Source organism: Lampris incognitus, chromosome 2 (genome assembly GCF_029633865.1).
Source record: "Lampris incognitus isolate fLamInc1 chromosome 2, fLamInc1.hap2, whole genome shotgun sequence".
Lineage (NCBI taxonomy): Eukaryota > Metazoa > Chordata > Actinopteri > Lampriformes > Lampridae > Lampris > Lampris incognitus.
In genome coordinates, this window is record NC_079212.1 from 84,060,164 (window position 1) to 84,204,342 (window position 144,179).

At 45.9% G+C, this 144,179-nt stretch overlaps 2 protein-coding genes across 3 annotated transcripts; both read right to left on the minus strand.

Annotated features, from left to right (window-relative positions):
• Positions 1-25,285: 25,285 nt before the first annotated feature.
• On the minus strand, positions 25,286-61,154 carry suox (sulfite oxidase). Its single transcript, XM_056275007.1, has 5 exons — positions 60,911-61,154; positions 55,462-55,532; positions 50,416-50,584; positions 33,102-33,374; positions 25,286-26,632 (listed from the first exon to the last, which is right to left on the minus strand). The coding sequence occupies exons 2-5, from the start codon at positions 55,518-55,520 to the stop codon at positions 25,418-25,420; spliced, it is 1,716 nt and encodes a 571-aa protein (XP_056130982.1). The 5' UTR covers positions 55,521-55,532; positions 60,911-61,154; the 3' UTR covers positions 25,286-25,417.
• A 42,484-nt stretch (positions 61,155-103,638) lies between these two features.
• mcrs1 (microspherule protein 1) lies at positions 103,639-125,153 on the minus strand. 2 transcript variants are annotated; one of them, XM_056274199.1, is made up of 14 exons: positions 124,807-125,153; positions 123,780-123,931; positions 122,681-122,819; positions 122,204-122,368; positions 121,810-121,919; positions 121,601-121,709; positions 121,121-121,259; positions 114,504-114,579; positions 114,393-114,421; positions 114,154-114,246; positions 113,963-114,045; positions 112,544-112,631; positions 104,390-104,517; positions 103,639-104,290 (listed from the first exon to the last, which is right to left on the minus strand). In XM_056274199.1, exons 2-14 carry the CDS (start codon positions 123,929-123,931, stop codon positions 104,204-104,206), a joined length of 1,398 nt encoding a protein of 465 aa, XP_056130174.1. In that variant the 5' UTR covers positions 124,807-125,153; the 3' UTR covers positions 103,639-104,203. The 2 variants fall into 2 exon arrangements, with proteins under 2 accessions (XP_056130174.1, XP_056130173.1); XM_056274198.1 differs by having other exon boundaries at positions 124,797-125,153.
• Positions 125,154-144,179: the final 19,026 nt, after the last annotated feature.

Genomic DNA, 144,179 nt, shown 5'->3' on the forward strand with positions numbered 1-144,179 from the left:
TACATCTATTTTGGTCTATAATCTTCTAAAAACTAGTGCAGGGAGTTTTTTTGTATGGAAACTTTCAGTTACTCTCATGTATTTATCTCTTCTGTATGTCCTCTTATGTATTATCATGGGCGGATTTCTGGCATCATACTCCCCCAGGCACCTCACACAGGTTAATACTTGACACAAAACACGGACGCACTGACTTTTATTAATTGCGTAGCTTTGCACGCACAGAGGTAATTTTGCTGTCACAGAAATTACTATTTAGAAGAGGAAACAGCCTGGCTGCTCGCCTCCTAAAGTGGTCTGATGGCAAACAACATGTACCCACATATAAAACTGATGTTGACTTTCAATTGACTATATTTCTAATTTGACCCCCCCCCCAAAAAAAATCAAAATGTTTGATAGGCAGTTGTCATACTTTTACTATATATTTTCCATAGGAGGGCATGCATTCTGCAAATGCCCAGAGAAGAGATGCACCTACTGCACAGGCTCTGGTGTGCAGCAAGTAGCACAAAAGCAGAAGAACAGATGAATAGGCTGGATGACCTAAAACGCTGGCTTGTGAACTGGCTTGGCTTGCACTCAATACAAACCCCACTGTGTGTGTTATGTGTGCGTGTGTGGGTATAGTGAGAGCGTATTAGCCGTCACCACAGAGGCCATTTCACTGGAAGAAAGGAGCAGAGATGGGGAGCGGTAAGCGGGAATGAATAAAAGGTTGGGCCTCCGTGTAACCTTAGTTTTAGTGTCTGCTGTACCTTTGGCCACACAGACCAGTGTCCTACTTTTCTGGGCTTTGTCTCTTATTCACTTCATATAAGCGGATGTTCGTCATGCTCTTTCCCAACTTGGCCTCTCTTCTCTGACGTACTGTGCTGTCCTCACATTGAACGGAGGGATGAGGGGGTGCAGAGCTCCAGACCAGATGTACTGATAATACCGGTGTAACCGAGGGTCTGCACAAACTGTCCTTCACAGATCACCCAGCTGCTGTCTGAAATAAACAAAAATAAGTCAGTTCATCCCTAAACAACTGGAGCGGTGAGACGTAAACACGTCCGCTTTCTCTGGTCAACACAAGACTGCTTACCACAAATGTAGTCATCTCTGAGTCAGAGCAGAAGCAGGGCAGGCGGATGCATGCAGAAGATTTACAACACCACGATAAGAAGAAAAATGCATGCCCAGCACTTTCTCAGCAGCACACGAGGTATTATTAAACACAAGGTACCTCGGTAAGAACAAAATACAGGCTGATTCTCTTTCTCAATTACCTAAATCGAAGAGTTTTCTTGTTATTGCTTTATTTTTTTCCTTCTGTCACCGCTCATTTACCATCTTTGTAACCCTCCAGCCCTTCTTTCGCTTAGCTTGCTCTCCTGCCAACTGGACCAGCCTCATTCTTTCCAGGAAGCTGTGTCAGCCAGTTCATGTTCCACATCCTGTCATCACACTATATATATATATCCATCATTATCCAGAAGAGCATTTGTGAGGTCAGGCACTGATGTTGGATGAGAAGACCTGGCTCGAAGTCTCCGTTCTAGTTCATCCCAAAGGCGTTCGATTGGGTTGAGGTCAGGGCTCTGTGTGACGTCACGTGGTCAGCCACTTCGTGGCTGAGTTGCTGTTGTTGGCGGGACGACGCCAAGATGGCGGCGTAGTGGTCGGTCTACTGCAGAACCCGCTCTGAATTGAAAACTTTTTAAAATCAACAAAACGAACTTTCAGGATAAAAAATTGAAGCCACATATGATGGCAAAAAATCTGGGCTCAGATAAGAGAAAAATTACGACTCCCAGTTCTTCTCCATCCAAACGTTTTGGCAAGAGACAAAACATGGAAACCGACGCCGCAGAAAACATCATTGCTACGCTCAAGATGGCTATCAGAGAGCAAGGAGCTAGCAGCAGTGGGAAAAGTATCAGTGACCTGCAGGTTACTGTTAACTTTATTTCTGAAGATCTCAAGGAGCTGAAAGGAAAGTTGACGCACACCGAAGCGAGAGTGAGTAAAGCAGAGGAAAAAACTCAAAATTTGGAAAGCAAGGTGCTGGAGCTGCCACGATACAAACGAAGATGGAACCTGCGACTCCACGGGCGAACTGAGGAAGACGGAGAAGACGTTCGCAGAAAGGTCACAGAAATCTGCCAAAACATGGCTCCTGACCGCCGAGAGACCTTCCTGGAGGTACTCGACTCGGTGCACAGGCTTGGGCAAAGACGTGAGTCTTCAGCGGCACCACTGCCCCGTGTAGTAATCATTAAATTCACTATGAGGCATTTTCGAGACATTATCTGGAAGACGGCGAAACGATCCGACTATTTGACGCCGCCCAGGGAGCTGCGCTTTAAGGAAGACCTTTCTCCCGAGCACCGAGAGAGGCGCAGCCTATTGTGGCCGCAGGTTGAGGAAGCACGAGAGGAGGGGAAGGTGGCACACTTCGTGGGAGCTCGTGCGTTTGTGAACAGAAAGGAGATTCACTGAAGTGCCTTTCATCATGTAAGCTAATATGACTCAGGAGTTATTTTCCCTTATTCGTTTTCTAAATATACAATATGCTGTTGTTGCTAAAACACTTGTTATGTAATGACAGAGTAGTTCTGTTCTGTCTGTAATTTACACACTTTTTCTCAGGGTGAAAAGTTAGTTACACTCAACATTTCATCTATATCTCTTGTTTCTTTTAATGCTCGAGGATTAAGGGACAATACCAAAAGGAAAGCACTGCTATTATATGCTAACAGCCTGAATACTGAATTTTGTTTGATACAAGAATCTCATTCTGAACCTAATGACATTAGATTCTGGAAATCCCAATGGGGAGAGGACTTGTGGATGTCTCATGGCACAAACCACTCAGCAGGAACTCTGACTTTGAAACACAAGTTTAAAGGGAAAGTTATCTCTTCACAGACAGATTCAAACGGTCACTTTATTTTGTTGGTTATTTCATTTAATGACCAGGTATTTTTATTGGGAAACGTTTATGGTTATAACAACAAACGGGAGAATATTACCTTAATGCATTCAGTAAATGCAAAAATTGATTCTATAATAAGTAAATTTGCAGATCTAAAGATCATATTCGGAGGAGACTGGAATCATTCAATTAATGATATGTTAGATAGATGGCCAAATAAAAGTAATACAAATAATAGTTATTTGTTAGATTTTATAAATGAAAGAGATCTGATTGATATTTGGAGGTATAAGAATCCTACAGTTAAAGAATTTACGTGGAAGAACAGGTCAGGGTCATTACAGTCTCGTATTGACTATTGGTTGATTTCTGATCCATTATCTGAACATGTCTCTTCAGTTAGAATGTTACCAACACCCTTGACGGATCATAAAACTATCTTTTTGGAGCTGTATATGTCTACTAGTCATCAAACTAAAAGAGTCAACTCATATTGGAAATTAAATAATTCTCTTTTATTGAATGAATCTTTGGTAAAGGAGATTAAAATAAAAATAGATGAACGCTGGGATAGGGCATGTGCTGAAAATATGTATGGCAAAAATTGGGAGTTCATGAAATTTGAATTAAGGTCCCTTATAATGAAAAGAGGAGCTGAAATAGTTAAAAACAGAAAAAAAGAAGAATCAGAAATGATCTCTGAAATTATTGCTTTATCATCACAGCCACTTGAAAATTTATCAGAGGATAACAAGAACAGACTTCAAATTCTACAATTAAAATTAGATAATCTATATATTCACAAGGCAAAAGGAGCCTTTGTGCGCTCTAGGAGGAGATGGCTTGAGGAAGGAGAGCAAAACTCCAGCTATTTCTTCAAATTAGAGAAACAACATAATACACTTTGCAGCATGACCAAACTCTGTTCAGATGGTGTCATCACACAAGACCCTAAAAAGATTTCTGAGACATGTGAACTATTTTATAAAGAATTATATAAGTCTAAACTGTCAACAAATGACATGGAAAGTTTCTTCAACTCTTTAGGTAATATTGAGAGCATCAGCAATGCTAATAAAGATTTGTGTGATGCCCCCATCACAACATTGGATGTTGAGGATGCCATTAAAAAAATGAAACTCAATAATAGTCCTGGGAATGACGGATTAACCTCAGAGTTATATAAATGTTTCTCCAAGGACTTATCACGCTTTTTACATAAAGTATATATAGAAAGCATTGCTAATGAGAAGCTCCCTCCTTCATTGTGTCAGGGGTTGATCACTTTGATTCCCAAACCGCAAAAAGACTATTTGTTGTTAGATAATTGGAGACCTATTTCACTCTTGAACAATGACAAGATAATTGCTATGTGTTTGGCTAAAAAATTGAAAAGTACACTTAATGACATTATTGATGAAACACAGTCTGGTTTCATGACTGGTAGACATATAACAAACAACATAAGACTGGTGATTGATATCTTGGATCATTCAGAATTAATTACAGATAACAGCTTCATTCTTTTTTTAGATTTTTATAAAGCTTTTGATTCCATTGAACACAAATTCATATTTAAAGCACTTAACATTTTTGGTTTTGGGAATATGTTTAAAAAAGTCTGTCAAAACGTTATATGCAGGTGCAAATAGTTCAATCAAACTCCCATATGGCACTACTAAAAGATTTAACTTAAATCGTGGAATCCGTCAAGGTTGTCCGATCTCGGCATATCTCTTCCTTCTTCCTATGCAATTACTCTCCATTCATTTCAAAAACAGTGATGTATTGGGTCTCTCTATTGTTGGCAGAACACTGTTTATCACTCAACTTGCAGATGATACAACACTTTTTTTAAAGGATAAATTTCAAGTTAATAAAGCAATCAAAGTCATTAACTCTTTCTCAATGGCCTCCGGCCTTAAACTGAACATTACAAAATGTGAGCTTCTTCCTGTTAATAGTTGCACAGATACTATTATTTCTGGGATCCCTTTGAAGCATAAGGTTAAATATCTTGGTATTATAATTGAAAAAGACCAAAGCTCCAGACTATCTGAAAATTTTAATCCACTTATAGCTTCAGTCCAACAGAGGTTTAACCTTTGGCTTCAAAGAGATTTGTCTATTACTGGAAGATCCTTGGTAGCTAAAGTTGAAGGCCTCTCCAGACTTATATATGCAGCTATGGCACTTGATGTCTCAAAAAACATATGCACTAAAATTGACAGAATATTATTTTAATTTATCTGGAAAAAAAAGAATACATTATATTAAGAAGAATGTCATGATAAATAAGTTATGTTCTGGTGGGATTCATTCTTTAGACTTCACCTCCTTAAACTCTTCTTTTAAAGTCAAATGGATCAAACTGTTCTTAAAAATCCCAACTCAATCTGGAATTTTATTACTGCCCATATATTTAATTCACTTGGAGGAATGCATTTTCTCTTAAGGTGCAATTACAATATTTATAAATTACCGATAAAACTGTCCAACTTTCATAGTCAACTTTTGTTATCCTGGTCAATGATGTACTCACACAATTTTTCTCCCCATAAATATTTCATTTGGAACAATCAAGATATTAGGTTTAAGATCTTTATATATTAAGAGATGGGTTGATAATAAAATGTTACTTGTTAGTCAATTACTGAATGACAATGGTCAGCTTTTCACTTATGAAGAATTTCTTTCTGTATATGGTTTCCCTGTTACACCAAGAGAATATTCTATTGTATTTGATGCAATACCAGATGGAGTTAGAAGGTTATTGTTGTCTGCTCCTAAAGGTAAAAGTTGTACTATTCCAGGTTTAACTCCTGAAGACATATATATTGGTAACTTGTGTCCTTTATTAAGTGATAAAGCCACTAATCAATGCGTTAGAAATATTATTCAGAGAGACATTGTTTCTAAACCTGCAGCCATTTTCTACTGGAATAATATTTATAATGACATAGATTGGAGGAACACTTGGATTTTATCACGAAAATATTGTATTACAAATAAGGTACGAGAAGTTACATTTAAACTGCTTCACAGATGTTATCCAGTCAAGTCCCTTCTTGTAAAATACAAGATTAATATTGACACACTCTGTTCCATTTGTGGCAATGTGGATGAAACCATATGTCATTTATTTTGGGATTGTACTTACTCTCGTGTTTTTTGGATTGATCTAAATAATCTCATAAATAACAAAATTGACTCTTCTTGTAAACTGGACATCCAACATGTTTTATTTGGTCTGTCACAAAATGAGGAAATAAGTTCAGAAAAAATGTATATTATCAACCTTCTATTAATATTTGCTAAATTTCATATTCATTGTACCAAATTTGCACACCAGCGTCCAAACATTAGTGTATTCAAAGCACTTCTTTCATCCTATTTAGAATCTTTAAAAGAATGTATGAATCCTAAAGCCAGCAAAACCAGAAGACTATGTGAAGAATATAATTTAACTTAAATCCTGTATCTCGAGCTTTTTTATTTTGTCTTTTCTTTTCTTTTTTTATGGATATCTACTACTACTTTCGGCTGCTCCCGTTAGGGGTCGCCACAGCGTATCATCCGTTTCCATGTCTTCCTGTCTTCTGCGTCTTCCTCTGTCACACCAGCCACCTGCATGTCTTCCCTCACCACATCCATAAACCTCCTCTTTGGCCTTCCTCTTCTCCTCTTCCCTGGCAGCTCCATATTCAGCATCCTTCTCCCAATATACTCAGCATCTCTCCTCCACACATGTCCAAGCCATCTCAATCTTGCCTCTCTTGCTTTGTCTCCAAACCGTCCAACCTGAGCGGTCCCTCTAATATAATCGTTCCTAATCCTGTCCTTCTTCATCACTCCCAGTGAAAATCTTAGCATCTTCAACTCTGCCACCTCCAGCTCCGCCTCCTGTCTTTTCGTCAGTGCCACTGTCTCCAAACCATATAACATAGCTGGTCTCACAACCATCTTGTAAACTTTCCCTTTAACTCTTGCTGCTACCCTTCTGTCGCAAATCACTCCTGACACACTTCTCCACCCACTCCAACCTGCCTGCACTCTCTTTTTCACCTCTCTATTGCACTCCCCGTTACTTTGGACAGTTGACCCCAAGTATTTAAACTCAAATGCCTTTGTCACCTCCACTCCTTGCATCCTGACCATTCCACTGTCCTCTCTCTCATTCACACATAGGTATTCCGTCTTGCTCCTACTGACTTTCATTCCTCTTCTCTCCAGTGCATACCTCCACCTCTCCAGGCTCTCCTCAACCTGCACCCTACTCTCGCTACAGATCACAATGTCATCCGCGAACATCATCGTCCATGGAGATTCCTGCCTGATCTTGTCCGTCAACCTGTCCATCACCTTTGCAAACAAGAAAGGGCTAAGAGCCAATCCTTGATGTAATCCCACCTCCACCTTGAACCCATCTGTCATTCCAACCGCACACCTCACCATTGTCACACTTCCCTCATACGTATCCTGCACCACTCCTACATACTTCTCTGCAACTCCTGACTTCCTCATACAATACCACACCTCCTCTCTCGACACTCTGTCATAAGTTTTCTCTAAATCTACAAAGACACAATGCAACTCTTTCTGGCCTTCTCTATACTTCTCAATCAACATTCTCAAAGCAAACATCGCATCTGTGGTGCTCTTTCATGGCATGAAACCATACTGCTGCTCGCTGATCGTCACCTCTCCTCTTAACCTAGCTTCTATTACTCTTTCCCAAATCTTCATGCTGTGGCTGATCAACTTTATACCTCTGTAGTTGTTGCAGTTCTGCACATCGCCCTTGTTCTTGAAAATCGGTACCAGTATGCTTCTTCTCCACTCCTCAGGCATCCTCTCACTTTCCAGGATTGTGTTAAACAATCTAGTTAAAAACTCCACTGCCATCTCTCCTAAACATCTCCATGCCTCCACAGGTATGTCATCAGGACCAACTGCCTTTCCACTCTTCATCCTCTTCATAGCTGCCCTCACTTCCTCCTTGCTAGTCCGCTGAACTTCCTGATTCACTATCCCTACATCATCCAACCTTCTCTCTCTCTCATTTTCTTCATTCATCAGCCCCTCAAAGTACTCCTTCCACCTTCTTAGCACACTCTCCTCGCTTGTCAGCACATTTCCATCTCTATCCTTGATCGCCCTAACTTGCTGCACATCCTTTGCAGCTTGGTCCCTCTGTCTAGCCAATTGGTACAAGTCCTTTTCTCCTTCCTTAGTGTCTAATCTGTCATACAACTCACCATACGCCTTTTCCTTTGCCTTTGCCACCTCTCTCTTTGCTTTACGCTGCATCTCCTTGTACTCCTGTCTACTTTCTTCATCTCTCTGACTATCCCACTTCTTCTTTGCCAACCTTTTCCTCTGTATAATTTGCTGTACTTCCTCATTCCACCACCAAGTCTCCTTGTCGTCCTTCCTCTGTCCTGATGACACACCAAGTACCTTCCTAGCTGTCTTCCTCACTATTTCTGCAGTGGTTTTCCAGCCATCTGGCAACTCTTCACTACCACCCAGTGCCTGTCTTAACTCCTCCCTGAACTCCACACAACAGTCTTCCTTCTTCAACTTCCACCATTTGATCTTCGGCTGTGTCTTCACTCGCTTCCTCCTCTTGGTCTCCAAAGTCATCTTACAGACCACCATCCGATGCTGCCTAGCTACGTTCTCCCCTGTCACCACCTTGCAGTCTCCAATCCCTTTTAGATGGCGCCTTCTACATAAGATATAGTCCGCCTGTGTGCACTTTCCTCCACTCTTGTACGTCACCCTGTGTTCCTCCCTCTTCTTGAAATATGTATTCACCACAGCCATTTCCATCCTTTTCGCAAAATCGACCACCATCTGTCCTTCCACATTTCTCTTCTTGACTCCATACCTTCCCATCACCTCTGTTCCCTTCACCAACATGTCCATTGAAGTCCGCTCCAATCACCACTCTCTCCTCCTTGGGTACCCTCTCCACCATGTCGTCCAACTCACTCCAGAATTCTTCTTTTTCATCCATCTCACACCCAACTTGCGGGGCAAATGCGCTGATAACATTCAGCAATAAACCTTCAATTTCCAGCTTCATACTCATCACTCTGTCTGACACTCTCTCCACCTCCAGCATGCTCTTGACATACTCTTCCTTCAGAATTACCCCTACCCCATTTCTCCTCCCATTCACACCATGGTAGAAGAGTTTGAACCCACCTCCGATACTCCTGGCCTTACTCCCCTTCCACCTGGTCTCTTGCACACACAGTATGCCTACCTTTCTTCTTTCCATCATGTCAGCCAGCTCTCTCCCTTTACCAGTCATAGTGCCAACATTCAAAGTTCCAACTCTCACCTCCACACTCCTACCCTTCCTCCTCTCTAGCTGCCTCTGGACATGCTTTCCCCCTCTCCTTCTCCTTCGCTCTTTTTTATGGATATGTAAATTTTAATTTTGAAATAATTTATATTTTTGTAACTACTTTTTGTCCTATTGTGATGTAATATTTTCTTGTTTATATGTTTTGTTCAATAAAAAAAAAGTTGCTGTTGTTGGCGGGACGACGCCAAGATGGCTGCCGAGTAAGTCGTGGTTGCTGAGCTCCTGCACAATAAACGATTTATCTGGTGAAAAACGAAGAAGTTGTCGTTTAAATAACTTTTAACAACAACCGGAAGAACTTCTTCAACGACTGAAAGCAGCTTAATGTGGAGTCGAGACCGGAAAAGATCGCAAAAGAGCAAAGTGCCCACGCCTGCGGTCCACTCGGGTAACATGCTGATATCCTCATGCCATGACTACGCCCGCTCCGTAGAAGCAGTGACAGTCACTATGGCAGAAGAAGAATCTCCTCCGCTCACTATGGCAGAAGAAGAATCTCCTCCGCTACCTGGGACTCCATGCAAGTCCCCTACTGCAAAGAAAGCTCCTTATGAGACTAAAGAGTCCACATCCCAAGATAACGCCGTCATCTCCGTACTTTCCAAACTCATAAATGAGCGAGCCGACTCTATTGAAAGGCTGGTGAGTGAAAACTCTAAGAAAATCGACGGAAAAACACTGAAGATAGAAGGGATGAAAAAAACAATAGACTTTGCGTGCAGTGAAGTAAAAGACACACAGAAGAAAGTGTCAAATGTTGAAGCTCGTCTTAAAGAGGAAGAGCGCAAAGCTGCTGCCAGTCTTCAAACACGTGGTGCGAGCCGGAGTCCTACTCAAGACGGTGGAACCTGAAGCTTTATGGCGTTGCTGAAAACTCAACCGAAAATGTGCAAGAAAAAGCTTTAGAGGTTTGCTGCCAGAATATCCTTCCAGAGGAAAAGAACAAGCTCTCAGATGCTATCGATGTTGCCCATCGTCTTGGAAAACCGTCACAAAGCCGCTCCACTCCAAGAGCCATCATCATCCGATTCTCCCTGAGGTCCTACAGAGATGCTTTGTGGAAGTCAGCAAAACATCATTCCTTCCTGCGTGACAACAGGCTTCGTTTTGCTGAAGATCTCTCTCAACTCGTCAGGGAGGCCAGGCTGAACATGTGGCCCATGGTGCAGAAGGCACGAAGTGAGGGGAAACCTGCATATTATGTAGGTGCACGAGCCTTCATCAATGGACAGGAAATGACCTGAGGTAAACATGACTGATTTCAACTGAGCCTTTTTCATGGCTTGCAGGTCCAACAAAGCTCAGTCTCCTGACTCTCTAAACTGGTGTGCTGTTAGACTTTTCATCACAGGGACAACTGAGCCTACTTGAACTCTCATTTAGTTTGCATTCTTCTCTTACAATATTTCTTACAATATTTTATCCTACTGATTTTATTATAGACAACAGCTGGAAAAAATAAGTGGTTTAAAATATGTAGGACAGCCTTATTTTGCTCAATTTATATTATATTGTCACCTACTATGTTGGCTGTTCCAAGTGCAACTAATACTCAGCGTGCCAGGTCATAACTACTTGTTCAGTATTATTTCGTAAGTTTTCTTATCTTAAGAATTTCTTTGTCTATAGTTTCCCTAAACGCCAGGGGGTTAAGGAATGTTACAAAACGTAAAGCATTATTTTTATTTTCGAAACAGTTTGATACAGATTTTTGTTTCTGTCAAGAATCTCACTCAATCGCAAGTGATGTGAATTTTTTGAGAGCCCAATGGGGTAACGATTTATGGTTTTCTCACAGCTCAGAAAGATCGGCGGGTGTCTTAACCATGAAAAATAGATATAACGGTGACATCCTACACACAGACACAGATCCTAAAGGACATTTTATCTGTCAAATTGTCAGTTATGATAAAATTATTTTGATTATTGTTAATGTGTATGGATACAACTCTAATTTAGAAAATTCTCAATTATTTACTGTCATAGAGAATAGACTTAAACATTGGCTCACTAAATTTCCAAATTCCCAAATAATAATTGGAGGAGACTTTAATGTAACTTTGAATCCACTTATAGATAGATGGCCACCTACACAAGATAATAACAGAAACAATTTTATTAAATCTTTTATAGAAAGATATGATTTAGTAGACATATGGAGAGTCAAATCCCCAGATACGGTAACGTTCACTTGGAAGAACAAAGGAAACACAAGGCTTTCTCGTTTAGATTTTTGGTTAGTTTCCAAACATTTTAATGAACAAGATATCACAGTAAATGTTATCCCTTGTCCCTTAAGTGATCATAAGGCTATCTACATATCAATTAATCTGTTTCCCTCTGATAAAAGCTGCAAAGCCAAATATTGGAAATTGAACAACTCTCTTCTTAAATATGAGGAAGTTAAAATGAAAATTTCACAATTGATAACGCTTTACTTTGATAAGGCAAAAATAAATAATTCATTCAGATTAAACTGGGAGCTATTTAAGTATGAATCAGCAAAATATTTTAGGACTTACGGAAGTAATCTTGCCAAAATTAGGAAATTAGAAGAACAGAACATTATCACAGATATTTCTTTACTCTCTCAAATTTCACCAGACGCCTTAACAAAAGAAGACAAAATTAAATTGTATGAGTCACAAGAGAAACTTGATGTGATCTATAAAAGAAGGGCAGAAGGAGCGTTTATTAGATCGCGGACACAATGGCTAGAAAAGGGTGAACAGAACTCAGCATATTTTTTCAAACTAGAAAAATATCGTGCAAAAATTAATACCATTAATGAACTAAAAATTAATGATAATATAACAGATGACCCAAAACTAATATCTGATTTTTGTTCGACTTTTTATAAAAACCTGTACACATCTGAATACTCTGAAGATAATACTCAAGCATTCCTGAATTCACTACAATTCACTACTATACCTCTCGACTTAAAGACTCTGAAAGAGATCTTTGTGATCTCCCCTTATCACTAACAGAGGTTAGCAACTGTATTAATTCTTTAAAGGATAACCAATCTCCGGGAACAGATGGCTTATCTTCTGAATTCTATAAATTGTTTTCACAGCAGATGGCACCATTTCTTCTACAAGTGTTTAATGAAAGCCTATCATCCAGTTGTTTACCTGCAAGTATGACTCAAGGTTGAATTACATTAATTCCTAAACCACGCAAAGATCCGCTTTATATTGACAACTGGCGCCCAATCTCTCTTCTAAATAATGACTATAAAATATTGGCCATGATTCTTGGTAGGAGAATCAAGAAAGTTCTAGATTCCATAATTGATGAAGCACAATCAGGATTCATGCCTAATAGACACATCACCAACAATATTAGACTAGTTTTAGATGTACTTGATTACTCACACCTCATTTCTGATAACAGCTTTTTGCTCTTCTTAGACTTCTTTAAAGCCTTTGACACGGTGGAACATACTTTTCTCTTTCATTCGTTAAAGAAATTTGATTTTGGAGACTTTTTTTGCAATACAATTAAAACCCTTTACAATAATGCCAACTGTTCAATCAAGCTTAAATATGGGTCATCTTCCAGGTTTGAGGTCAAACGTGGCGTTCGTCAAGGTTGCCCGATATCGCCATATTTATTTCTACTCGCTGCCCAACTTTTATGTGACCATATTAAGTGTAGTAATCTGAAAGGTGTTTCTATTGCTGATAGAACTATTGTAATTAGTCAACTAGCGGATGGCACCACTTTATTTCTAAAAGACAGCTCCCAAGTACCTTTAGCTATTAATATTATAGAACAATTTACTAAAGCTTCGGGCTTTCATTTAAATCTTAAAAAATGTGAATTATTAGCTATCAAATATTGTTGTGTTGATTCAATTTCCAATATTCAAGTTAAAAATTCGGTTACTTATTTAGGTATCATTATAGATAAAAATGAATCCCAAAGATGTAACACTAACTTCAATCCAATAATTAACAAAACTAAACAAAAATTCAATCTGTGGCTCTTACGTGACTTATCTTTAAGGGGCCGAATCCTCCTCTCAAAGGCTGAAGGAATATCAAGATTAACATATGCTGCACTGCCATTAGGTATAGATAGTCATATATGCAAAACAATAGATAAAATATTATTTGATTTTGTATGGAAAAACCGCACCCATTATCTTAGGAATTCTGTTCTGATGAGCGAATACAATAATGGTGGCCTTAATTTTTTAGACTTTTCTACACTAAATTACACCTTTAAAATAAATTGGATCAGACGTTACCTTATATGTCCATCTTCTCTTTGGAATTTCATTCCCCATTTTGTCTTCTTCAATTGGTGGTCTTAAATTTTTGCTTCTATGTAACTATAACATTGACAAAATTCCCCTCAAACTGTCTTTGTTCCACAAACAAATGTTACTGGCATGGTGTCTAATTTACAAACACAACTTTTCTCCTCACAGGTTTTTTATTTGGAATAATAGATATTTGCTGTATAAAAACAAATCTATCTTTTTCAAACAGTGGTTTGACAACAATATTCTTTTGATTAGTCAGTTGTTCAAAGAACATGGGCAACTTTACAATTATGTTGAATTCATTCAACATTATAGATTCCCTGTTACACCTAAAGAATTTTCTATTGTTTTTGATGCTGTTCCCTCTGGTATTGTTTCAATTTTCAAAGGTGTTAATGTGAATGTTAATCTCCTTATATCAGTAGATGTAACTGAAACAACTGTTGGGAAAGCATGCTTTTCATGGAACACCAAGAACAAAAACAAGATTATTCGTCAAATGTTTCAACAAGATATTATTAGCTCACCCTCTGCCTTATCTTATTGGTCTGCCTTTGTTGGTGAAAAAATTGTTTGGGAAAAAATTTGGCCTTTACCTCATAAGTTCCTCTTGACTAATAAAGTAAAAGAAATATCTTTCAAAATTATTCATAGATTCTATCCAACTAATCAATATTTGCAGAGACTTAAGAAGGACATTGATGTGAGTTGCTCTCTCTGTGGTTTGTTTAATGAAACATTGGTTCATTTATTTTGGTCTTGCCCACACACTAAACAACTGTGGAGTAGGTTGTCTCGTTTGATTATTGATCATATTTACCCTCATTTCACCCTGAGTTGAAAAAATGTATTGTTTGGATATACTGAATTTGATAGGAACCTCGATTCTCAGTATTATTTAATCAATTTGCTAATTATCTTAACAAAATTTTATATTCACAGATCTAAATTCTCTAGCAAGAAACCTAATTTTCCTGAGCTGTCTGCATATATCAAACAATATATTTCATCAATATCTGATAGTGAAAATAAAAAAGCTGTAAAAACATATAAGCACTTTATGATTTACAAAATATTTAGTTAAGTATGTAATTTATTTGTTTTACTTTATACAATCCCCCTGGCGTATTTATGTTAATGTTTATGATAATATATGTGTTAATGTTGTATACATTCGATAATGTGACTATTGTTGATTGACATTGTTGTATATTATTTTTGTACACTTTTGTTAATAAAGTTCCTTAAAAAAAGTTTCTGTTGTTCCTAAACGCTTCCACTTTTCAATAATACCACTTACAGTTGACCGTGGAATATCCAGCAGGGAAGACATTTCACGAACTGACTTATTGCAAAGGTGGCATCCTATGACAGTACCACACTTGAATTTGTAAGGAGGTGAATGAATAACGGAGACGGAGACAGTATCGTAGGCGAACACTCGAGTAACGAGCCCCGGGTTTATTCCTAAAACACCTTGCAACATGTAACTAGTGCCCCCTACCGGGGCTTCCAAAGATAATGCTAGCCAGCTATCACTATAACTCCCTTTCTTTAAAACAACAAAACAAAACATAACTTGTCAGGATGTAGGCTACAACTAAACATAGGCTACTTTAATGTTTAACATGAACCAACAGGGTGTACAACTAAACATGCATTGTCTTTTTTTCTTTCTTTCTTTTCTTTCTTTTTTTAAATAAACACACTAGCTATCAGGGCCAGGGTGGACTTGGAGGGTCTCTGGGATTATTCTGCCCATGGGAGTAGCCTCCGTGTTAAACTAGATTAGTCTCAAAGTCTTGTAGGTGTATCAAGGGACCCCGCACCCTCTCAGGGTACCAGTGGGGGGCAGGTGGGGGTGAGGCTGTCTCATGGTGAGTAGGAGGCAGCGAGTCGTCCACTGGATCGGGTAGGGCAGGATCAGTGGAGCCACCCCCGTCTGGCTGAGCGACGGTGAGATCCTGGCGGTTTCTCCTCACTATGCGGCCCCCCACTTCAACATAATAGGACCGTGGCGTGTCAGCTTCTTGCTGTAAAGTACCTTTTGATTTAGAGCCCCGAATCCAGACACGGTCGCCTGAGCTGAGTGTTGGCAGCAGTTTGGCTCTGTGACGAGTATCAAAGTGACCTTTCTGTTTCAGCTTTGACTGCTGGTCTTGCCCCTTGAAGGCTGAGAGATCAGGCCAGCCTGGCTGGAGGAGTGAAGGGTGGGCAGGCACCGGTGTGTGGAGTTGCCATCCTCGGAGGAGTTCGGATGGGCTATATCCACCAGCAAAGGGGGTGGAGCGGTAGGCCAGGAGTGCCAGGTATGGGTCAGACGATTTCTTAAAGAGTTGCTTCACAGTTTGAACGGCCCTCTCTGCCATGCCGTTACTTTGTGGGTAGAGTGGGCTAGAGGTCACATGAGTTAAGTCCCAGGCCCTTGAGAAAAGACGAAAGGTGTCAGAGGAGAACTGTGATCCATTGTCTGTGACCACTGTAAGTGGAACTCCGTTACGTGCGAACCATGACTTAATGCGTTCCACAACTGCCGATGAGGTGGCCTTAAGCAGTAGGCCCTGGGCTATGGTGAGTTCACCTGAGACAGCCCAATAAGTCTTGAGTGCATTGTCATGCTTGACATCATCTGGCCATCTTCCTGACAGTAATGAGCCACCTGTCTGAGCAACTCATAAGCCTATTGAGCCTGTTTGAGGTCCATGAGCCGCTTTTCTGTCATAGGCAGTGAGGAGATCACAGAATGCACAAACCCCTCAACGAGCTGCTCTTCTACATGGGCCTCCGGGGCCTGAATGGCATGCACCAGGGTTTTAGATAGCACATCTGCTGTGGCCAGGCTCTTTCCAGGCACGTGTGAGATGGAGAAATGGAACCACATGAGTCTCATTCAAAACCGCATGATGCGGGGTGACAGTTCATCGAGGTGTTTGGTCCCTAGGAGGGTGAGGAGGGATTTATGGACTGTTTCAACCTGAAAAGTCATGCCAAGCAGGAAGTCCTTGAAATGCTCGCACGCCCACGTTATAACAGAGCCTCCTTTTCAATCTGCGCATAGCACTGCTCTGTGGTCGTGAGAGCCCGTGAAACGTACACCATGGGGCACCAGTCTGTGTCTTGGCGCCGTTGAAGGAGGACTGCCCCCAGACCATAAGAGGACGCATCTGCCAAGACCTTGGTCTCGTTACTAGAGTCATACAAGGCTAGGCCAGGTGGGGTCAACAGCTCATTCTTTATATCCATAAAGGCTTGACACTGTTTTGAGCCCAAGTACCAGGAGGTGTCTTTGATCAGGAGGTCCCTGAGTGGCTTTGATTTTTCCGCAAGGTTTGGGAGGTATTTCCCCAAGTGTGTCACAAGGCCCATGAAACGTCGGACTTCTGTTACATTTCTCAGCTCTGCCATGTGGGTGAGGGCCTTGACCTTGTCGGGGTCGGCTCTGACACCCTCTCCATCAATGAACTAGCCCAGGAACTTCACCTGCCTTTGAGAAATCACATTTTGTGTTGAGTGTGAGTCCTGACTGATGGAGGCACTCGATCACTGCCGTGAGACGTGTATCATGTTGGGCCTGTGTAACCCCAAATACAAGGACATCATCCATGTGGCATAGAGTCCCTTCCAGACCCTCTAGGAGTTGGGACATGCACCGTTGGAAGTGCTCCGGGGCCGAACTGATTCCAAAAGGTGATCTCTGGAAGCAGAAGCAACCAAATGGAGTGATGAAAGTCATCAGGAGCATAGATTCCACAGACAGTGGGATTTGTCAAAATCCTGTTTGTGCGTCGAGCTTTGTGAAGATTTTAGCATCCTGGCCCAGCGTGGATTCAACACAGGGGAGGGTGTGGAGTTCTCGGCAGACGTTTTCATTTAACTTGGTAGATCTACGCAGATCCTCACCCGGCTGTCCACCTTCGGCACAATCACCATCCCTGCGCACCAACGTATGGGCTCTTCCGCTCGTGAGATGATGCCCAACATTTCCATCCGAGTAAGTTCATCCTTCACTCTAGACATGAGAGGGAGAGAAACACGTCTGGGTGTGGAGAGAGTGAAGGGTGTTGCATCTGGTTTGAGGGCTATGTGATAATCGCCCTCAAGCCTGCCAATACCGTCAAACAGGGTGAGGAAATTTCACTTCTTGTTCTAGGTTGCAGGAGGTAGTGTCAACTGAGTTTAGGTCTGCTCTTGGCAGGTTTAGAGCTGAAATGGCGGGGCGGCCAAGTAAGGCCATTCTGAGGCCACGGATTCTGCTGTGTGGACTTCTCACCTGTCTTTAAGGTGGCTGAAAACCTCCCCCGTACATCCAGTGGGGTACGACTTGGTCCCTGGAGCACTTTATTAGTCTTTTCCAGTGGGGAAGCTGCATGCAGGTCATGGTATAGGCATTCTGGAATCACAGTCACATCAGCCCCCGTGTCGATTTTGAACTCTGAGCATTGGCCACACAGGCTGATATGGGTTACCCATGGCTGCCCTTGACCATCATCTAATGATCCAAGGAATGCAATTTCCACGTCTTCCTCTTGTAACACTTCTGCCACTGCTGTATTAGACCGACAGACAGTTGCAAAATGCTCTCTCTTTTGGCAGTTCCTGCAAGTGGCATCCTTAGCTGGACATGCCTGTCTATTGTGGGAACTCCTGCCACACCAGCCGCAGTTCTTGAGTTGCATTTGTGGTCTTGCTGGAGTAGGGGGGCAGGATATTTGACTGGTGGAGGGTCTGGTTGTATTTTTCCTAATAGCAACTGCCTCCACTGACTGCTCTAAGTGTGTTTCACCTTGAAGGAAGCATTGCTGTTTCTTTATGTGTTCATGTCTCAGGCATATGCGTTTTGTTGTGTCCAGTGTGAGTTTTTCATCCATTTGCAGTTTTTCTGATAATTTCCGATCCCTTAGGCCGACTACCAGTCTATCTTTAATGAGCCCTTCTTGTAAGGTGCCATATTCACAATGTTGTATTAATTCATACAGTGCTTTTATGAAGCTGTCAACAGACTCGCCACTCTCTTGTACTCTTTTGTGAAATCTGGCACGCTCGAATATCAGATTTCGTCTGGGGATAAAATGGTTGGTGAGTTCGTTTTTGACTGTGCCAAGGTCTTTGAGTTGATCATCAGTTATATCTCTGCACCGGACAATAGACTCCGCCTCCGGCCCCATAGCATACAGTAGAGTATTGACTTGCTTCTCTTGCGACTGTTTATCCAAGCCCGAGGCATGTCGGAAGCGTTCGAATCTACTCAGCCATAGCGGCCACTCTTCAGGGAGGGTTGGAGTCAAACTCAGAAGGAGGAGAAATCTGGAAAAATGCCTGCTGCCCGACTTGCTGCTGATCGTCGGCCACAACAGCTTTCGGGCGAGTCTTTCTCTGACGTCTCCGCGGCAGTTTGCAGGTAAGGTAAGTAACATCTCGTGGCTAACTTTAGCTAGCTTTGCTGCGTTCATGAGGCTATCGTTAGCATGCTGTCACCGGTTATTTTATTGCCCGGTGCGGGATTCGATACGGGGTGTACTGCACCACAAGGCGACATCACTAACCACTCGACTAAAGGGTCAGACCCGTTAGCTAGGGACTAACGTGTCTTATTAGTAGTTTACAGTCGTCACGCTCCCCGGAAGCGCGCCCTCGCGCTTTGTTATTCCCGCGCTCCGAAGAGACTTCTGAGGATCGGCACACTTCCGGATCCCACTGCTGCCACCAATGTAACCGGTTATTTTCTTGCCCGGTGCGGGATTCGATACGGGGTGTACTGCACCTCAAGGCGACATCACTAACCGCTCGGCTAAAGGGTTAGACCCGTTAGCAAGGGGCTAACGTGTCTTATTAGTAGTTTACAATGCTAACGCCAGATGTGTACATCTGTGTACATTTTCATAAATTTTATGTCCATTATAATTCTGTTATCCTCTTTCAATGTTGTATTATGTAAATTACGTAAACACAACATCCATTGCACGCTGTCCGTCTTGGGAGAGAGATCCTCCTCTGCTGCTCTCGCTGAGGTTTCTTCCTATTGTTTCTCCATGTTAAAGGGTTTTTAGGGAGTTGTTCCTTATCCGATGAGAGGGTCTAAGGACAGGATGTTGTGTCGCTGTTAAGCCCACTGAGGCAAATTTGTAATTTGTGATATTGGGCGATACAAATAAAATTGATTTGATTTGATTTTTATTTACATCTGTAATCTTGTAAATTACACAAACCTCTGAGTGGACTGTGAAGAAGCACCTCTTCTGTCGAGGACTGGGTGATTATAGGCGCAAGGAGTAGTCTTGACCACTTCTGACACCATGTAAAGAGGCGAATGAATAACGGAGACGGAGACAGTATCGTAGGCGAACACTCGAATAGCGAGCCACGGGTTTATTCCTAAAACACCTTGCAACATGTAACTAGTGCCCCCTACCGGGGCTTCCAAAGATAACGCTAGCCAGAACGACCCATTCTTTCACAAATGTTTGTAAATGCAGACTACATGGCTAGCTGCTTGATTTTATATACCCGTGGCAATGGGTCTGAATGAAACACCTGAATTTAATGATTAACAGGTGTGTCCCAATACTTTTGTACACACACACACACACACACACATTGTAGGGCCATATATATCTACTCATATATTTTCGTAATGTGTGTGTGTGTGTGTGTGTGTGTTAGTGTAGATAGCGGGACCGAAAACTAAAGCACTGATGATCCTAATTCTTTCTGGAGGTGGTAGGTATTATCTCAGAGAGTAAGGGGAAAATCCCAGAACATGAAAATTATGCATAATTATGCATAAATATGCAAAATATGAATTTTTCTAAAAATGGCTAAAAAAACACTTTTCTCGGCAATTCAGATGACTGAGCATCTTTGATTTTTTCACCTATATAAAAAAAAATTTCTGGGACAAGTGTTTTGGCATTAATGCAAAATATATGCATTTTTTTTGGAGCTCGTAGGTATTGTTCCAGAGAGGACCAGAAAAATAGCAGAAAATTAAAATATAATTATAATAATTATGCATAATTATGCAAAATATGCATTTTCTAAAAATGGCTAAAAACCACTTTTCTCGGCATTTCAGATGACTGAGCATTTAGGGGGAGGGAGTTGGAGTTGGGGGGGTTTAGGGGCAGGTCGAAGGCGGTTAGCTGGCAGGATGAAGAGGAGGGAGATTTAGACGGGTGGATAATCAAACCGCTACATTTTAGCGGGGTTCTTCTAGTATGTATATAAATGTGTTAAAAGAAACACTCAGCGGTAGGGAAAGTGCTTAACAAATAAGGAGCAAAATAATCCAGCGAGTCAAGTAAATTCTTTATGAGACAGTCCCAGCCTGTTTCATGCCATATAAAGCCAGCTGCATGCTGCCATTACCAACTGGTGATTGCAAGAGCGCTCACTTCTACTTCTGGTGTTTTCGGGGTGATTCTGATTTCTTACCACTTTACTCTACCATGTGCCATTCCTAATTACTGTAACTATAGGCACCTGCTAACCTACTAGCCTAGGTTATATGACTGCATTAAGCAGGAATATGTTCACAGTTAAAGCACAATAATGAATACATTTGGTATTACAAATCATGTCGTTCTAGATCATTCTTGATCCTTTCATGTCTGAGACAGTAACATCGAAAATCATTAAATTCTATCTTGGTTAACAAAAAACAAAACAAAACAAGAAACACATACACAATACGTGAATACACGGTCTTCTTTTGCTTGATTTAACTCAGGTTCCAGTAGCTTTAACCCTAGAAGAGCATCAATGAAAGGTAAAAAAAGAAAGAAAAAGAAAAAAGAAGGTAAAAATAGGAGATGAAGGGAAGAGCAACCCCAACAGCTTTTTCCAGTGACTTTTCATATTTATTAAAGAGAAATGCAAAAACCACTTGTTTTAAAATATATCAAGTTCATCTTCAAAACATTGTACCCACGGGCTTGTATGCAGATAAAATTACTTGATAACATTTTCATACACCACTGAAAACACTTTTATGCTTACACCACCCATCTGTAGATCAAGCTGGATTTCTTCATACAAAGTACATCAATTTGACTGACGTTCGCTGTTAGTGAAAGTCAGAAAAATCCATACAACCACTTCCTCCACACTACCTTCATCTGCAAGATTATACTCACCACACTCATCACACTCACCACACTCATCATACTCACCACACTCATCACACTCATCATATTCACCACACTCATCACACTCACCACACTCATCATACTCACCACACTCATCACACTCATCATATTCACCACACTCATCATACTCACCACACTCACCACACTCATCACACTCACCACATTCATCATACTCACTACACTCATCACACTCACCACACTCATCATACTCACCACACTCATCACACTCATCATACTCACCACTCATCATACTCATCACACTCATGTTAAAGTACTTCTTAAGATCTTTTACTAGGCAGTCATTTCCACATATATTGTCAAGCTAGACAGAAATGCTCTCTCTGCACTGAGTGGGTGATGTGATGCTAGCTGCACCCAGCTGCACAGTAGCTACAAGCATGGTTTCAGCAAAGACATTGTTCTGTGGAAGCCCAACAACACTTCAGTAAAACCCTGCCGCTAGGCACTTTAAATGACTTAAAGCTGTTGTAGGTGACTTTGACAATTGGGGGTGGGGTGTGGGTGTAATGCAGCTTGAGGGGGTGGGGGTGGGGGGTTGCCATTACGCCCCCCCCCCAAAAAAACCCCAGTTCCTGTCATTGCCCTATCCGTTGCGGAAACCCGATTTGTTCAACGCATGCGCGAAAATGCGTCGGCTTCCTGTCACCGCTGTTGTTTTACAACATTGTTGAAAAGCGTCTTTTCCACCTTGAAACCGGGTTTCCGTAACGGGTCGGGGAGTGGCAGGCATTTTTCCTGTGAGGCAAAAGAATCCATGATTTCAAGGCGAAGACACTTTCCAACAACGTTGTAAAACGACAGTGGTGACAGGAAGCGGACGCATTTTCGCGCATGCGTTGAACAAATCAGGTTTCTGCAACGGATCGGGCAATGACAGCTTAAACACACTGCCGAGCCGTAAATTGCTTCCACATACTGCCGACAGGAAGTAGACGCGTTTTCGCGCATGCGTTGAACAAATCGGGTTTCCGTAAAGGATCGGGGAATGACGCCCCCCTCGCTCTCCTTCCTCCTTCCCTCTCGTAACTCCTCCTATATTCATAAAATGACATTTTTGAAGAAGTTACCAAACCTGCCTCGTGTACCTGCACCAGTTTGCCCGTCGCAACTGGCAAAAATTCCTATGTCTGTCGATGCATAGTAAACAATATTGTTCAGCTCATCTGTTCGTTACCCCATCATTGTTATGAAACACTCTTACTTATAGGCCAAGTATTTATAAAGATCGCCATTTCCAAAGTACCTGCGGCACCTTGTGTGACGATCTCTGCTCTCTGAAGACAGCAAAATGTATCGCAGCAGTTAATCTATTGTAACGATCACGGATGAATAGGCTCGGCAGCCCTTGGCTAACAGGTCGGTCCCTTTAGTCGACTGGTTAACGTTGTCGCCCGCGGTGCGGGGAATCCGAGTTCGCGTCCCGGCTGAAACGGTCCGGCCGAGCTGCCCCCCGAATTCGCTACTCTATGTATAAAAAAATGTTTTTCAGCGAATCTCTGTTACCCAAACATTGTTGTGAAGCATTGTTCTATTTCGTGCAGGCTTCGCCCTTTAAGGCTATTGCTAGCGGGTTCCTATGGCTAGCGGGTTCCTATGGCTAGCGGGTTCCTATGGCTAGCGGGTTCCTATGGCTAGCGGGTTAATATCGCTAGTGGGTTTAGCGATATAAACCCGCTAGCGATAGGAACCCACTAGTGATAGCCTTAGAGGACTGCGCGTATACTCATAGAATCTGTAGTTACAGTAAGTAACTTACAGTTTCCTGATAGATGAAGTATTTGTAAAGATCTCCATTTCCAAAAGTACCATGATGCCCTGCGTGTCCACACGACATGACTGGCATTAAGTTAGCGACACTGCTCGGCAGTGATTTGTGGATTTCATTCGGACAGAATGGATTTTTGTGACTCAGAGTACAGCCCCAGGAGCAGCCAGAGACTGGTTTCCCACAGTAGATTTACTTGATGGATAGCTGTCGGTATATAATAGGAATTTCGCCAAATAGGGCAAAATTGTGTTAAAAGAAAGTTGCCTACATTAGCTTCAAATTGAGAGAACAGAAAATCCAAACTAGCATTCTCATGACCAAATGCAACACTGCATTGTGACAGTGTCCAGATGACCTAATGACAAAAATAACAATAGAAGAAACTCGATGTTGTACAAGTACTGGTAATATACGTAGAATAGATCCACATTGGAATAATTCATTTGCCATTTCCCCCCCAAATTAACGTGAACCCGGAGCTCATGTTTGGATGTGATCACAGGACGGAACGGGATCTGATGTCTGATGATAAAACTTCTTGCACATGTTGAGAAATCTGAAAACGGGGCTTTCCAGGAAAAAACTGGAATTGAATTGGTGGTCTGAATGGGAGGCTTATTGAGAACCTGAGGATTTGAAATCAAGCAGAATCACGGGATTTTTGGCACAGAAGAGGGTAAAGGGACACCTCATAAGCCTGAACATGAGGTAGAATTCCAAAATTTTCCTCAAAAATGTTACCTATTGGTGAAAAGTAAAAGCTGTTTTTTCCATTTAAGTTCTCAGGGTTGACTGATCTGGTTTGCCTAACAGAGTTAAGTGAGGTTTTCCCAGGTATTATTTGATTGCAGTTCCCCAAATTCCTTGAAAATAAATGTGATTCTTTTCACTGCATCTAATGCTCAGGGATACGTGTATAGTTCCATGTAAACACGTTCCTGTGCTTTAGAAAAACTGAATTGATTCTAGCCAAGGTATACCCCATACAAACAAGAGGAGGGGAAATCTAATACCACACATCTACTGCGCTGAATATGAGCGAACTACCAAACCTACTAAAATACATTCTGGTAGATTTTTAGAATTGTTAAGCGCATCAGGAAAACATAATTGCCCTTCAGTAAACATACGTATATGAACCCATTTTTCTTCCAGAAATGCAATAAGTGGTTTGTGATACGAAAAAATTAAGAAAAATAACTGACCCTTAGTCATATTAATAACAATGGTTAAGAACATTCGTACAAATTAGAATATGCCAACTACTGACTTAAATATACTTGACTTGAATATTGACTTTGTTTCTTTATAAATTAAGACTATCAATAATTATTTTGTTATTAAATAACTGAAACATATTTTTTCAAATCACAGACCAAAGTACAAGTTACCTGTAGCCTTGACCTTAAGAAGCAGTTGCTTAAATGCTTCACAAGGTCTTTAGCATATTTTGTATTTCATCCGTGATACACTCACAAACAACATAATCACACAGATATTCTAACAGAGAGTAAATAAATCATTAAGCATAAACATATTGTGGTGTCCTTGGCTGACACAAACATATTTAATTATTTGCTTTTAATTAGGTGGCAAACCCGGCTTCAGAAAGTAGAAGTACTAACCATGTATTTGCTCCACCCATGGACTAAACCAGCTGATTTAACTAAATAGTTCTCTTACCTGGCTGAAGTGCTGTGCTAATTAGAATCAGCTGGTTTAGTGCATGGGTGGACCAAATACATGGTTAGTACTTCTACTTTCTGAAGCGGAGTTTTCCACCTCTGCTTTTAATAATTGAAAAAAAAATCCTTCCATTTTCTAACCTAATTTGCTGAATAAATGTTGTTTGGGTACTGGTAAATAGAAACCTCTTCATTTTGGGAAGAGGCACCAACCAATGAATCTATTCATCCTCTCTGACCTTCACCTTCACCCTATGCCAGGCATTACTCAGTACCCCTCTCAGATTCCAGATGGGCGCCACTGAGTCTGGCTGTGTGTTATAGCTGTTGTCCACCGCCTTGCAAACTATTTCAAGTTCTTGAGCCTCAGCAGGTATGGGTGCCGTCAGCTCCCACAGCTTCCAGGCCCAAGCCTGGCCCGGCGGTGGCGACGGTGTAGGGGTTTGTTCCTTGTCACTACTCCTCAGCTGGGCCACCTGCCACGTTTTCCCTCCGTCCAAAGAAACATCCACCCGTACCACCTCCCGACCACCGCCGCTCCAGGCATAGCCCTTCACGGTCACCTCCTCTGAACTGCGATCAACTGTAGAACCGCCTGTTGGTTGGGTGATAGCTGACTGAACAGGTAGCTCCTGGATGGCTGGAGCAGACTTGAAGTCCACTGTATCCCAGTCAGTTCCTGGGGAAAAGCCCTTGTAGTCATTCTGTTGCCAATGGCTACTACTCTCATCTGCACTTACTATTATTTTACCCAGCCACTTGACATTACGTGCACCAACTGTGCCTGGCACAATGACGCGAACAGGGTAGCCGTGATCTGCAGGAAGATCCTCTCCGTTCATTTCATAGGCAAGTAACACATCACCTTCTTCACTGACTGCTTTGTTCAAAGGTATGGAAGCTCCATAGGTGGTTCCTGTTACATCTTTGTCCAGCCCTTCAAACTGAACATGGTGAGCCCACTGGGCCATGTCTGGCCTGTAGCCAGCCGCCAGAAGTACATCCCTCAGCCTCGCACCTGCCCATGTGGCATTACTGATAGCAGCAATGCCCCAGTTAAGCCCTTTGACTTGCTTGACCTCATTCATCTCCGACCGGCGGTTACCTGCACACTGCAGTGTCACAGTGATTGTGTGCTTGGGGAATTGTGTCTTTAGGTCATCTAAAGAAAGAGTCAAAATTCCTCCAGGCAGCCCATCCACATGAAGCCGGTATAAAGCAGGGTCCACATGTGGCACCGGCAAGTGGTTCCTCTTAAAGAAGATGGCAGAGGGGGTGATGTAATTGTCAGAGAGGAGCTCGGGTGGTGTCTCAGCGTTGAAGGGCTTGAGACTGTTGATGCGCAGGACAGGGTGACGGTCAGGGTCGGACGAGTAGGGGTCAGAGGGTTCCACAGCCTGCTGCCGCTGCTGGTCCTCTGCACTCAGCTCACCAACCTTGTATCAGCAACAAACAAACAAAAATATTAATAGGGCAAATGGCTCAAACTCACGGCCAGTTTTGGTTCAGAATAATCGAGAAATTAAAAGAGATGCATTTGTTTTTTGGTAAATTGAAAAACAAATTGGACCAAAAACCAGGTTTACTCAGCAATATGGAACAGCCACAAAGCATTGTCCACTCCCATTCAGCTGCCTATACTTGTATCCTCTTGTGGTTATTGGCTATTTCTTCCTATAAGGCCACCGATGTAAAGTAGCAGTAATCGTAGAGATAATAAACACCTTATTTCCGACAAAATATAATTTTCCAAACAAAAATGTTTTGTCACTGAATTATATAAATGAAAATAAATATTCAGCAATTTCTGGTTGTTAGGTGTGAGTAGGGTTAACTGACTAGCTGTTCAAATGTTTGGAAATATGCTAAACATTCAAATATACTCATTTAAACGAAAATCTTTCTAGTATTGAATGAGTTTCAAGGAAAATATGTTTCTTACAACTGTCATTTTTGATTATAAAATGTTTAAGCATTCAAATTTTGAGAAATCAGATCTAATGATTCTTACAAGTGTAAGAAAATATAAGAAAACAATTGGTTTTCTTATATTTTAACCCAGTATCACGTCTTTTCGTGTCATAGTCACGAAGGATTAATCTATGGATTCGTGCTGTGCTGACCAGCACGAAATACAACTGTATTTCAGTTGGAAGGCTGTTTCGTGTCTGCACCACGTTTTTTTTCTTCTGTAAATCGGGACTCAGGAGCGCAGAAGCCGTATAGGTTAGGGTTAGGGCCGGAGAGGATCCGTCGCATATCGACCTGTGGATTTTAAAGACACCTTTAACATTTCTCAACACAAAAACACGAAATTGTCCTTCATACCTCAACAATATGACAGGCTAGTGTTACGCCCAATCGTTTTCATTATTTCTCCTTTGATTCTGGGAAATCAAGCATGTTTTCGTCGGTTTCAAAAGCAGAAGGCTACGTTAGCCTACCCATGATCCTCAGCGAGTTCGAAAGTCGTGCGGAGTGTCACGAAAAAAGAAAATTCGTGTCCATGTACACGAATCAACAGATTAAATGTCGTGACTATTTCACGAACTGCTGTGATACCGGGCTGGTTGAAAGAGGTGGCATAGTGGTGCAGTGGTTAGCGCGGTCGCCTCACAGCAAGAAGGTCCTGGGTTCGAACCCCAGGGTAGTCCAACCATAGGGGTCATCCCAGGTCATCCTTTGCATGTTCTCCCCTTGTCTGCGTGGGTTTCCTCCAGGTGCTCTGGTTTCCTCCCACAGTCCATAGACATGCAAGTCAGGTGAATGGGCCAAACTAAATTGTCCCTAGGTGTGAATGTGCCAGCCCTGTGATGGCCTGGCGGCCTTCCCAAGGCTTCTCCTCGCCTGCCTCCCAATGATGGCTGGGATAGGCTCCAGCATCCCTGCGACCTTCAGTATCAGCGGTTTGGATAATGGATGGATGGATAGATGGCTGAAAGAGAATGGGGCGAGTCAATTGGGAGCCAGAATTCCTTATGGAATCTCAAATGGCACATTGCCAGGAAGGATTAACAATGTGCTATGGAAACATTCCAAGGGCTGCGAGCTGTTTTCAGAATCAGAATCAGATTTTACTGGCCATGTAAGTTTGCACACACATGGAATTTGACTCCGGTTTCGTGGCTCTCACAGTGTACTTGATATATACACAAGGATTGACTGGGTGACATGGTGGCCCAGTGGTTAGCACTGTTGCCTCACAGCAAGAAGGTCCTGGGTTCGAACACCCGGCCGTCCCAGGTTCTTTCTGTGTGGAATTTGCATGTTCTCCTCGTGTCTGCATGGGTTTTCTCCGGGTGCTCCGGTTTTCTCCCACCATCAAAAAGACATGTATGTTAGGGTTAATACTCCTGTCTGGGCCCCTGACCAAGGCAATGGAAAGATGAACTGGAGTTGGTCCCCGGGCGCTGCAGTTGCCCACTGCTCCTAAACAATAGGATGGGTTACATGCAGAGAACACATTTCATTGTAACCTACAATGACAAAGTAAAGTGGCTTTCTTTCTTTTCTATATACAGGAGAAATAAGAGGTGATAAGGTGCAATGATGCAGAGAATATATCAGAGATGCTGAAATAGATGTTAGCAGGTTACTTACATACATGCCTGGGATAGATGGACACGACAGAGCATACCAGTATACATACAATGTACAGTACAGAATATACAACATGGTTGGATTTATTTGACACGCTCCAACACACTCTTTACACTAGATTAGAACAAAAAAGATTAAAACAAAGATCAAAAGACTACAGACCATAGGCCTTAATAAAAAGGTAGGTTTTTGGTAGTCTTTTAAAGTTGTCCAAAGAAGAAGCATTGTGGATCTGTGCTAGAATAGAGTTCCAAAGGGTGGGGGCTGCCACACTAAAGGCTCTATCCCCAAAGGTCCACAGGCTGGTGTGGGGGATGGAAAGCAGCCCCATGTTTGCAGACCACAGATTCCAGGATGGAATATAGGGGTTGAGGAGGTCTGATAGGTACTGGGAAGGATGGGCATGGAGGGTTTTATAGGTGAGGAGAAGGATTTTGTAAGAAATGCGGGATTTGACCGGGAGCCAGTGAAGGTGGACAAGGGTGGGAGTGAGTGATGTGTTACCAGGGCTTGGTGCGGATGAGCACCCTGGCAGCTGAATTCTGGACATACGAAGCCTGTCTAGGGCTTTGCTCGGTATCCCAGACAGGACTCCATTGCAATAATCCAGACGGGAGGTGATGAAGGAATGGATGGGGGTCTCTGCCACAGAGTCTGAGAGTAATGACCAAAATCTGTAGGTTTTCACTGCAGACACCGTGCTGTTGCATATGGTGAGGAGGGGGCAATGTTGAGGGGCTCCTCCTGAAGTCCACTGTCATCTCCACAGTTTTGAGCTTGTTCAGCTCAAGGTTGTTATGGCCACACCAGAGGCCATCTGTTCAACCTCCTGTCTATATGAAGACTCGTCACCATCCTGGATAAGGCCAATGATGGTTGTGTCGTCCATCAACTTCAGGAGTTTAACAGATGGACCACCTGAGGTGCAGTAATTTGTGTAGAGAGAGAAGAGTGGAGGGGAGAGCACACATCCCTGGGGGGTGCCAGTGCTGATAGCCCGGGTGCTGGATGTGATTTTCCCCAGCCTCACCTGCTACCTCCTGTCTGTCATGAAGTTTTTAATCCACTAGCAGATGGGGGCTGGTACAGTGAGCTGGGATGAGTTTGGAGTGGAGGATATCTGGGATGATGGTGTTGAACGCTGAGCTGAAATCCACAAACAGGACCCTTGCGTGTGTCCCTGGGGAGTCGAGGTGTTGGAAGATGTAGTGCAATCCCATGTTGACTGCATCCTCCACTGACCAGTTAGCTTGGTAGGCAAACTGCAGGGGGTCGAGCAGGAAGCCTGTGATTTCCTTCAGGTGGGCCAACACCAGTCTAAAAGGATTTCATGATCACAGACATTAGGGCAACAGGCCTGTAGTCATTTAATCCTGTGATACGGGGTTTCTTGGGGACTGGGATGATAGTGGAGTGTGTTCCATTTGTACCCAGGCCTCACAGCTGTCTGTCACACACTCCCCCATCCAGGATAATATTTTCTTGATATTACAAGCCCAATAATAATAAATCAAATTAGGCAGAGCAAGGCCAGCAAGCTTTTTAGGTCTCTGCAATGTGTTTTTTTTTAATTCTATGTGGTTTACCGTTCTAGATAAATGAAGTGATACTCCCCACTAATGAATTAAAAAAGACTACTTGATCAGAATGGGGATATTTTGGAATAGGTAAGTAAATTTTGTTAATATAATAATTTTAATAAGATTGACTCGTCCAACTATGGACAGGGGGAGCTTCATCCATCCGGCCACAATTTGTTTACATTTTTTTTAAAAATTCTTGGTGAAAATAGCTGAGAAAGTGCATGTGATTTCAACCCCAAGATAGTTAAAGCCGTTTTTGACTATCTTGAATGGTTAATGTGAGATAGAAATTAGGGTAGCTGCCTGATTAAGGGGGAACATTTCACTTTTCTGAAAATTAACTTTGTATCCTGAAACTTTTCTAAACTTAGTCAAAATACCAGTAATGGGAGGAATGGAAGTTAAGGGGTTCGAAATATACAACAGAAGATCATCTGCATACAAAGACAGTTTATAAATTATGCCCGCATGTTCTACACCCAGAAATTCCCTAGACTGTCTAAGAGCGATGGCTAAGGGCTCAATGCCAACAGCAAAAAGAAGGTGTGACAAGGGGGCAGCTTTGCCGAATACCCCTGCCAAGTGAGAAATATCTAGATTGTTGTCCATTGGTGGTCACACTCGCCAAAGGAAGAAAGTACTCTAATCCAACAGATGAGGGCATCGTCAAATCCTCATTTATTTAGGGTTGAAAACAAATATTGCCATTCAACCCAATCGAAGGCTTTTTCAGCATCAAGTGATACTGTGGGAGTGCAGGAATGAGGAGACGGAGAGGTCGAGTCGAGTCAATCCCGTTTACTCGCCACACAAAACAACACCGATACAGCACAATCTCTCCTGGCAACCAGCTAACCAACCGCTAGGCTGCTGCAAACATGGCTCCACCCTGGAAACTCTAAGCAGTGCCTACGTCAGCACTCGGAATGTCCGCCTTAAAGGAGCAGCAGCCCCTGGTGAATCTACCCTCATTTGTGTATCACCACAATACAACAATTTCGGGGGAGCGGCTCGGAGGGGAGTACATAATATTTAGTGATTTTCTCAAGTTTGAGCTGGAATGCCTGTTTAGAATGACACCCGTTTGGTCTGGAGATTTAATCTGAGGCAAAATCTTCTCTAATCTAGCTGCTAGAATTTTAGCTAGTATCTCATGATCTACATTTAATAAGGAAATCGGACGGTATGAAGCACACTGAAGTGGGTCTTTATCCTTTTTTGGCAGAATTGTTATCAACGCTTGTGGTAGGGCTTGCGGAAGGCACCCCACTGACAGAGATTCATTAAACATGGCTTGAAGCAGGGGGGACACGTTGGAAGCAATTTTTTTGTAAAATTCAGAGGTGAAGCTAGGTGTCTTATTATTTTGTAAGGATTTAATAGCTTCTAGAATTCCTGTCTCAGAAATCTCCCCACCCAGTGAGCAGTTTTGTAGGACCGAGACTAAGGGAAAGGTTAGGTTCTCCAGGAAGGAATCAAGTTGTGGACGATTTCCATCATATTCAGAACAATACAGCTAACTGTAATAGCGCTTAAAAATGTTGTTAATTTCTATCTGGTCCATTACCATTTCACCTGCTTGACTGCAAATCTTAGTGATTAAGCAAGAAGAAGCAGCTTGATGTGCTTGCTGGGCTAGTAGCTTGCCGGCCTTGTCACCTGATTCACAAGTGTTGTACTGAGCTTTTGTGAGTAGACATACTGCCCTGTCTGTAGAAAGTAAGTCATATTCTGTCTACAGAGGCAGTCTTTGAAAAGGGTTGGAATAGGAGAGGAGGAGTAGTATCTATCAATGTCAGCGATGGATCTAGAGATATTATCGAGTCTTGTTTGTTTTTGTTTTTTTAACCTCAGAGTTGGTTGTGCTGCAGTGTGTGTTGGTCAGCCGATCTCGTTTGTTACTGCTGGTCTGGAGTTTGGTGCTCCACTCGTCTGAGTGATGGTGCAGAAAGTATTCACAATATAATTCATGTTCGTCTTGCAAAGGTGATTAAATACTTGCAACTGCTTTCTGAAGATGCAATATAACTCTAGCATGTGCGCACTAGACTGTCCATGTGTTGCAGTCCTCGCCCCCCCCACACACACAATCATGGGAAAAGGAGTGGCTGTAAAACGGAGGATAATTTTTTTTTTTGAGAATCACAACCCCCACAAAATGACTCATTTCACTGTCATAATTTGATCCACTTGGTCTGACAACATTTGGAAAGTCTAGAAGAGCCGGTCGATTAAATCATTTTATCCCATTCAAGTTAGCAGAGGAGGGCTAAACTGGAAGCTAGCCGGCTCGGTTGGCGCTGGCAAAAGTCTCTGGTGTGCATGGGCCAGTGGGGGTGGGGGTGGGGGTGGGGGATTCCCCAGGGTCTGGATGACTAACTCAGTGACTCCAAAACCCGGGTGTCTTTAGTGGGTGACTCATAAACTCGGGACAACAATAAAAAGAGTCGAACCTCGCATCGCTAATGGGTGGTACTATAGCGAGGTGGGATGAGCGGAGCGCGTGCACAATTTCCAACTTGATACAAGATGGATATTAGATACTCCTCGCCCACTAAGCGCCCAGTTTACACAAGCTGCCACTCTCATCGTAAAGACTGTTCTGCAGCAGTTCTACATACTGTGTAAACCCAGCATAACTTGATAACATTGTGGCCTCTGGTTGAGAGCGTTTAAAGAGGGTTTTGTGTGAAAATAATCCAGTAATCATCAGGTGACCCACCTTGTACTCTGAGAGGATATCCAACACGTGATCCTGGCTGTGCACAGCATATAACGCCCAAAAAGGCTCAAGGGCCCCACCTGCTGCAAGCAAGATCTTATCGCCACCAGGGTGCATAGCCACAAACTGGGTGATGTCGTAGACACTGCCTTTGTAGGTGACCCACACGCCATCTTCCATAGAGCGATGCTTTGAGACTTCCTCCTGGGTGAAGATGGGCAGATGGGATTCCTTGCCCACAGTCTGCACTGTTATGGTGGCTGCCTGCTCAGCCTGCACAGGAGAACAGAGATGTGGCATGTTAAATTAATTTTAGGATTGATCAATAAAGACATTTAATAGCACAGAACTGGGAAGTAGGGGTAACCATGTGATAATTGTGCCTAAATTCATTGTAAGCAGTATATCCTCTTCAAATAACCCACTCTGTTTTAGCCACTCTGTAGTCCACCCATCCATTATTCAAGCTGCTTATCCAAATCCGCGTCGCGGGGATGCTGGAGCCTATCCCAGCAGTCATTGAGCAACAGGCGGGGAGACACCCTGGACAGGCCACCAATCCATCACAGGGCTGACACATTCACACCTAGGGACAATTTAGTATGACCAATTCACCTGACCTACATGTCTTTGGTCGGAAACTGGAGCACCCGGAGGAAACCCACGCAGAGAACATGCAAACTCCTCACAGAGGATGACCTGGGATAACCCCCAAGGTTGAACTACCCTGGGGTTCGAACCCAGGACCTTCTTACTGTGAGGCAACCACGCTAACCACTGCACCACCGTGCCGCCGCACTCTGTAGTGTGCATGTTGGATGCTTCAATTGCACTTTCATTTACATGGTCCATCGCTCTCAAACATGTTTTGTTCTCTAGGAGCTACTTCCTTTCACACTAAAAAATAATAATAAAAAAATTCTCCTTTGCCTTGTTTTTCAGGTTGGGATGCTTAGTCTGTTAATGTTGACGTAGTAGAGACTTTTTCAGTGATGGATCCTATACATAATGATAATTCCCAGCACACTAAGTTAGCAAGTGCTGAGTTTCTTGTTCGGCACAAGTACTTCTGTCACACTACAGTACCCAACTGTCTTGATCCATTTACAATCAAGGGATGCTGGGTCGCTATGTGTTTAACAGCAGTCTTGCCGTTAGCATGTCAAATGATTTATTGTTACCTAGCAGAGGATAACAGTGAAACAGCAACATGTGTAGACACACACAGAGCTGGGAAATGAAACGCTACAGTTACAATAGCAACACCTTCGTCACGCTGTATACTCCTGGAAATATGCTCACCTAGGCCTTACAGCTAACACACACACACACACACACACACACACACACACACACACACACACACACACACACACACACACACACACACACACACACACACACACACACACACACAAAATAACATCCACTGAAAAATGGATGCATAAGCCTTCCTTCAAACCTTTAACAATTTCTGATAAATCAGCTCATCAAAAATGACCCCTCAAGTAAATAAACCTTATGTAGACAGAGTTAAGGTTTTAATTCCGTCTTTTTACTGTGGAACCTTATAATAACAACAAAAAACAAAAACAATGCTTGAGCAATGATAAACAATAAAATGTAAAACAGCAACACCACATACTATCAACATTTCATTAACCATATACAGTTAATAAGTGGACTACCATCAATAATAATATCTCCCTGGTTTTAATGACCCTAAATACAATCTACATTCATGCGATGCTAGTGATCATTTGACAGAAATCTTGTGGTGAAGCACTGCAGTGGGTGGCAGCTGTCTTGAGTAAAAGTGTAAGTGGTTGGAGGCAGCTAAAAGCCCTGACGTTCCAGGGAAAAGAGAGCCAGACATGAGGGCATGGCAAGCTGGATCCCCAACCACACCCATCATATCTTGTTGGTTTTATTAGTGGGCTAGCTGCAAGCTGGCACACTTATGTTCTTCCCAGTATTTATTAGTGGGCTAGCCCACTAATGGTGAGTTGGACTGGAAATGTGGCCTACGAGTGGCGGACATTCAAACAGCGATTCACGCTGCCCCTGCAAGCCCTCGGACTGGATGACAAACCGGACGCACGGGAGACCGCACTGCTGCTTACCGTCGCGGGGCCTCGAGCATTGGAGGTACACAACACGTTTGTGTACACCGACGCAGCTGATGAGGACACGTTCGTTGAAGTTGTCAAGAGGTTTGATGAACACTGTTCCCCAAAGAAAAACGAGACATTCGAGCGCTACGTGTTTCGCATGCGCAGGCAGCAACATGGTGAGAGCATTGACATTTTTTTGACAGACTTGAAATTGAAAGCTAAGACATGCAGTTTTGGAGAGCCGCATGATTCAATGACCGGGGATCAGCCATGCTAGTGAGGTAGCAGCCCTGCAACATGCTAGAACGTTCGGTGGTGGCGCAAAGGAAAGTGAAAGAGACATCGCAGCGATGGCCACTGTGCCTACACTGGCACAGAAACAGAGAACATCATGGCAGCCGAAACAGCAAAAGGGCTTGGAGATTTTTAATTGTAAAAGATGTGGCACTCGACATGCAGCAAAACAATGCCCAGCTTATGGCAAAGTCTGTAATGTAAAGGACAGAATCACTACGCGAAACAATGCTTTTCCAAGGGGAAGCAAAGCCGAGGTGAACGTGCGCATGCAGTGGAAGAAACTGATCTCTGATTCATTCTTGGTGGGAATGGGAGCGCAGGAAGATGTCACGCCTAAAGGGGCTGAACAGTCAAGTGTGAATACACTTGAGCAGGACAAGTGGACTGTTCCATTGCATATAAACGGAGCTGTCATTCCTCTCAAGCTGGACACAGGAGCAAAGACTAACTTGATGAATGAGCTCGACATCAAAGTCATGAAGGTAAAGCCACGCATTTGTCCAAATTCTATTCCACTCAAAGCCTACAATGGACAGCTCATCAACACCAAAGGCACATGCAGACTCAAGGTGAGAGTTAAAGGAAAGAAAACACAACCTCATGTTTGTAGTAGTTCCAGAGGGACACGACTCACTGCTAGGTGACCAGGCATGTGAAAATCTAGACTTAGTCAAGAGGGTGGACCGCATCAATGTCAGTGCACAGAACAGTGTAGAGTCAATAGTGGATCAGTATCCAGGCAGCTTTGAAGGGTTTGGTGTCTTACCATTCACCCACAAGATAAAGCTAAAAGATGATGTTTAGCCAGTCGTCCATGCTCCCAGGCGGGTTCCAGCGCCTCTACGAGACAAGCTGAAACAAGAACTCGACCGAATAACGTCACTGGGAGTCATAAAAAAGGTGGAGGAGCCCACAGAGTGGGTGAATTTGATGGTGTGTGTCAAGAAACAGAATGGCGACCTACGCGTGTGCATGGATCCGAAAGATCTGAATGCTAACATAAAGAGGGAACATTACCAAATTCCAACCAGAGAGGAAAGAACAAGTGAGGTGGCTGGTGCAAAGTTCCTCAGCAAGCTGGATGCATCCCAGGGCTTTTGGCAGATAAAACTACATGAGGATAGCACAAAGTACTGTGCATTCAATACAACGTTTGGCCGCCACTCTTTCCAAAGGCTGCCTTTTGGAATCTGCTCTGCTCCCGAAGTGTTCCACAGGACCATGGAGCACATCATATTGACGGGGTACGTGTGAATGTGGATGACATCGTGCTATGGGGATCCACACTGGAGCAGCACAATGAGAGGCTCATCAAAGTGCTCCAAAGCCTCCAGAAGTATGGAGTAAAGCTGAACAGAGCAAAATGCCAGTTGTGTGAACGAAATCACCTTTCTGGAAGACAAGCTGTCAGAAACAGGTGTGGAGCCAGACAACAGCAAGGCGACAGCAATACTGGAGATGTCCAGGCCCGAGGATAAAAAAGGTGTGTTGAGAGTGCTGGGAATATTTAATTTCATCGGCAAATTAATACCAAACCTGTCCTCAAAAACTGTGCACCTGAGAGAGCTGTTGCACAACAGAACTGAGTTCAAGTGGACTGAGGATCATGAAAAGGAATGGACACGACTGAAAACCACTCTCACAACAGAACCAGTGCTGACGTTCTTCGGCCCGTCCAAAAAGATAAAGATATCCACTGATGCATCGAAAAATGGGATTGGAGCGGTGTTACTACAGGCTGATGGAGAACAATGGAGGTAAGTCGCCTACCCACCAAGAACAATGTCCATGGCTGAATGTCACTATGCACAAATTGAAAAGGAGTGTTTGGGACTGGTATATGACTTTGAAAAATTCCACAGTTATGTCTATGGCTTACCAACGTTTGTGGCAGAGACAGACCACAAGCCGTTAATAGCCATCATCAAGAAAAACCTCAGCGAGATTTCACCAAGAATTCAAAGACTGATGATGAAGCTACAACGCTGTGATTTCGACCTGATCTACCCACCGGTAAGCACATGGTGCTCGCCGATGCTCTGTCCAGGGCGACGACGCAGAGTGAAGCATGCAGTGGGAGCTCCACAGAGACAGATGTGACTCTCCACGTGAACCTGATTACTGAACCACTGCCCGTGTCTGATATGAAATCCAAGCAGATTGCAGCTGAAACAGAAAAGGACAGAGGCCTACAGAAAGTCATCAAGAATCTGAATGAGGGTTGGCCTAGAGGTGAATGTCAACAGTATTACAATATCAGAGCCGAGCTGAGCGTCGTCAACAGGCTTCTACTCAGAAAAAACAGAATTGTCATTCCTCAGTCACTGAGACCAGAGATACTGAAAAGGCTACACGAGGGGCACCTCGGTATGGAAAAATGCAAGAGAAGGGCCAGAACAGCCGTTTATTGGCCAGGAATCAATGCAGACATCGATAGGCTGGTCTCAAGCTGTGAGACCTGTCTTAAGTATCACGCAAAACAGCTAAAAGAGCCAATGGCAATCACAGACCTACCAGACGAGCTGTGGCAGAAAGTTGGGACTGACCTGTTCCACCTAGATGGAAAGAATTACCTGCTGGTGATCGACTACCTGTCAAATTATCCAGAGATGGCGCTGCTTGCCAGCATATCTGTTACTTGTGTGGTTATACACATGAAGTCAATATTTGCAAGACATGGAATCCCACGGATCGTCTACAGTGACAATGGACCATGCTACAGCAGCAGAGTTCCAGGACTTCGCCAAAGAGTATGACTTTCGACATGTGACCTCAAGACCCCTGAATGCCCAGTCAAATGATAAAGCAGAAAAAGGAGTTCACATAGTCAAACAGCTGCTCAAGAAAGCACAAGACAGCTGCTCAGATCCATATCTAACTCTGTTGAGTTACCGAGCTTTGCCGCTTGAACATGACAAGTCTCCTGCTGAGATTCTGATGGGACGTAGGCTACGCACCACACTTACCTGCACTGAAGAGCAAAACAAGCACAAAGAGGTGAAACAAAAACAAAAGCATCTGCAAAAGAGACAAAAAGCAAACTATGACAAGTCATCGAGAAGCTTAGTGCCACTGGCAAGACATGACACGGTGAGACTCGAAGACTCCAACAGCTGGAATAAGAAAGCCACTGTTCTGGAGGAAGTAAGTCCAAGATCCTACACAGTCAGAACAGAGGATGGTCAAATCCTGAGGGGGAATCAAAGGAGCTTGCCGAAAACACAAGAGACACTGCAAGAACAAACAAATGAAGAAGATCCGACCTGCACCCCATCCCCTGAACCGCCAGCTGAGCAGAGACGCACATCAACTGCACACTCACCTGAACACTCACCTGTGCTGAGAAGATCCACATGCAAGGTCAAAGCACCTGACTGGCTGAATCTGTAATTGTTGTTAAAAAAAAACAAAAAACAAAAAAATGAGCAGTATCCTTGTGAGTTGTCTTGAAAGAAAGACCGAAATCAACATGAACACTTAGTAAAAGGAACCTGGTTATGTTGTTAAAAAGATATATATAGTATATGCTTGTTTATGCTGTTGAAAAAAATAGATATATGTTTGTTTATGCTGTTGAAAAAAAATTTTGTTCTTGCTTGTGGGTGACAAGAATGTTTTTATTACAGTTTGAAGTTGCTACTAAGGCTAGATGAATAGTTTGTTTGTGCATAGCTACAAAGGCAAAGGCAAGGGGATGTGGTGATAAGCGTTAATACTAATATACTGTAGCGAATTCGGGAGACAACGCAACCACAGGAACTGCCGCGGCCGGGAAGCGAACCTGTATCGCCCGCACCGCAGGAGACATCGCTAACCGCTCGACTAAAGGGTCAGACCCGCCAGCCAGCGGCCAGCGTGTCTCCTAATCCATGCACGTTACAATACTTACCACCTGAGGGCAGTAGCCACAAACTTAGTGTGCCGGACCAGAAGTACAAGACATCCTCTCAACGTTAGCCAACACAGGGGAGGTGAGGGGTTATGCGGCGGCGGTCCGCGCTTTGAATCAGTACTTTGTACCCCAAGTTAATGCAGCATTTGCTCGGCGAACGTTTCACAAGTCCTCTCAGAACCCTGGTGAGACCATACAGCAGCTCACTACCCGCCTACGACAGCCTGCCAGAGGTTGTGACTTTGGGGGGGATGCTGATGATCAGATAAGGGACGCTATCCTGAGCAGGTGTACTTCGATGTAGGTGAGAAGGAAGCTGTTGGAGGGAGGGCCAGCAGGTTTAAGACTCTCCCGCACATTGCGGCTAGTAGCCTCGCAGTGCGAGAAGGTGGAGGAACAGCCGTCAGCCATGTCGGGCGCGAGGAAGGCAGAAACAGAGACTGTCCATCATGTTGCACAAAAAGGAGGGAGACACGTGAAACATTCCAGAGGGAAGCCGACAACCAAAAGCGATCAAAATGAAAGGAAGTGTTACAGATGTGGACATACAGACCACCTGGGCAGGGACCCAAAATGCCCCGCACGCGGACAGACGTGTCATAAGTGCAGCGGAAGGACCACTATTCAGCAGGATGTCGCACCAAGCCTAAAGGTGCCAAACAACGTGTGAGTAATGTTGAGGAACAAGGTGACTACGCATTCGTTGTTAAAGAAAATAACACAACTGAGAGACTTACCTTTTCTGTGGGGGGAGTAAACCTGCAGATGTTAGTTGATTCGGGGGCGACCAGTAATGTGATGGGTGAAACCACATGGGAGAGACTAAAATCACCATGTATAATATGTCATTCATACATTCCCAAGACAGAGAGAAAGCTGTTCTTTTATGGTGCTACAGCCAACCACCATCTGTTAAAGGTGCATGCTAGTGTGATTGCAGTCGGAAATAAAACTGAGCAGGCAGAGTTCATTGTGGTTAATGGCGTAGGAGAGGCATTGCTAGGAAAGGAGACAGCCATGAGACTTGGAGTTTTGAAAATAGGAGTCGATGCTGCAGCTGTATTGAACATAAAACAGTCACTTGAACAGCAGTATCCAGAGCTATTCCAAGGGGTTGGAAAACTGAACTCCAAGCAGGTTAGCTTACACATCAACCCAGACATGAAGCCTGTCACCCAGCCTCTTAGGCGCATACCATTCAACCTCAGGGAGGCAGTAGAGGCCAAAATAAAGCAAAATACCGCAGACCCACTGTCACGATTGCTGGGTGAGACAGCACAACGTGAGAGACACAATCACGGCTCGGACGACGTGATTGTACGTGAGGTTTGTCGCTGTCAGCGCCACGCCAAAGGCTCTCACGACCAGAGAGGTGGAGGAGGCCTCTGCAGCCGACCCAGAGCTGATCGAGGTATGAAAGGCAATCACAAATGGGCGGTTTGAGAACTGCAAAGCATATGCAGCCATAGAGAATGAACTGTGCATAGTGGGATATTTGGTCGTCCGTGGGACAAGTATTGTGCTACCCTGCATCCTACACGCACGAGCGCTGGCGTTAGCACATGAGGGACATCTCGGGATAGTGGGGACAAAACAGCACCTGAGAACCAAGGTTTGGTGGCCGGGGATGGATCGAGCGGCTGAAAAACACTGCAAAGACTGCCACGGTTGCCAGATAGTAGCCAGACCCGACCCATCAGAACCACTGAGACCCACACCCGTTCCAGACGGGCCTTGGCAGGATGTGGCTGTAGACTTGCTTGGACCCCTGCCATCCAACCATTCCATTCTTGTAGTAGTAGATTATTATAGTCGCTATTACGAATATGATATCTTGACATCTACAACAACAGAGAAGGTTATGATAACCTAGAGTCAATATTTAGCCATCACGGCTTACCAGTCACCTGTAAATCAGATAATGGCCCACAGTTCAAGTCTGAGCTATTCCGAGAATATTGTGAAAATAACGGCATCACACATCTGAAGACAACAGCTGAAGGGGCTCAGGCCAATGGAGAGGTCGAGCGCCAGATTGCATCACTAATGAAGAGAATCAGGATTGCTCATTCGAAAGGCCTGGACTGGAAAAGGGAGCTGAGAAAATATGTGACTGTGTACAGGAGCATCAACCATACCACGACAGGGAAGAGTCCAGCAGAATTGCTCTTTAATCGTAAAGTGAGGAAAGCTGCCAGACGTCACAGAGTCACGCACAGACATGGAAGTGCGTGATCGGGACCGTGAGAAAAAGGGACAAATCCAAACTGTACACAGATGAACGCTGGAGAGCTCAGCGCTCAGAGATGGAAGTCGGTGACACCGTGCTTGTAAGGCAAGACAAAGTGGGTAAGTTTACCACTCTCTTCAACGCTACACCACACAAAGTTGTGAGTAAAACAGGGAGTCATGTGATTGTAGAATCTCCAGCGGGAGCACGGTACGCAAGGAACAGTACTTTTGTGAAAAAGTATAGGACAACTGGACCGGAGGAGACAACCCATGAGAAGGACGACACACAAGGGGTTGAGGACATCACAGTGGACTCTGATAAGGACACAGTGCCCCCGCCAACACCCACTGAAACCAGCGTGGCAGACCTGCCTAATGCAGGCAAGCCTCAGCGGGCCAAACGAGCGCCTCAGAGACTGTCTGACTATGACGTGACTTGAATTTAAAGTAAGGGCACGGGTGACATGAGGATCGAGGACTTTTTAGTTTTATTGTCAGACACGGGTTTGTAAGATGTCTGGATGCAAAGAAATTACAGAATTAAATCATCAGACACAGGCTTGTAAGATGTTTGTAGATTTTCAAGGAAAAAAGGGATGTCATGTGTTGCGTTTGACACCTGTGGGTACCCGTAGGGGGTGATGTCATACCCGGAAATGTTGTAACAAGAGAATTCACTCAGTAAATTGTTGAAATGCGAGTATGCGTTTGTCGTTCGTTTTGATTCAATTCAGTGAATAATGTAATGGTCTAATTTCAAGTATTAAGACGTAAACACAACACCTGCATAATTATTAAACGCGCACGCATGCACACACACACGCACGAACTATATAGGTGTGCGCATGTGCGTGTTTAATATTTATGCTGGTGCAACACAACAGGCACAAAAAACGTACTTGGCAGCAACTGAAGATGAAATGAAAAAATATAGTTTGAAACTGGTATAATTTCATTACAAGCACTTGTGATGTTGTTTAGCCTACCCTACCTAATTTAAAAAACAGCATTATATATATACACTCACCGGCCACTTTATTAGGCACACCCGTCCAACTGCTCATTAACGCAAATTTCTAATCAGCCAATCACATGGCAGTAACTCAATGCATTTAGGCATGTAGACACGGTCAAGACGATCTGCTGCAGTTCAAACCGAGCATCAGAATGGGGAAGAGAGGTGATTTAAGTGACTTTGAACGTGGCATGGTTGTTGGTGCCAGACGGGCTGGTCTGAGTATTTCAGAAACTGCTGATCTACTGGGATTTTCACGCACAACCATCTCTAGGGTTTACAGAGAATGGTCCGAAAAAGAGAAAATATCCAGTGAGCGGCAGTTCTGTGGGCGAAAATGCCTTGTTGATGCCAGAGGTCAGAGGAGAATGGCCAGACTGGTTCGAGCTGATAGAAAGGCAACAGTAACTCAAATAACCACTCATTACAACCGAGGTATGCAGAAGAGCATCTCTGAACGCACAACACGTCGAACCTTGAGGCAGATGGGCTACAGCAGCAGAAGACCACACCGGGTGCCACTCCTGTCAGCTAAGAACAGGAAACTGAGGCTACAATTCGCACAGCCTCACCAAAATTGGACAATAGAAGATTGGAAAAATGTTGCCTGGTCTGATGAGTCTCGATTTCTGCTGCGACATTCGGATGGTAGGGTCAGAATTTGGCATCAACAACATGAAAGCATGGATCCATCCTGCCTTTTATCAACGGTTCAGGCTGGTGGTGGTGGTGTAATGGTGTGGGGGATATTTTCTTGGCACACTTTGGGCCCCTTAGTACCAATTGAGCATCGTGTCAACGCCACAGCCTACCTGAGTATTGTTGCTGACCATGTCCATCCCTTTATGACCACAGTGTTCCCATCTTCTGATGGCTACTTTCAGCAGGATAACGCGCCATGTCATAAAGCTCGAATCATCTCAGACTGGTTTCTTGAACATGACAATGAGTTCACTGTACTCAAATGGCCTCCACAGTCACCAGATCTCAATCCAATAGAGCACCTTTGGGATGTGGAAGACCGGGAGATTCGCATCATGGATGTGCAGCCGACAAATCTGCAGCAACGGCGTGATGCTATCACGTCAATATGGACCAAACTCTCTGAGAAATGTTTCCAGTACCTTGTTGAATATATGCCACGAAGGATTAAGGCAGTTCTGAAGGCAAAAGGGGGTCCAACCCCTCACTGGCCACTTTATTAGGTACACCTTGCTAGTACCGGGTTGGACCCCCTTTTGCCTTCAGAACTGCCTTAATCCTTCGTGGCATATATTCAACAAGGTACTGGAAACATTCCTCAGAGAGTTTGGTCCATATTGACATGATAGCATCACGCCGTTGCTGCAGATTTGTCGGCTGCACATCCATGATGCGAATCTCCCGGTCTACCACATCCCAAAGGTGCTCTATTGGATTGAGATCTGGTGACTGTGGAGGCCATTTGAGTACAGTGAACTCATTGTCATGTTCAAGAAACCAGTCTGAGATGATTCGAGCTTTATGACATGGCGCGTTATCCTGCTGGAAGTAGCCATCAGAAGATGGGAACACTGTGGTCATAAAGGGATGGACATGGTCAGCAACAATACTCAGGTAGGCTGTGGCGTTGACACGATGCTCAATTGGTACTAAGGGGCCCAAAGTGTGCCAAGAAAATATCCCCCACACCATTACACCACCACCACCAGCCTGAACCGTTGATAAAAGGCAGGATGGATCCATGCTTTCATGTTGTTGATGCCAAATTCTGACCCTACCATCCGAATGTCGCAGCAGAAATCGAGACTCATCAGACCAGGCAACATTTTTCCAATCTTCTATTGTCCAATTTTGGTGAGGCTGTGCGAATTGTAGCCTCAGTTTCCTGTTCTTAGCTGACAGGAGTGGCACCCGGTGTGGTCTTCTGCTGCTGTAGCCCATCTGCCTCAAGGTTCGACGTGTTGTGCGTTCAGAGATGCTCTTCTGCATACCTCGGTTGTAATGAGTGGTTATTTGAGTTACTGTTGCCTTTCTATCAGCTCGAACCAGTCTGGCCATTCTCCTCTGACCTCTGGCATCAACAAGGCATTTTCGCCCACAGAACTGCCGCTCACTGGATATTTTCTCTTTTTCGGACCATTCTCTGTAAACCCTAGAGATGGTTGTGCGTGAAAATCCCAGTAGATCAGCAGTTTCTGAAATACTCAGACCAGCCCGTCTGGCACCAACAACTATGCCACGTTCAAAGTCACTTAAATCACCTTTCTTCCCCATTCTGATGCTCGGTTTGAACTGCAGCAGATCGTCTTGACCGTGTCTACATGCCTAAATGCATTGAGTTGCTGCCATGTGATTGGCTGATTAGAAATTTGCGTTAATGAGCAGTTGGACGGGTGTGCCTAATAAAGTGGCCGGTGAGTGTATATATGTATATATATAATTTGTTTGTGTGTGTGTGTGTGTGTCTGTGTTGAGTAAGTGGAACACTTGAGATAAAACTTGTTTTTTTTTCCAATGAATACTCCTCACGTATTGACTTGGTCAGCAAGTTTCTGCCATGCTAGCTCACGTTCTTTCGCTGCTGCTCCTGTATTTATTTTTTTCTCAAAATAATACTCATATTTTGCATATGCATTCATGATATTTGGAACTCCAGTGGGATGAAGTAGGACTTTTTCCTCACTGGTTGTCATGCCGAGTCATAGTATCGGAGCGCCATTTGGCTTTTTGTAGTGGTCACACACTTAACTCGGAGTGAACGTATCCAGGGTTGACTGAACGAGCTCAGATCAGCTGTTCTGAAACTGAAGACTCAGTTTGACAGCTCAGTTAGTCAACCCACAGACAAGGTTTAAATCAGAGTCTGTTAAACCTGCTTTCTGAAACAGGTCCCCCGCTGCTTCCGGGATGGACAACAATGATAAATAAGGGCAAAACAACTTGTTTATTAAAACAAAGATGGTTAAAAGCATCAAGGATTAAAAACGATTAAAAGACTAACACCAGACATCTTAGAGTATTTTACTGGGTAGAGAACTGCATGCGTCTGGGTCCCCGTGCCTTCAGATTGAGGGCTCTCCATGATCCCAGTGTGTTCTTTGGGGTGTGGAGCCATTTTATCTCTCAGGACAGCCAGTCCATACCCAAGTCAACGACATGCACATTTCCTACTAGATTTTCCATTCAACCAGTGGCGGCTGGTGCTAAAAATGTTTGGGGCGGGGGGGGACGACGCAATTTACCTTGGTGCAATTCACCTGACAGCTGCTCTAATGTCCACACAGTCACAGGGTTATTAAGAAGGACAATGTAGCCTACAGATTTTATCAGGGTTGGTAGACGGTGGATGATTGACGGTCAAGACGAGGCGTCGTGGTGGGTGTGAACATGATTGACAGGCACAAGAACTGTCCAATCACATTAGATCAAAAAACATTAAAACAATACCAATTCAAGGGAGTGTGCTACTTGAGCCTAAATGTTAAGGGTCTACATTCGCCAGTTAAGAGGAAAAAAGTTTTGTCTTATCTGAAATCTAAACACTGTGATGTAGGGTTTCTCCAGGAAATGCATTTATTAGATCAGGAGGCAAGAAAACTACGTACTGGGTGGGTGGGATATGTCTGTAGCGTGTGACTCTAGCCACAATAGGGGGTGGCTATACTGATTAATAAGCATCTCCAGTATAAATGCATTAAGGAGACCACAGATGATTCAGGGAGGATCTTAGTAGTTCTAGCTGAAATACAGGGCCACTCAGTTATTCTAGCAAATGCCTACGCGCCCAACATTGAAGACCCATCCTTTATTGGTAGGTTGGAGTGTAAATTGAGGGAGATGGGAGACCACCCAGTCATCATGGGGGGAGATTTTAATCAGGTGTGGGATCCTGTTCTGGATCGTCAGCCTTCAAGGCCCCAACCCCGTAGGTCAGTGAGTGTATTGAAGGATATGTGCAAGGATCTGGGCCTGGTAGATGTATGGCGCCTACATAATCCAACTTCCAGAGAATATACATACTACTCCCCACCTCATGGCACACTCTCTAGGATTGATTACCTCTTTATCTCAGACTCCATTGTATCCTCTGCAATATCCTCTAGTATTGGTAGTATTCACATTTCAGACCACGCTCACGTAATGGTCAGCATTCTCCCCTTTAACAAGTTGAATAGGACTCCAAGATGGAGGATGAATTCAAGCCTTCAAGATAGTAGAGGTCATTAGAAGCCTACCATCAGGTAAAGCCCCTGGCCTTGATGGCTTCACAGCTGAATTCTACAAGTGCTATGCACTGGAGTTAGCCCCCATGCTATTAGATATGTACACAGAGGCATTTCAAAATGGCTCCCTTCCCCCCTCCCTGATGGAAGCAGTTATTACTGTAATTTTAAAAAATGGTAAAGATCCAGTAGATTGTAAAAGCTACAGGCCCATCTCATTGCTTGGCTATGATGAAAAGGTGCTATCGAAACTGCTAGCCAACAGACTCAACAAAGTCATCACTACCCTGATCCACCCTGATCAGGTGGGCTTTATCCCCAAACGTAGCTATGCTGCAACATCAGACGCCTGAAAGACATTATGTGGGCCACTCGTGATACGAACTCCCCCTCAGCGGCCATATCTCTGGATGCAGAAAAGGCGTTCGACAGGGTTGAGTGGCTTTACCTATTCCTCACCCTGGAGTCATTTGGTTTTAGCAATACATTCATCACCTGGATACAACTCCTGTACACACATCCCAAAGCTGCTATGCAAACTAATGGCCTGATCTCACCCTGGTTTGAGCTAGGTAGGGGGACCAGGCAGGGCGACGGCATCTCTCCGGGCCTATTTGCACTTGCTCTGGAACCACTGGCGGCGGCCATTCAATTAGAACCAGCATCCCCAGGGATACAAATTGGTCAATCAACACACAAGCTGATGCTTTACGCGGATGACATCCTAGTTCTAGTCTCAGACCCTGGGCGCTCCCTTCCTGCACGGCTTACAATTATAGACAGATTCTCTCATTTATCAGGTTACAAAGTTAATTGACAAAAATCAGAAGCCCTCCCCTTAACCTCGTACTGCCCCAAGACCTTGTTCCAGGGAGGTAAATTCTCCTGGCCCAGCAATGGAATTAAATACCTGGGTGTGACTTTCCCCCCTAAATTAGATGATCTAGTGAAGGTCAACATCGAACCTCTACTGAGTCAATTTAGTGCAGTCATTGAAAGATGGACTCCTCTTTACTTGTCACTATGGGGGAAAGCTAATGTTTTGAAAATGACCTGTACACCGAAGTTCAATTACATTCTCCAAACACTCCCAGTGAGAATCCCGCTTAAATATTTCAAACAATTTGACAAGCTATGTAGCAGATTCCTCTGGGATGGTAAATGCCCCCGACTAATTTGAAAAAACTACAAAGGCCAGTGGACCAGGGTGGGCTGGGTATCCCAAACTTACTGTTATACTACCAAGCATTTGGTCTCAGGCATCTTGCCCACTGGACTTTACCTCCCGAGCGCGCCTCCCCCTGGCTTGGCATCGAAAGTACACTTTGTGATGCTCTCCCTCCCCTCCATCTTATAACCGCTGCACTGTCTACAGAAGCTATGACCCATCCGAAAGTTGTCAACACTCAATGGATTTGGAAACAAATCTCAATACGACTCAAATTCAATCCCCACCTGAATTTAGCAGCCAGTATCTGTTTGAATCCCAAGTTGAAGATTGACAAAAAACCATTTATTTGGACACAATGGGCGGGAAAAGGAATATCGGTTATAGGAGATTTATATGATGAAGGTGGTACGATGAAATCATTCACGGCGCTTGTGCAACGGTATGGCCTCCCCCAACAGCAGTTCTGGAGATATCTTCAACTAAGAAACCTCTGGTCTCAAACTTTTGGGTCTATCTCCACAACCCCGCCTAGTTCAGATGTACTGTCGGATATAGTTAAGGTGTTTGGCACAGGCCATGAAGCTTTAAAATATTACTTGTTGTTGACTAAACACTCTGATGGTTTGGGATCCAATTTAAAGTTAATCTGGGAGATCGATCTTAATCTTACCTTTACCAGTAAGGAGTGGGAAAACATTTTAAGGAATTATAAGAAAACATCACGGGAACTCAGGACAAGATTAGTACAGTTCAAAATAATTAACAGGGTATACTGGACCCCCTCAAGGTTATACAGGGTGAAACTAAGAGACAGCCCTGACTGCTGGAGGTGTGGGGAGGGCCCGGGTACGCTTATCCACATGCTGTGGTCTTGCCATGTTGCATAAGAATTCTGGACAGCTATATATGAGAATATCAAACTCATACTAACAACAGACATCCCATTTTCTCCAAGCCTCTTTGTTCTGGGAGACCCTACTCCTTTAAAAGCCCTTCCACGAGCACGGGCAGAGTGGGTCCAGACAGCCCTGATGTTGGGTAGAAAGCTCATGGTAACAGAGTGGAGGTCGGCCACCCTACCTCACACCAAGGTATGGTTCTCCCATCTGGGAATTGTGGGAGCACACGAGCGACTCTCCTTTAGACTCATCAACCAGGTGGAGAAATACGAGGCCAAGTGGACGCACTATATTTCCTTCATTAAAGGCCCCGTGTAATCTGTGACAACTAATCTATATCTTAACATCTATTTATAGACTACTCTCTATCTGCCAACTATGTTTTTATTTTTTTTAACTTTCTATCTGCTGTTCCTATTGTCTTTTATACTGTTAAGACTCGTCTTATGATCACCCTTAAGCCAAATGTGTCTGTCTCTTGAAATTGTCTAGTAGGCCCTGTTAAATTGTTCCTTCCATCTCTGTAATCCATGTGTGATGTCATGGCCTGTATTTGTGTTAAAGGAAAATAAAAACTACTGATCATAAAAAAAAACAATACCAATTCACTGCCAATAAAAGTGGGAGTGTCTGGGGACACAGAACTGCACCCCCTGGAAAATCTGAAGAAAGCAATCAGACAGCAGCCTCAGGTCACCTGCTCACCACAAGTTTGAGGGTAAGGTAGAGGTAAGGTATAGGATAACCTTGGCCAGCGCCCCTCACCCAGGAAGTATATGTATTCAGACAGAAATCAACCAAATACCATTTGAACCAATATTTAATGGCTAAGTAGATTTTCATCTCTTGATATTTGAAGGGGGCGGCGCCCCGTACTGGCCAGCTGCTACTGCATTCAACTGATAAGACCATCGTCGGACTTGGCATTTACTTGAGCCAGAAGGCCTTTGGATCCATTAATTATCCAGTCCATTCACTGGATCTGACTTATCACCTGTCATGAACAGAAAATTAGTGGAAGGTGCAATCATAAAGATAAGCCAGAGCTACTGCGATAACAACCTGACAGAAGATGTGGGAATAATGGCCTTCCTTATCTAATTGGATTTTTCTGGCAGTCTCCCTCCTTTTTTATGATCCAATTGTTTACAAGGGACCAGGCACCTCAAGTAGCTTCAAGGTGTGGTGTCCTGGGTGGATAGGCTCCTCCTGAGGCTGGCCGATGGTGGGAAAGGCTTGTTTGCATTTCAAGTGTTTGTGAAAAGTTGGGTAGAGTGGAACTTTATCACCACACCTTGAGAGAAATGTAGGAAACTTTTTTTCCCCCATGAAAGAAACAGATCCTCCAGAGAGGCTTGTGTCAACAACTCTAATATAAACGATCCAAAACCGCACATTGCACCTTTATATACATTTATTTATTTGTGTTGGTTCAACTGGTACTGTCTAAAACCTAAAATAATATGAAAAAAAAACATCTGCTGCTAACCTTGCTGTGGTAGAGGCCATAAGCCAGTACAGCACCTGCTCCAGCCAGCAGCCCTGCCAAGCCATGTTTCCAGCTAGGGTTGTGGACACGCTGACTCCTCTGCTCCTCACTGTTGCTTCTCCAAAGGTGAACTGCACCCAATGAGGTGGGGGGCGCCACTCGTAGATGCCTAGGAGATAGAAACCTCTTATTTAACTGAGGAACAGAACATCCTGCTGATCAAGTAGCTACGGTGTGTAAGTCTATGTGCAAGAAACTTTAACATACATGTTGGTGCCAATTTAGTTTCCCCCCAAATGATCATGAAATATATTTTTTTCTCTCAAAGCCTACATATTTATAAAGCAGCTATGCCCTTTATGATTTAATATGAAGAAACGCAATTTCAAAATGGCCCCTCTCTGGCTGTGCCGGGTGTTGCGCCATGGTTGATGCTAGATCCAACGGGGTGCAGGCACGGAAGTAGACGTGATTGGTTGTTGGTTAGGGTTAGGGTTAAACTCTTTGAATTTCCATTGTTAGCAAGCGTTAACCTTACCTATCATTACAGTACGATCTGGCAATGTTAAGGTCAATTGTAAGCTAGCTAGCTAAACGTTTCAGTGCGCATCGTTGTTTCAAGTCAGTGCGCTTCGAGGTTCCGCGCTGTCTATTGGCCGACGCAACAGCCAATCACGGCTACTTCCATGCCTACACCCCGTTTGAGCTAGCGTCAACCTTGCGCAATAAGCATAATGAGGACCGGAAGCAAAGCCTCTGGCATGGCAAATGTTTGGTAGAACCCGGCAGATATGTTTTTTTAAGCATCTCATTACAATACTTTTCACTTTACGACATACGATGTTTTTCTCCTTTGATTTGCACTTTGATTTTGTGGTAATTTCAAGCAGCTATGTTTTCGAGTCTCTTTGAGCATTGTTCCAGGAAGGAACAGGAACACTGTATTTGTATGTCGTTTCCCCCAGCCCACAGCAGTACAACACAAAGACAAAAACACATCCACAAATTCCAAACTAACACAAATATCCAAACTAAACAACAACAAAAAAAAATCACTGTCCAAGGGAAGGAACGCCAGCCAGGATGAATGTTGGAGCCGGCGGTCTACGTGGGTTAGCAATTAGCTTAGCCCGCCCTGCTTCCGCATCCTGTCAGACCGCCCTCGATGTTTCCTCCTCGGGCGCAGCTCCAGGCAGGGGCCGTGGTCCCTGGGCCCACCGGACGAAACAGACCAAGTCCTTCCGCTCCCAGCTGATCCAGCACCAGCTCTCCCAGCCAGACACCCTCAACACACCTCCCCGCACTGCTCACGACGACATCAAAAACACCAGTCAACGCCAGGTGAGGCCGCCGCCAGACCGCCCTCGGTGTTGTTGTAACTGCCGGTCTGCAGTTAGCTTAGCCTGTTAGTTAGCTAGCAGTTAGCTTAGCCTGTTAGTTAGCTAGCAATTAGCTTAGCCTGCCCCGCTCTTCCAGCCGATCCAGCGCCAGCTCTCTCAGCCATCAAAAGAAGACAAAACTTAAGACGTGGACAAAGACACTGCATGGACGGTACTGGGTGAGGCCGCCGCAAATGTGAATTCACGCCGCCATCTTCCAGCACCGGTACTGGGTGAGGCCGCTGCAAACGCGTATTCGCGCCGCCATCTTGTCACACCGGGAATCATCACAAGTCATTGCTTCATTTGGAATCACCGGACAATACTGAAGGTGCACGTCAAAAGGTATTTTCCTGGTCTACCACAGCTTATTCTAAGGATAACAAGGATCATAAGCCGCTGCAATACAAATATGCAAATAGCCAACATCAGGGGGTGTATACCTATGCATAGAAGATGCTAAATGGGAAAAAAAAAAGCTAATCAAGTTTCGGACTCCTCCAACTACAAATTATTGTTCAAGGCAGTGTGCGGTCGTATTGATGTTTATTTCATCTCCCGTAAAGCTGAAATAATATGAGCCTTACTGATAGTCACACCTGCTGCATATCTGAATATGGAAAAGCTGCCAATGGAAATTCTCAAAACTAACAAATAATCCATGTTGTATGTAGTTAATAAAGCAGTTAAAAGCAATACATTTCAGCATCAAGGCAATTCAAAGTGCTTTACAACAAAACATAAAAGGCATTAAGAAGGCAATAAAAAGAAATTTAAAACAAATAAAAAGAAAGTAAAAGTTACTACAGTGCAGTGTAAGATGATAATCAAAACTTAATTTTATTTAATCGTATGCAGCGGCAAACAGAAAAATCTTCAGCCTTGCAGACCTGCAGTTTTCTGGGAGTTTGTTCCAGATATGCGGTGCATGAAAACTGAAAGCTGCCTCTCCATGTATACTTTTGACTTTGGGGGCAGAAAGCAGACCTGTCCCAGACGATCTGAGAGGTCTAGATGGTTCGTAGTGTAGCAGATCAGAAATGTATTTCAGCATGTGCTGTGATGCTGACTGCATGGAGATTGCCTGTGGTTTGTTTGGATAAGCGGAAAACTTTTTGTGCCACATGGAAATATCTAATCAATCCCTTTTCTCTGCATCCTTAGCTTGTGTAAGATATCTCAGAGGGGAGGGAGGCTGGGAATGATCCATGGTGTTGTCCTTGTTTTCCTTGGTATGAAAGAATACTCTGCTTTTCCCAGATTTTCCTGACCCTTTCCAGATACCAGCAGTGGGGTGCTGGAGGCCATAGGTTAAGTTAGCAGTAAGCATGTGGACTCCCACTCTGTTTAAATGAACCCCATCCATTCTGAAATGGTCTCATTACTCCCAGAACAGGTTGAAGTTGTCAATGAAACTCAGTTTTTGAGCAGTCAAGCAGAGGAAAACCAGGTACTTAATGCCAGCAAGCGGCAGACACGTTCATGTAAATGTTGTTTAGCTCCAGGTGCCGGCGAGAGGCGTTCCTCAACACACGTCAAATCTGTGTTTGACAAAGGCGAACTTAAAAAAAATGCTGTTTATTTCAGAATAAAGATTAGTGGTTGCTAGAAATAAATATCTTCTACCAACAGTATGACTGTATAAAAAACAAATTTTAACTTTTGCCTTACACAATATAGTTCATCATTTCAGTTGTGTAGTTTTACAATCCATTGGGACAAGGCACTATGTCTTTGTCCTTTATTTTCATGTTTATGCTGGACAGTTACTCTAGTTCAGCTCCTTTCTTTGGCCTAAGTGCTTCATCACTGCTTCAAACTAACATTTTAACACTGCAGCATGTCTTCAACACTACGCTTCCGCTTGGAAGTACTGGGAAAAATCCCTTTTGGCAAAACTTCCATATGCAAAACTACAACACAGACTTCCATAAACAAAGCTATAACACAGACTTCCATAAGCAAAACTATAACACAGACTTCCATAAGCAAAACTATAACACAGACTTCCATAAGCAAAACTATAACACAGACTTCCATAAGCAAAGCTATAATACAGACTTCCATAAGCAAAGCTATAACAGACTTCCATAAGCAAAACTATAACAGACTTCCATAAGCAAAACTATAACACAGACTTCCATAAGCAAAGCTATAACACAGACTTCCATAAGCAAAGCTATAACACAGACTTCCATAAGCAAAACTATAACACAGACTTCCATAAGCAAAACTATAACACAGACTTCCATAAGCAAAACTAGGCCTAATCCAAAGCAAGATAGTGCCTGATTCAGAAGCTCCCTGATAAGAAAACAAAGATAACCTTTGCTCCTGCTCTGTAATGATTAACTTTAACGTGAAGTGGTCTTTCACAACCTGGGAGACCCTGTGTAAAAGACAGAAGCAATGTTTCCATTCAATCGTCCAACGAATTTTAAACAAACTTTTTCTAAAGTAACAAAAAATAAAATGTGAATTAGCTGCATTTCCATCAGATATGTTGAAACGGACATCAGGAATCAGGAACACTTTATTTGTCGTTTCATTTCATGTACTTCCGTACATAAAATGAAACGAGATATCGTTTCCCCCAGCAGAGCAACACAAAGACAAAAACGCATATCCAAAAACTACAAGAACTTCAAGAAAACAATATATCCAAACTAACACATTTATATCCAAACTAAAAAAAAAAAAATCACTGTCCAAGGGAACGAACACCAGCCAGGATGACTGTCGGAACTGCCAGTCTGCATGGGCTAGCAGTTAGCTTAGCCTGCCCCGCTTCCGCATCCTGCCAACTACCCTCAGTGCTTCCTCCTCAGGCACGGCTCCAGGCAGGGGCCGTGGTCCATGGGCCCACAGGACGCAGCAGACCAGGCTCCCCCAGCCGATCCAACCCCAGCTCTCCCAGACAGACACCCTCGACACACCTCCCCACATTCCACACAATGGCACCAAAAACACCACAGTCAACGCTAGGCGAAACCGCCGCCAGACCGCCCTCGGTGTTATCAGAACTTCCGGTCTGCATGGGCTAGCAGTTAGCTTAGCCTGCCCCACTTCCGCATCCTGTCAGACCGCCCTCGGTGTTACCTCCTCGGTCACAGCTCCAGGCAGGGCCGTGGTCCCTGGGCCCACAGGCCGCAGCAGACCGAGCTCTCCCAGCCATCAAATGCAGACGTGGACAAGGACACATACCCACATCCGGCTTCCCACCCGCAGACACGGCCAACTGTGTCTGTAGGGACGCCCGACCAAGCCGGAGGTAGCACGGGGATTCGAACCGACGATCCCTGTGTTGCCGTGTTGGTAGGCAACGGAAAAGACCGCTACGCCACCCGGATGCCCCGCCTTCGGGGCTTTCTGCCACCAAGCTTCCGGGTTTGGAAGCTATGGCGGAAAAGCCTAAGAAGTGTCCCTGAAAAGTCTTGTGCTCCAGAGAAAAAAGAAACTTGCCGTTCAGAGGAAGGATTAAAGTCAAAAAAGAAAGCGACTGATGGCGAGGACAAACACGGTTAACCATTGGTGCAGCTTTTCCTCGTTGGAGAGCGCTGAACGAAGAGAAGTATTTACTCTCACTGCCAGAGGAGGGCGACAAAACCTCCGCACTGCAGGTTTAAGTTGTGGTTAGCTAGGAGAAGTGGTAATTCTGTTACTGTACCTTAGAGTCTTGAGAGGACCCACTCTTGTCAGACTTTTACAGTGTTTGAGAAGCAGCATTGCATTGGTGTCCTGCAGAGACAAGTTGAGGGAGAGAGGTCATTAAACAACAGGAAAATAGCAGGAAATAACAGTGAAAACAGCAGTGGCATTCAAGACGTCCAGTTCCTCAGTAACCATCTTAGCTCCCTTTTGAGTATTACAAAGCAGTAAAATGCTCTCTCATTACCGGTTTTAGGTAATCACCTTTGTTTGTTGCCAACCAGCCAGTGAGTTAATTTAAAATCGGAACAATGGTGAGACTTCCACCACCATCCTGAAAACCATTGCTTAAACTTATTGTAACCTACAGTAACTGCACTGATGTTTACCCATTCCACATCTAAGATCTAGTCGTGTCCCCAAATGGCACGGTGGTGCAGTGGTTAGCGCTGTTGCCTCACAGCAAGAAGGTCCTGGGTTTGAACCCCGGGCTTGTTCAACCTTGGGGGTCATCCCAGGTCATCCTCTGTGTGGAGTTTGCATTTTCTCCCCGTGTCTGCGGTGGGTTTTCTCCGGGTGCTCCGGATTCCCCCACCATCAAAAAGACATGCATGTTAGGGTTAATACTCCTGTCTGTGCCCTTGAGCAAGGCATGGCAAGACGAACTGGAGTTGGTCCCCGGGTGCTGTACGGTGGCTGCCCACTGCTCCTAGCTACACAGCTAGGATGGGTTAAATGTAGAGCACAACTTCCCTACGGGGATCCACAGAGTATATCAAAATCAAAATCAAAAACAAAATAGTCAATTTGAAACAGTCACAGTGCTGTTGCATCGGCAGCTTCCCCAAAGCTGAACACATATACACTACCGTTCAAAAGTTTGGGGTCACATTGAAATGTCCATATTTTTGAAGGAAAAGCACTGTACTTTTCAATGAAGATAACTTTAAACTAGTCTTAACTTTAAAGAAATACACTCTATACATTGCTAATGTGGTAAATGACTATTCTAGCTGCAAATGTCTGGTTTTTGGTGCAATATCTACATAGGTGTATAGAGGCCCATTTCAAGCAACTATCACTCCAGTGTTCTAATGGTACAATGTGTTTGCTCATTGGCTCAGAAGGCTAATTGATGATTAGAAAACCCTTGTGCAATCATGTTCACACATCTGAAAACAGTTTAGCTCGTTACAGAAGCTACAAAACTGACCTTCCTTTGAGCAGATTGAGTTTCTGGAGCATCACATTTGTGGGGTCAATTAAACGCTCAAAATGGCCAGAAAAAGAGAACTTTCATCTGAAACTCGACAGTCTATTCTTGTTCTTAGAAATGAAGGCTATTCCATGCGAGAAATTGCTAAGAAATTGAAGATTTCCTACACCGGTGTGTACTACTCCCTTCAGAGGACAGCACAAACAGGCTCTAACCAGAGTAGAAAAAGAAGTGGGAGGCCGCGTTGCACAACTGAGCAAGAAGATAAGTACATTAGAGTCTCTAGTTTGAGAAACAGACGCCTCACAGGTCCCCAACTGGCATCTTCATTAAATAGTACCCGCAAAACACCAGTGTCAACATCTACAGTGAAGAGGCGGCTGCGGGATTCTGGGCTTCAGGGCAGAGTGGCAAAGAAAAAGCCATATCTGAGACTGACCAATAAAAGAAAAAGATTAAGATGGGCAAAAGAACACAGACATTGGACAGAGGAAGACTGGAAAAAAGTGTTGTGGACGGATGAATCCAAGTTTGAGGTGTTTGGATCACAAAGAAGAACGTTTGTGAGACGCAGAACAAATGAAAAGATGCTGGAAGAATGCCTGACGCCATCTGTTAAGCATGGTGGAGGTAATGTGATGGTCTGGGGTTGCTTTGGTGCTGGTAAGGTGGGAGATTTGTACAGGGTAAAAGGCATTCTGAATAAGGAAGGCTATCACTCCATTTTGCAACGCCATGCCATACCCAGTGGACAGCGCTTGATTGGAGCCAATTTCATCCTACAACAGGACAATGACCCTAAACACACCTCCAAATTGTGCAAGAACTATTTAGAGCAGAAGCAGGCAGCTGGTATTCTATCGGTAATGGAGTGGCCAGCGCAGTCACCAGATCTGAACCCCATTGAGCTGTTGTGGGAGCAGCTTGACCGTATGGTACGCAAGAAGTGCCCATCCAACCAATCCAACTTGTGGGAGCTGCTTCTGGAAGCGTGGGGTGCAATTTCTCCAGATTACCTCAACAAATTAACAGCTAGAATGCCAAAGGTCTGCAATGCTGTAATTGCTGCAAATGGAGGATTCTTTGACGAAAGCAAAGTTTGATGTAAAAAAAATCTTATTTCAAATACAAATCATTATTTCTAACCTTGTCAATGTCTTGACTCTATTTTCTATTCATTTCACAACATATGGTGGTGAATAAGTGTGACTTTTCATGGAAAACACAAAATTGTTTGGGTGACCCCAAACTTTTGAACGGTAGTGTAGTTCAAACTGGGTTTTGGGTAATGATGTAGTTGTATCTGTTGGCACTGGTGACACAGTAGGAGGAAAATTATCACTGAAAATGTTTAACCTTCAACAAGATCACGATATTTTGGGCAGAAACTACTGGGAAACATTAAAACTCACGACTAATTCTAAGATATAAGACGCAGGATGGAAGTCCAGAAACAGGGACATTATTATTATCATTTCAAAATTGATAAATATTGTTTTTTGAACATTTTTGTTATGAATTTTATTTCTGCTCATTCTATTTCAATACCAACCAACATAGACTACCCTGGCATACAATATTGTGTGCTTACACTCACATAGTAGCTGTTCATTTCATGCTTGTTTAGTTTCGTATCTGGTGCCCTGCCGTTTATTTGTAATACCTTAGACGTTGAGATGGAAAAAGCTTTTTTCATTTTCAACTCACTATGAAGGATATGTATAATGTGTTGGTAAAATAATAAAGGTTATAATAAGAGATTTGAGATTCTGTCTGCCAGCCACAGTTCCTAGTCACATAACTGTGATCCTCCTAGATAATACCAAAACAAACATCTCCGACAGGGAAAAGCACACCGACCTCAGGATAGAGTCATTTTAATCTGAGTGAGGAATTAATTATTCTGCTGCACCATCTCATCACATGTACACGCAGATACACAGAACTCTCATCACATGTACACACAGATACACAGAACTCTCATCACATGTACACACAGATCTCTCATCACATGTACACACAGATACACAGAACTCTCATCACATGTACACACAGATACACAGAACTCTCATCACATGTACACACAGATACACAGAACTCTCATCACATGTACACACAGATACACAGAACTCTCATCACATGTACACACAGATACACAGAACTGCGTTTTTAAAAATCTGAACTTTAGAAGGCATAAAAAAAATCTCAATTTTCCTGGCCTGAAACGTCCTTTGTCTGCAGTCTAAAGGCCAAAATGCACAACCTGGGCCAAACAACACACTCTGTCAGTGCACTTACAGAGTCTGCAAATGCTGCATGTAGGCTGGATGTATGGACTTGTGTATTGAGACCTGGAAGGTGCAAATCTACTAACTGAAAAAGATCTTTGATGTTTTTTTTAAGTCCTCGGAATGTGGTTATGAAACCAGGCAACACTGCAACCTCAGTACAAGTAACTGTGACACAACCTTCATTCGTAAAGGAATTAAAGCGATTTCACGTTTAACAAAAAAAATAAACCCTGCTCAAAATACAAAAGCTTGGTACTTCAGATGAACTTGGAGTCAGTTGGCTATATATTCAGATGAACTTGGGGTCAGCTGGTTATATATTTAGATGAACTTGGGGTCAGCTGGTCATATATTTAGATGAACTCGGGGTCAGTTGGTTATATATGTAGATGAACTCGGGGTCAGTTGGTTATATATTTGGTATAACAGGTATTACATTACCTGAAATCTTCCAGATTAGCAGACGAGCCTGCATTTTTTTGTTTGCTGTGACGTGGTTTCCGGCAGCAATTCCAAAATATCAGTATAACCTGGCTATTCTAAAATATCAGTATAACCTGACTATTCTAAAGTATCAGTATAACCTGGCTATTCTAAAGTATCAATATAACCTGGCTATTCTAAAGTATCAGTATAACCTGACTATTCTAAAGTATCAGTATAACCTGACTATTCTAAAGTATCAGTATAACCTGACTAGTCTAAAGTATCAGTATAACCTGGCTATTCTAAAGTATCAGTATAACCTGACTATTGTATTCAGTATAACCTGACTATTCTAAAGTATCAGTATAACCTGACTATTCTAAAGTAACCTGACTATTGTTTTCAGTATAATCTGACTATTCTAATGTATCAGTATAACCTGGCTATTCTAAAGTATCAGTATAAACTGACTATTCTAAAGTATCAGTATAACCTGGCTATTCTAAAGTATCAGCGTAACCTGGCTATTGTATTCAGTATAACCTGACTATTCTAAAGTATCAGTATAACCTGACTATTCTAAAGTATCAGCATAACCTGGCTATTCTAAAGTATCAGTATAACCTGACTATTCTAAAGTATCAGTATAACCTGACTATTCTGAAGTATCAGTACAACCTGACTATTCTAAAGTAACAGTATAGCCAGGCTATTCTAAAGTATCAGTATAACCTGACTATTCTAAAGTATCAGTATAACCTGGCTATTCTAAAATATCAGTATAACCTGACTATTCTAAAGTATCAGTATAACCTGACTATTCTAAAGTATCAGTATAACCTGACTATTCTAAAGTATCAGTATAACCTGACTGTTCTTAAGTATCAGTATAACCTGGCTATTGCATTCAGTATAGCCTGGCTGTTCTAAAGTATCAGTATAACCTGACAATTCTAAAATATCAGTATAACCTGACTATTCTAAAGTATCAGTATAACCTGACTATTCTAAAGTGTCAGTATAACCTGGCTATTCTAAAGTATCAGTATAACCTGACTATTCTAAAGTATCAGTATAACCTGACTATTCTGAAGTATCAGTATAACCTGGCTATTGCATTCAGTATAGCCTGGCTGTGCTGTACCACTGACATAAAGAAGTCCTTCAACACAGGAGGCCATAACGGCGAGCACGGCCAAAACAAAATGTTTGTCTGGTTTACATTTTCTTAATTACCCCAGTGGCATTACAGGGACCAATCCGTTGTAGGCCAGCCACTGCATCTGTTTAGCCAGCTACACCAATTACACCAACTACCGCAGCTTCACCAGCTACCGCCGCTACAGCAACTATCGCAGCTTCACCAGCTACCGCCGCTACACCAACTACCGCCGCTACACCAAGTACCGCCGCTACAGCAGCAAGATAACGTTATCTCAGACCGTGCACACACCTCACTTAACGGCAGTGGTAGGAAGAGGCCCAGCAATAAAAACCTCGAAAGCATAACAGTAAAAGAAAAGACAAATAGTCACCCTTGTTTTGACAGTGTTGGTTACTCGGCTGTTCTCGTCGGATGCCCAGTCCAAAATCAAACCAGTCGCAGCGTGTTACGTCTCTGCAGTCGGCGTTGCAGAGAAAGCTGATAGGATCAGAGGTATGTTCAAGAGCCCTCGTCGGCCGCAGCGTTCGCCCGGGTTCAGCTGGTGTGCCGAGTTGACGCGCTGCGGATCGCTGGAGGTGACTCCAGAAGACGCGGCGAGCCTGTGAAGCGCTGAAGCCGTCACATGGTGCTCCGCGAGCGAGCACGAGCAGACCCCACGCTGCCGGTATGGAGGGCCAGAGTAACCAAACTATGTTTACACGTCAGAATAATAAAGGCGTTATAGCGCCCTTCTAGAGCTCAAGCTCGCTTAAAAATGCAAGTATTGACATAATACAAGCGACAATCAGAACATGACTACAAGACAATAAGACGTAAGACGTTCGGGGTGGGGGTAAGAGAGGGGTAACACCAGAGATGAGTCTTTAAATGAGATTTGAAAGACTCAGATGGAGGAAATCTTCCAGGGGATTGTGGGCGCGAATTCCAAAGTTTGGGAGCCATGACACAGAATGGCCTTCCACTCACAAGAAGACGGTGTTAATCCGGGGCCGGAGAGTAGACCAGTGCTGGAGAACCTCAGTGCACAGGAAGGAATGCATGGATGGAAAAAGTCAGACGGAGAGAAATCTAGCTCATCTTTTGTCTGACTTTCCTTAGAAGTGCAATGTCTTTACATGTCACAGCTAAAGACTAAATTTTGTGTAAAGACAATTTCATGTAAATGCACAGTTTCTGTAGAACTTGGTAGCTCAGTCAGTTAAGCAATCGACTCTGTGCATAATTGTAGTCCACTGGCTTCCGGTTTCTACTGCAGCGGTCATACCAGTTTCCTGTTTGTCGGCGTGTGCTATTGACAACGGCATATTTTAGGCGATGCCTGCAAGATTTATCATGGATAAATGTCAACCACATGCACAGAATTGTCGACAAACTTTCAGCTGCAACTACCAGCACACGGGTGGAAAGGTTCAAGTTGTCAAGTTACGTCCACAATTCCGCCCGTCCGTCCGTCCGCTCATCCTCATAATTGTGGACGTAACTTGATATGGACAACTTGAAACTTTCCACCCGTTTGCTGGCAGGTGCAGGTGAAAGTTTGTGGACAGTTGTGTGCATGTTGTTGACGTTTATCCGTGGTAAATCTTGCAGGCATCGCGAAAAATATGTCATTGTCAACAGCACACGCCAACAAACAGGAAACTGGTATGACCGCTTCAGTAGAAACCGGAAGCCAGTGGACTACAATTATGCACAGAGTCTGTTGCCTATTAAATGTAAGCGTTCTTGTCACTGTAAATCAAGCCTCAGCACAGTTTATGTTCTCCCTACCCCCCCCCCCACAACTTGTGTCCTGTCTCCCTCAACTTGTCAAACAGAAGATAAAGAGCAGGGAAAAAAATCAAAGTCGTGTAAAAGGAATTCCAGAACAATAGATCTGATAGAGTGAAATTGTTTTTCAACAATACGAATCTTCTGCTGTCGTCTTGTGCCAAAGAAGGCGGATGTGCATACTACGGAAAAACAGTTCAACACTATAATACCATACTTAGGGATTTCCACAAGGCCAAATAGTAAAAAGTACCAGCGGATCAGCTTCGGAGAAGGTGTATTTCCCCTTTAAAAAGAGCTGCTAATGATCCCAGTAGACATCCAAGTAATTGTGCAAAGCTAGGCTAAACTTAACGTTAACATACCTTCAAACACAAAGGCAGAAAGAAGTATCCACGAGTTTGTCTGATTGTCTAAATAAGATGCAGAGTAACAACCTCAGAAACCAAACTATCCCACAACGCTGGCAAGGATGCTGATTTCCAACCAGTGTGCCGAAGTATGCCTATAAAACATTCCAGATGAGAATCCTCAGCTCTTCATCCCTGTTGGAGCAGATCGATGCGGTATAGAGTATTTCAGTAGTTATAAGAGGATCCGCAGACTAACAGAGGCAGAAATCCAAGAAGTGAGGGCTGTCACCTGTTACTCATTAACCAGGAAGTGGGGTGTGACCACTTGCGATGCCACTCACGTCACACTGGCTTTGTGGATGGGATTCTACAAGGCATTGATGAGAAACGTTGGGAGTCAGGACAGTGGGCAGGCAACAATGAGTACATATTTTCCTTTGTTTTATTTTATTTTATTTTATCCCCAGTTGTATCTGGCCAATTACCCCACTCTTCCGAGCCGTCCCGGTCGCTGCTCCACCCCCTCTGCCGATCCGGGGAGGGCTGCAGACTGCCACATGCTTCCTCCGATACATGTGGAGTCGCCAGCTGCTTCTTTTCACCTGACAGTGAGGAGTTTCACCAGGGGGACGTAGCGCGTGGGAGGATCACGATATTCCCCCCAGTTTCCCCTCCCCCCTGAACAGGCGCCTCCTCTAATAGGCGCCCCGACCGACCAGAGCAGGAGCCTGCAGCGACCAGGACACATACCCTCATCCAGCTTCCCACCCGCAGACACGGCCAATTGTGTCTGTAGGTACACCCAACCAAGCCGTGGGTAACACGGGGGTTCGAACCAGCGATCCCCGTCTTGGTAGATAACGGAATAGACCACCCCGACGCCCGAGTAAATATATTTTCATCATGTATTTAAGGGTCGAGAGACTGATTCACTATCCTGAAGGCAGGCTTGACAACACAAATGGAACTTTTAATGAAAGAAAGTCATGCTGCTTGCAAAGTCCTTGATAACTGGGTCAACCCTAAGCCTAACAAACAGACAAGGTCCATGTGGGCGGGCATAAGCACAGCCAAAGTTCTAGAATTCCGTCTGGTCGGTGCCTTTACCACAATCATATTTTGGGAACAAAGGCGATGAGGGTCATTTCTGTCATGACTCAGATGGCAAATCCAGTTAACATTAGTTTGCACTCCAAACACAACTGATATGGCAGGCCGTTCTAACCGTTTACTCGTGCTGGGGCATTAGTCACTAAATGGATAAAGACGTGGCATCACGCCTTTATAGTCCGCTAACAGAGCGCTAAACAATAAAATAAATGAATAATGCATAAATGAAATGAATTAATAAATAAACAATAAATAATAGCTCACTAAATAATAGATCGCTAAATAGGCCATCACAGGGCTGCCTATGATGGCCTGGCGGCCTGTCCAGCGTGTCTCCCCGCCTGCCGCCCAATGACTGCTGGAATAGGCTCCAGCATCCCCGCCACCTTGAGAGCAGGATAAGCGGTTCGGATAATAGATGGATGGATGGTCACTAAATATTAGACACTACTAGTACTTATTTCTTCAACACAAGTCGCTATTCTGACTGTCACTATTGTAAAGTCACTCGGTACTAAAAAGGAGATACTGTGGGAGTGCAGGAATGAGGAGACGGAGAGATCGAGTCGAGTCAATCCCGTTTACTCGCCACACAAAACAACACCGATACAGCGCAACCTCTCGTGGCAACCAGCTAACCAACCGCTAGGCTGCTGCAAACATGGCTCCGCCCCGGAAACCCTAAGCAGTGCCTACGTCAGCACTCTGAATGTCCGCCTTAAAGGAGCAGCAGCCCCTGGTGACTCTACCCTCAACTGTGTATCGCCACAATACTAGTTATATTAGAAAAGGCACCGGTAACTAGTGTTAGATTATGACTAGTCACTTTTCTCTTTTATTAGTGACAATTCAATAAACACTAGTTATTTTATTTTAGTTACTGTAAACTACTAATAAGACACGTTAGCCTCTAGCTAACGGATCTGACCCTTTAGCCGAACGGTTAGTGATGTCGCCTTGTGGTGCAGTACACCCCGTATCGCATCCCGCACCGGGCAAGAAAATAACCGGTTACATTACTATTAAAAAGCACTCCTTACTATTCTAACAGTGTCTCTTTTAGCAACTAGTGACTTCACAATAGTGACCAGAGCTTTAAACAAATAAGGACTAGTGTTTAATTTTTAGTGAGCAGTACCTAAATGGCCTGTAGTCCACCAGCTAAATCAAACCCACCATAAAACCTCTGGCTGAGATACTGGTCACTACAAGACACTAGTCACTAACATTAAACAGTAGTTTTTGATTTCTTTAAATAATAGTTGCTATTCTGTCCCTTGTCACTACTGTAAAGTTACAAGTTACTAAAAAATAGATACCAGGTCTAAAAATACATCTTACTTGTCTTAAAGACAATTCTGCTAGTAATTATATATTAGTCACTAGTAACTATTTATCAGAAAATAGATGCTAGGTCTAAAGACACATTTTACTTGTCTTAAAGACAATTCTGCTAGTAATTATATATTAGTCACTAGTAACTATTTATCAGAAAATAGATACTAGGTCTAACGACTGTAGCAAATTCGGGGGGCAACCACAGGAACTGCCGCAGCCGAGACGCGCAGCCTTATCTCCCGCACCGCGGAAGACATCGCTAACCGCTCAACTAAAGGGTCCAACCCGTCAGCCAGCCGCCAACGTGTCTACTTATCCATGCACGTTACAATATGTATTTTTTTTTTCTCCTGTGTGTCCTGTATTTTTTTTCTCCAGTTGCTACATTTACCAGGATGCTTTGCAGTATAAAGATTCCCGCTGTTGAGGTGAAATTTTGTAAAGACACTGTAAAGAGGGAGGTGACTTCTCGTACTGCTCTGCGCCACCGTTGTTGTTGTTTTGTGGAGACCAAGTATAACGTATCTTTGTGTACATAGGCCCACAAGTGTAAAACAGCGTTGGTCTCTTGGATCATCCTTCCTCCTCGTGCGTCTTTCTTGGGCTGTGATTTTGAGTTTCGCAGTGTTTATTCGAGTAACACTATTTCGCTAGCTACTGGTGTTCGCTAACTGGCTAGCTGACTGTTATATTCTAGTTCAACCACTAGGTGGAGCACAGGGTAATTTAGTAAGGAAGTCAGAACACTCTAGGCCGGCGTAGAGTAAGATCATGCCCTGTATGTGTTTGCCGGTTACCAAAGTAAACATATTCCTAGTTTACCCATTACCTTGGTCTCACTATTTCATTCTTGGAGGTTATTACATCTGGCGACGAGGTAAGCGGAATCCTGGAAAAACAAGGAAATCCGGTGTTCCTGGACGTTTTAGCACCGAGTGAAGTTGGCTACCTAGCGCGGGGCTACCGCCACCTGAGACGGGACATGGCGACGGTGGGAACGGTCGCTGCTTTTGAGACTGAGTCGCAGTCATGGGAGGAATATGTGGAAATCTTGGGACATTTTTTTTACTGCTAATAAGATTACCGACGGAGCCATCAAAAAGTGCATTTTGCTCAGTTCCATGGGTGCCCAAACTTACAGTCTGGCGAGAAATGTCCTCAGTCCGGTGTTGCCAGGGGAGAAATCGTTCCCGGACATTGGACCTACTGAAAGCGCATTTCAAGCCCAGGCCATCAGAGCTCGTGCAGCGGTTTAAATGTAATTCAAGGAACAGGCACGAGGGTGAGTCACTTATGGACTATGTTGTGGTGTTGCGCAAGTTAGCTCAGGATTGCAATTACGGGGACAATCTGATGCTAATGCTAACGGATAGGCTGGTCTGTGGAGTGAATGATGACCGCATCCAGCGTAGATTATTATCCGAGACTGAGTTTACCTTTGAGAAAGCGTTGACCCTTGCTCGAGCCATTGAGACTGCAAAGAATAATGTCAGTGAGTTGCAAGGGAAATATGTAGACACAGTGCTGATGGAAGCGGGGAGCACGGGTCAGCCCAGAGGAGTGTGCACAAAGTAAACACGCGTAGATCCAGGGACGAACAACGGCGGCAGTGTTACAGATGCAGCGGAAACCACATGGCAAGTGAGTGTCGCTTTGCCAATGAAAAGTGTCATAGTTACCGAAAACAAGGCTACATAAAGAGGGCGTGTCGGGCTACCTCACCCCCAGAGAAAACCAAGTTCAAAGGGAAGGGGGGAACCAAAGAGGGAGTAAGGACGAGTCAGGGAGCACATCACATCAGCAGACAAGCTGACACAGGGGAAGCATAAGAAGAGGACGAAGTGTTCACAGTGTTCAGTGTTTCGGAGAAAATACCAAAAGTGGCCCCCATCACATTACAGCTGCAGTTGAATAAATCAAAGGTGAATTTTGAGGTTGACACGGGGTGCAGTGTAACTTTAATGACAAAGTCAGAATACTCAAAGATATGGGACAGCAATGCAAAAGTTCCAGAATTAGAGAAATGTTCCCTGGAGCTCAAAACTTACACAGGAGCCAGTGCAGAGGTGTTAGGGGTTGCCAGAGTCACTGTACAACACAGGGGTGGGACACAACAGCTTCCAGTAGTTGTAGTCTCAGGCACAGGACCAAATCTGTTAGGCAGGGGCTGGATAAAAGACCTGAACATAGACTGAGGGGTGGCGGTAAATTAGGTCGGGGAAGGAAACCAGTTGACATTACAGGAGGTGATGGCGAGACACGAGGATGTGTTCAAGGAGGAACTCGGTACATTTAAGGGCCCCCCAGCTAAGATCCATGTAGACAAAGAAGTGACACCAAGATTTTTCAAACCAAGACCTGTACCATATGCCATGAAACTGTGAGTTGAAGCAGAGTTAGACCAGCTGTTAAAAGAGAAAATAATTGAGCTAGTCAAATATGCAGAGTTTGCAGTGCCCATAGTGCCATTACAGAAACCCGACAACTCAATCCGAATATGTGGCGATTATAAACTGACGGTGAATAGAGTATCCAAGCTAGAGCAATACCCAATTCCAAAAACGGAGGATCTCTTTGCAAATCTGGCAGGAGGAAAGAAATTCACAAAGCTAGACATGAGCCATGCATACTTACAAATTCCATTAGATGAGGAAGCAAAGAAGCTGGTGACCATAAACACACACAAGGGGCTGTTTACATACACATGCTTACCTTTCAGAGTGTCGTCCAGCCCAGCTATCTTCCAATGAACTATGGAATCAGTGCTTCAGGGGGTTTCAAATGTGGCAGTGTATTTAGATGATATCCTCCTGACAGGCTGCAATGACCAACAACACCTGGAGGCATTGGAGAAGTGCTGCGCAGACTGGATGCTACAGGCCTGCATCTAAAGAGGACCAAATGCTCCTTCATGGGAACAGAGGCGGAATTCCTAGGTCACAGAGTGGATGCAACAGGACTCCACCCACTAAAAAACAAAGTAGAAGCAATCCAGGAAGCACCAGCACCAACTAATGTGACAGGGTTGAGGGCATACCTGGGACTGCTGAACTACTACAACAGGTTTCTGCCCAACTTGTCAATGACGTTAGCACCACTCCTCTCACTCCTGAGAAAAGATGCATGCTGGGAGTGGGGAAAAGACCAGGAGGACGCATTCGAACGGTCAAAGAAACTCATGCAGTCATCCAGGTTGCTAGTGCACTACGACAGAGAGAAAGAGCTCATCCTCTCATATGATGCATCACCCTATGGGGTCGGGGCGGTGCTGTCTCACAAAATGAAAGATGGAACATAGAGACCGATAGGGTTTATGTCCAGAACTCTGACACCGGCGGAAAGGAATTACTCCCAATTGGACAAAGAGGGTTTAGCAGTAATGTTTGGGGTGCAGAAGTTCCACAAATACATCTATGGTTGTAAGTTCACCATTTGCACAGACCATTAACCACTGCTCTCCCTGTTCAGTGAAGTAAAGGCTGTTCCATACATGGTGTCACCACGAGTACAGAGGTGGGCAGTGACCTTGAGGGCATATGAATATGCCATTGTCTACAAGGCGGGGAAAGACCACGGCAACACAGACGCTTTAAGCCGACTGCCCCTCCAGCACACGCCCATCACCACAGCACCGGAGGACAGAGTGCTGATGTTTGTGGAAATGAACACAACACCAGTTACAGCCGAACAGGTAAAGACACTGACAAATAAAGATCCAGTACAAGCCAGAGTACACGAATATGTGGTAAGGGGGTGGCCACATCAAACAGAGGGGGATTTTACACCATACAAGGTGAGAGGGGCTGAACTCAGCGTTCAGGATGGGTGCGTGTTGTGGGGAGCACGAGTGATTATTCCACAGCCAGCCAGACAAATGGTCTTAGAGCAGCTTCATCAAAGCCATCCTGGGGTCTCCCGGATGAAAGCCCTGGCACGGAGTTATATATGGTGGCCAAAGCTAGATGCGGACATAGAAAACCCAGTCAAAACATGCAGCACATGTCTGGCACACAGAGAGGCACCAGCAGCCACTCCTCTCCACCCTTGGGAGTGGCCTGACAAGCCATGGAGGAGACTGCATATGGATTATGCAGGACCATTTATGGGGAAAATGTTCCTCGTAATCATCGATGCACAGTCCAAATGGATGGATGTGTATCCTGTGAACAGCGCCACATCCACCACTACCACGGACTGCCTGCGCCAGAGCTTCAGCAACCAGGGCATCCCTGAAATTGTGGTGAGTGACAATACCACATGTTTGAACTAAAGAATTCATGAGAATGTGACGGAGGACTAAGACGAAGAAAAGGGCCAACAACGCCACCTGGGGAATTGCACTCCAGGAAATACTATTTCTCTTTAAAACCAGAGTTAAGAATTTGATGCTTAGCCAGTTGAACAGATTTGCTGCTGAAAAAGGACTGAGACGTGGTTCAAAAATATAAATACTTTGTTTAATTAATCAACACAAGAAAGGACCGGAACTGAAGCTGCTAAGGAAATCAAGAAAAAAACGATTAAAACCAACATGAAGCCATTTAATCTTTATTACAAATAATTTGTAAAAAATATCTTTTAATACAATTAAGAAAATGTAAAAGAACCACTTTAAAATACAAAAATGCCCAGCCTACACAAATAATGGTAACCAAACTAGGCTGAGGCCAACTGTGGAAGGGAGACTAACTGAGGAGTGCCCAGGGATGCTACCAATACCCACCTTCGGTGCAGCACAGCAAACCCACAGCAAACCTCACAGCAAACTGGTGAACTCTCCACGTGTCCCGGTGCTTCTACTCACGCGCACACACGCACACACATGCAGGGACCTCACCACAAGTGCCTAGCCTCCCACAAGATGACACTCAGGCCGCTGAGGGGAATAACTAACAAAATAAGTCAAATAGGTCCACAAAAAAACCAAACTAAAAAAAAAGGGTCAACCCAGTTAGTAATCAAAAGAAACTAAGGCAAAACAGCAGCAGAACCACCTCCAGCAGGGAACCTTGACACCAGGAAACACTCCTGATAACCAGCACAACAGTGGCAGCAAACACTAGAGGTTCCACGCTAGAAGTTCAGGAACTGCAGCACCAGCTACCAGACACATGCGACAACGAGGAAGAGAGAAGGCAAAAAAAGGATTGCACAGGTGGTCACAGGTGGCTTAGATAACCTGGCCCTGATGAGGAGATTGGCTGAGGGAGGAGTCAGGCCTGGAGCTGCATTCACAACCACTCAACCTACCAATGAAGCACTCCCCACCACAATCTACCCCCTGGTTCTTAAATCGTCGTCCCGACGATTGGCACTTACTGCCAGGGTCTAAAAATAGCAGAGTATATAGGCACAGATACCTGAGAGTTTGTAGCCCGTATTGCTGTACTCCCTACTGCCTGGGGTAGATGATGGAGATTTGGGTGCCTCCCAGCATTAGTACGGGTGGTTCTTCTCCGGGCCGCTTCACTGGTGCCTGGAGAATCAGTAGTATCAGTCAGTGGGCTTGTATATGAAGGGGGCACAGTCATTTTGGGCTAGGTTAACAGAGGGGTGGCATGAGCTGGCAAACGTTGTCGCCTGTCCACTGGCACAGGAGTTGGTTCCTGGACCACCACAAGCCATTCACCATCTTGTGAAGAGTCCTCCACCGAAGGGGGTTCCATCTCTTGCGATGGCTCACTAGAGGGGCAGACAGTCCCTTGATCCAGTTTACTTTTTAATAATGAACGATGGACATGCTTTAGCTGCTGAGGGTTGTCCACAGGGGCAATAGTGTACACTGATCCTCCCACTGCGGGGGCCTTCACCACCTTGTACACTATAGAGCTCCAGATGTCCTCGATCTTGTGACGGCCCTTAACACCAACATTCCTAAGGTATACCAACTGACCTTCCTGCAGGGGGACATGTCGCACACATTGGTCATAGTGCTTCTTACGTCGATCAGCTGTGGCCTCCAAGTGTTTGGTGGCACCCTCAAATGCATGGCGTAGCCTGGTCTGATGTTCCACGATCCAGTCATGGGTGCTGCCGGCCACAGGTTCCTGTACTCTGCCCAAAAAGAAATCAACAGGCAACCGTGGCTCTTGCCCAAACATCAAAAAGAATGGTGACTCACCGGTGGACTGATGCACTGTGGTATTGTATGAGAAAGTTACTTGGGGCAGGTAACACGACCAATCTCTCCTTTTGGTGACAGGCAGGGTGCGAAGGAGGTTGTGTAGGGTGCGGTTGAACCGCTCACATTGGCCGTTACCAGCTGGATGGTAGGGAGTGGTGTGACTTTTCTCGATGCCATACATACTGCAGAGCTGTTGGATGAGATGGCTCTCAAAATTCCTGCCTTGGTCAGAGTGGAGACGGCCTGGCACTCCAAACTTGCAGAACCACTCGTTGACCAGCACCTTGGCCACCGTAGAAGCCCGTTGGTCATGAGTTGGGACTGCCTGAGTGTACTTTGAAAAAACATCCGTCATGACAAGGACATTCTCCATTCCATTTTTTGATGGCTCTAGCACAGTAAAATCAACAGCTAGTATTTGATTTGGGCGGGAGGCAAGCAAATGGCCCATGTAAGCACAGGCAGCAGGTTGAGTAACTTTAGCTACCTGACAACGTTCACACTCAAGGCACCACTGCTTGATGTCATGGTGCATTCCAGGCCAATAGCACCGCCGATAGACCAGATCAGTTGTTCGTTCAACCCCTTGATGTCCATGTTCATTATGCAGCTGATGCAGGACCTGGCTCTTAATTGACAGGGGTAGCACCAGCTGAAGAACTTCTCCTTCCTCCGGGCGGCAAACTCGACGATATAGCACCACGTGTTGTTCCACTATCCGGGCCCACTGCCTGACCAGCGTAAGAGTTACCTTGGAGACCTGGCAACGCTCATCTGCATCAGGACCCTTCCTCCTTGTCCAGAATCTCCTAAATTCCTTGATGGTTGGGTCAGCGTCCTATAAAACATGCAAGTCAGATTTGGTGTGACAAGGGAGAGCTGAGATGGTGGCTTGGGTAGCCAGAATTGCCTGCTTAGTCCTAAAAGCCTGCTGCAGTGATTCTGGGATGTGGATGCCAGAGGCTACATAGTCTCTTATATTTGTACTGGCGGGGTGCTGCCGAGAAAGGGCGTCTGCATTCTGATTACTTCGGGCAGGCCTGTACTTGACGGTAAAATCAAATGCTGCAAGTTGTGCAGCCCAGTGTTGTTCTGTAGCCCCTATCTTAGCTGTGGCTAAATGACTAAGAGGGTTGTTATCGGTGTACACCACACATTTCTATCCCAGTAGGTAGTCTCTGAATTTTTCAGTCATGGCCCATTTAAGGGCCAGAAACTCCAATTTCATAGAGCTATAGTTGTTCATGTTACGCTCTGTAGGCCTAAGGCCACGGCTAGCATAAGCTACAGGTCTAACCTTACCATCCTGTTCTTGGGAGAGCACAGCACCCAGTCCATTGTAGCTGGCATCAACCTCTAGAATGAAGGGTAATTTGAAGTTGGCATAGGCCAAGACGGGAGCAGCCGCCAACCTACTTTTAAGGCCCTCAAAGCTAAGCTCACACTCCTCTGTCCATGCAGCAGGTAGGCTCTTCTCCGCTGGTTTCCGGGACTTTGTGCCAGTCAGTTCAGCTACTAGGCCATGCAGAGGGGCGGCTAACTTTGCAAACCTTTCAATGAAACGTCGGTAGTAGCTTGCAAATCCTAGAAAGGAGCGCAACTCAGACACATGATTAGGTCGTGGCCACTTTGAAACCACTTCAATCTTGCTGGGATCTGTGGACACACCATCCCTTGATATAACATGGCCCAAATAGCCTACCTCTGGCTTGAAGAAGGAGCATTTCTCCAGCTTAGCTTTGAGACCTTCTCGCTGAAAGCGACCCAGCACAGCATCCAAATGCTCCACGTGTTCTGCTACAGTGGAAGAGAAGACAACCACATCATCCAAGTACAGTAACCATGACTGACAGTGCTGGTCTCCAAAAATCCTCTCCATTAGTCTCTGGAAAGTACTTGGGGCGTTGCAAAACCCAAAGGGCATATGATTCCACTCAAACAGCCCAAAGGGAGTGCAAAATGCAGTCTTTATCTTGTCTTTTTCTGTTTCTGGTACCTGGTTATAGCCTGCAGCAAGGTCCAGGGTGGAGAACCAGGGGCCCCTGATAGGGCATCAAGGGACTCTTCAATACAGGGCAAGGGGAAGGCATCCTTGCGGGTCTTGCTGTTCAAGAGCCGGTAGTCGACACACAAACGAAGGCTACCGTCTTTTTTCTTTACCAGCACAATGGGAGAGGCAAAGGGGCTACTACTTTCTCTGATAATCTGTGCCTTAAGCAGCTGATGGATGTGGGCCTTGGCTGCCTCATACTCTGAAGGAGGGATCCGCCTATATCTCTGACATACAGGTACCTCATCTACTAGAGGAATATCATGAGAAATGAGATTAGTGCAGCCTATGTCTCCATCATTAGCAGAAAAGACACCACTATACTTTTGCAGCAAGGACCTGACCTGACACTGCTCCAGCTCTGTGAGAGTTGTTAATTCAACTGCAGCAATCTTTTCCTGCACTGAACTGGAAACAGTCTGAGAGGAAACTGTGGCTGCTACTACCTCTTCCTCAAGACCTGTAGGTAAGCTCACCAGGTGAGCATGAGTCAGTGTACCTAGCACAGTGCGTGGGTACAGCAAAACATCCTGGGTCCCTACATTGACAATAGGGATGTAAACAGTACCCCTAGTCACGCTGACCAGTGCTGGGGATGCCAACAACCCTGCAGACAAACCTTGACTAAGGGGCTCAAATAAAACATCGTCTGATAGGTAATGTTGGGAGCAGGTAGCTGCCACAATCTTCATAGTACCCCCTGGGACTCTATATACCCTCCGTCCTTTCATTTTTACACAACCTGAGCGATCAGGGGGGGCATTCGCCTGGGCCTGATGACATTGCTGGAGGGCCTTCCGAATTGTGGTGGGAGCCTGAAACACAGAGGGTAAGTTAAAGAGGGCAGGGCCATGCTGTACAAACAACTCCTTGTAACATTCCCTAATAATGTTCATCCCCAACACACCCGGTACTGAGGGTACACTGTGTGGGGGGATCCTTAACCACCAACACTCCCCGGTTGGCAATCACTTTACCACATAGCTGTACATCCAACTCAAAGTAGCCTACATATGGGATTGCCAGCCCATTAGCAGCATTTAGCTTTAACCAGTTGCAAGAATGGAGTTTTTCTGGGCTCCAAAGTTCAAAATGCTGTACAAAGAAACTCTCAGTCACAGTTGATACCATTGACCCCGTGTCAACCAGACATGGAACTGAAACCCCACCCATTAGTATGTTCATAGTTGGGAAAGCTGACACCACATTTTCTGAACCATCTGCTACGGACTCTGAGCCGGAGGCGCCCCCACCTGATCTTTGGCTCAACAGTTCAGGGGGTGAAAGTTTCCCTGGTTTAAAGGACAGTCCCTATCAGAGCTGGAGTGCGCTGCTACAGAGGCTGACTGGGGCTGCGCAGCTACATACTCGCTACGACACTCCCTGGATAAGTGACCAAGCTGTTGGCACCTCCAACAAATGTCAGTTCTCTTGCGATGATTCAACTGAGTTTTGGGGGCATTATTAAGGGCTGAAAGACTTCTGATAAGCTGGTTCAACTGCTCTTGCTGATTTCTGAGAATTTCCTTCAGTTCATTTAGCTCAGAACTGACTAAGGTATTACTTGTCTTGCTATAGCTGGCATGGCCGCCCTGGACTATGTGCTGGAAACCAATTACAGAGGGGACAGAATGACTTCTACCTCTCCCACCCCCTGGCATCCCTTCTTGCTCCCACCTAATGGCCTCACTGCGGACATCTATCAAGGTGGCGGTAGGGTGACCCCGGACAAATTGTTTAAGTTCCCTGCGTAGGGAGCAGTCAAACACATGCTCAACAAACTGGTCTCTGAGTAACATATCTTTGTTTACAAGACCATTAGGAGCCTTTTTGACCACTTTATCCATTAGACCCATTAAAACATGAGAAAATTCTTGCAGCGTTTTCCCCTCCTGCTGCTTTCTGGAAAAGAAGTCTTCCTGTGAGGACACATGATTTACTACACCCATACAGCTCTTGTAATATAGCCAAAATTTTAGCTGGATCTTCCCTTTCCTCCTGTGACCGGTACTTAATCTCTTCCCTTGCCTCTCCTTCTAAATGATCATACATTAAAAGTGCTTGCTCAGATGAGGATAAGTGTCGAGCCCGTATACAAGCCTGGACCTCTTCAATCCACTCAACAATGCTCAGGCCAGTCCTACCCCTGAACATTGGACACTTCCTGTCTCTGGGAAGATAAATCAGTCTCTCTGCTACTGGGACCTGGACTGAAGACTGCCCAGAGGCTGAAGCACTTGATGTGGTGGTGGACCCAGGCTGGTTGGCTTCCCGTTCCTGCCGCATCCTTCGATTCTCAGCTTGCAGCTGTGTGACCAAGTCTTTTAGCTGGGCAAGTTCCTCCTCCATGGTGGGACACAGAGCAGAAGAGATCAGAGCACTGGCCGGCAATTCAGGGATCCATCCAGGACCCGCTGCTGCTTTGCCCACACAAAACTCAATACAAGTGACTGAATAAACTAACTGGGTTGGAAGAAAAAAAATACTACACGTCTCTGCCTTATCAGTATCCTGCCGACAACGCCAAAATGTGATGGAGGACTAAGACGAAGAAAAGGGCCAACAACGCCACCTGGGGAATTGCACTCCAGGAAATACTATTTCTCTTTAAAACCAGAGTTAAGGATTTGATGCTTAGCCAGTTGAACAGATTCGCTACTGAAAAAGGACAGACGTGGTTCAAAAATATAAATACTTTGTTTAATTAATCAAAACAAGAAAGGACCGGAACTGAAGCTGCTAAGGAAATCAAGAAAAAAACGATTAAAACCAACATGAAGCCATTTAATCTTTATTACAAATAATTTGTAAAAATTATCTTTTAATACAATTAAGAAAATGTAAAAGAACCACTTTAAAATACAAAAAAATGCCCAGCCTACACAAATAATGGTAACCAAACTAGGCTGAGGCCAACTGTGGAAGGCAGACTAACTGAGGAGGGAGTGCCCAGGGATGCTACCAATACCCACCTTCGGTGCAGCACAGCAAACCCACAGCAAACTGGTGAACTCTCCACACGTGTCCCGGTGCTTCTACTCACGCGCACACACGCACACACATGCAGGGACCTCACCACAAGTGCCTAGCCTCCCACAAGATGACACTCAGGCCGCTGAGGGGAATAACTAACAAAATAAGTCAAATAGGTCCACAAAAAAACCAAACTAAAAAAAAAGGGTCAACCCAGTTAGTAATCAAAAGAAACTAAGGCAAAACAGCAGCAGAACCACCTCCAGCAGGGAACCTTGACACCAGGAAACACTCCTGATAACCAGCACAACAGTGGCAGCAAACACTAGAGGTTCCACGCTAGAAGTTCAGGAACTGCAGCACCAACTACCAGACACATGCGACAACGAGGAAGAGAGAAGGCAAAAAAAGGATTGCACAGGTGGTCACAGGTGGCTTAGATAACCTGGCCCTGATGAGGAGATTGGCTGAGGGAGGAGTCAGGCCTGGAGCTGCATTCACAACCACTCAACCTACCAATGAAGCACGTGACGGCTGCTCCCTACCACCTGTCGTCAAATGGACTGGCCGAGCGGGCTGTTCAAACATTCAAAGAGATGATAAAAAAAGCGCTGAGGGCAGCTTGTCAGCTAAGGTGTCACGGGTCTTGTTCAGCTACAGGATAACGCCTCAGTCCACCACAGGTCTCTCCCCAGCTGAGATGCTGTTGGGGAGGAAGCTGCGCTCCACTCTGGACTTTTTACACCCAGACCTAAACAAGAAAATAGAAACCAGACAACGAAAACAGAAATACCAGCACGACAAAAATACAAAGGACAGCGGGTTCGGGGCTGGAGACGCTGTCATGACAAGGAATTTCAGCCACGGACCGAGGTGGGTCCCAGGATTCATTGTGTCAGAAACAGGTCCTGTGTCATATAAGGTCATGCTGGGAGATGGTGGAGTGGTCCGCTGACATATGGACCAGATCCTGTCCAGGCGTCAAGAGACAGCAGAAGGGCTGGATGTATTCGAGGAGCCCAGCACCCACGCTCCCGGTACCGCCGTCGTGACGTCTCCCTGGGCAACCACAACCCGCTGAAGGAAATCCAAGCTCTGAGTCAGAAACTCAGGTCAGTGCCCAGAGGGAGCCACCAGATACTGCACAAGTGAAAGGGGGCAGTGATGCCACTCAAAGTGTCCGATGTACAAAAAGACTCACAAAGCTGCCAAGCCACCTGAAAGACTTTGCACTGTAGAACAGACAATAAATGATGCGTACCTGGTGATATTTACCGAGGCCATCTGTGCAGATACTTACCTGTTAACTACATGTGGAGATAATACCTGTTTTAAGGTGGCATCATTGTTAGTGAATTGCATGGTAAATGGTGACTATTTAGTTCAAATCAACCAGAAGGAGATAGAGAAGGTGTAGGCCACGTGAAAGTTGTTTTTTTTTGTTTGTTTTTTTTAAAGTGTTTTAGCTTAGAGAAACTTGGGAGTTTTGCTTACAATTCTTGTTTATTTTAAGTGGGAGGGGCTGTTATATTCTAGTTCAACCACTAGGTGGAGCACAGGGTAACTTAGTAAGGAAGTCAGAACACTAGGCCAACGAAGAGCAAGATCATGCCCTGTAGCGTTTGCCGGTTACCAAAGTAAACATATTCCTAGTTTACCCATTACCCTGGTCTCACTATTTCATTCTTTGAGGTTATTACACTGACGCTACAAGTTAGCACTGCGGGACCCTGACAAGTTTGCCAACCGCGGCGAGCTAGCTGTTTCCCTTCAGAGGGCTCTTCTGAGTTCGTCACGAGGAGCGGACTGTGGCGGGCTTGATCACCTCCTTGGTGGCGGTGCTCACTGGACTTGCTTCGGCTGCAGGCCAGGGGGCAGCTGGAGGGTGACGATTCCCAGGCTTCTGGACTGAGTGGGGGCGCGTATGAGTGGGCTACACTTGCACTGACGGACACACGGTTTGCACCCTGAGCCCCGGGAACTGAGGTAAAACCGTCGGCTCAGGGAGCTGACATCGGTCCGAGGAGCGAACGGTTGAAGTTGCCTCGGTGCACCAACGGGCCCCAACGGCAAGCGCTTGATTTATAATAGTGACAGTACTTTGTGTGTGTGTGCGTGTGTGTGTGTGTGTGTGTGTGGGTGTGTGTGTGTGTGGGTGGGTGGGTGGGGGGGGTTCTGAAGGAAGTTGTTTGTTTTCTTTCGTTTTCTTTCGTTTTATTTTATATCACGTTAAGATAGAGAGAGCCACTTTGCTCCCTGGGGGTGAACTTTGGTTTCACCCTCCGCTCTCAAATATATATCATGGTGCAGCCAGTTGGGAAATGCCATGTACCCTGTGTAAATATGTTCAGTATAAAAAAAGAGAATAGATTTTATTTTTGTTTAATTATGTACAAGGGAAGAGGTATTTACAGTTATTGTTATGCTAAAACATAATTCATATGCACAAACCATTTTAAAAAGCAAGATTGTACCTAAGGGAACAACAAACATCATAAAAAGGGTAACTCTTAGCTGTTACAATCTGGTGCCACTAGAGGGCGAGATGGCGAATTTCTTCTTCGTGTGCTCAGGGGATTCTGGTCCCTTTTCCGGTTGAGTAAGCTGAGAGATGCAGGCGAAATGCATTCTGAGTCCATCTAATGAAATCCATGGGTAAATATGCCTTTGAGTGTTAGAAAAGAGATTTATTATTATTATTACTATTATTATTAATGATGCCATCTGTCGATCAAATACTATAGTGTGGAGGTTAATAGTTGTATCCTATATATTAGTTTGACTGATGTTTTGTTTTAAGGTGCAAATAGCGCGATGAATGTCGTGGGACGTACAGACTGTTTGAGGAAGTCCAAACGTGATTAGCAAGGTAACCGAGCCTACAGTTTAGCCTCCTTAGCTAATTATGTATTTGGTTAAGTTGAACAAATGTCTCTATAAATGTATCTTTATTTCATGTAGATATTAGGATTTTTGAACAAAGCCAGAAGCTCAGCTTGGAGGTCCCTGTGAAGGGGAATGGAATGTGAGTGTGCTGTATTAAGTATTACTCTTGAGTTGAATTCTCACATTGTTTCATTGTTGCTAGTGGGGTTAGAGGGCATGCGCGTTTATTTTGTACATTTTCGTGTTTTCTTTTAGTGATAAGCCCACTGCTGTATTTCGATTTGTTTTGGGTTTTTTTGTGTATTTGTTTTTCATTAAATCTTTCTGCCTAAACCATAAAGGCAGAACTTAATTACTCAATTCAATTTAGAGTGATAACACAAAAAAATAAAGAACCCCAAAAGTAGTGATTGTGTCCTGTGTGGTACCTAGTATTTCCACGGGTTACAATGGTTTGATTTATTTTGTTTATGTCATTTTATTTTATTCTCTATAACTATTATCAATTTATAAATAATCGACTATTCTATTGAATTATATCTTGGGTGTATTGGCAGCTGATTTTAACTGGGTAAGTGTTGGGTCAATGTGCTCAGTAATATGCAACACCACTGGTGCATTATACCTTTTTACTATATGCGTCACAGGCTTGATCAGAAATTGCACACACACCTGTAGGATGACAGGTATCCATTACCAGTGTTAGAATATTTCTTACTTAAATTCTGGGGAAATACATAATATACTAGCTTAATTGTGGGTGTAGTATTTCCGCAGTGGAGGCACCGCACTACTTAATGTGTTATATTTCCATTCAAGTTTTTCTTGTTATACTTTTCAGTCACATATAATAGTTACCTATATTAATACTAACCTAGCAACATTCAGGGGTAGACAGGAATTTCAGCCATTTCACAACTGACCGCTGAGAACCTAGGATCCTGTTTTTTGGGGGGTTTTTTTAAGATATAAGAGTGACTCCTGTGTGAATTATAACACTAGGTAAAAAGGGGTTACATTTTGGAGGCACCGCTGGGATATCCTGTTTACCAAAACAAGTAGGTAATTTTACTGTGACTAGTGTTTATTTGTTTTTGCCATTTGCAGTCTACTCTAGGTACTTAATATGGACCTTAGTCAGGCTGTTAAGTGGAGCCGTGAGGAGAATGTGGACTTGTGTTGTGCTGTTTTACTTAGCAGAGTGCCACTGGATATGACTGATGATGTGGTTAGCTGTGGGCTAAACACAGTAAAGGTTTTGGGTCGGACGCGGATACGTGGTTGACGTGGCGACAAGACTGGCAGGCACTTGTTCATTTTAGTGGAGACTAATACTGTTTTAGATCCCAGCTCTCTACCTCCTGAAATTGGAGTTGTAGGTGAAGCAGGGCCCTGGGCTGTTCATTTGGTGAGCAGCCTAGTGACTGCTAACTCTGTCCCTGAAGGAGGTGATTTTGAGGCCAAGCTGTTGGCATTGCTACAGCAGGAGGGTAAGTCTATGGGTGATATGAAGGCTGTTTTGATGGGAAATCAGTCTCATAAGCCAGATGTCAGTGCTGATTTAGTGGATGCCATAGGCAAGCTAGTAGATCGCTGTAATCAGGCACTTGCTGATGGGCATAGCTACGTATAGGAAACTGAGGTTGTTCTCAGGATTGAGACCTGTTCCCCCAGGTGAGGAACAGTATGATGCCTGGATGGAGCAGGCCACTCAGATGGTTACTGAATGGCAATGCACTGATTCTGCGAAGAGGCAACGCATCGTTGAGAGTTTGCAAGAGCCTGCTGCAGATATTGTAAGGTTCTTGAAAGTCAGCAGTCCATGTGCTACAGCTAATGAGTACCTAGCCGCTCTTGAGACAGCCTATGGTTCCACAGAGAACGGGGCAGATCTTATGGCCATGTTTCGCCATACTTTCCAGGAAGATGGTGAGAAACTTTCTGCTTTTCTGTATCGCCTGGACAAACTTCTCCATCGTGCTCTTCTGAAAGGTGGGGTTGATGCTGCAGGCCTGAATCGTGCACGCATGGAACAGCTGTTCAAGGGAACACTCACCAATGACATGCTGGCTTTGCGCATGAAAATGACTCATACTTTGTGAGACCCGCCTTCTTTCTCTCAGCTGATGCGAGAAGTGAGAGAGGATGAGCATTGGGTAAGTGTAAGAGAGTGTAAAGGTTTCTGTTGTCACTGCTGCTGTTCCCCAGGTGCCGGTGACTCTGGTAATACCTGAGCTAGATAGTTTGAGGAAGGAGGTTCAGGAGCTGGTGTCTCAAATGACAAGGCTTTTGAGTGTAGCCACCTTGACTCCTACCACTGACCGTGTCACACTGAATGCTGTGGGCCCGGGGATAGAAAACACTGTCCCAGATGTTTCCCAGGGGATGAAAATGCCAAAGTCTTCCTCAGCTTCTCCTTCGCCTGGCATCTTTTGCTACAAGTGTGGGAAAGATGACCATACAAAGCGAGAGTGCACGCATTCTGAGAATCTCAGGTTGGTTAATCAGAAGATGATTAAATGGGACAAGGTTGCAGAGAAACTTGGCCAGAGCTCAGTGAAGGAACGGCATGGGGCTCCATCAGGCAAGACACGTTCCACCCATTGTTCATCTCCCATTAAAGCCAGCCCGCCAAACCTGCCTGCTGGGTTAATGGGGCCCTGTTCTGAGGTTCCTGTCCAGATAGAAGGGATTTATACTAAAGCTCTTCTTGATGGTGGTTCTCAAGTTACCATTTTATACCATAGCTTTTACAATGCATATTTGAATCATTTGCCAATACAGCCAGTGGAAAACCTGAAAATATGGGGTTTGAGCACTCACAAATACCCATATGATGGATACCTGTCTCTCAAGCTTGAGTTTACTGAAGCTGTTGCTGGAGTGCCTCAGCTGGTAGACACTCTAGCCCTTGTGTGTCCTGACCCTCTGACAAAGGAGGGGATAGCCATTTTAGTTGGCACGAACACTCACTTAGTGAGGAAGTTGTTTGAGTCTTGTCGAGAACAAGCAGGAGACCGTTTTCTTAGCACTCTGACCATACACCCTATGATACGAGAGGCTTTTGAGTTCATTCAACAAACAGTTGTCTCACAGGATGACATGGACAAACATGGTACGGTGTGGTTCACCAAGCATAAACCAGCTGTCTTAAAGCCAGGGCAGGTGCGGCAGCTTTCAGGGTTGCCTAAGTTTCCTGGTAAGCTGAATGAGTCTTTGATGCTTGTAGACCAGGCAGTTGCGACTGATGGTGTGTCTGCTCCTGAGCTGCAGGTGAGGCCTGAAGTTCACCCTGTCTCTGCTGTGTCAAACCGACACATTACTGTGACTGTGTGGAATGTTTCCTCCAGGGGAGTGCTGATGAAGTGGGGAAGTCCCCTTGCTCACATATTTCCTGTGGACTTGGCGCCACAAATTCCATCCACTAGCAGCTTGGAGAATACAAGCACACTTTCTTCTGCATCTTTTGACTTTGGTACTTCTCCTATGCCAGAGGAGGTAAAACTGCAAAACTGCGTTTGTGTGAGAAAATAATGCAAAGATGAGAAGTGTTTTCCTGTCGTGAGTGGGAAGTATGCTGCTCAAAAAGTGCTATGCATGAGATTAGGCTGAACGACTTACGGCCTTTTCGGGAAAGATCTCGATGCTTTGCCCTAGCTGATCTGGAGGATGTGCACAAAAATTTGCAGGAGCTCCAGAAAAATGGCATTATTGCCAAATCTAGAAGTCCATATGCTTTACCTGTTGTGGTGGTGCATAAAAAGTCAGGAAAGTTCAGAGTGTGTGTTGACTGTCGGGTGCTCAACCAGCTGACCATCACCGACCAGTGCACCATTCCTGGGATCGAGGACACCCTCCATTTTCTCTCAGGAAGCAAATGGTTCACAGTCTTGGACTTGAGAAGTGGTTATTATCAAATTCCGATGAGTGAGGTTGATAAGGGGAAAACCGCATTCTTAGGCTTTTACCAATTTGAACGGATGCCTCAGGGTATTTGTGGTGCACCCGCCACATTTCAGAGAGTCATGGAATAGCCTGTCGGAGATATGAGCTTCCTGGAAGTGCTAGTGTATTTGGACGACCTGATTGTTTATGGACGGACTCTAGAAGAGCATGAGGAGCGCCTTTGAAGGTTCTGGACAGGTTGAGAGATGAAGGTCTTAAAATATCTTTAGATAAGTGCCAGTTTGGTAGGACTTCCTTGAACTATGTTGGATACATTGTTTCCCATGATGGAATAGCCACTGACCCTTCCAAAATAGAGGCTGTGGTTTCTTGGCCTCGGCCTCAAACCGTGACTGAGCTCAGGTCATTTTTGGGTTTCTGTGGTTATTACCGTCGCTTTGTGAAGGGTTTTTCGACTTTGTGCTGACCCCTGAATGAGCTGCTGCAGGGCTGGCCATCTCGGGTTAAAAAGAAAAATTCGAGTTCACCTGCTGCTGACACCAAGCCTGTCTTTAGGCCCGCTGAACCTTTTGGCTCCAGATGGAGTGACTAGTGTGAGACTGCTTTCCAGGAGCTTAAAACAAGACTGACTCAGGCTCCAGTGCTGGCCTTTGCAGACACACAAAAGCCGTATGTTTTGCATGTGGATGCAAGCATGGATGGTCTAAGTGGTTTTCACAGTCCGGCCGAACTAGCCTGCTACTACATGCCGTGCATGCTAGGCCAGGTTTTCCCTTCTGCCCTGCCTCCTGGTTGATGGACACAAACAGCTCTTGCTCTACCACATCTGTTGCCACTCTCCTCGTCAGCCATGGATTTTTAAGCCATGCCAGGAGCTACACTCCTTGCTAGATTGTTGCGTCGCTCGGAGAGAGATCTTGCTCATGCCTGCTACTTTTTGACTCCTGATTTTCAACCCACGCCTGTTTCTGGATTGTATTTTCGCCTGTTGTCTTGGACACTTTGCCCAGCCTTGTCTCTTGTCGCCAATCTCTGCCTGTTTAACCACGTGAGTCTGCCTGATCCCTGCCGGTACCTTTGCTGTGTTTCCATGCTCACCTGTGTACCGAACTCTGCCAGTTTTTGACCTTTGGAAATCTGCCTGATCCCTGCCTGTACCTGTGCTGTGTTCCCTTGCTCACCCGTGTACCGAACTCTGCCTGTTTTGAGCTTTTGGATATCTGCCCGATCCCTGCCTGTACCATTGCTAAGGATTTTTGACATTTTGAGTTTGTCTGTTACTACCTCATTGGTGCCTTGATTCCATATTTTGCTCTCCTGATTTTAAAGACACCGAAACCTATTTTGTGTCCCTGAGTCTGCTTTTGGTTCCGCAGTCTTTACCCGGCCGCACCAGCCCTGACAGTACAATATAGCCAACATGGACCCAGCGGACTTGGAACATGTGAGGGCTGCTGTGGAGAAATAGGGGACATTGCTGGGCACTCACCAACAGGAGCTCTACCAGGTGAATCACAACCTTCTGATATTTTCTGAGGGTCTTAACACCCTCTCTGTCCAGGTGCAGCAGCTCCTGGCTAACGCCCCTCAGGGCCCTGCACAACCAAGCCTGTCCCCACAAGCCCCTTCCCCTTCTCCTTTTAGAGAACCAAGACTCCCTGCTCCCCAGCCATATGACGGTGGTCCAGGGACCTGTTGGTATTTTCTCTCCCAGTGCTCTCTATCCCTGGAACTCCAGTCTCTCGCTTTTCCAACAGAGCGCTCACTTGTTGCATATGTCATCACGCTCCTCACGGGTAGGGCTCAAGAGTGGGGGACTGCCTTGTGGGATTCCAACGCCACGTGCTGCTCAAGCTACCAGGAGTTCACCACTGAAATGAAGAGGGTTTTCGACCGCTCTTTTTACGGCAGAGAGGCAGCAAGAGAGATCATAGGACTTCACCAAGGCACACGGTCAGTGTACGATTATGCTATTGAATTTCGTACACTAGCAGCTTCTTGTGACTGGAATGATGACTCCCTGTTCGATGCTTTTTTGAATGGTTTATCTGACTCCGTCAAAGACGTATTGGTGTCAAGAGAACTTCCTACTAACCTGTCTGGGCTAATGGACTTGGCTGGTAGGATCGATGCCCACATCAGGCAGAGGATGTGGGAGAAGACCCAAGACCCCCCAGGCTGGGCCTGTTACCACCTCTGTTGCCCAATGCCCCTCTTCCCGAACCCATGCAGGTGGATCGAGCTCGAGTCACCCCTGAGGAACGCCAACGCCGGCGAGACATGAAGGCATGCTTCTATTGTGGGAGGGTGGGTCATTTTTGCCAGTCATGCCCTTTAAAAGGAGGGGCCCACCAGTGAGATTGGGGAGCCTGGTGGGTACGGTCCAGAATCACTCCCCTATCCAGTGTTCCTATCTGCTGGTTGTGCTTTGTCATGAAAACCGGTCTCATGCTCTTCTTGCCCTCATTGACTCAGGTGCAGACAGGAACTTGATATGCTCCGCCACTGCTAAAGACTGTGGAATTCCTCTTGTAGCCCTTGGTCAACCCCTCACTGTTCAGACCCTTGATGGCAGTTGTTTGAGCTCGATCACCCACAGAACAGCTCCTGTTTCGCTACGAATTTCAGGTAACCACTCTGAAGTGATATTTTTCCACGTCATAGAGAGGTCCCATGTTCCCATTGTTCTTGGACTCCCCTGGCTGTCCATACATAATCCCAACGTTAACTGGTCAGATAACACCATTTTAGGATGGAGCCCCTTTTGTTTGTCCTCATGCCTCAAGTCTGCCTCCACGCCTGTCTCTCCCTCCCCAGACATTGAGGAGTTCCCTGACTTATCTAATGTGCCCCAGGAGTATTTGGACCTCAAGCCTATGTTCAGTAAATCTCGTGCTGTCTCTCTACCCCCTCATAGGCCATATGACTGCACCATAGAGCTTCTCCCTGGTACCTCTCCACCTAAGGGCAGACTCTATTCCCTCTGTCCCCCAGAGAGAGAGGTCATGAACAAGTACATTTCTGACTCCCTAGCCGCTGGAATCATCCGGCCATCCTCATCTCCTGCAGGTGCTGGCTTCTTTTTCGTGGGGAAGAAGGATGGATCTCTGTGACCCTGTATCGATTACAGGGCCTTAAATAACATCACCGTCAAGAATCAGTATCCTTTACCTCTTATGTCAACTGCTTTTGAGTTGCTCCAGGGAGCCTGTTTTTTCACCAAGCTCGACCTTAGAAATGCCTACCATCTTGTGAGGATCAAGGAGGGGGATGAATGGAAAACTGCCTTCAACACCCCTACAGGCCACTATGAATACCTCATGGTCCCATTCGGTTTGACCAATGCTCCAGTTGTCTTCCAAGCCCTGGTCAATGACGTTCTACAAGATTTTTTGAATGTTTTTGTGGTAACACCTTAGTATGGGGAACATATACACCATTAAGTAGGTGCGTACTTTATAAGGTGGTAGTACCACAAGAAGAGTTATTCTCCCTTACTAACACGTAATGAATATGGTCTGTTCTTACATAACAAAACACAAAAGTACAAGTGTTAATAGTGTTACATTACTCTAAATTAAGTTTTTGTTACTTAGAATATGTTCCCCATACTAAAGTGTTACCGTTTTTGTGTATCTTGATGACATTTTAATTTTCTCTCACTCTCTTGAGGCTCACAGACTCCATGTCAGCCAAGTTCTCCAGCGGCTGCTGGAGAACAAACTTTTTGTCAAAGCAGAGAAATGTGACTTTCACAAGGACTCAGTATCCTTTTTGGGCTTTATTATCTCTCCCTCCCAGATCGAGATGGACCCCTTGAAACTGAAGGCAGTGCTTGACTGGCCCACCCCTTCCTCGAGGCGGGCACTCCAGCAGTTCCTGGGGTTCGCAAACTTTTACAGGCGATTTATCAGGGACTACAGTTCCGTGGCTGGCCGGCTCACCACACTCACCTCAACTAAGACCCCTTTCCGTTGGAATAAAGGAGCAGAGAGAGCCTTTGCTGATCTCAGACACAGATTCACCCCCGCCCCGATACTCACCATCCCTGACCCTTCTCGCCAGTTTGTCATTGAAGCTGATGCCTCGGAGTCGGGGGTAGGGGCCATCCTGTCACAGAGATCAGCCACTGATAATAAACTGCACTCTTGCTCTTACTTCTCCCACCGTCTCTCTCCAGCAGAGAGGAACTATGACAGAGGTGACCGGGAGCTGCTGGCAGTCAAACTGACTCTGGAGGAGTGGAGGCATTGGCTGGAGAGGGCTGACCCTCCTTTTCTTGTGTGGATGGACCACAAGAACCTGGAATACCTCCGGACGGCCAAGCGGCTAAATGCTCAGCAAGCCAGATGGTCACTCTTTTTTTCACGCTTAAATTTTTCTCTCTCATATTGCCCTGGATCCAGAAATGCCAAACCAGATGCCCTCTCAAGGCAATTTTCCTCAGCTCAGGACCCTAATCCCCCAGAGACTATCCTCCCTCCTCGATGCCTGGTGGAAGCAGCGCTGCTGAGGATGGAGGCCCTGGTCCAGGAGGCTCGGGGTCAGGAACTGCCCCCAGGAACTCCAGCTAACTGCCTCTTTGTGCCCCTCTCAGTTTGCCCCCAGTGTTGAAATGGGGCCACAGCTCCAGTATCGCCTGCCACTCTGGGGCAACCCGAACCATGGCTTTAATCAAGCAGCGCTTTTGGTGGCCATCCATGAAGAGGGACATTCAGACATTTGTGGCAGCCTGTGATGTCTGCACTAGGAACAAGTCAGGTAACAGGCCTCCGGCAGGTCTCCTAAGGCCCCTCCCCGTTCCTCACCGCCCCTGGTCACACATTGCCATGAATTTTGTAACGGGGCTCCCAAAGTCGGATGGCAACACATGCATCTTGACTGTGGTAGACCGCTTCTCTAAAGCTGCTCATTTCATCCCCTTACCTCAATTACCTTCTGCCAAGCAAACTGCTGAGTTGTTGGTACTTCATATTTTCCGTCTGCATGGTCTCCCCTGTAACATTGTATCTGATCGTGGACCACAGTTCTCTGCTCAGTTCTGGAAGGCCTTCTGCAAACTAATCGGTGCCTCTCCTATCTTGTCGTCAGGTTTCCACCCCCAGACAAATGGACAGACTGAGCGGGCAAACCAGAAGCTGGAGGTAGCTCTCAGGTGCATGACATCCCAGGACCCTACATCTTGGAGCAAGACGCTTCGCTGGGTGGAGTATGCCCACAACTCCTTGCCCACCTCTGCCACTGGCCTCTCCCCCTTCCACTGTTGTCTGGGCTACCAACCCCCCCCTCTTCCCCTCTCAAGAGGAGGAGGCTTCAGTTCCCTCAGCTCAGGCCTTTGTGGGCCGCTGCAAGAGAACCTGATCTCGGGCCAGGACCCAGCTCTTGCGTTTGATTGATGCCTTCAAGAAACAGGCGGATAGGCATCGCTCTGCAGCTCCAGTGTACAAGGTAGGCCAGAGAGTAATGCTCTCTTCACGCGATCTACCTCTCAAGTCCCCATGCCGCAAGCTGAACGCCAGATTCATTGGACCATTCACCATCTCCAAGGTTATCAACCCCTGTTTGGTCCAACTTACCTTGCCTCTGACCATGCGTCGTATTAATCCTACCTTCCGTGTTTCTCAAGTTAAACCCCTTGTCTTGAGTCCCCTATCACCACCCCCAAGACCCCCTCCCCCTCCCAGGATTGTTGATGGAGGCGAGGTGTTTTTGGTGAGAAGGCTCCTGAAGGCCCGGCGGCGAGGTAGGGCATTCCAGTACCTGGTTGACTGGGAGGGCTACAACCCAGAGGAGCGCTGCTGGGTTCCTGCCAGGTTAATTGTGGACCACACCCTGATCTCTGACTTTCACCGACAGCACCCTGAGATCGTGCCTGGGACGCCTAGTGGCGTCCGTAGGAGAGGGGGTACTGTCAGTCCGGCTGAACTAGCCTGCTACTACATGCCGTGCATGCTAGGCCAGGTTTTCCCTTCTGCCCTGCCTCCTGGTTGATGGACAGATAAGACAGCCCACAAACAGCTCCTGCTCTACCACACCTGCTGCCACTCTCCTCGTCAGCCATGGCTTTTTAAGCCATGCCAGGAGCTACACTCCTTGCTAGATTGTTGCGTCGGTCGGAGAGAGATCTTGCTCATGCCTGCTACTTTTTGACTCCTGATTTTCGACCCATGCCTGTTTCTGGACTGTGTTTTCGCTGGTTGTCTTGGACACTTTGCCCAGCCTTGTCTCTTGTCGCCAATCTCTGCCTGTTTAGCCAAGTGAGTCTGCCTGATCCCTGCCTGTACCTGTGCTGTGTTCCCTGTCAATCCACTTGGGACAGCTGAGGTTGTAGAGGACTTAGTACCTGTAACCGAGGACTAGCTTTCCTGACACTCACCCTGTAGCTCACTTTGATGTAGGCCCTTCAGACTTAGTGCCTCCTGTACTATGCAGGTCAAGCAGGGAGAGGAAGCCTACTGACCATTTGACTTATGGCAGACTGGTAGTGCAGAGCAGGAACGGTGTAGTAGCATCACGGCATTGTGGGGTTCACCTAGCAACTTTACAGACTTCATATTTCCTTGATAATTACAATAGTTCTCATGCCTGGTGTGTAACTCACAAGCTCTATGTAACACCTGTACACATAGGCCTTCACTTGTGCCATGCACTACGCCTGCCATTACACCCATAGTCAGTTTTTGAGTACGACACTATGTTTGTTGTTTTGTTTGTTTGATTTGTTTCATTGGTTTGTTTCATCTTATGACGTATGTGACCCAGCAGGAGGGCATGCTGTATATTTGGTGGGGGGAGAGTGTAAGGACCTGTAAAATATGATTAATGCACACTATATGTATTTTTTCTCCTGTATGTCCTGTATTTTTTTGTCCAGTTACTACATTCATCAGGATGCTTTGCAGTGTACAGATTCCCGCTGTTGAGGTGAAATTTTGTAAAGAGCCAATCATAATTTGTTAATGCACTGTAGCCGCAAAATCGCGGAGGAATCTGGGAGTCTGAGTTGACACTCTAGAGAGGGAGGTGACTTCTCCTACTGCTCTGCGCCACTGTTGTTGTGTTTTTGTGGAGACGAAGTATAACGTATCTTTGTGTACATAGGCCCACAAGTGTAAAACAGTGTTGGTCTCTTGGAGCATCCTTCCTCCTCGTGCGTTTTTCTTGGACCGTGATTTTGAGTTTCGCAGTGTTTATTCAAGTAACGCTATTTAGCTAGCTACTGGTGTTCACTAACTGGCTAGCTGGCGCTACAAGTTAGCACTGCGGGACCCTTACAAGTTTGCTAACCGCGGCGAGCTAGTTGTTTCCCTTCAGAGGGATCTTCTGAGTTCGTGAGGAGGGGCAGGCTTGATCACCTCCTTGGTGGCGGTGCTCACTGGACTTGCTTCGGCTGCTAGCCAGGAGGCAGCTGTAGGGTGACGGTTCCCAGGCTCCTGGACTGAGTGGGGGCGCGTGGCACGTGTGAGTGGCCTACACTTGCACTGACAGTCATACACACACACACAGTTTGCACCCTATAGCTATAGACCTCGCTCTAACGGATTCGGACTTTGGTAGCCAGGCGCACGCACGTCGTCACAACAACCCCCACCTGAGATTCCCCTGTTATCATCCCTGTGGCAGTGTTGTTTATTTACCTGCATTAAAGTTGCCTGCGGGTTTTTTCGGTGCTCTGTGTCCATCAGTCCTTTGGGTTTCACTACACTGGTCTCTGGTCCTCATTCGTGATACGTAACAAGAGAACGTCGAAGCCAGAATGAGCCAAAGTGAACCCAAGGGGCAGGCGCTCGCTCAGGGAGCTATAGCCCCTAAGCCACAGAACCCTATAGTTCTCGAGGCAGTGGTAAAGGATCACAGCCCTCAACTTACCCAACTCCATTCTGAGCTTAGCACTGCCTTCTCCCAGATCACTGGAGAAATCAGTGGGCTCCAGGCTAACTCGCGTACCTCAGGAAGCACCCTTGCTTCACTCTCTGCGCAGATCGCTGCTCTGACAGTGGCAGTGTCCAAGATCAGCGATCATCCTGCTCTGACCCCAGTCTCTGACCCCAGCCTAGCTCCAGCTCCCAGTCCCTCAGAGCCTCCCTCCCATCAATCATATCACGATCCCTGTGTTGAGCCTAACCTCCTCTGTCCTAAAGCCTTCGGTGGGGAGTTACGAGCAGTGCAGAGGTTTTCTCGGTCAGTGTGAACTCCTGTTCAAACACCAGCCAGCCAGGTATAGGACGGGGGAGGCTAAGGTAGCCGTGGTGATATCCCTGTTGACTGGCAGAGCCCTCAGTTGAGCAATGGCGGTGGTTGGCCATCACGAACCGTTCTCCACCAACTATGATGCCTTCCGCCGCGAATTCCGTTTCGTGTTCGATCACCCAGTGGACGGGGAAGACGCAGCTGGCCGCCTCCATTCTATCCAGCAGGGAGCTAGGTCAGTGGCAGACTACACCCTGGAGGTTAGGATACTGGTGGCTAACAGTGGGTGGGACGACAAAGTGCTTAAGAGCCCATACAGGAGTGGTCTCAGCGATTCCATCAAGGATCTCATTGTTAGAGACTGGCCCTCTTCCTTCAATGAGCTCGTCAATCTCACTCTCCGGATGGACAAACGGTTGCGGGAGTGGCGTCTGGAGCACGCTCAATGCGCCGTAGTCTCCCATTGACCTACCCCAGCCCGAACTACCAGCGGGTCCCCTGTTCCAGCGTCCCGCAGCCACTCTCCGCCCTCTCAGTACCCCATGTTACCCCCGGCATCATCTACACCCAGATCAGAGCAGGAGCCTATGCAGTTGGGTCGGTCACAGCTTCCACCGGCGGAGTGGGAGTAGAGGATGCGTGACCGACTCTGCCTCTACTGTGAGAAGTCGGGCCATTACATCCGAGTCTGCCCAACTCGCCCAAAAAGACCAGACTCACTAGTGGGGGGTGTCCTAATGAACATTACCACCCTGCCCCAGTCCAAAAAAAGAGCACAACCGGTTGTTTCCTGTCACTCTCACCTGGGATAAGGAATCACTTTCTATCAGTGCACTTTCTATCAGTGTTAGATTCGGGGGCGGACGAGTGTTTGATTGACATCTCGCTGGCCCAGCAAGCCGGCATTCCATTCGTCCCCCTTGACACCCCCTCACAGCCCAAGCCTTAGACAGTCGTTCACTCGGTAGGATTAAGCACAGCACAGCTTCTCTCACGCTCACTCTTTGGGGTAATCACATAGAGACTGCGCGTTTTTTTTGGTCTTGCATGCCCATGCAGCGCCCCTATTGTTAGAGAGGCACGAGCCCCACATATCATGGTCCACTGGGCGGATATTGGGTTGGAGTGTTGCGTGTCATGCCAACTGCCTTCGCTCCGCTCTCTCTCTGTCCAGTGGCCCCAGCCCCATGCTCTCTCCCCTGGATCTCACTGGTGTACCCTCTGTCTATCACGATTTAGCTCCCGTGTTTAGCAAAGTCACTTTGCACTTTCACTTCCCCCTCACCGTCCCTGTGATGCACCCTAGACCTCCTTCCCGGGGCTGCCCCTCCCACCGGTCAGTCTTATAACCTCTCGGTCCCAGAGAAGGAGTGTATGCGCAATTATATCACAGAGTCCCTGGCCTCAGGAATCATAAGGCCCTCGTTGTCCCCGGTTGCAGCGGGCTTTTTTTTTGTGGCAAAGAAGGATGGCAGCCTGAGGCCCTGTATAGATTATCGTCAGTTAAATTACATCACTGTTAAAAATAAGTATCCACTCCTCCTTATGAGTTTCACTTTCAAGCCACTCACTCACGCCACGGTGTTCACTAAATTAGACCTACGCAGTGCGCACCATTTGGTGCGTATTCGAGAGGGTGACGAATGGAAGACGAAATGCACCTAGGGCATTTCGAATACTTTGTCACGCCCTTTGGCCTCACCAATGCCCCGGCCGTCTTCCAAGCGCTGGTCAGCGACGTGTTGCAGGACGTGCTTAACACGTTCGTGGTGGTATACCTGGATGACATCCTCGTGTTCTCCAGGGCAGAGGAGGAACACCACCAGCACATCCGCCTGGTCTTCCAACGGCTGCTGGAGAACAGTCTGTTTGTGAAGGCCGAGAAATGCGTGTTCCGCTCCGCCTCCATGGAATTTCTCGGCCACATTGTGGAGAAGGGGCACACCGGCACTGACCCCAGGAAGATCGGAGCGGTGGAGGAGTGGGCGCGGCCTACCGACAGGATGCAACTCCGGTGCTTCCTCGGGTTCGCCAACTTTTAGCGGCGCTTCATCAGGGGGTTCAGCCGAGTGGCCGCCCCGAGTGGCCACTTTCTCGGCCTTGAAGGGACTGTTTACGACAGCTCCGGTGCTCACTCACCCTGACCCGTCTAAGCAGTTCATCGTGGAGGTAGCTGCGTTGGACACGGGCATCGGAGCCGTCCTCTCCCAGCAGTCGGAGGAGGACCAAAGAGTCCACTCGTGTGCCTTTCTCTCCCGGCGTTTCAGCCCAGCAGAGAGGAATTATGACCTCGGCAAAAGGGAGTTGCTGGCAGTCCATAGCGCCCCGGAGGAGTGGAGACACTGGTTAGAGGGAGCGAAGCAGCCATTCGTTGCGTGGTCTGACCACAAGAATCTGACCTACATGCAAATGGCGAAGAGGCTTAACCACCGGCAGGTGCACTGGGCTCTCTTTTTCAGCTGGTTCGACTTCACCCTCACCTACTGCCCGGGTTCCAAGAACATCAGGGCAGACGCCCTCTCCCGCCTGTTTCCAGAGGGGTCCCCTGACGCACCGGATACCCCTGACACCCCCCCCCCCAGCCCGGGTGGCACCTGGGCTATCAAATCGGTGGTGAGAAGAGCTCAGCATGCCCAGCCCGACCCAGGCAATGGACCCCGGAATCGCCTACTTGTGCTGTCCACCGTCTGGTCCCAGGTGCTGGAGTGGAGGCACTCCAGCCGGTTCGCCTGTCATCCCAGCGTCCACCGGACAGTGGCCCTCATCCGCAGACGCTTCTGGTGGCCCACTATGGAGGGGGACACAAAAGAGTTCGTGGCCGCCTGCCCCACCTGTGCCCACAGTAAGGCTACCCATCGCCCGCCGGCGGGTCTCCTGTGCCCCCTCCCTGTCCCCAGTCGACCTTAGTCACACATTGCCTTGGACTTTGTAACTGGCCTCCCCATGTCCCAAGATAATGATACTATCTTGACCATTGTTGACCGGTTCTCTAAGGCTGTCCATTTTGTCAACCTTCCCAAGCTCCCCTCTGCGGCTGAGATGGCGGACCTCCTCGTCTCCCATGTTATCCGTCTCCATGGGATCCCTCAGGACATTGTCTCCGACCGTGATCCCCAGTTCACTTCTAAGGTGTGGCAGGCCTTCTGTAAGGGGATTGGGGCCACGGTCAGTCTCTCCTCCGGATACCACCCCCAGACCAATGGGCAGGCGGAGCGGGCCAACCAAGCCCTGGAGGCAGCCTTGCGTTGCATCACCACCAGCAACCCTGCCTCCTGGAGCAAGTACCTACCCTGGGTGGAGTATTCCCTGAACACCATGGAGCGTTCTGCTACCGGTTTGTCCCCCTTTGGGTGCTCGCTAGGTTACCAACCCCCTCTGTTTCCCTGTCAGGAGTTGGAGGTAGTGGTCCCATCCATCAGGGCCCATCTCTGCCGGTGCCGTCGCATCTGGAAGACTGCCTGGGCCGCTATGTTGTGGGCCACAGAGTGGTCCCAGCGTGGCGCCAACGGGCGGAGAGTGCCAGCCCTGGCCTATCATCCTGGCCAGAGGGTGTGGCTACTGACCCGGGACCTCCCCCTCCCAAGACTCTCCCGGAAGCTGGCCTCTCGCTACGTCGGTCCCTACACCAGTGACCGCATCATCAACCCCTCCGTGGTACATCTCCTCCTCCCTGCCTCACTTAAGATCCATCCTGTGTTTCATGTCTCTCACCTCAAACCCGTAGCCTCCAGCCCCGTCTCCCCCTGTCCAAGCTCCTCTGCCTCCCAGGGTCCTCCATGGTGGTGATTGGTCTGGGACGTCAACCAACTGCTCGCCGTTCGCCGCCAGGGCCGGGGTTACCAATACCTGTGGACTGGGTTGGTTACGGGCCCGAGGATCACAGCTGGGTGCCCCAATCCTACCTGGCCAACCCTGCACTCCTGAAGGAGTTCTATCGGGCCCACCCCAACACCATCGGACGGTCGTCCTCATTCGTGATACATAACAGGCGTTCTTTCTTCCTTTTTAGCCACTTTATTTTGTCCTTGTACAGTTACAGTGACCGTGTTCTCTGCATGTAACCATCCTATAGGAGCAGTGGGCAGCTGCAGCGCCCTGGGACCAACTCGAAAGTTGTTGATACACAACTCTGTCGTACTTTAGAAAAGAATGGAAGATTAGAGACTGGTCGGTAGTTATTAAGAGACCCTGTATTGAGGTGTGGTTTCTTAAGTAGAGGTTTGACCATAGCTGTCTTAAAACAGCTGGGAACAGTGCCAGTATCAAGTGATAAATTAATGATGAAGCATTGTAGGTCCCAGTAAAAATTTTTGCTGGTAAGAGGCCAAGTAGGCAAACAGTTGGTTTAGACGCTGACACGAGCTTAGTCAAAGTGTCAAGAGAGATAGTCTCAAAAGCTATAATAACAGGGACTACCAGTGACTCGTGTAGATATGAATTTGGTAAGACAGGATCTGCAGGAGTAGCTGAAGCTTCAGAGCTAATGTTGTTTAAGATCTCATCAACCTTATTGCAGAAAAAGTCTAGAAACTCATGGGCCGTGAATGGTGAGCAGCTAATAGACGGCTGCTTTTTAGTAAGTTTAGCTACAGTGTCAAAAGAGAAATCTGGGATTATGTTTATTAATATTGATGAAGCGAGAGAGATACGCTGCTTTTGCAGCAGATAAATCAAACTTGTATTTCAGTAAACACTCATGCCACGATAAGTATAAAAAAAAACTTCCAATTTTAGTAATTAGTCATTGCGTACTACTAGACTTGCAATTGTTCTATCATTTAGATTGTGTCAGATTTTGTTAGAATATGAGACTGTATCATGTTTATTCCAAGAATGAATTGTACGATCACAATGAAGATGAAGATGATGATTTACTTTAGTGATCCCCATGGGGAACTTCATCCTCTGCATTTACCAGCCTATTGTACAGGAGCAGTGGGCAGCTGCAGCACCTGGGGACCAACTCCAGTTCGTCTTTCAATTGCCTTGCTCAGGGGCACAGGCAGGAGTATTAACCCTAACATGCATGTCTTTTTGATGGTGGGAGGAAACCCACGCAGACATGGGGAGAACATGCAAAGTCCACACAGAAAGGACCTGGGACAGCCTGGGGTTCGAATCCAGGACCTTCTTGCTGTGAGGCAACAGTGACAAACTGGGTTTCAAACAATACCTACAGGACAGGGGCTACTTGAGGACTTGGTTGGGAAACAGTACCATGCATTATATGACAAAGAGTTAGCAAGTCAGCAGCAGAGTGCAGTCATAGTAGACAATGGGTTTGGTTGAGTAATGAAAGTGGTGCACTCTAGTCATTCCTTCTACACCTACGCAAATCCAACTGTTCTATAAATAAAAGGTATTGTCCAGTGTTACAGGTATGATATATTTTGCAGCTTGTGTCGGTCTCACTATGCTTCACAGAACTCACGTGCTTACGGCTTGTGACAAGGACAAAAAAGGTCCTTCCATACTCACGTCTGGTCACAGTCCTGAGTTAACATGTGTGGTTGTGGTGATGAAGAATGAAACGTGTGGTTGTGGCGATGAAGAACAGAAATTGCTCCAAGCTCAACGTAAATGAATTCTTCATATGGGAATCATGGATAAAGAAGGTATAAAAAGAGGGACATCTCCCTCCACTTTTTGTAATCCCAGGGTTATGTCACTTTTCCTTTGGCACCTTGAGCATGCTATCTAACACAGTTAATGGACTTGGTATGCTCTTATACATCGTATTCAATGGTGCATCCAAACAATATCCACAGTGGTACTCAAACATGTTCCATGAGGGGCTGAGTATGCAGGTTCTCATTTCAGCCGGACTGGGCGATACTGACAAAATCAAATATCACCATATTTTTGACCGAATACCTCAATATCAATCATATGAGAATATTTTTGGGATGATGATTGGCAATTTCATAAAATTACACACCCAAAAGTAGTAGTAGTAGATGAGCAGTAATGTGTATATGATGACCGAGTAGGCAGAGAGGTTCATTGTTCAGGTCACTCAGCTAAAACCGTTCAACAAGTTCAGAAAACTGTATCACTTTATTGTAATGAAGCCTTTAGGAAAAAGGAAAGACAAAAGTTAAGTTATATCACAATATTAAAACTAAAACCTGACTAGTCTAATATCTCGATGAATATTGTATTGATACGTTGCCCAACTCCACTCCAACCCCAGCTGATTTCTCTGGTTGGTCCTCTATAGAGTGCTGGTCAGTGAGATCAGCTGGTGTGGAGTCCAGCTGGAATTAAAACCTGCATACTCTTGTCCCTCCATGGCGTATGACTGAGTACATATGCACTAAACCTTTCGTTTCCAAACTGGACCCTGGAGACCCACAAATCCACAGACAAAGGTGAATGTAATTAACTACCTGGCAGAGCAGAAAACCAGCGGTACTGGGGGTCCCTGAGGACCTGACTGAGAACCACTGTTCTAGACTAATGGGTGGCTTGCTAAAATTCTTCAGTCTCGTGACTGACTGGCCTCCGTTGGTTGTGTATCTGTATCAGATAGTGTAGTGGTTATAGGGATACATAATTCCCCTTATTGAGCTAGTAGGAACGTTTGTTTACAGCTGCTGTTTTCTCGGTTCGTGTTTACAGTGATACACTTCCGCTGCGCGGGTTTTTGGTGGTTGTTATGGTGAAGGAATAAATGGTGCACGTTGTGTAGCGGAAAGAGAAAGTTGTCACGACTCCTGATTGAGCTCCTCTACAATATGATGTTTTACTGTGCTGATGGAGGTTTCAGTAACCACTGACCGTCATCACGCCGTTATGTACTGGAACACACTTCCGCATCTGTAAATGGAAATATGGGTACCACAACCATATTTGCATATGAAACTGGTGGTTGGTTTCGGTCGTTATACGTCTGTCGCCATTTTACAATGCTGCAATTGCAACATTCCCTGGTGCTCTGTGAATAGTACACACGGCCTTCCATGATGCTACCTTACAACGGTCCTGCTAAAAAGGGAAACGTTTTTCCTTTGCGTTTTAAAAAAAGTTCCGCGTTCAGACATCGTTTTGAATACGATCCGCATGCGCACACGGATCCGCAAAAAACACCGTAGTACGCATGCCAGGCCAGTAGGTGACGGTGAAACTTTGTAGTAGAGAGCCCTTCCGGTGGACGTCTTGGCGCATGTAAATAATGCGTCTCCGCTGATCACAGTAATGGCGCAGCAAATCTGAGCTTTGCTGGAGGAGCGTTAATAAACTCAGCAGAGGTAACAGCACCAACACAGCTCGCTGAGCCGCCATTGTTAATGTTGTCTTCTTACTCGCGCATGGCTATTTGACTGAAAACGTAATACGCATGTGCGAAGTGGAGCCCTGACGTCACCGTTTTCACAGGAACCGGTTTTGCTAGTTTACACGGCGACGCCGGAATTGGGTTTTCAGAAGATTCCACTCTGGAACCCGGTTTCAAAAGTTTGCGTTTTCAGGCCCCCAAAACGCCGTTGTCGTGTGAACGAACGGCCACAACGCAAAAGTACCGTAACGATCACGGATACACAGACCCGGCTAGCGGGTCGGGCCCTTTAGTCGACTGGTTAACGTTGTCGCCGGCGGTGCGGAACATACGAGTTTCGCGCCCCGGCTGTGACGGCCCGGCCGGGCTGCCCTCCCAATTCGCTACAGTACTTTACCGTGTTGTGTTGAAAACGTTGCCGGGCCGTTTACACGTCTGCGTCTACGTTTTGTCTTCGTTTGATGGCTGGGAGAGTTTGGTCTGTTGTACTGTGGGCCCAGGGACCGCGGCCTTTCCCGGAGCAGCGCCCGAGGAGGTAACACCGAGGGCGGACTGGCGGGACGCGAAGCGGGGCGGGCTAAGGTAACTGCTAGCCCATGGAGACGGGCGGTTCCGACAGTCATCCTGGCTGGCGTTCGTTCCCTTGGACAGTGACTTTTTTGTTTAGTGTGGGTATGTGTGTTAGTTTGGGTATGTGTATTAGCTTGGGTATGTGTGTTAGTTTGGGTATGTGTATTAGCTTGGGTATGTGTATTAGTTTGGGTATGTGTGTTAGTTTGGGTATGTGTGTTAGCTTGGGTATGTGTGTTAGTTTGGGTGTGTGTATTAGCTTGGGTATGTGCGTTAGTTTGGATATGTGTGTTAGCTTGGGTATGTGCGTTAGTTTGGATATGTGCGTTAGCTTGGGTATGTGTGTTAGTTTGGATATGTGTGTTAGTTTGAGTATGTGTGTTAGTGTGGTTATGCGTGTTAGTGTGGGTATGTGTTAGTTTGGGTATGTGTGTTAGTTTGGGTATGTGTGTTAGCTTGGGTATGTGTGTTAGTTTGGGTATGTATGTTAGTTTGGATATGTGTGTTAGCTTGGGTATGTGTGTTAGTTTGGATATGTGTGTTAGTTTGAGTATGTGTGTTAGTGTGGTTATGCGTGTTAGTGTGGGTATGTGTTAGTTTGGGTATGTGTGTTAGTTTGGGTATGTGTGTTAGTTTGGGTATGTATGTTAGTTTGGATATGTGTGTTAGCTTGGGTATGTGTGTTAGTTTGGGTATGTGTGTTAGTTTGGTAATTGTGTTAGTTTGGGTATGTGCGTTAGCTTGGGTATGTGCGTTAGTTTGGATATGTGCGTTAGCTTGGGTATGTGTGTTAGTTTGGGTATGTGTGTTAGTTTGGATATTTGTGTTAGTTTTGGTATGTGTGTTAGTGTGGATATGTGTGTTAGTTGGGTATGTGTGTTAGCTTGGGTATGTGTGTTAGCTTGGGTATGTGTGTTAGTTTGGGTATGTGTGTTAGTTTGGATATGTGTGCTAGTTTGGGTATGTGTGTTAGCTTGGGTATGTGTATTAGTTTGGGTATGTGCGTTAGCTTGGGTATGTGCGTTAGTTTGGATATGTGTGTTAGCTTGGGTATGTGTGTTAGTTTGGATATTTGTGTTAGTTTTGGTATGTGTGTTAGTGTGGATATGTGTGTTAGTTGGGTATGTGTGTTAGCTTGGGTATGTGTGTTAGCTTGGGTATGTGTATTAGTTTGGATATGTGTGTTAGTTTGGATATGTGTGTTAGCTTGGATATGTGTGCTAGTTTGGGTATGTGTGTTAGTTTGGATATGTGTGTTAGCTTGGGTATGTGTGTTAGTTTGGATATGTGTGTTAGCTTGGGTATGTGTGTTAGTTTGGATATGTATGTGTGTTAGTTTGAGTATGTGTGTTAGTGTGGTTATGCGTGTTAGTTTGGGTATGTGTGTTAGCTTGGGTATGTGTGTTAGTTTGGATATGTGTTAGCTTGGGTATGTGTGTTAGTTTGGGTATGCGTGTTAGTTTGGATATGTGTGTTAGCTTGGGTATGTGTGTTAGCTTGGGTATGTGTGTTAGTTTGGATATGTGTGTTAGCTTGGATATGTGTGCTAGTTTGGGTATGTGTGTTAGTTTGGATATGTGTGTTAGCTTGGGTATGTGTGTTAGTTTGGATATGTGTGTTAGCTTGGGTATGTGTGTTAGTTTGGATATGTATGTGTGTTAGTTTGAGTATGTGTGTTAGTGTGGTTATGCGTGTTAGTTTGGGTATGTGTGTTAGCTTGGGTATGTGTGTTAGTTTGGATATGTGTTAGCTTGGGTATGTGTGTTAGTTTGGGTATGTGTGTTAGCTTGGGTACGTGTGTTAGTTTGAGTATGTGTGTTAGTTTGGGTATGTGTGTTAGCTTGGGTATGTGTGTTAGTTTGGGTATGTGTGTTAGTTTGGGTATGTGTGTTAGTGTGGGTATGTGTGTTAGCTTGGGTACGTGTATTAGTTTGGGTATGTGTGTTAGCTTGGGTATGTGTGTTAGTTTGGATATTTGTGTTAGTTTTGGTATGTGTGTTAGTGTGGATATGTGTGTTAGTTGGATATGTGTGTTAGCTTGGGTATGTGTGTTAGTTTGGGTGTGTGTGTTAGTTTGGGTATGTGTGTTAGTTTGGATATGTGTTAGCTTGGGGATGTGTGTTAGTTTGGGTGTGTGTATTAGCTTGGGTATGTGTGTTAGTTTGGGTATGTGTGTTAGTTTGGATATGTGTGTTAGCTTGGGTATGTGTGTTAGCTTGAGTATGTGTGTTAGTTTGGGTATGTGTGTTAGTTTGAGTATGTGTGTTAGTGTGGGTATGTGTGTTAGCTTGGGTATGTGTATTAGTTTGGGTATGTGTTAGTTTGGGTATGTGTGTTAGCTTGGGTATGTGTGTTAGTTTGGGTATGTGTGTTAGTTTGGATATGTGTGTTAGCTTGGGTATGTGTGTTAGTTTGGGTGTGTGTGTTAGCTTGGGTGTGTGTGTTAGTTTGGATATGTGTGTTAGCTTGGGTCTGTGTGTTAGTTTGGGTGTGTGTGTTAGCTTGGGTATGTGTGTTAGTTTGGGTATTGTTACGGCCACGGGTGTGTCTGTATAGTTGTGTTGTGTTGCCTCCTGCATCTAACCCTCACTCTGACTCTACATTCAGGTATCCACCAGGTGCTGCTCATCACCTAATCAACCGGTCAACAAATCATCAAATTCCCATCAGCTGTGCAGTCTCCCATTTAAACCCCCACGTGGGGGTCCGCGGTGGTGTAGCGGTCTAAGCATCGGCTTTGTGTCGATGCAGTTGCCCACTGGGGAGCGGGGTTCGCGCCCCGCTCTCGTCAGATCCGACTATGGCCGGACTCGATGAAGCAGCAATCATTGGCAACGCTGGCTTCGGGAGGGGGGCGGAGTCGGCTTGTGTTCGTCACGCGAATGCGTCTCTGGGTGTGGGGAAAAGCAGTGGTTCGGCCTGGAGTCGCCTTGTCACGAAAGTGGCGAGGCGTCTCCTTCCAGACTGCCGGCCGGAGAGATGCAGTTGGTGAACGCATGCAGTACGAGGGTGGGTGTTTGAATTAAAATAGGGATCGATTGGCCACTAAATTGGGAGAAAAAAGGGAAAAATCAGAAATAAATTTATAAACCCCCACGTGTCTTCAGTTCACCGGCGAGCTACTTTAGTTTGTGATTTTAGTTTGTGTGTTGTAGCTACTTTGTGTTGTCTTTGTCTCTAGCTACTTTGTGTTTGTAATGTCTAGCCCGTTTTCGGTTAAGTTTGGCATTGTTTGAATCTTGAGTATTTTGAGTTGTGTTTAGCCTTTAATTTGTTTAGTTCTTTTGGGCAAGGGGGTCAAGGTAAGATGCCCATGGGCAAACACCCCATCACGTAGCTTACCTCCTGTTAAGACACACTAGGTTAGGAGCGGTTGCCCCCTTCTGTCTTTAGGTTTGGTGCTTTTCAGCACTGTCAAGGGTGGGTTACTTTTGTTAGTAGTTTATTGTTTTGGCAACCGTTCGGTTCCCTTGTCCTGTCATGGTGTCAAATAAATGTTTATATTTTATTATATTTAAACGTTTATGTCTCACTGTGTTGCACCCTCACCTCACTGTTACCCAGTACACCAATTGTTGCACCCTCTCCAGACTGAGGGATATAATTAATGGGGGCTCGTCCGGGATCGCTTGCGTTACCACACTGGACACCTCGCAGCTCCCGTCTCCGCCACTCCAGATTCGAGGGTCTGAACCCGACTCCCTTTCGACCAACCCCCCGGATTTTCAAGGGCCGGCGAGAGCTCACCGGACGCCGGCGGAACTGTGATGCTTTCTAGGGCGCGGGCCCCTCTCTCGGGGCAAACCCATTCCAGGGCGCCCTGCCCTTCACAAAGAAAAGAGAACTCTCCCGCCAGCTTCTCTGGGATCGCTTGCGTTACCGCACTGGACACCTCGCGGCGCCCGTCTCCGCCACTCCAGATTCGGGGAACCACAACAGGTTGGCCGGCAGCTTAGCCTTAGCGTCGAACCTCATCCGCTTCGGCACAGAGCTCCGCCACAAGGACCACTAGGTCCAATACCATGGCAGAGGACGAAAGGAAGTGGACCAGCAGCCACAGCCGTACCAACCACCAATCCAAGAACACACCAACAACACCTGCTAACACTATAAACACAATAATGAACACCGTGCTTAACACCACCCAACACCAACGTTAACACAGCACACTACAGGAAATAGCAACTAGCCAGACCAAAGCTGCCAATATCCCGGACGAGCCCCAATTTGTTGCACCCTCTCCAGACCGAGGGACGTAACAATATGTGTGTTAGTGTGGATATGTGTGTTCTTGTAGTTTTTGGGTGTGTTGTCTTTGTGTTGTACTGTTGTGGGCTGGGGGAAAAATGTCGTTTGGTATATGTGTTCTTGTAGTTCTTGGGTGTGTTGTCTTTGTGTTGTACTGTTGCGGGCTGGGGGAAGCGGAATTTCGTTTCATTTCATGTACACAAGTGTGTGAAGTGACATGACTGTGATCCTGACATGGCAGGCGTGTGTGTGAAATCCTGTGTCCATATGAGCACACTCGTTTAGAGAATCTTACAAGATTTACTTGTAAATTATTGTTCCTTGGTGACTGTAATATTTAGTTAAATCTTGTTTATACACACCTCAGATATTGAAATCAATTTTTTATCACCCGTTATTACAGCAAAAAGGTGAAAATATGAAGATACAGTTCTGCATGGCTGCTGGAAGTTCCTTGATATGGCATGAAAGTAAAAGCTCATAGCATGAGAAGGAATGTCCAGTGTGTCAGAATTCATGTGCACACATTTAATATTAAAAAAAAAAAAAAATTTACTACGGAATTTAAATAGAACTCAATATTCAGTGACTTTCTGAAAATGTGTATGTAATATGGGAGTGTCAACATGGAAAAAAACCAAAATGTCCAGCAAACCTGCCTGTATCTTGCTCCAGGATTAACTAAGAGTCAATAAGCGTCTTTACAATCAAATTGTAGGTCCATAACATGGTCATTGTCAGTGAAGTTCTTAGTGGCATTGCTGTGCCTTTGTGAATAACCATTTGTCAGTGTTCCCTCACAAAACACTGACTGGATCCTGCCGTCTGTCCTGGTGTGTATTTCCGTTCTTCTGCTGGATGGCGGACATTCACTGCTGGGTCATCTTGGCTGCTTCAGCTTTGATAAGTGATATTAATTCTAAGTTGATTAGGAACACAAAACGAAGACCTGCAATCTGAGGAGACAGCTATGTTAGGAAAATCACTTCACAAGCAATGGTGCATGGCTTTTATCATGACACTTCATGTTTTGTTAAATGGCAGCCTTCACAGACCTCCACGACAGAGTTGTTGTTGAGTTTCCACTTGTTGCCTGACAGGACTGGTCTGCCGTCGATGTAGATGGGCCGTCTGCCCTCATTGGCGATGAAGAAGTCCCCGTTGTTCTTCAGCTTAATGATCCCTGCCAACATGAATACAGGAACACTGACTATTTAAATCACACGCTGACAAAGGTCATCTGAAATGCCACGGGGGGTTACAGGTTTAATGCACCATTTAATGTATCAAACAGCTGTTTTAGTAGTGCCACTGCAAAATTAATTTAGTTTATTCATATTGTGTGGTAGCTTCTAGACTTTTCTACCACAATGCATCTGTGCATGCAGTGGATATTTGATACCAGGGAGAGTCCCTGTTTTGTACGTTCTCTCTTTTGTGTTAACGGTGCCTTAAGTTAGATATGCGTATATGGGTGAATCTGTGATTATGTGCGTATTCATAAGTATATGTATGCGTTTCTGTGTGTATACCATATTCCAGGATGTTTATTATTTCTATTTCAGAACCACATTATTGCACTGTATGTGGAAGTACTGTATGTTCAATCAGTCAGTCAATCAAGTTGCATTTTATACAGCCCTTCTCTAGTTGCAACAGCCACTCAAAGCGCTTTACAAATAATACAAATACAAAACTTCAAATCACAATAATCACAAAATAATTTATATCACAATAGATGCCAACATTTCATTAGAATGACTGTTGTGAAGAAGCTCAACTATAAAGTTCTGAACTTCAGCTCCATCTCTGTCTCTTGTTGGACGTCCTGCAGTATGTTTGAATCCTGTAATCAGCTATAATCCTGTAATCAGCCTTCACCCGTTATTTATATTTTCATCTCTACTTTTACTTTTATTTCTTTAGCGATTGCAACACAAATGTAACTTCCCTGACATTCCAGTTCAGTTTTCACTGCGCAATGTAAAGGAAGGAAGTATAAAGGAGTGATGCCATGATAAAAAATTTAAAAAAATCAGATACTTTGGGGTCTTAGGAGTAAAAAGTCAATTGAGGTGAAGTTGTAAACTGACCTAAACTGACCGTAAACTGCAAGACTTTTGGACCTGAACAGACTGCCGATGGAACTGGTGATCGGACTGGTCCTTTGAGGTGCGCACTTTGCGGGGGGAAAACAATCCAAAAAATAAAACTTAATTTGCGCTCAAAGACAAAGCCACAAAAACAAGCCTATCAAAGACACGTTCATTGCCCAATAAGTATCATTGCCCGATAAGATCAGAAAGGCATTCCGCTTCTTTCAGAACTGAGTTTCTATCCAGGCAGAGTAAATAAATAAAGTCCCTGCCCCCAGTGAAGAGGTGCCTACATGAGTCTGCATTGAGAATTAGTCAAAGGCTAGCATCGCGTGTACATAATTAAAGCAGAATCTTATCAGCCTGTCATGTTGGCAGAAATGTTCATTTCAGGCTGATGCCCATATTTCATTTTAAAGCCTTTATCGGCTTTAAAATGAAACCTAACCTGGCCACTGGTGATGCACAAGCCAGTGCAGCACCTTTGTCAAATCAAATATCCGGATCATAAATCAGATTTCCGGATCAGTCAAGGCCCAGGTTACCAACAACCGCCACCAGTACTGTTGGCCAGCAGGGTGCTGGTGGGCGAAGGGGAAGGAGAGGGGGAAGGCATGTCCAGAGGCAGCAGGAGAGGAGGAAGGGCAGGAGTGTGGAGGTGAGAGTCAGAACTTTGAATGTTGGCACTATGACTGGTAAAAGGAGAGAGCTGGCTGATACGATGGAGAGAAGGAAGGTAGGCATACTGTGTGTGCAAGAGACCAGGTGGAAGGGGAGTAAGGCCAGGAGTATCGGAGGAGGGTTCAACCTGTTCTACCATGGTGAGAGTGGGAGGAGAAATGGGGCAGGGGTAATTCTGAGGGAAGAGTATGTCAAGAGTGTGCTGGAGGTGAAGAGAGTGTCAGACAGAGTGATGAGTATGAAGCTGGAAATCGAAGGTGTATTGATGAATGTTATCAGCGCATATGCCCCGCAAGTTGGATGTGAGATGGAAGAGAAAGAAGAATTCTGGAGTGAGTTGGATGACGTGGTGGAGAGAGTACTCAAGGAGGAGAGAGTGGTGATTGGAGCAGACTTCAATGGGCATGCTGGTGAAGGGAACAGGTGATGAGGAGGTGATGGGTAGGTATGGTGTCAAGGAAAGAAATGTAGAAGGACAGATGGTGGTGGATTTTGCGAAAAGGATGGAAATGGCTGTGGTGAATACATATTTCAAGAAGAGAGAGGAACACAGGGTGACGTACAAGAGTGGAGGAAAGTGCACACAGGTGGACTATATCTTGTGTAGGAGGTACAATCTGAAAGGGATTGGAGACTGCAAGGTGGTGACGGGGAGAACATAGCTCGGCAGCATCAGATGGTGGTCTGTAGGATGACTTTGGAGACCAAGAAGAGGAAGAGAGTGAAGGCAGAGCCAAAAATCAAATGGTGGAAGTTGAAGAAGGAAGACTGTTGTGTGGAGTTCAGGGAGGAGTTAAGACAGGCCCTGGGTGGTAGTGAAGAGTTGCCGGATGGCTAGGCCGGGACTGCAGAAATAGTGGGGGAGACAGCTAGGAAGGTACTTGGTGTGTCATCTGGACAGAGGAAGGAAGACAAAGCCCTGGTGTTGGAATGAGGAAGTACAGTAAAGTATACAGAGGAAGAGGTTGGCAAAGAAGAAGTGGGATAGTCAGATGAAGAAAGTAGACAGCAGTACAAGGAGATGCAGCACAAAGCGGAGAGATGGCAAAGGAAAAGGCATATGGCGAGTTGTATGAGAGGTTAGACACTAAGGAAGAAGAAAAGGACTTGTACCCATTGTACAAGTACTGAAGATGGAGCTGCCAGGGGAGAGGAGGCCTTCCTCTTTTCCTCTCCCTGGTATGTTTATGTTTATGGATGTGGTGAGGGAGGACATGCAGGTGGCTGGTTTGACAGAGGAAGATGCAGAGGACAGGAAGAGATGGAAATGGATGATCTCCTGTGGCGACCCCTAGCGGGAGCAGCCAAAAATAGTAGTAGATAGGTCGATACTGATAACATGCCGATATCATCCCTATATTTGTCTTTACACTCAGCAAGGTAAGCTTATTTGGTTTTAAATTGTTTTTTTTTCTTTTACTGTAATGTTTCACAATTTTAGCTTCTCAATACGTGACACCCTCGCACCGCCTATGCCTATAGTCGACACTTTTGAACAAAGTCAAAAATTATCCAGTTCAACTTTCTTCAAACATCTGGGCTGATGTCTTGGGGTAGCAAAGTTCATTGGACGCTGATCCAAATGGGCTGACAACAGCATTCTGAGACACTGCAGCAACACTAAAATCTTGCGAGAATCAACGGTGTCAGTGAACACCACACCCAAAACACTGAATCTGGAATATTTATACAGTTCAGGGTGGCTGAGAGAATAATGCTACATGATTACTTCCATTTTCACAGGAATGAATTTTGCATACTGGCAGACAAGCAGAGGTTGAAATTGGTATTGTGGTAGGAGGGCACTTGCTTAAAGAGGGCATTGTGCCCTCACTATCAGGTTTAATAAATTCCCTGTCTTAAATCGTATTTTCTGCTTCGTTTAAACTTTGTTTAAATATCAATTGATCAACTTAACGTACTCTGAAATTAATTTACAATACTGATCCTTAGTTTGGAGGAGCCCGTTTCATTTAAACTTAGTTTATAGCTGAAAATACAGCATGATATCCCGGCTGTGGCTTTAAGTGGTGAGTGATAGTTGGATGAATTATGAATTAATTATCTGTTAGACTTGCACCCTCAAAATTTAGTATGATGACACTTAAGATGATTGCCAGAGGAACAAAGCTCTGCTTCAGGTTCAGCTTCAGGTAGCTGAGTTTGAATACGCAGGATCAGGATCTGAAGTTAAATCTCGAGTGCTGATAATGCGGGGCTACACTCCGAAACCCAGTTCAACAATAACCAACAACTTTGCACACGTGTCCATATGTTTAAGGAGAGAACATCAGGAAGTGATGTCATAACTCTCCATAAATCCAGTTCCAAATGGCTTAGTTGAGTACCTAACCACCACGAGTGCCAGTATGGGTATTCCACCAAGGCGGAACCTTAACTTTAACTTCAACTTTAACTTTAAGTGGGAACTTTATTTCCAAGATGATTTGTATAATTAAACTCACGGCAACTCCAGAAGGCTCAGGAATGAGTTTTAGCATCCCAGACCACCCTTTACCATACCCATATACAACTCCCTCCACCTACCACGATCCTGCAAGTTCATTTGATCATTGCCAAGAGTCCCACCCCACCGGCATCATATATAAATGCCTAGTGGTAATCCCTTACTATCGTTGCCTGCAACCAAATGGGCCCAATGGCTACCTTGCAAACATGACACTGTTAAAGGTTAACATGGAGTCTTTTGCCAAGTTGTTTCTGGTAACATTTCTTGCAAGCTCCATCCATCCATTATCCAAACCACTTATCCTGCTGTCAAGGTCGCGGGCTGGAGCCTATCCCAGCAGTCATTTGGCGGCAGGCAGGGAGACACCCTGGACAGGCTGCCAGGCCATCACAGGACTGATCTACATAATCTTATAATGAAGCCTATCAAGGGATATCCCCGAGTCTATAGAGTTTTGTCTTTTCTATTTGTGATGAAAGCTGAAAATCTTCAGTAAAGAGTTTGAGTTGGGACCCATCTGATCTAATCTCAGTATCGGGTGCCAATACTGATGTAATTCACTCATTGGATATAAGAACAGCAATGATAGTTGTGATTATTACGTCCCCACCGACACAGTGGATGGGGAGGGGGAGAAATCTCACATGAAATGGGCCCTGGTTAAGTATGGTTATCCGAACTGGGCATTAGTCACAGCCAGGAAGACGCCCAAACAGTGCACCAGCCGATGGAAGAGAGAAGGACAACAGCTGTCTAAGAGTAAACCAGTGGTGATTCTGTATGTGGCTGGAGTGTCAGAAAATCTGAGACGCGTATTTTCCAAACACCGCGTCTCAGTTGCTTTCAAACCCTAAAACATGCTGCGCCAGAAGGTGGTCCACCCCAAGGATTAGGTCCCCCGGCACAAACGGAACAATATAGTGTAGCTGTTAAGTGCCAGGAGGATTACCGTGACTTGTACATTGGGGAAACTAAACATGCTGCCCAAGAGGATGGCACAACACAGGAGAGCTAACACGTCAGACCAGGACTCCACAGTCTACACCATCTACAGGCCAGTGCCACTCTTTCAAGGATGAGGATGTGCACATCCTTGACAGGGAGGAACGCTGGTTTGAACGGGGAGTCAAAGAAGCCATTTATGTGAAGAGGGAACGACCATCCCTGAAATGAGGAGGGGCTAAGAGTACATCTGTCACCATTTTACAATGCTGGGATTGCAAACATTCCCCAACCCTCTGTGAATAGTACACATGACCATTGTAACTCTAGTTAATGGTCACACCCATCTCTGCATATGAAACTGGTCGTTGGTTTGGGTCGTTATGCCACTGTATTGTTTATAAGGGTGGGGATACCTGCAGTCAGGTGAACTGAAGAGGTCACTTAGATGATGATGAAACGTATCTGTCAGTAAATGTGTCCAGATGAACTGATTCAACTTCCTGTGATAAACCCTAGACCAGTGTTTCCCAACCCAGTCCTCAAGGAACCCCTGTCCTGCAGATTTTTGCAACCCTGAATAGCTACCTGTTTGTAGTTATTCAACCAATCAGCAATGAATTATGTCAGATGTTGCACACCTTGCATAATTAAGTGCTATGAGATGATTGGTTGAGTAAGTACAAGCAGGGCTACCTATGCAGGGTTACAATGAAAATCTGCAGGATAGGGGTTCCTTGAGGACTGGGTTGGGAAACGCTGCCCTAGACCATTTTACTGAGTTTGCTGACATCTACAGGTTAAAAGCATGGCAGGCTGGTCTTGGTACGCTGATGTTAGAATAGCAGGATGACTACAGCTTGGCTCTGTTGGGATGAACAAGCATTGACAGTACTACTGACAACTGTGCTGGCGTTGTCTTTCTGTCTGTCCATCTGTCAGTGCTGGGAGGTGTGCCGGCACAACCAAATAAAACATATCCATTAATAATGTTACTCCCTGTAGCTGTGTTCATCCTACGATAACGCCACAGTGACAGAGCACCAAGGCTCAACCTTTATGGTTTTCAACCTGTCGATGGCAGCAAACTCACTAAAATGCTCTTGGCTTTAGTTACTCCTTAATACTAAATCAATTTAAAGGATTCTGCTGGCCATCGCTTGGTTTGACCTCTGACGATAGGAGGTTAAAAAATACTGGAGTTTCTCTTTAAGTTTTGCTGACATTTTTCTTTGTGCCACCTAGCTGGGAGGCTAAGTAGTTGACTCATTAAGCAAAAAAACACTTCCAAATACAACTATGGCTACGTCACAGAAGGTTGAATCAGTTCATCTTGACACAACGTTTATTGACAGATATGTTTCATCATCATCTAAGTGACTGTTTTAGTCTCAACCGACTGCAGGTGTCCTCACCCTTAGGGTCTAGACACACCAAACCGACTAGCGGTGACAAAGGCCAACTGTTGTGTCGCCTCACGTCACCTGCCGTCTGGACCAAAAAGTAACACTTGAACAGACCGCGAAGACTAAAGCCGATCGCCAACTAGCATGTACGTTCTGCATTGATTCACTAAGCTGAACAGCCAATCAGAGTGACCTCTCTCACCGACGGGCTAGGGTCACAGACGCTCACTGACGACCCTGCTTTGCTCACCTGTCCCCCTTACGTGATTGGTTCCTGCCCCTGCGTCGCTTTCATGTTCTCCATTCCCTGACTGGCTCTCCAGCAGTTATATAACCCCTGGTTGCCCTGGAGCATTGTCCGATCGTCATATTGACTTTTGGTAGCCGGACGCATCACATCTCGTCTCAAGCCTTCCTGGCTGTCTGTGAGTTTGTCTGTTTTATGAAAACATTGTTCAAGCCCAGTCTGTCTCTGCTGTCTGTCTGCATTTGGGTCCTCGATTCCTGCTCCCGGCATGTCAACTCTGACCACATATTACTACAGTTTAAACATACAGTTTAGATTTAACTGCTCAAAGTGTAAACGGCAGAAAAACACATGGCCTCTGATTTTTTGAAAAATCAAATACAGGCCCCCTCCTTCATCTGTGGTATTAAATTCTGACACAATTCCGATCGCCAACGTTCAGCCTGAAAAATCTGACCTGAAACGCTCAGGTCAGATTTTTACTGCTAGAAATGGGAAAGGTGTTGGGATGAATGACTGCAAAAATGAAAGAATGTGTCCCTTCTCGAGGTTTTCCAGCTACCAAACGGGTGTACAACAGTCCCACTGCTCACACAGCCACATGCCAACACGCCGTGTGTACATTAACTCACTAGCTTGACCGCGTGTTCCTATCTTCAAACGTGATGACATATTTGATACTGTTGGTATAACTGTTTGATGCTTAATCTAAAAACATGAGCTTTGTCTCATTAAGTGTTCGCTTTCCTTACACTTTTTGTGTAATGTATTGGAAAACTCCTGTACTTTCTATTCCATTCTTGTTGAGTCCTGCACATAAAGACTACTTATTCACTTCAAACCACCGTTTTACTGTTTGACCCATAGAAACGGATGTGGAACTATCGTTGCTGTAGGTGCGCCCATCCACCTGATGTGTGTGCACGAGGGTACGCGAGACTTGATGGGGTGAAAGGTGGTTATTTGCACTGGTCTGCTCTCGTACATATTGTAAGACAAAAATCTGCAGGTGTTGTGATGGAGGCGGTGGAAACTGTTGCAGCAAATACAAAAATGTGTCCCACAGCCCTTGTCTGCCGTCTCACCATCGAAACCGTTTGAAAGAAACATCAGCTATATTGGTCTGTCGCCCACATCATGTGTTGCTGTGTCCATAGACACACAGTCCAGACACAGCTCACATAATGTACACATCACTGACAAAAGGTTAGAACTTAACAATAACTGTGAATCAGGCCTCAAGATCTGCAGTGTACAGGTAGCCCATGATGGACTAACTAACGCACACACTCCCACCAAACCTGAAACTGCTCGGAGGAAGAATGTTCACAACTCATTGAGTCACTGCAGAACATGATGATGATCACCTTGTTTCCTAGATATCTTCCAGGCAGGCCCTTCCAGGGACAGGTCTACATCAATCTGCTTGTCCTTGGTTGCTCTGCCAAGCGTTATCTGTAGGAGCAATCAGGCCACACACAAGACATACATCATTGATACTACCTGCTTTCCTCACACCAGAATGACCGGGATTTCACTCCTGCCTAAAACCAGCATGCCGGTGTTTAAACTCTGTATTGTGTCAAGGTAAATACCCAGCTGAGATGGTAATGCCGTTACACATGTCAGTATGTCTGCTAAGAATCTAACTGACACCAAAATTAACATTATAACAACTTTAATACTATTTTCAAACAATTTAAGATGGCCGCTGTCCAACGCCTGTAAATACTGCAGCGCCTTGGTGGTAGTCATGGTGCATCTGTAACCGCGTCTGTAACCAGACATGTTGGACATAATCATACATCAAGTTTAGACCATTTCTCTCGACTGGAGGATGCTCGTGTGTTTCTAGGACAGAGCAACGAACTTCATGAAGGAAATGACGTGACGCGCACCATCACACGCAAATCACGTATGGTCATTTTGACTGCTAATGGTCCTTTTAGGTAGATCTTATCATAACTTTTTTTTGTTGCAATTGATCTAAAACTCATTTTAATGCAAATATATGCAATTTTAGGAGAATTCAGGGGGTGGCAGGTCTGTATCTTTTTTTCCATAAAGTTATTAAACTTTGAAAATCCAAAACGGTCATGATGACCGTCTTGGTTGTTCTAGTGAACACGTCACATAAAAAAGTAAAGATAAAATGACTACAAAAGTCTAAATGACAGGAAGGGCGCTCACATAGTCTGTAAGTACAGGGCACAGACACCATGTGGACGGACCACACCTTTTCCTAGTCTTTTCACAGTCCAGTCGTACCAAGGCATACCCAAGGCCTACATTTCCCACAATCTTTGCGCGTCGTGTTCCTTTTCTGCCAGAAGTTACAGACTGTAACCAACACGCCACTGTCCACGGAGGAAAAGAAGAGCTGCTGTGTTGCAGGCTATGTTGGAAAGAAAAACCTCGTGGAGGGGGGTATGTTGGACCACTTCACGAAGGGAGGGACAGAGAGGGGGAGTCCAGAATGCTGGTGAGGGACATGAGAAGTATAGATGAGGAAAACACCGTCTCCAAGCCATGAAGAAGAAATTGAAGAAGGTTTCCGGTGCCACACGAAATGCATGTCGATGTGAAACAGTTTCATGCCGAGCCGTGTTTTGTGACACCGGTACATGAATGCTAGGTGCGCACGGTCACAAAAACTGAGCTTCACGCAGACATGGGCAGGCGGACATACGTCAAGGTCCACTATTGCGTCATTTTAGTCGGTGTGGACCCCAGTGGAGGACGGTCCGTGTCTGATACGTCAAGACTATGAATTGGCCTTAACTCACCTCTCGTGACCTCATAAGGTATCGCACCATTCGTCCTCTCAGTGCCGCTAGAGTCTGGTTGTCAAAGTCTGGCACGTTCATCCCTGGGGACACGCACAAACCAAACAAGGCTCCATCAGAATGGCTTTCCCAACCCACGGAGATCTGAAAAGTGATGCTGGTATGTCCTCGGGGAAAGACAGTCTGCCTACCTGTGATGCTGTCCACGAGGACCTGCCACCGTGGCAACTCTTGCTCCAACTGTCTGATCTCCCTCTTCTGATGGCGGTCTGAAATCATCAGCTCTGACGGTGGAAGAAAACAGTGAACATGGAGGTACACGTAAACAGTGAAATATTAACATCATCAAATGTGTGTCAGTCAATGAAAATACCTCAGTCTGCTCATTGTTCTTATAAATAATGCTTTTTATTTCCGTTTAGATTCTTACCATGCTCCAGGACCTCGTCCCTGCTCTCCCTAAACGAAGAGAGACAACTGAGTTCCCAGTACACATGACTAATAAGTTCTTCACACGCTGCTTCTATAAAATCTGTCTTACTTTAACTTCTGATCGTCCACTATCTGCTCAGCATCCGAGAAGTTGAGAACCTGGTCACCTTTAGGGAGAGTTTGAACTGGAACACACACACACACACACACACACACCAGATACAGCATTGTCAGACTCCATAATGTGTAGCAGTATAAGCATGTTTTCTTCATAACAACTGATATATCTGGCTACACTGTGGTTGTTCTGTTACAGAAGAATGTACTTCCTGAGAGTTTTGTTGTTAAGAGTTGTATGTTAACTTGCAGTGTCATCTGTTGTTCTGCTTGTTGCTCCTTTAAGTTAACCAGTTCACTTTAAACTCAGTGTTGAAAATATCAGCAGTTTCAATGACGTTAAAAAACAGCTGGATAGTGGGTCCGCGGTGGCGTAGCGGTCTAAGCATCGGCTTGGTGTCGATGCAGTTGCCCACTGGGGACTGGGGTTCGCGCCCCGGTCTCGTCAGATCCGACTATGGCCGGACTCGATGAAGCAGCAATCATTGGCAACGCTGTCTTCGGGAGGGGGGCGGAGTCGGCTTGTGTTCGTCATGTGAATGCGTCTCTGTGTGTGTCGGAAAAACAGTGGTTCGGCTTGGATTCGCCTTGTCACGAAAGTGGGGAGGCGCTTTCCTTCGAGACTGCCGGCCGGAGAGATGCAGTTGGCGAACGCATGCAATACGAGGGTGGGTGTTTGAATTAAAATAGGGATCAATTGGCCACTAAATTGGGAGAAAAAAGGGAAAAATCAGAAATAAAATAAAAAAAAAACAAAAAAAAAACAGCTGGATATTGTCATTGTCTGTAAGAATGCAGGGCCAGGAAAAGCAGCTTAAATAGTTGTGTTGTGGCAGGAATGAGGAAAAACACATGAGACCAAGGCGAGATTGATGTTTATTCCTCAACTCCAAAAACCAACTGCAGCAGGAACAACCCTGCCCCGGCGAGCCCGGGAACGTAAACCACGCCCCCAGCTCACAGTCCTGCTGGGTGAGAGGCATAGCCCCTAGTGTCCGCCACACAGGCCCCCCCCCCCGAACACCCAGAAGGGACTCCTGGAAAGAAACTTAGTGTCTCACTGGAGGCTTAAGCAGCCTGCCATAACGGTTGCGCCGTCCCTCAGCCGAAACAGTAGGTAAAACACAGTCCAAAGCCGGCTGAGAAGCAGAACGCTGAACCCGTGAAGACACTGTCGGGGTCCTGGAAGGAGGACGACCCCGACGGGGAACCTGGGCCGGAAACACAACTTCGCCTGCCACCCTGTGCACCAGTTTAAGCCTATCAAGCGTGACACGCTCCCTACGCCCACCCATATCTAGCACAAAACCCTTAGGACCCATCTCAAGAACCCGAAATGGACCATCGTATGGGGGTTGGAGGGGTGAGCGGTGAGCATCATGCCGTACAAAAACAAAACGAGCCGACATGAGCTCCGCAGGCACGAACGACCGCGGAAAACAGTGGTGAACGGGGCCTGGAACCCGAGTGCTGTCGGACAAAAAAGGATAAACGGCCGGACGGGGTCGAGGAGCGGAACTCCCAGGCAAAAATTTCCCAGGGACGCGGAGTGGCTGACCAAGCACCAGCTCAGCGGGTGACGCGTCGAGGTCCTCCTTAGGAGCCGAACGCAACCCGAGCATAACCCAAGGTAAACGATCCACCCAGTTACCATCCAAGAGCGCAGCACTGCCTTGAGCGACCTGTGAAAACGTTCACACAACCCGTTAGCCTGAGGGTGATACGCGGTAGTGCGGTGTACCTGCACACCCAAGGATCGCGCAAGTGCCGACCAGAGCTCTGACACGAACTGGGGGCCCCTGTCTGAGGTGATATCTGATGGAGTGCCGAAACGGGCGACCCAGGAGGAAAGAAAAGCGCGTACAACATCCGAGGATGTTGTGGAGGATAGAGGGACAGCCTCTGGCCACCTGGTGGTCCGATCTACCATTGTGAGCAGGTGCGTAAAACCCTGTGAAGAAGGTAGAGGGCCCACCAGGTCCACATGCACGTGGTCGAAACGTCTGGCCGGGATCGGAAACGGCTCGAGGGGCGATTTAGTGTGCTGGTGGACCTTAGCGCGCTGGCACGCTACACATGCAGCTGCCCACCCCTTGACGTCCTTGCGGAGGCCAGGCCAGACGAACTTGGAACCGACCAACTTCACCGATGCCCGAATTCCAGGGTGCGAGAGGGAGTGAATCGAATCGAAAACTCGACGGCGCCAGGCCACTGGAACAACGGGGCGGGGACGGCCTGTGGAGACATCGCAGAGGAGGGCAGGACTGCCTTCCTGCATCACAGCGTCCTCTAGCTTGAGACCGGTACGCGTTGACCTAAGGGCAAGGACGTCCGGGTCACTGGGCTGGTCGGCAGCCATAGCGGAGAAATCCACACCGAGGTGCACAGGACACACAAGCACACGCGACAGACAATCAGCAACAGGGTTGGACTTCCCGGCCACATGCTGAATGTCCGTTGTGAACTCGGAGATCGCCGCTAGGTGGCGCTGTTGACGAGCAGACCACGGCTCAGTCACCTTGGACATGGCAAAAGTCAGCGGCTTATGAACCACATAAGCCGTGAATGGGCGACCCTCCAGCAGGAAGCGGAAATGCCGGGTTGCAAGGTGCAGTGCCAGCAACTCCCGGTCAAAAACGCTGTACTTGCGCTCGCTATCTCGCAGTTTGCGGCTAAAAAATGCGAGTGGCTGCCACGCATTCGCCACACGCTGTTCAACCACAGCCCCCACGGCTATGTCAGACGCATCGGTTGTTAAAGCTATGGACGCCGTGGGTGTGGGATGGGCGAGGAGGGCAGCGTTAGCCAGGGCGCACTTAGCTCCGTCAAAGGCCTGGACCTGTTCGGGAGTCCAGTCGACAGGGTCGTTAGCCTTCTTAAGCCGCAGGGCTTCGTAAAGTGGCTGAAGGAGGTGGGCAGCACGAGGGAGGAAACGGTTATAGAAATTCACCATTCCCAAGAATTCCTGCAATGCCTTAACAGAGACCGGGCGGGGAAATTCCACCACCGCTTGCACCTTAGAAGGCAACGGGACCGCGCCTTGCGGTGACCCAAGAAGTCAATCACCGGCAGTCCAAACTGAAACTTGGCCGGGTTGACTATCAGGCCGTGTTCGTCCAGACGACGGAAAACCTGTTTCAGGTGCGCCAGGTGCTCGTCAGCTGACGGACTGGCCACTAATATGTCGTCGAGATAAACGAACACGAAATCAAGGTCACGCAACACCGAGTCCATCAGCCTCTGAAAGGTTTGCGCTGCCCCCTTCAAGCCAAAAGGCATGCGCATGAATTCGAAAAGCCCAAACGGGGTGATCACTGCGGTCTTGGGCACGTCCTCTGCGCGCACGGGAACCTGATGATAGCCGCGCACCAGGTCCACCTTAGAGAAGATAGTGGTACCTGCCAGGCGTATGGAAAAGTCCTGTATGTGTGGGATGGCGGTGACGTTGTTCAGGCGGCGAAAATCGCCGCAAGGCCGCCACGACCCATCCGCCTTGGGCACCATGTGAAGCGGCGGGGCCCACGGGCTGTTGGAACGCCTCACTATACCCAGACGCTCCATGATGGCGAACTCCTCCTTAGCTGTAGCCAATTTTACCGCGTCGAGGCGCCGCGCGCGCGCAAAAACTGGCGGTCCCAGAGTGGGAATGAAATGTTCTACCCCGTGTTTAGTAACCGCGGTGGAAAAGGCAGGCGTAGTCACCATGGAAAATCCGCCAGCAAGCGCTGAAAAACATCCCCTAATGCTAAAAAGTTAGCGTGTGTTAACGGCCCGGCTCCCCTTGTCTCGCACGGAACAGTGGCGAAAGACACAGCATCAATTAAACGGCGGTTTAAAACATCAATCAGCAGACCATTAGCACACAGAAAATCCGCGCCGATAATAGGAACCGTAATGGCGGCCACTACAAAGTCCCACTCAAAATGGCGCCAGTGGAAGCAAACAGTCACCAACCTTGTACCAAACGTCGCAATGGACGAACCGTTAGCTGCACTTAACTGTGGGCCGCCGCCTTCGGCCGACCTGTCTGTCTTAGCAGGAGGGAGTAGGCTCTTTTGCGAGCCTGAGTCCACCAGAAACCGTCTTCCTGACATCGTGTCCTTAATGAAGAGCAGCTCACTACGTCCGCCAGCGCCCACAGCTGCTACTGAGCGCTGGCCCTGGAGTTTCCCGCCGTCTCAAACGTGCACGGAGGGACGCAGCGCCTCGCCTTGCCGCCGAACCGCTGGTGGAAGAAACAAGAGGCCTCTCCCGCGCCGTCTCCGAGCAGTCACTCCAGCCACCACTGCCGGATAGTATCTGGACTCGTCCGCGGAGATTCCACGCAGGTGGAACAGCGCCTCGACATGCTGGAACCACGAGGCCGGGTCGCTCTGCCATAACTCTGGGAGCTTCACAGCCGCGGCGAGAACGGCCGGCTGTGAGAGTCGGGGCGGCGTGACCGAAGTGGATTCACACACATCTTCTGCTCCAAATATGTTCAATTCGGGGTCACCAATGTGGCAGGAATGAGGAAAAACACATGAGACCAAGGCGAGATTGATGTTTATTCCTCAACTCCAAAAACCAACTGCAGCAGGAACAACCCTGCCCCGGCGAGCCCGGGAACGTAAACCACGCCCCCAGCTCGCAGTCCTGCTGGGTGAGAGGCATAGCCCCTAGTGTCCGCCACAGTGTAACATTACATTTTGAGCACTGCAAATTCCACGACTTATTATATTCCATCCATCATCCAAGCCGCTTATCCCAATTGGGGTCACGGGAAGCTGGAGCCTATCCCAGCAGTCATTGGGCGGCAGGCGGGGAGACACCCTGGACAGGCCGCCAGGCCATCAAGTCAATCACAGGGCCAACACACATTCACACACATTCACACCTAGGGACAATTTAGTACGGTCGAGTCATCTGACCTACCTGCATGTCTTTGGATTGTGGGAGGAAACCGGAGCCCCCGGAGGAAACCCACACACACACACAGGGAGAACATGCAAACTCCACACAGAGGACGACCCCCAAGGTTGGACTACCCCAGGGCTCGAACCCAGGACCTTCTTGCTGTGAGGCGACCACGCTAACCACTGTGCCACCGTGCCGCCTGATTTGATATGTATGTGAATATAAGTGAAGGGCTGGGTGGGGTTTTGTGAGGGAAGTTAGTCTGATATGACTGACCGCCAATAACATCCTGGCAGAATGTGGACACAGATATGCTACTGACTCGTTTCAATAACGTCCTGGCAGAATGTGGACACAGATATGCTACTGACTCATTTCAGTAACGTCCTGGCAGAATGTGGACACAGATATGCTACTGACTCGTTTCAATAACGTCCTGGCAGAATGTGGACACAGATATGCTACTGACTCGTTTCAATAACGTCCTGGCAGAATGTGGACACATGCTACTGACTCATTTCAGTTTGGTGGTAGAAGATCACTTGTTTTCTCTCAATATCACACAATTCAATTTTTGTTAGTGTACGCCCTGAGTGTAAGATAAAGTCACTAAAAAATATTTCCGTTTCTCAGGGAGAGGAAAAACAGTATCAAATAGATGTACATTAAGTGCAGATAAAAGTAACAAGAATGAAAATGTTTTTTTTTCCCCTCCCTTTTTCGCCCCAATTGTACTTGGCCAATTACCCCACTCTTCTGAGCCGTCCCGGTCGCTGCTCCACCCCCTCTGCTGATCCGGGGAGGGCTGCAGACTACCACATGCCTCCTCCCATACATGTGAAGCCACCAGCCGCTTCTTTTCACCTGACAGTGAGGAGTTTCACCAGGGGGACGTAAGCGCGTGGGAGGATCACGCTATTCCCCCCAGTTCCCTCCCCCCTGAACAGGCGCCCCGACCGACAAGAGGCGGCGCTAGTGCAGCAACCAGGATACATACCCAAATCCAGCTTCCCACCCACAGACACAGCCAATTGTGTCTGTAGAGACAACCGACCAAGCTGGAGGTAACACGCGGATTCGCTCCGGCGATCACTGTGTTGGTAGGCAGCGAAAAAGACCGCCACGCCACCCAGACACAAAAATAATTTTTTTTATCTGCAACTATTCTTGATATTTTATCCGTTTAAAACATGACGGCAATGTGATTCTGCTGGACAGATGATCAATATTACATTACAGCAAGGTTCCAGTAGAGTTCCATCTAGGGGACAGAAAGTAGACCTGGTGCAATGACTTAGACTACAAACGAGGTGTAGCAGCCACTGTGGCTTGTGCGCGTCAGCTCACCAGTAAATAGTCCACACCATGTAAAACTGTGATCCTTGGACCAAAGCTAACACAGGCAACATCATTAAAATGTACCATTACACTGTTCTACAGTGATACGGAGTTGTGGCCACATCGACTTCACGTTTTATCTCTTCTCCTGCAGACGTTTCCAACACGTTTGCTTGCACCTTGCAACTGGATGTGTAAAAGCCACTGTTTTAGCTTTCCATTATGCCACACTGCCCCACAGGATTAAAGCAAATCTTCACTAGCAGGCACCACGATGGCCACTGTGAAATGGCTACAGACAGACAAACTGACGTAAGAGTAATGTTGTAGAAATGACTCACATGTTGTGTGTGACTAGAATACACCTTAACTCACCGGTCTGGTCATCCAGAAGGTAGTACTGCTTGAGCAGCTGCCAGTGAACAAGCAGGCTCTTGGGGGTGCGAGAAGGATGGAACACACTGGGATGCTTGCTCAAGACCTCTTGAAACACCTCCAGTTTGGGCTGACTAGTCTGCTTAGTGGAAAATATTAAACTGCTGCAGCCAAACACAAATTACAGGACATATACCCAATTTCCCCTCAGGGATGAATAAAGTATTTCTGATTCTGATGTTGCAAGCCATTAATGTTTTTTTCCCCCAAAAGGGTTAACATGCAGCATAAATCTATGAGATGCTGACTATTTAGCTAACTAACCCCACCTGGTAAAATTCTAAAACAAAAAGTAATTTTTTTTCTAATATTTTGCCATCTCAAATAGCTTTTTCTTAACTGCATCTTCAAAATGCACATTAAAATAGTTTTCCAGAAGTCATTGGCAGATATTGGTCATCACTGCTCATTCTCACTCACCGATCCAATTTTGGCCAGCAGTGCCTCTTCACCCTGACTGAAGAGCGCTTTACTCTGGATTGCAGCTATGGCCTCTGGATGAAGCTGACGCATGGCCTGCCATGCCAGTCTACAAGTACAATTAAAAAGGACAGTATTCCAAAGTGAATAATACTTACACACAAAACAAGGGCGGTGAAAAGCGAAAAACCCTGCCACAATTTTCTTACTTTGAAATGACAGGATCGTAGAGCAGAGCATACCACCGCTCTTTAATCTCCCGCAAGGTGAAACGACAGCTAAACTTCACCCCCAAATGAACAGAAGTTAGGTCTGTCGTCTAGAAATAGACAGAAAAGGAGACGGCAACTTTTCAACATTTTCAGCTTTTCAAAGATACCACACAGAGAAAACAAAATGATTGAAAGATCAACCAAACCAAGTCCACCATCACTGATGACATTACACTACCAAATAATCAAAAGTAATACCAATGGCACTGGGGGGGGGGGGGGGGGACTGACAACTTTGGGTAAGATTTCTGTTTTCCCTTGGCTGACAGCTGACAAACAAGAAATCCCAATGTTTTTTCTCAGCAATGATTGCTCATCTCACTCAATTCACCTGTAACACAGCATTTATAAGCAGCAGGTCATCGGTTGGTTTCCACCGGCCAAGGTCTTTAGTAATTTGCAGGGTCTGCTTGCTTTTCTTCATCCTTTTTGTGATAGGTGGGGGGGTAGTCACCATTGTGAGCGGTGGTGTTAGAGCTGTATTGGATTTTGTCACCTGATGGTGAGGTATGAAGGGAGACACATTATACAGAAAGTCTAGGTGTGTAGCATGCAGAGGTGGCAAATCCAAGTCCAGAAAGTAAAAGTCCTAACCATGTATTTGTTCTACCCATGTACAAAACTAATTGATTCTAATCAACCCCACTCCTCAGCTTGATAGGGTAATGAAATCGGCTGATTTAGCACACGGGTGGAGGAAATACATGGTTCGGGTTGTACTTTCTGGACCTGGCTTTGCCATCTCTGGTAGCATGGCAGCCAAAATTCCTTTAATTGAGATTGTGTATTTTTAAATGGTCTTCCAAACCTTTTTCTTCTCACTCGATGAAGGTTCACTCCCTGAGCAGCGGATCGGCTCTATGATAGGCGGGCCTTTGACTCTGCTAGATGACTTGACTAGGCTGCTTTCAACCAGCTCATCATCAAACTTCTTCCTTTTTATGGACCTGAGGACATTATTAGATTGAGGGTTGGACTGCAATTGGACCAAATAAGTAGTAGCAGATGTAAAATCAAAAAGCAATCTGAACATCTTGAGAAGAAAAAAGCAAATTTATTTTGTCATTGTATTCTTACAACGAATTTGTTCTCTGCATTTAACCCATCCTATTGTATGGGAGCACTGGGCAGCTGCAGCGCCCAGGCACCAACTCCCGTTCTTCTTTCCATTGTCTTGGTCAGGGGCACAGGCAGGAGTATAAACGCTAACATGCATTAGCGTTTATACTCCTGCCTGTGTCAAATCTTTTTGTAATACACGTCTTAGCGTTTATACTCCTGCCATGTAAAATCTTATTGCAATACACGTGTGAATAAGTTAATTGTTGTAAATCACATTTCGGTGGCCTTACGCATACGAAATAGGTAGCAATTGTACAGAAAACGTTTTTACTTTTTACTACTTTATTGATCCCCATGGGGAAATTCTTCCTCTGCATTTAACCCATCCTAGCTGTGTAGCTAGGCACAGTGGGCAGCTGCCGGGGAATAGAAAACGGCTTGTGTTCTATTATAACAGGTGTCTGAAATTCTGATTTGACCAGAAATGTAAAGCGCTTTGAGTGGCTGTTGCAGCTAGAAATGCACTCTATAAAATGCAACTTGATTGATTGATGCATGCCTTTTTGATGGTGGGAGGAAATCGGAGCACCTGGGGAAACCCACGCCGATATGGGGAGAACATGCAAACTCCATACAGAAAGGACCTGGGATGGCGTGGGGTTCGAACCCAGGACCTTCTTGTTGTAAGGCAATAGCGCTAACCACTGGACCAGTGGTTAGCGCTATTGCCCAGAAGACACCGGTAAGATAAATGTTTTTCTACTGAATTCTACAAGTAAAACGTATACTATATTGTTGATATCTACCTGGCTTTACAACAGAATAGGTATTAGCTTCTATCAAACCTTGAGGAGCTTCTGCGTTTGGGAATTCCACCACCAAATGCTTGTGTTGCAGTCCTTTTCACATCTTTTATTCCCAGCGTCTCCTCATCCTCTGAGCGACTCTGAGCACCGGCAACTGCCACGGGTGCACCGAGAGGTGCACCTGCCTGCATCTATCCAATCAACAGCAAGACCTGACTTAAGTACTGGGTCACTGAGACACAATCAAGTAAAGCAGTGAGACAGACGCCGTCATTTCATAGTTTCAGATGCAGAACAAATCATGTACAACAAATATAGTTATGTGGCAAAGAAGTAAATATGAGAAAGAAAAAAATGCCAGGCTCAGTTTATATTAAGTTAATATGTCAACAGTTTCACAGAAAGTTGAATCAGCTCATCTGGACACGTGTGTTGATACCGATTGAGGAAACCGATCGTTGTTTTAGGTCGTTATGCCACTGTATTGTTTACAAGGGCGGAGATACCTGCAGTCAGGTGAGACTGAAGAGGTCACTTAGATTCTCTCTCAATAAATGTCGGGTCCAGATGAACTGATTCAACTTTCTGTGATTTTACCTAGATTGAGCATGCAATAGACATGTCAGCAGTTTAATACCTAGACTGGCATGCATAGCTTATCTAAATATGTAGCCTAGGATAGTTTATTTGTTAATAGCTTCTGTGCCTGTTCACCTTGCAGCTAATGTTTCTATATAGTGACACCAACAATCACCCGCAAGGACTGGCTAGCCCTCTTTGTTTACATGTTGGGGAACATTGGGGCCTTTAGCAGATAACGCTGCCAGCTAAATGTTGTTAGCCAGGTGTGGAAAAAGGGCAAAGACAAATTCAGGTAAATTTGTTACAATTTGAAAGCAAGCAAGCCAAAGTTAATTTCGCCTCCCATGTTCAAATGGAGTTTTCGAAGTGCGAATGTTTCCCTAATGCAAGTATCGCTAGTTAGCTAGTTAGCCAGCATAAGCTAACGACGTTTCTTCGGAGTTATCCATAACGTGATTACGTCTTATGACTAACCTTTGCTTACCACTTTTCGCAATTTTAGTATCCAATCAGTAACTGTGACACTCTGTGCTATATTGATAACTTGGAAATATTAATATTATTAATACAATGTAGCCTTGCCAAGCGAACGGGCAAGCTAGCTAGCTAGCTAGCTACATTATCCTGAAAGCTGCTAGCAACATGCATAGCCAGTCGTCGTCGTTCTTCTTCGTCTTCTTTTTTCTTCTTCGTTTGTTTGCCTTCTTCTTCGCTGCTTCTGTTTCTTCTGCCGCTTCTTCTTCTGCTTCGTCTTCTTCTTCTGCTGCTTCTTCTTTTTCTTCTGTTTTTTTTTTTTTTAGCAATTTCCAATGCACAAACAGCACGGCATTTCCATATAGAACAATAGCACCAGGTGGATACAAAGGAAAGGTAGAAAAAATTAAAACAGACGAGAGATTGAAATAACATCAACACAAAATACAGTAATAATAACAGGGGTAGGGCTTTTCTTGAAAATTAAATTCGTCTATTGTACTGAAAAGTGTCACTGCATTTTATTTTTCATGACTTTAAGGGCCTTCGTGTAAGAAACAAACTCTGAAACATACAAACGTTGGGTTTCACGTTCATCATGTGTATTTTGATCCCAGAGGACAGGGAAAAAATGGAAACGGATGATCCGCTGTGGCGCCCCCTAACGGGAGCACCCGAAAGTAATAGTAGTAGTAGTAGTAGTAGAAAAATTTCCCCAAAAATAAGAATGTTGTTGACCAAAAAGTCATCTTTGCCATCGTCCATCTTCTTCTTCTATTACTGCTGCTGCTGCTACTGATGCTGCTGCTGATGATGCTGCTGCTGCTGATGCTGCTGCTGCTGCTACTACTGATGCTGCTGCTGCTGCTGCTGCTGCTGCTGCTGCTGCTGCTGCTGCTGCTGCTACTGCTACTGCTGATGCTGATGCTGCTGCTGCTGCTGCTGCTGCTGATGATGATGATGCTGCTACATAGGTCCTTACAAATACCAAACGAACAAGCAACACTTTTGATATGACCAGGTGTCTATGGCGATATTACAACATCAAGTCTGCTACCTCTCTTCTCTTTTATTTGATTTTAATTGTCATGAAATGGTGTATTACATAACTGCAGTAAAGTATTTTTTTCGACACACGCTGATTACTGTTCAATAACACAGATTACACTGGACAACAAATTTTTTTCAAACGTTTTGCTTCCTGAAAAAAATTCTAGCGATCATGATAATGTCAAGCTGAACACAAGAATAATTTCAGTTTTGCTGTATCACGTAGGAATTTGGAGAAACATTAAAGTAACTTTTGTTGAATTTAACATGTTTAATCACATAATGAGGCTGACACATTGTGTTCAGCTGAGCTTAAAAAGTTTTGCAGCAGATTTTGGTTTGTACTCAGCACCTGGTGCCTCTCCTGTCAGTGTCCAACAATAGTCGGCCAGCACTGATGGATTCCAGTTATCCTGGTACCTCTTTCCCATGGTCACAATGTCCTGGTGAGACTTTTCACCATGTTCCTCGCTGATTGCACCAAGATCAGCAGGGAAGAAGTCCAAGTGTGATGCAGAACATTAATTTTGACTGCTGGGATAGGCGCCAGCATCCCTAGGATAAGCGGCTTGGATAATGGATGGATGTTGCACTTGATGGTTTTGTGTGCTTTAAGCATGTTGTCAAGCAGTTCAGTTTAGTTTGGTGCTCTGCGGTTGCCAAGAAAATCCTCAACAACATCCTTAAATGCCTTGCATGCTATTGTTGCGAATTCAGGGGACAGTCTGGGAGACCGTCGCCGCAGCCGGGGACGCGAACGCGTGTCTCCCACTCCGCAAGCGACAACGTTAACCAGTCGACTAAAGGGTCCAACCCTGATCAAGGACCAACATGTCTGCTTATCCATTCACGTTACACTACCCCGCTCCTTCGGTATCGGCTCCCTCACGCCTCTGGGCGCACGTACTTCCGATGACCTCACGATCCCACTTCTGACACCAATGTAACGAATTCGGGGGGGGGGCGCCACAGACGGGACGCGAACCCGTGTTTCCCACACCACAAGCGACAACCTTAACCAGTCGACTAAAGGGTCCGACCCGTTAGTCAAGAACCAACGTGTGTGCTTATCCATGCACGTTACGCTACCCCCCTCCTTCGGCAAGCGCGTCCCCGCGCTTCAGGATATCGGCACCCTCACGCCTCTGGGCGCACGCGCTTCCAATGACCTCACGGTCTCACTATCCTACTTCTGACACCAATGTAGCGAATTTGGGGGGCAGTCTGGGAGACCGTCGCCACAACCGGGACGCGAACCCATGTCTCCCACTCCGCAAGCGACAACGTTAACCAGTCGACTAAAGGGTCCGACCCTGGTCAAGGACCAACGTGTCTACGTATCCATTCACGTTACACTATTTTCTCTGCCCTGCTAGCAGATCTTCTAACTCCCTATCACTGATGACCTGTCTGATTTGTGGACCAACAAAAATGCCTTCCTTCATCTTGGCATCAGTGATTCTTGGAAACATCTGTCTCAGATAGTGAAATCCATCACCTTCTTTGTTCATTGCTGTCACAAAATTGTTCATCAGTCTGAGTTTTATATGAAGAGGAGGCAGATATATCTGTTGGGTGGACAAGTGGTTTATCCTCCACACTTTTCTGTCCTGGAACGAAATGCTTACGGAGCAGCTAGTTCTTTTTAATGTGACGTGACTCTTTAGCACGGCTATCCCATTTTCAAAGGAAGCAACATTCCTTTTATGTCCGAGCTGCATTCCTAGTAGCAGTGCCAGTACTTTTACATCGCCACACATGTTCCAGTCGTAATTGTTGTACTGTATGTGTTCCAACAACAGTTCCATGTTATTGTAGCTTTCTTTCATGTGTACTGCATAGCCAATGGCTACTGAAGGGTGGACATTGCCATTGTGTAACAGGACAGATTCAGGCTTAACTTTGATGAATCTATAATACGATGCCATTGTTGTGGGTCATGCACACAACCCAAAGCCATGAACAATCCACCAATGTCAATGCAGAAACAGAGGTTGTCAACCTCTGTTTCTGCAATGTTTCTGTAGATGGCGGCACAAATTGACGTTTGCAGCAGCCTCACCCAGTACCGGTGCGGGAAGATGGAGCCCAGTACCATCCATGCAGCGTCTTTGTCCACATCTGTGTCTAAGTTTGTCTTCGTTTGATGGCTGGGAGAGCTTGGTCTGCTGCATCCTGTGAGCTCAGGGACCATGGCCCTGCCTGGAGGTGTGCCCAAAGAGCTAACACCGAGGGCGGTCTGATAGGACGCGGAAGCGGGGCATGCTAAGCTAACTGCTAGCCCATGCAGACCAGCAGTTCCGATAACACTGAGGGTGGTCTGGCGGCGGCCTCACCTAGGCTTGACTGTGTTTTTGGTGTCATCGTGGGGGGTGCAGGGAGGTGTGTCGAAGGTGTCTGGCTGGGAGCGCTAGCGTTCGATCAGCTGAGGGAGCTTGGTTTGCTGTGTCCTGTAGGCCCAAGGATCATGGCCCTGACCGCAGCTGCACCCAAAGAGGAAACACAGAGGGCGGTCTGACTTGATGCAGAAGTGGGGCAGGCTAAGCTAGCTGCTGGCCCATGCAGACCTGCAGTTCTGACAGTCCTCCTGGCTGGCGTTCGTTCTCCTGGACAAAGGGTTATTTATTTATTTTTTAGTTTAGATATATGTGTTAGTTTGGATGTGTTATTGTAGTTTTTGGATGTGTTTTTGTCTTTGTGTTGCACTGCTGTGGGCTGGAGGAAATGATGTTTCATTTAATTTCATATGCACAAGTGCATGAAATGAAATGACAAAAAAAGCGATTCTGATTCTGAACCTGTGTAAAGAAGTTTGTCAAATGTTCTTGATGGTTCCGAAAGATAGAAATGTTTATACCTAGTGACAGCAAACCCCATCCTTGTAATTTTGAACCAAGTTTGCTTTAGCTTTTAACAAATCTAAGTCCCTGACCAGGTCATTTAATTCTAGCTGTGTTGTCAGATGATAACCAGGCATAAAGGGTTAAACATCTGGATCCATGGACGGGTTATGCACGGGCCGACGGGGCCCGGGCCCCATGGCCCCGCCCTTCTGGGGGCCCCCAAGATTAGCGAAATTACGTCCTCTGAAATCCGCCCAATGACTATCCCTTCTATAAATAATCATTACAAGAGGTAATGTCGATTACCAGGGTTTATATAAGACATGATTTCACTAGAATTCTCAATCACGGTGGCAAAATATTTTTTTCCAGTTGTATGCCAAAAATATTCCTGTATTATTTCAAATATGGATTCATTAGCACCAATGTACAATTAAATGTTATAGACTACACATACAAAGAAAAACAAAAATCATTAAAAAATGAAAATAAATTGCATCATGGGCCAATAGATTTGCTCTTGACGATCATGATTCACGTTCAAGTACGTAGCTACGTCATTGTAGGCTATACAAAAAACAAAAATGGGGAAGAGGCGTTATGCTAGCGGGTTCCTTAAAAGAAAAACAAAACAGGAAAAAGTTGAAAGACAGGCGTCCGAGTTGCAAAAGATCCCAAAATTGGATAGTTTTTTTTTTTTAAAAAGAAAGAAACTCAAACTCTGGATAAGGATGAAGAAGAAGCCCTACTACCGCCAAGCGTTAGCAACTGTGATGAAGCTAGTGTAAACTACTAATAAGACACGTTAGCCCCTAGCTAACGGGTCTGACTCTTTAGCCGAGCGGTTAGTGATGTCGCCTTGTGGTGCAGTACACTCCGTATCGAATCCCGCACCGGGCAAGAAAATAACCGGTTACACTAGCTAGCAACCTTAGGCCTACTGAAGATGAGCTAATGTTAACGGCAACCGCCATGAATGGACAGCAGCAGCGGCAGCGTTTGGATAAAAGTGGCTGCTAATCAGCAGGCGAGCTAACTGTCGCCACGTTCGGGGGGTTACTGCAGCAAGAGCAACCGTGGAGAAAACGGTGAGGAGCAGCATGACGACAATCACAAACAATACATCAGCGATCCTGGGGAGTGGGGTGAGAAGATTAGTGAACATTTGATGTGTTGTTTGCTTCAGAAGGGTCCGACCGCTTGTCAGAATAGAAGCAAGACATATCCTGCATCTGCTCGGGAAATCAATGGAAAGTTAAGATCACTTTCTAATGAACTGTTTTTACGTCGTTTGCCCAACGGGGAAGAGGTGGCTCGTGAACAGTGTTGTAGTACTCGAGTCCAGGACTCGGACTCGAGTCCGACTCGAGTCCTGATTTTCGTGACTCGGACTTGGACTTGAGCACTGATGACTCGGACTTGGACTCGCGAATTTACTGCATTCGGACTCGGAAGTTGGAGACCCGGACTCTGACTTTTTAATTGATAAAGACTGTTTTTGTTAGATTTTTTTTAAATAATAGGCCCTACTAAAATATATTGATAGCTATATTAATACTGTAACATTATTCAATTTCGTGTAAGGGCAGGCACGTGTGTTCCACCTACATGCGGATTCACGTGGCGTGCATACCGTCGTGTTCAGTAGCGCGAAGATGCCTAAAGAGACGCCCCGAATTGTGCTCTTTGCTTACACAGATTTTACAACAAATTCCAGCAAGATCACTGCTAGATGTTCGATATGTAAACGAACTATTGAGGAGAAGACCGGGACAACCTCAAACTTCAACAGACATCTGTCAAGGATGCACCCAGAAAAGTAAGTGATATGCAGTCAGCTGATGATATGGTTGGTGATCAGTTAACGTTAGCTAGCTCGCTATCTAGCTACGGTAACAATAGCCTCTGAAGTAACTCAACCACTGGTCCAAGATGTTGGGTCGGGTCGTGTGGCGGGTATATCATGTCACTAGAACCGTTGGGTTAGGTGGTGTGGCGGGTATATCATATCACTAGAACCAAGTGAGATTGTATAGGTAAGTTAAGTAACGTTACTGTTAGAATGCTAATGCAGCATTGCACAGAAAAGTCACAGTACGGTTCGCTTTCGGTACGAGCATGCCATCGATCTCACTAATGATGAGTTGGTAAGTAACACGCAGCGTCTTCGTGTTATAGGGAGATTAAAACTGATTTTTCTTATTTATCATTTAGCTAATTACCAAGTAGCATACACTTAACGGAAAAAACACACCACTCTGAACTACCGTGTTAGCATTTATCTTAACTAGCAATAACAAATCCGCACATTGCAGATCTCCGCCATGAATATTCTCCAAGTGCGGAGAAGGAAGAAGTCTAGCCTATATGCATCCACAAATAATGTTGATAAAATGTGCATGTAGAGCCGAAGGAACGGAGAAGACCGTAGGTTCACACTTTAGCCGTGTAGGCAACTTTCTTTAATCACGGTAAATCAGCGAGACAAACAAAACCCACCGCTCGACTGAGCGGAGGTGGCAAGAATAATCAGAATACTGGCTGGACAACCATAACTTAACCCTGCGTTAACCTGCCAGGGCAACCATGACTTAACCCTTAGTTCCTGGGTTGAATTCTGTCCCCAATACGTGTCCACCACATGAGCCCCCCCAGAATTCGCCCTAGTAATCGAAGTCAGGCAGGCGCGGGTGGACGACAGGCCGTCCGCGGCGGCTCCGGATAACAGGGGCCGGAGTGTCTGTGGGAGGCATTGACGCGGGCCTGTGGAGGTCGGCCTGAGGAGCAGAAGAGGCAGCTCGGGCCTCCACGGGGGGAGGAGGCGGAGCCGGGGGACGACCGCGACGAGGAGGTTGGGCTAACTCCAACGGCTGCGTCAAGTCCAGGTGTGCGGGTTTAACTCGGTCCACTGAAACATGCTCGGCCGTGCCCCCAAAATCCACCACCAGGTGCTTAGTTCCCCGTTCCAGGACGCGGAAGGGGCCGTCATAAGGGGGTTGCAGAGGGGGGCGGTGTGCGTCGTGACGGATGAACACGTAGTCCGCTGACTGCAGACCTGGGGGCACCTGGGACACCGGAGCGCCGTGTTGGGCGGTAGGGACGGGTGTGAAAGCTCTGACCCCGTCCAGCAAGGAGGCTCGTTGGTCCACAGCTGACCAGGGACGCGTTACATTGGGCATGAAATCGCCTGGGACTCGCAGCGGCGTGCCGTACACCAGCTCCGCAGAGGAGGCTTGTAGGTCTTCCTTCGGGGCGGTCCGCAGGCCCAGCATGACCCATGGGAGCTTGTCAACCCAGTTGCAGTCCTTGAGAGTAGCCCGAAGCGCAGCCTTCATGGACCGGTGGAAGCGCTCACATAGGCCGTTCGCCTGAGGGTGGTAGGCGGTAGTGCGATGAAGCTTGACGCCCAGAGCCTCACCCACAGCATTCCATAGCTCTGAGGTAAACTGTGGCCCACGGTCAGATGAAAGGTCGGAAGGTGTACCGAAACGTAAGACCCACGACCCAATAAAAGCCCGGGCCACATCAGCAGACGTCGTGGATGCCAGGGGAACAGCTTCAGGCCAGCGCGTAGTCCTGTCCACCACAGTGAAGAGGTAGGTGAACCCATGGGAGGGGGGTAGGGGACCAACCAGGTCGACGTGGACATGGTCAAATCGTCTCTCCGGCACTGCGAAGCGTTCCAGGGGCGCCTTAATGTGGCGGTGTATCTTAGCCCGCTGACAGGCAACACACGAGTCGGCCCACGCTTTCACGTCTCTCTTAAGTCCCTCCCACACAAACTTAGCAGAGGTCAGGCGCACGGATGGCTTACCGCCTGGATGAGAGAGGCCGTGCACAGCTTCAAATACGGGGCGTCTCCAGCTGTGCGGGACGATGGGCCTGGGCTGTCCTGTGGAGACGTCACACAGGAGGGTGACACCTGTGTCGCTGAAAGGAACGTCCTGCAGGCGGAGCCCCGTGTCGGAGGCCCGGAGACGGAGGATGCTCGGGTCCGTGGCCTGGTCAGCAGCCATCTGTGCATAGTCAAGGCCTAGGTGGACCGCTCCAATCACTGCCCTAGACAGGCAGTCAGCTACCTGGTTAGACTTACCGGCGACGTGCTGGATGTCGGTAGTGAATTCCGAAATGTAGGAGAGTTGTCGCTGCTGGCGAGCGGACCATGGCTCGGCCGTCTTGGACATGGCAAACGTGAGGGGCTTGTGGTCCACGTACGCAGTAAACTCGCGGCCCTCTAGCAGGAAACGGAAATGCCGGACGGCGAGCCAGAGACCGAGGAGTTCCCTGTCAAAAGTACTATACTTGCGCTCTCGGGGTGTAAGCTGGCGACTGAAAAAGGCCAAAGGCTGCCAAGCCCCCCCCACCTACTGTTCGTGAACCGCACCAACAGCATAGTCCGATGCATCCGTGGTTATGGAAATAGGCGCTGTAGGTGAAGGATGCGCTAGCAGGGTAGCCTGGGAGAGCGCAGCTTTAGTCTCGGTGAACGCACGGTCCCGCTCTGCTGTCCAGTCGACCGCCTGGTTGGGGGACATGCCTTTCAGCGCCTCGTACAGTGGCCGGATGATAAAGGCGGCTCGAGGAATGAAGCGGTGGTAGAATGTCACCATCCCGATGAACTCCCTGAGCGCACGAGCTGTTTGGGGGCGCGGAAAGGCCGCCACCGCTTCCACCTTTGAGGGCAGGGGGACTGCCCCGTCCCCAGTGATGCGGTGCCCGAGGAAATCAATGGCTGTCAGCCCGAACCGGCACTTCGCCGGGTTGACGATCAGCCCATGCTGGCTGAGGCGTGTGAAGAGGGCATGAAGATGGGACAGGTGTTCTTCCTCGGAGGCGCTGGCGATGAGTATGTCGTCCAAATAGACGAAGATGAAAGGAAGGCCACGGAGCACTGAATCCATCAGCCGCTGAAAGGACTGGGCCGCGTTTTTGAGTCCAAATGGCATTCGTAGGAATTCAAATAGGCCGAATGGGGTTGTCACCGCTGTCTTGGGGACGTCTGAGGGGTGCACGGGAACTTGATGATAACCACGGACCAGGTCGACTTTTGAGAAGACGCATTTGCCAGACAGGTTTGCAGAAAAGTCCTGGATATGCGGGACAGGATAGCGGTCAGGCGTGGTGGCGTCATTTAGTCGGCGGTAGTCCCCGCATGGGCGCCAACCTCCATCAGGCTTAGCGACGATGTGGAGTGGGGACGCCCACGGGCTGTCAGAGCGGCGGATGATCCCCATGCGTTCCAGGTGCTCGAACTCAGACTTGGCAATGGCGAGTTTGGCGGGGTCGAGACGCCTGGCTCTGGCGTAGACCGGGGGCCCCTTCGTAGCAATGTGATGCTCCACCCCATGCTTAGCGGTGGGTGCAGAGAAGGTAGGCTGGGTGAGGTCAGGGAACTCAGCGAGGAGGCGGGTGAACTTGTCTGCCTCTGAGAGAGAGTTGGCTAGACCTGCATAGGCCGCTTCCCTCCGCGTACATGCGAAGGAGGAGAAGGTTAAGGCATCGACCAGACGGCTGTTCTGAATGTCCACTAGCAAACCGTAAGCGCACAAAAAATCAGCTCCGAGGAGGGGAAGCGTTACATTGGCCATGACGAACTCCCACGTGAAACGTTGTCCACCAAAACACAGTTCTACAGACCGCACGCCGTAGGTGTGGATAGGGCTGCCGTCAGCCGTCGCCAACTGGGGGCCCCGCTCCCCGCCCATGATGTCGACGTCAGTAGCAGGGAGCACGCTTCTCTGTGCGCCCGTGTCACAAAGAAATCGCCGACCGGAGATGGTGTCGAGGATGAAGAGTAGCCTGCTCGTATCGCCAACACTCATGGCCACTACTGAGTGTTGGCCCTCTCGTTTCCCGTCGGCCTGTAGTTGCAGGGGGAACGGCACCGTTTAGCTTTCGCACCAAATCGAGCGTGGTACATACAGAGTCCAGAGGGCTTGTAGCGGTCTGATGCTGTGGCGCCACCGTCGGGCCACGCCCGCGATGTCGGCGGGGGGCCAGTGAAGGTAGGAGCCAGCACCCCGGCATGGGAGGAACGTTGTGTAGCGACGAAGAATCGGTCAGCCTCCTTTGCCAGCTCACGGGGATCAGTGATGGTGGAGTTAGCGAGCGCAGTCTGGACGTGGGGCGGCATGTTGCGCAGAAACAGCTCCATAAACAGGAAACATGGCTTTTCTTGACCCAGTAGGTTTAACATCCTGCTCATTAGCTCCGATGGTTTGCCATCTCCCAAGCCCTGAATTGCGAAGAGGCGACGTGCTCTCTCCGTTGCTGACAGTTCAAAAGTTTCAAGGAGGAGATGTTTAAGTGCGGCGTATTTACCATCGGCCGGTGGGTTGGTTATGAAACCGCTTATCCTGGAAGCCGTAGCGCACCCCAGCGCTGCCACTACGTAGTAGTACCTGGTCTCGTCTGCTGTTATGTCTCTGAGCGCGAACTGTGCCTCAGCCTGCGCGAACCACGTAGCCGCGGAAGACTCCCAAAACTCCGGCAGTTTAATTGCAACGGCGTTCGTAGCCATAATGTGTGTGGTTTCAGAAAACTTATCCGAAAACCGACGTCGGGGTCACCAGTGTAGAGCCGAAGGAACGGAGAAGACCGTAGGTTCACACTTTAGCCGTGTAGGCAACTTTCTTTAATCACGGTAAATCAGCGAGACAAACAAAACCCACCGCTCGACTGAGCGGAGGTGGCAAGAATAATCAGAATACTGGCTGGACAACCATAACTTAACCCTGCGTTAACCTGCCAGGGCAACCATGACTTAACCCTTAGTTCCTGGGTTGAATTCTGTCCCCAATACGTGTCCACCACATGCACAACTTTACAATGCAAATACAAATAATTGTAGGCTATTACTCGCTAAATGGACTAATTGAAAAAGCTAATGTGGATGCCGCCACTGGTTTTCTTGAGAGCTGGAGACAGTACGAGATTTGACGGATGTGGCATTCCCCCCCCCCCCCCGATGTACCGAAAACTACCGAACCGTATGGTGATTCGTGACACCGCATAGGCTACTGTAAATATGGGGATATTTTTCTTTGCATATATGCAGCATTGGGTGTGCCAAATTCTAAAAATAGACACGCGCGACGTAGCTTTTGAACAGTACTATGAACTGGCTCTATCTTCTAACAAAATCACACCCTCCCTGACCCATACAGAATAAACATACAGACTCACGGAGGGTAGAGAGTTAAAGCTCAGCTAGGTAGCATGTAACATACTTAAATCAATAATTAAATGACTGGGTTTTGCTAATTAATCCCTGTCCTGTTAGTCTCATAAATTATGTATCTTTTCTCATACTTTTCATTTATCCAGCTAGTTTACATTAGTTAATCTACTAATATGGTAATGTTAGTTATATAGATAACTAAATATGTAACTTAACTGGTTATGGTTCAAACAACTATATGTATAATGTGTAACATTTGTATTGTTATTGCATATTGTTATAGCTATAACGTTACACATTTTTTGCTGTGAGAAAGATTACTTGAAACAGTTTGGCATCAGCAAGCTAAAGTGTGTATCCTATCTTCCCCTAGGTTCCAAGAATACCGTACCTCCACTGCTTCAGATGTGATGCCAGCTGCTTCAGGTCAGAAGACTATCACATCATTTTTAAATGATGGACAGCAAAGGATGTACGACCTCAAACATCCACGTCAGAAGGCAATAAGTGATGCCCTTGTAAAAGATCTAATCATTAAGTGCTGCTTGCCACTCTCCATCGTTGACAACGAGGACTTCAAGCACTTCCTGCATGTCCTGGACCCTCAGTACCGGCCCATAGCAAGATCCACAATTTCCTCTGTGACCATTCCAGGAATGGTGGAAGTCAAGAAAGAACAGATAAAGAACCAGCTGGCAGAAGCATCGAGTGTTGCTGTTACCACAGACATTTGGAGTGATCGAAAGATGCAGTCATTCCTTGGAGTGACAGCACACACAGTGGCAATGGATAAAAAAAACAGGAACTCAGCCTTCAGTCATATCTTCTTTCCTGCAAAAGAGTGCATGGGAAACACTCAGGAGAGAAGATTGCAATGATGTTTGAATGCTGTGCTGAAGAATACCTGATTAAGGACAAGATCAACTTTGTCATAACTGACAATGAATCCAACATGAGAAAAGCTTTCCAGGCCAGCTTTCCCCTAGAGGATCCTTGTGATGCTGAAGCTCATGATCCCAGCTCATTTGAGGAGGATGATGAAATATGGCAAGACCTGATGCCAGAAGATCAACAGACAGTCAGTGACACTTTGGCTTAGAACTGTAAGATGCGGAGACTATCATGCTTCACACATTCACTGCAGTTGGTCATAAAAGATGGTCTGAAAGACACCAGTGGGCTGTCAAGCACCCTAGCAAAGCTATCCCGTGCAGCCAACCTCCTCCACAGTGGCACCTCGTTTAAAGACTGCTTTGAAGCGTGTTTTGGTGATGCAACAATTCCAACAGTGAATGCCACACGATGGAATTCCACTCTGAAGAAGGTGAAGGCTTATGTGCATTTAGACATGCAAAAGCTGTCCAGTGTGTTGGAATCAGAGGGGCACAAAAGCCTTATCTTATCCCCGCGAGAGTATGCTCAGCTTAAAGAACTGATCGAAGTTCTTGATCCGTTCTTAGAGGCAACCAACCTAACTCAGGGTGAGACTACTGTCACCGTCAGTGTGATTGTGCCCTGTGTCCTCACTGCGCTGTCACCTGCAGGAAATAAGAGGAAAAGCCAGATACGGTGGGCCTCTGGTGAGAGCTCTGGAGAGCTCCTTGAAAACAAGGTTTGCAGAGGTTTTCAGTGCAGTCAAGATACCAGGCTGTGAGCCGGCTGAAGGAAGAGGCCCCACCAAATTTCCTTTCACCGATGCCTACTTCATAGCATCTGTGTTGGACCCAGCATTTGGCTTCCAGTGGCTAGAACATGATGTGCAGCTGGACAGTGACATCAAAGATGTGCTGAAGACTGAGATCAAAGGTGAGAAATGTTTTGATTAACGTTAGTTAAGTGATTAACTATTTGATTGTTGTGATGTTTATATCATTGAAGGTGTTACAATAAAGCACATAGGCATGTCATTTGTCATGTAGGCCTAGTCAATAACATATTTGTAATGAGTCCCCCATGCCCCCTCTCATTTCAGAGTATATAAAGGCAGAGGGTGACAAGCAAGCGGTATCAACAGCAGATGCAGCGGAAGCAACAGGACCAGGGGAAGGTGAACTTTCAGAGTCTCCTCCTGAGAAGCAGTTGAGAATGTTCTCCCACTATAGGAGGACTCCCTCCTCCACCAAGAAGAAGCCGTCTGGCCAGGCTCAGTTGACTGCATACCTCAACTTGATCACTGAGAAGGACTCTGACTCAGTCCCGTGCCTCAGATTTTGGCAGCAAAACAAATCCAAATTCCCTACCCTCTATCAGATTGCCACACAGGTATTCTCTATCCCTGCCTCCAGTGCGGCCATTGAAAGGGTATTTAGTCATGGAGGCATTTTGATGAGGCCTCACCGTGCAAGGTTGAGTAGTTCCATGCTGTCAGATCTTATGTTTTTGAAATGCAACATGTATGCTTAAAACTAGTGCCACTAGCTTTTTGTTCCTAACTATTCCTGAGAGACAATGTCTTTTGACTAGTTTTTATGAATGTATTGTATGCTGTAGAACTTACTTCTGTATACTGTTTCCACCATTTGCTAATATCATGCTATTCACAGCTATCAATGTGTTTTGAAGCACATCCAATGTTCAGAATGTCAAAGAAATTCAGACTGTTCTAAAAATGTGTGTGTGCGAGCTTGCGCGTGCATGTGTGCGAGTGTGTGGGTGTGCATTTGTTTGGCTATCGTGTCACAAAGTAAATAAACTCCCTTTGAAATGGTGACAGCTGTGTCATTTTTGTTTAATGTAGACCTTTTTTATTTGTATGTCAGATCTTTGACTGTGCCCGAGTGGATCACTGGAGCCATCTTGGAACTCGACTCAGACTCAACCTTGATGACTCGGACTCGGACTAGGGTAATAGTGACTCGACTCGGACTCGACTTTTCTTTGGTGACTCGGACTCGGACTTGGACTCGAACACTGGGGACTCGAGACTTGACTCGGACTCGAGGTTTAGTGACTCGACTACAACACTGCTCGTGAATGGCTGATTTACTCTCCATCAAATGGGCGCGTTTTTTTGTTTTGCCTGCAAATTCTTTCTAAGGAAAAAGAATGCGTTTGTCGATGGATTCTGCGACTGGAAGCACCCAGAGCGTGTTGGAGAGCACGAGAAAAGCCCGGACCATCGGAACAGCACGGTGGCTTTAGTGTATCGGTCAAGGGAACTGGGACTGTCGATTCTGCTCTTGTTCAGCAGTTCGAGTCAGAATGTCACTGTTGGAAGGAGGTCCTGCGACGAGTTGTATCAGTGATTACATTTCCGGCCGAGCGTGGAGTGGCACTTCGTGGCAGAGATGAATTATTGGGCTCTGAACACAACGGTAACTATTTGGGTATTCCCGAGCTAATGGCCCAATACGATCCGTTTTTAGCCCAGCATATCAAGAAATATGGTCAAAGGGGTAGGGGAAACACCTCTTATCTAAGCTCAACAAATTTCTGAAGAGATTATCGATTTGATGGGGGGGGGGGTGAGAAGTGTTATAGCTGCAGAACTCCAGCAGGCCAAATATTTTTCCGTAATTGTGGATTCAACGCCCGATATATCCCATGTTGATCAGACCGCTGCCATGCGTAGAACGTAGGAATCTAACGCCATGTGGATGAATGGAAGCAATAGCCTACAATAATTTTTAAATCAATAAAAACATTTTTTGTTATAGTTTGTGGCAAATTATTGATTTATTTAGTAAGTAGCCGTGTAACAAGCGGTTCGCGTCGGGGTCCTGCATCACCCTGTCGGGGGTTATTTCGTAATAATAAGCGGCTCGCTGTACGCTATCCCTTACATATTCAATGCATTCTGGGAGGTAACGTTAACGTGGCGTTTGCGCGCCTTAGCAGTTAGTGCTGGTGACGGGTGAAATAACAACAACAACAATAATAATAATAATAATAATAATAATAATGTAACGTTTTGTAGGTCCTTTAATAATATCACATGCGTTGCGTTGTTTCCGGTGATTACAGTAAGTCACGTGACTAATCAAAACTGCTTGGTGAAATTGCATTCAGACTCTCTGGTGTTGTTATAGGGGGGCCTCGTGAATTATTGTGCCCCGGGCCCCAGATTGGTTTAATCTGCCCCTGTCTGGATCAGTTTGGTTTTCCATATCTGGTTCATGCATTGTGGCGTCTTCATCTGCCTCATCTAGGCGCCAAGTCTCTGGTGGCTTTGGTACTGGCAAACTGTCATCATGTGGCAGTGGACTCATGGCTGAAGGCAGCTTGGAGTATTCAGAATCAGAAACACTTTATTCTTCATTTCATTTCATGCACCTGCACACATGAAATGAAATGAAACATGTTTTCTCCCAGCCCACAGCAGTGCAACACAAAGACAAAAACACATCCAAAAACTACAAGAACACACATATCCAAGCGAACACATATATATAAACTAAAAAAAAAAAAAAAAAAAAAAATCTTTGTCCAGCAGAAGGAACACCAGCCAGGATGACTGTTGGAACTGCCGGTCTGCATGGGCTAGCAGTTAGCTTAGCCTGCCCCGCTTCCGCGTCCTGTCAGACCGCCCTCGGTGTTTCCTCCTCGGGCGCAGCTCCGGTCAGGGCCGTGGTCCCTGGGCCCACAGGAGGCCTCAGACCAAGCTCTCCCAGCCGATCCAACGCCAGCTCTCCCAGCCAGACACCTTCGACACATCTCCCACACGCCACACAACGACACTAAAAACACAGTCAATGCCAGGCAAGGCCACCACCAGACCGCCCTCGATGTTATCGGAACTGTCGGTCTGCATGGGCTAGTAGTTAGCTTAGCCTGCCCTGCTTCTGCGTCCTGCCAGACCGTCTCTGGCAGAGCCAGAGGGGTGTCCAGGGTGGCACTTGCCACCCCTGATACCTGATTGGCCACCCCAGGTGCCACCCCCAAATTTTATTCGCTGGCATCTTTTTAATATCGAGGACGAGGATGTATTCCAGACATATCAAGATCCAGAGACGAGGGTCCTGTACAGCCACCTTTGAAGTCATTTCCTAGGACACAGCATGGTACAAGGAAGAGAGGTTTTAACAGCTCTTGGTACATAGAAAATCCATGGGTTGAATATTATGTTAGTCAAGATTCAACCTACTGTTTTGCCTGTAGGCATTTTTTGCTGACAAATACACCTCAATCTGCCTTCACATCAAACTCAAGCTTTTGTAACTGGAAAAAGGCACTGTTCAAAGATTTTGGTTTTAAGCTACATTCTAAGGCAGAACATCATATTAATGCAATTTATGCATGGAATCAACATAAAAGGGCCAGAGAAAGCAACTCCTCAATCATGGATAGCATAAATGAGGACAGTAAAAAGAAAGTTGAGGAAAACTGTACTTACATGAAAACTATTGCAGATGTGCTCCTATTAACTACCACTCAAAATATAGCGCAGCGAGGTCATCGAGAGTCTGATGATGACTCGCACAACAAGGGCAATTTTTTAACAATCTTAGAAGAAATAGCAAAGCATGACCCTCTCATAGAGAAGAGGATGAACGAACTGGCAATGCCAAGTACACAAGCCCCCTAATACAGAACGAAGTTCTTGAGACATTAGCTGAGATGGTACAAAGTGAAATAATGAGAGAAGTGAAATCAAGTAAAGTGTTCAGTGTAATTGCAGATGAAACAAAAGATTTGGAGAAAAAGGAAAAAATGTCTTTAGTTGTGAGACACTATTACAACGGGACCATCCACAACAGGTTTTTACAATTTAAATCCACTGAAAGCTTAGATGCTGCAGGTCTCTCAGAAATGATTATTGATTGCCTTGATAAACATGGACTACGGAAATAATCTTTTGGGGCAAGGGTATGATGGTGCTTCGGCCATGAGTGGTAAGCATTCTGGTGTAGTGCATGGATCAAAAGTAGTGCAAAATTAGCTTTTTATGTGCACTGTAATGCCCATTGTTTGAACTTAACTGCCTCGGGGACAGATTAACTTTTTTTCTCTTCTGCAGAAGCTTTATAATTTTGTATCTGGCTCAAATGTGCATCTCAAGTGGCTTGCTGTTCAGAAAGAGCTCTACCCTCAGCAGCAGTCCAGGGAACTACAAAGACTAACTGATACTAGATGGGCATGCAGATACATGGCATGCCACAATCTGAGTGTAGCCCGTGGAATTAGATACCACACAGGACACAATTACTTCCGGGGTTCTTGTAGCTTTAATTTTATTGTTTGAACCTTCGAATGCAGATCGTTTTACTGAGTGCATAAATTCCCGTGTCTTTCGAGCAAACAGCTCATAAATGTTCACAGATGTGGCAAGTTTAACAGAAAAGATTTTAAAAGGAAAATAAATACAACATACAACATACGGTGCAAAATACGGCAGTGGACTATGTATGTTAAACAGGGTTTAACAAAGACATGTGGAACTTCCTGAAGATCGCGCAACTTCTCACTCTGTCAGTTACCTTTAAACAGAATTAAAATGCATATAAAACCTTTACATCCCAAATACAATGGCATGGTGTGGCTTTATTCACGCCAACATTACCTTGTCATGCCTGCAATGGCGAACAGTGGTCGACGGCTCGCGCCCAAAATCACCGAACATCAACTCCAGTAGCGTCTAAATCAAACCGTCTTGTCAAATTACCGACATACAATATTGTTTGGAATAATGTTACAGGTATATTTCACAAGATATTTACCCTTACTTACTACGGAGTCAGAGCCTCGTCACACCGCAATCTTCAGGTGCGCCACACAAGAAAAAAAGAAAGAATACCCAAGATGCACTTGGATAACTTGCACGGAGTTACAATAAAAGTCCGCAACACTGCCACTTACTGGTCAAAACATGCAATGACAACCAAAACTATAAAAATACACTCACAATCTGCTTCACAATTTAACTACATCAAATGACATTTTACATGGCTTGACAGTGTAACAATTACATATATTAACAGTTAAACTATACTAAATTTAAGTGGAAAATCATTTAACATATTTAACAGATTTACCACCCGGCTACATACTCCCCTGCAAATATAGTCAACGTCCTCGGTGACTACGAAACATGAACTGACTCAAATACTCCCTGCAAGGCCTTTTCAAAGAGAGCAGCACCCAGGCTTGTCAAAACCTTAGAGACCATGTCTGTGCTGACTGAGACTGCATTACAGGCTGACTTTGGTAGATGAAATGGGTTTGAATGAGATCCAGCCATTTCCCGCTTGCTTTTCCTAATGGCAGGTTTAGGTGCATAGGTTCTACGTCCTGCTCCACCAGCATCATCTGTTAGTGCGGGCCTGTCCCTGTTTTCAATAATGGGCAAGTCACTGTCGCTAACGTCTGGATGCACATCATTAACACATTCCGTTTCTGTGCCACAATTTCTCATATCTGAATAACCTTCCTCAGGTCCTTCACCGTCACTCTCATCTGTGGGTGCTGTCACATGTAAACTAACACTTTCTGCTGCAAGAGGCAGGTTAGGTACTTGCACAAGCCGGCGAGGGATGACTTCCTCAACAATAACAAAATCAGCCTCAGGTGACTCAGGCTCATCCTCAGCTACAGGCTGTGTAGTGGTCTGTAACCTAGTTCTAGTTCTTGGTTTGGGAACTGGTTTTGCACAAGGTCGCAACTCTGACCTATGAACTCTTTTAATGGGACCTCCCTCAAAAGGTTCAACAGTGTGTGTGGTACCCTGGATGTCAACTACCTTGTAGACTGTTGAGGTCCATGTGTCCTGAATCTTATGTCTACCTGGGGGTCTGTGACGTAGGAAAACCAACTGACCAATGTCCACAGGAGGACAATACACCTTCTCATTTTGCAGTGAGATCCTCTCAGCTGCCTTCTGCTCTGAGTACTCTCTGGCTCTCTCATGTGCCTGTCGGAGTCTCTCCTGATGAACAGACAACCAATCCTGTTTCCTGTCTGACACACACTCACGCCCTAATAAAGCATCTACTGGGAGATGTGGCTGTACCCCGAAAAGCAAATAATAAGGCGAGTACCCTGTGGTGGAATAAGGAGTGACATTATAGGCATATACTACTTCAGACAGATGCTCTGGCCAACGCTTTTTTTTCTCTGGTGGGAGTGTCCTTAACAAGTCATGGAGTGTGCGATTGTATCTTTCACACTGACCGATTCCCTGTGGCCTGTAGGGAGTTGTCCGTGTCTTTTTAACCCCATAGAGTTTGCACAGCTCTGCTATAATTTCACTCTCGAAATTTCGACCTTGGTCTGAGTGCAGTCTCTCTGGGACCCCATATTTCATGAACCACTCCCTGAGCAAAACTTTAGCTGTAGTGTCAGCCTTCTGGTCTTTGGTAGCATACGCTTGTGTGA

Coding starts and splice junctions, on each gene's coding strand:
- suox (XM_056275007.1), bottom strand. CDS start 55,520: ATGCTGCTTCTCAAACACTGTAAAAGTCTGACAAGAGTGGGTCCTCTC. Junction 33,375..50,415: donor ATGGCCTCTACCACAGCAAG/GTTAGCAGCAGA, acceptor TCTCCTGTGCAG/GCTGAGCAGGCAGCCACCAT. Junction 26,633..33,101: donor ATATCCTCTCAGAGTACAAG/GTGGGTCACCTG, acceptor TGCTGATACAAG/GTTGGTGAGCTGAGTGCAGA.
- mcrs1 (XM_056274199.1), bottom strand. CDS start 123,931: ATGCAGGCAGGTGCACCTCTCGGTGCACCCGTGGCAGTTGCCGGTGCT. Junction 122,369..122,680: donor CATCGAGTGAGAAGAAAAAG/GTTTGGAAGACC, acceptor CCTCACCATCAG/GTGACAAAATCCAATACAGC. Junction 114,580..121,120: donor CCTTCTGGATGACCAGACCG/GTGAGTTAAGGT, acceptor TGTGTGTTCCAG/TTCAAACTCTCCCTAAAGGT.